Source organism: Myxocyprinus asiaticus, chromosome 20, assembly GCF_019703515.2.
Source record: "Myxocyprinus asiaticus isolate MX2 ecotype Aquarium Trade chromosome 20, UBuf_Myxa_2, whole genome shotgun sequence".
Lineage (NCBI taxonomy): Eukaryota > Metazoa > Chordata > Actinopteri > Cypriniformes > Catostomidae > Myxocyprinus > Myxocyprinus asiaticus.
In genome coordinates, this window is record NC_059363.1 from 40,626,081 (window position 1) to 40,770,259 (window position 144,179).

General features: G+C 41.1%; 1 pseudogene; it reads right to left on the reverse strand.

The window, feature by feature from the left end:
• Positions 1-37,482: 37,482 nt before the first annotated feature.
• On the reverse strand, positions 37,483-119,027 carry LOC127411121 (ral GTPase-activating protein subunit alpha-2-like; annotated as a pseudogene).
• Between the last annotated feature and the right edge of the window lie 25,152 nt (positions 119,028-144,179).

A 144,179-nucleotide genomic window follows, 5' to 3' on the forward strand; every position in this document is an offset into this window, starting at 1 on the left:
TTCTTTTCCATATTTTTTTACATTTTATTAAAACATGCTCTATTGTTTCTGCCTGATCACAATAATTACACTGACCTGGTTCATGTTTTTCTATTTTAAACATAGAATGATTTAGTGTAGTATGCCCTATTCGGATGCGAGTAATAATTGTATCTTCTTTCCTATTCCTAAAAACACTTCCTCCATTTCCTACTTGCTGCTGAATATTATACATATGTCTGCCCTTGCTATCACAGTTCCATACTTCTTGCCATTCATTGTTTATGAATTCTTTAATTTTCCCTTTAACCTCTTTCTTGCTAAGAGTCACTTGAGTATCTATCTCTGTGTGCTTTAGAACTTGCTTAGCTAGCTTATCAACCACTTCATTTGCCTCCACTCCCACATGAGCAGGAACCCACAAAAACATTATTAAGCTTACACTACTTATTCTTAACAAGACTGCAAGAATCTCATAATTAATGTCTTGCCTTGATTATTTTACTCCACTTGCAAGGCTTGAGATTGCTGCATGAGAGTCAGAACATATTACTACTAGTCTTGGTTTTACATCCTCTACCCACTGGAGTGCTACCATCATGGCAATTAATTCTGCTGCATACACAGATACATGATCAATTATTCTTTTGTTAATACTGGTTTGAAACTTAGTAATATATACTGCAGCAGCTGTTCTTCCAGAGATAGGATCTTTAGAACCATCAGTATATATATGTAACCACGATGAATAAGTCTGATCTAAATACTGCTGTACAATAATGTTCTTAGGGGTATCTTTCTCATTCTTAATTTTTATTTGTATTTGTATTTGAAAGTCTACTATTGGCATTGGAAATATCCACGGTGGAATACTGGATAATAATCACAGTTGGGCTAACATCACAGTCTGCAATACCAACTGCTTGTGCTTCCCTGTTAGCAATCCATCCAAAGCTTTTAATGTTTTTGTTTCCATGTTCCCAGCATTCTTCTATCACTCCCTTTACTGGATGACTCACTTTATGACCTTTTATATTAACCCAATAATTCATTCTTAAGTTTATACCTACAAAGGTATAAAGGAGCTTCCCCAACTTCTACCTGCATGGCTGCAATGGGAGATGTTCTGAACGCACCACAGCATATTCTTAAAGCTTGATTCTGTATTGCTTCAATCTTTTTGAGTAAGGTTTCAGATGCAAATCCGATAATTATACTTCCATAATACAAACTTGATCTGATTAATGTACAATATATTTTTTTCAATGATAATCTACAAGCTCCCCATTCAACCCCAGATAAACATTGTAAAATATTTATTCCTGTTTTACATTTATCGATTAGTTTTTTAGCATGCATTGCAAATGTCATTCTAGGTTCCATCCATACACCGAGATATTTAACTACTAAGACTTGCTCCAGCTCTTGTTTGTATAACTTCAACTTAACCTCTGGTACATTTTTCCTTTTTGTAAAACATATAACTTGAGTTTTAGCCACTGATAATCTGAAGCTCCAATTATTTGCCCATACCTCTACTTTATCTACTACATTTTGTAATCGTTGTGATACACATGTAATATTACGTCCTCTTTTCCATATTGCCCAGTCATCTGCAAATAATGCCCTTCCTATGTCACCTTTAAAATTACTAAAAATATAATTTATCATAATATTAAAAAATACTGGGCTGCATACACTTCCTTGAGGAGTTCCATTATCTATCTTGTATGTTGGGCCTCATGTATTCAGATAGAAGACAAAGGCAGGCCTAACACAGTCGTAAAAACCTAACTCAAGCCCCCACATTCCAAGTCGTAAATTATACTGATAAAAATCGCGCCAAAATCAAACAAAGGGAGTCCAAAACAGACTACAAATCCCATGAAGCCTTGCTCACTAAAGGATCGAACTCTCAACTCCTATTGGATGAGGCACACAACAGAACGTCCCTCAAACATGACATCATCAGGAGTTGAAATACCTCTGAAATGCTTCCGGGATTTGCTTCCAGCAACTTTGTTCACCGGGTATAGACGCAGCTCATCGCTGCTCTCAGGTGCAACCTCGTGGCACAAGGAAGTAACGTCCGACTTGAAACTGTGGCCATACAATCTCCATCTCGCTGGACGAGTTGAGATTACTCTGCGTTCAACCGAACACTCTAACGGATCCGAAGGAGACCGCCGAGCAATCCGCAACTTTATCCGTTTGCCTGCAGAAGTGAAGAGATTTAAGATTTATCTTCCATCTTCAATCAAGTCGACATTTCTGAGTTCTCCGCCAGCCCGCCGAGAATCAACAGCCTGCCAGCCCGCCGACAGAGCGAGGAAATGGCCTCCCGTCATCACCCAAGCCTCAAGGAACCGGGTTGGAATTAAAGGACGGATGAACACACATTCTGTCCTCATGCAATTCAAGTAAGAGGTTTACGTCTGGGCAGAGATAGAATATTATAGTGTGTTATTCTTGTGTTTCAAGGTTTTTTTTTTGCTTGTACAGTTTACGGACCGCCATGTCCGCTCATTATTAATACTCAGGGTATTAATTATCACCAATTTGTTTTGCTGTATTGTGGTCCAACCAAATTGGACTGTTGTGCATTTTCGCCATCGCAGGTGAAACCGGCAAACTGAGTTATCCATTAAAGAGTCAAAGAACGCGGGACTTTTACGAGCTGTCCACCACGTCTCTGAGCGATAAACTAACAGCTGCTTTCTCTCCCACGATCATGAAATCAGCTTTAGGGCCGTCACTTTATTCTCTCTCTTTCTCGTACTAACCACACACACGCACACACACACACACACCTTATGTGTTATAGGATTATTTTTATTTCCATATCTAATCATATCACTGTTTAGTAGTTGTAAGTCGGAAGTTTATTGACTGCATTGTATTAATTATTAATTGATAACACTGCATAAATAAACTTTGTTATACTTCAAAGAGAAGTGTTTTGGTTTGTTTTGCCTACGCCTATGTCATGCTGACGGGATGTCAGTGCTTGGATTCAAACCTTCATTCATTGTTTTTTTTCCCGAAAATCGATATTCTTCGGATATCGATTTTCCTAAGAAAACAATCTAATATTGAGACTGTTTTACTATCTGGTTATTAGTCCCTGATTCCAGGGTGGTGCCCCATCAATGTTAATCCTTATTAATATTCTGTTGATTTTTGATAATGGATAATTATCTTTGATGATTGTTGAATTTGAATGATCAATAAGCTAGTGTTAATTTTAATTAATGTTTCATCGATGTTAACAATTAATGATTATCTTTGATAATTGTTGATTTAAAGGATTAAAAAAAAAGCTAACATTGATTCTCATCAATTTTCTATTGATTTTAATAATTAATAATTATCTTTGATAATTATTAATTATTGCTAATAACCAAACCCGCTCCTAAACGTAGCGCACTACATTTACTGGAGCCCCATATGAGGTTTTAATGAGTTAGATTCAATTAATTAATTTAAATATGAATTAATAACTAAAGAAATAATTATTAATTATTTCTGATAGTAACACTGATCTAAACAACCAGTAAAGCCCTACATGTATGTCTTAGAATACTCAAAACCTACCCTAACTTGTATTGTTCTTTCAAGAAGGAAATCCATAATCCTGTTGTACAACTTTCCTCCAATTCCAATACATTTATATAAGAAGTCCCTCTTTCCAAAGCATATCATATGCTTTCTCAATATCGAATAAAACCGCTACCAATAATTCTTTATTTGCTTGAGCTTTCCTGATATCGGCTTCTAGGCTTAAAACAGCATCCATTATATTCCCACCCGCCCTAAATCCATTCTGGTATGACGATATAAGTCCTTTTATTTCCAATATATAGTTTAGTCTATGTATAATATTTTTTTCCATCAGTTTACATAAATTAGAAGTTAATGCAATTGGTCTATAATTAATTGGAATGGATTTGTCCTTTCCAGGTTTGCCTACTGGTACTATTGTTCCATGCTTCCATGAAGAAGGGAGCTTTCCTACATTCCATATCTTGTTGAAGAGATTTAAAATAATTTTTAAAGATCTATCTGATAAATGTTGGATCATTGCAAAACATATATAATCTCTTACAGGAGATGTATGTTTAACTCCCCCTAGAGCCATCTTTAATTCATATATAGTCAAATCTGCGTCTAAAGTGACTCCAGAAGGATTTCTTTTCGTCATCACATCTGGGTGCTGATTCTTATTTCTATACTTTTTAATATCCTCTGATACATTATCATCACTATGGACTTTAACAAATACTTCAGCCAGCATTTCAGCTTTTTCATTATCTGTCACAGCCATTCTTCCTTCATCATTTTTTTAAACTGGTAAAGTTTGATTTCTATATATTCCTCCCATTTTTCTTATTGAACCCCATACTTTACTTACTTCAATATCTTCTCCTATTGTATTACACCAATCTCTCCAGTATTTTTTAGCTGCTCGGACTATTCTTCTTACTTCAGCTTGTGCTTTCTTATATTTAATAAAATCTTCAAATAAATATGTCTTTTTGATATTTCTAAATGCTTTATTCCTATTTTGCACAGCATTACTACATTGTTCTGTCCACCAAGGAACTGCTTTCCTCTTTTACATTGTCCCTTTTTTCCTATAACAGTATCTGTTACATCATACTATACTTTACATATTTTCCCATTACATTCATCTATGTCCTCCATCGTATTTAGTTCTACTGCTGTTAGTTCTACCTCACTTAGATATTGGTATGCTTCCCAGTTTGCTTTATTAAATCTCCATCTTGGAGATAAAATCACATTATGCTCCAATACACTCATCCCTACCTTACATATAATTATATAGTGATCACTACCCATATTATTATCTTCCAAAACGTCCCATACACATATACTTGCTAGCTCTTCAGAAACCAGTGTTAAATCTATAGCTGACCCGATTCCATGTACCAAATCAATTCTTGTGTTTCTACCATCATTTAAACATACTTTAACCCATTACTGTCTATTATTTCTTCTACAACATCCCCATTATGATCATCATTACTGCTTCCCCATAAAGTGCTATGTGCATTAAAATCTCCACACCAAATTATTTTATGATTTCCTGATCCAAAAACCTTATCTAATTCTTTACTTAGTCTACTACAAGGATTATAATAATTTATTACTCTGATATTTTGTTTTTCTACATACAGGTGCATCTCAATAAATTAGAATGTCATGGAAAAGTTCATTTATTTCAGTAATTCAACTCAAATTGTGAAACGCGTGTATTAAATAAATTCAATGCACACAGACTGAAGTAGTTTAAGTCTTTGGTTCTTTTAATTGTGATGATTTTGGCTCACATTTAACAAAAACCCACCAATTCACTATCTCAAAAAATTAGAATATGGTGACATGCCAATCAGCTAATCAACTCAAAACACCTGCAAAGGTTTCCTGAGCCTTCAAAATGGTCTCTCAATTTGGTTCACTAGGCTACACAATCATGGGGAAGACTGCTGATCTGACAGTTGTCCAGAAGACAATCATTGACACCCTTCACAAGGAGGGTAAGCCACAAACATTCATTGCCAAAGAAGCTGGCTGTTCACAGAGTGCTGTATCCAAGCATGTTAACAGAAAGTTGAGTGGAAGAAAAAAGTGTGGAAGAAAAAGATGCACAACCAACCAAGAGAACCACACCCTTATGAGGATTGTCAAGCAAAATCGATTCAAGAATTTGGGTGAACTTCACAAGGAATGGACTGAGGCTGGGGTCAAGGCATCAAGAGCCACCACACACAGACGTGTCAAGGAATTTGGCTACAGTTGTTGTATTCCTCTTGTTAAGCCACTCCTGAACCACAGACAACGTCAGAGGCATCTTACCTGGGCTAAGGAGAAGAAGAACTGGACTGTTGCCCAGTGGTCCAAAGTCCTCTTTTCAGATGAGAGCAAGTTTTGTATTTCATTTGGAAACCAAGGTCCTAGAGTCTGGAGGAAGGGTGGAGAAGCTCATAGCCCAAGTTGCTTGAAGTCCAGTGTTAAGTTTCCATAGTCTGTGATGATTTAGGGTGCAATGTCATCTGCTGGTGTTGGTCCATTGTGTTTTTTGAAAACTAAAGTCACTGCACCCGTTTACCAAGAAATTTTGGAGCACTTCATGCTTCCTTCTGCTGACCAGCTTTTTAAAGATGCTGATTTCATTTTCCAGCAGGATTTGGCACTTGCCCACACTGCCAAAAGCACCAAAAGTTGGTTAAATGACCATGGTGTTGGTGTGCTTGACTGGCCAGCAAACTCACCAGACCTGAACCCCATAGAGAATCTATGGGGTATTGTCAAGAGGAAAATGAGAAACAAGAGACCAAAAAATGCAGATGAGCTGAAGGCCACTGTGAAAGAAACCTGAGCTTCCATACCACCTCAGCAGTGCCACAAACTGATCACCTCCATGCCACGCCGAATTGAGGCAGTAATTAAAGCAAAAGGAGCCCCTACCAAGTATTGAGTACATATACAGTAAATGAACATACTTTCCAGAAGGCCAACAATTCACTAAAAATGTTTTTTTTTATTGGTCTTATGATGTATTCTAATTTTTTGAGATAGTGAATTGGTGGGTTTTTGTTAAATGTGAGCCAAAATCATCACAATTAAAAGAACCAAAGACTTAAACTACTTCATTCTGTGTGCATTGAATTTATTTAATACACGAGTTTCACAATTTGAGTTGAATTACTGAAATAAATTAACTTTTCCACGACATTCTAATTTATTGAGATGCACCTGTATATATCTATGACCACCAATTCGTATACTTCAATCTCATTAATGACTCTGTATTCTAATTCATTCTGTATAAAAGTGGCCACCCCACCCCCATTTCCTGTCCTTCTATCTTTCCTTACAATGTTATATCCTTGCAGAACAAAATTTAATTGAGGTTTTAACCATGTTTCTTGTATACAAATTATATTTGGTTTCTTATCCTGTTGATCTATAAACTTTTTGAATTCTGGTCCATTTGCAATAAGACTTCTGGCATTCCATTGCAGAATCGTTAAAACCATTATTATTATGTACTTCCACATGTTGTTTGAGTACTTGTTTTAGTCTTTAGCATGTCATTTATTTTTTCCAAAGTTACTCCTGCTACATTCAAGTATCTCTCTGCTGCCCTTATTATGATTTTAATTCTCACCATTCTGCTTTCTGTTTGTGCAGAACAATTTATCACTGCAGCCATAAATGAAACAAATTAAATTTTTCCGATCACCAATCTATCCTCATTTATCTTTCTTTGAAAAAACTTATTCCCAGTCCATTCCTGTGTTTTTATCTCTCTCAGTGTCTGTTCATTTTGTTTTGCTTTTTGGGCTGCTTCAGCATATGTCAACCCCTCAGATATTCTCACATTTTGAACTTTCACAGCATGTTTGTGAGCAATGCATCCCCCCAAATCCAGCACTATGCTCACCACCGCAATTGCAACATGTTGCCTTCGCTCCATCACATTTACCATATTCATGGTCACCCCCAAATCTCGCACATCGTTGTTTTCCTCTGCAAACCGCACTAACATGTCCTTACTTCTGACACTTTAATCATCTTAGTGGAGGAGGTACGTATGGTCTTACTGGGTAACTTACATAGCCTATTCTTACTCTCTCTGGCATTTTTTCTTCATCAAACTGAAGCATAACCAATAGACTATCCATCCTTTCTTTATTTTTAACATATTGAAGCCGTTTTGCTCCAATTACCTTCCCCCCTTCAATGCAGCTTTTAATTTTGTCAGCAGGTACATCTGTAAGAATTCCAGTTATTACACCTCTTACCCAAGGCTTCCTATTCATCAATGTGCATGATACCGAGAATCCAAGCATCGAATTTATACTTTTGCTGTTTTTCGTCTTTACACATGATGATCAAATTTCCATCTCTCGGAGTCTTAGCACTATTTATTTCTCCTAACGCTTTTTTCAGAGCTTTGGTCAGTTAAATTGGGTTAATCGTCATGCCCGGTTCTGCGAATTTCAACATTACTTTAAATTCTTCTGCATTTTTCCTACTCACGTGATTCTCCTTTCCACTATCCGTATATGATCCTTTAATACTGGTTTTCTTTCTTTTCCGATTAACTATTTTCCACCATTCATTCCCTCCAGCACTCCCGCTACACGATTCATCCTCCATTTCCGGATCGCTGCCAGAGCTACCGACATTTCCTGCCATCAGTACTCCAGTCACAGTCCAGTGCTTCCAACCGCCACGTGCAACATCGCTGAACACTTCTAGTTGTTTCTCCCGCATTAAAAAGTTGACGTTGACGCACAGCAAGAATTCGTAACGGTCACGTACTGAGGGCGTGGTTTAGCGCGAGAGAAAACGATGCCGTCGTTAATTTTTTTTAAATGTAGGGTTTATTTAAATATAACAATTCAATAAAGTCCACACGCTTATTGTGTTCTGTTTTAAGAGCATTGGCGCTCACTCCTGTTGTTAACGAAACTTCACAGTAAAAATCTTCCTGCAGATTTCCGCCAAATTAAGTTCTAGGGTTCAACCGTACATAATGCTGTGGAATTGGAAGGGAATATTAAATATTATTGAGGCAGAGCTGAAGCGCCGAATGTCATTTAATGGCCTCAGGGAATTGACCCAACTGAAATACAGATATAATACTATTTTGTTGCAGAAGTTGGAGTTTTGGCTATTTAGGGCAAGACAGTCATACTTTGAGTCGGGGACAAGGCAGAGAAACTTCTGGCTAGATATATAAAACAGAGAGAGTCTTTTTCTACCATTCCCTCAGTGAAATCTGCTGGTGGTGAAACATTTACCTCGGCCATTGATATTAATAATGCTTTTAAAGAATTCTATCTTGATCTCTATAGTTCCACGTCTTCGTCTACTGATGAGGATATTAGAAACTTTGTGGAACCATTAGAACTTCTTAAACTGACGACTGAGCAAAACTCTCTCGATTCTAAGATAACCTTGGAGGAGCTTGGTGAGGTAATTAAGGCCTTGCCTACAGGCAAGTCTCCGGAGCCAGATGGCTTTACCATTGAATTTTTGAGATCTTATGCTACAGAACTGTCTCCACTTTTGCTAGAAGTTTATATGGAATCATTAAAGAATAGAAAGATTCCGCCAACCAGGAAACAAGCCCGGATCAGTCTGATTCTTAAAAAGGACAAAGATCCAAGCGAGTGTAAGAGTTACCGTCCAATTTCTCTGATCCAGCTAGACGTTAAAATACTGTAAAAAAAATTGTGTTAACCGATTAAGTAAAGTTATGACATCTCTTATACATATAGATCAGGTGATGTTTATTCGGGGCCGTAGCTCTTCTGATAACAATAGGCATTTCATCAATATCATGTGGTCAGTGGCGAATGATCAGACTCCGGTCGCTGCCATCTCACTTGATGCCGAAAAGGTGTTTGATATGGTAGAATGGGATTATCTATTTAAGATTTTGGAAATATATGGTTCGGGAATACTTTTATTGGATGGATTAAGTTACATTATAGACACCCGGTAGCGTCGGTACAACAAATGGATTAAATTCAGGTAATTTTACTCTGGATAGGGGCACCCGGCAGGGTTGCCCTCTTTCACCAATATTGTTCTGTCTTGCACTGAAAACATTAGAAGCCATGATAAGAAAGGAGGATGATTTTCCAGGGGTGATGGTGGGAGGTGTGGTGCATAAGCTTTTGCTTTACGCAGATAATATTTTATTATTCATCTCTGACCCTACCAGATCTACGCCTTGCCTCCACAGAATTATTAATTCCTTTTCTAAGTTCTCAGGATACAGAGTTAATTAGTCTAAATCCGAAGCTTTGGCTCTGACAGCATACTGCCCGGTAACAGCTTTGACCTTCCAGAGGCCAAACAGGGTATTAAGTATTTGGGTATTTTATTCCCAGCAAATTTGTGTGATTTAGTTAGAGTTAACTTTGACCCTTTAATAAAAAGTTTTTCGAACAATGTGGGCAGGTGGGTTTCATTACATTTATCTATGATTGGGAAGGTTACTGTTATTAAAATGAATTATATTCCAAAATTCAACTCCCTGCTACAATCTCTACCTACAGATGTCCCCCTCTCTTATTTCAAGCAATTTGCTAGCATAACGAAGTCTTTCATTTGGAATGGTAAACGTCCCAGATTACACTTCAGTAAGTTACATAGACTGATTGACAAAGGTATGCTAGGCCTACCCAAGATTTTGTTTTATTATTATGCATTCACTCTCAAACATTTGGCTCACTGGTCGCTTCCATCTGAGAGAGCCCCTCCCTGGTTTTGTATTGAACAGGAAGTTCTTGCCCCTATTTCGCCATTGCAAAGCCTTTCTATCAAACAAACATATTGATGGAGACACAACCCATGTTTGTTGGTGGTGTGTTAAGATCCAAGAATTTTGACTGAGGGTTCAGAGTTTTATGTGTGATGTATTGGGCACTCAAATTCCATTTTGCCCCAGACTCTGTATTTTAGGTGATGGGGCGGTCATTAATATAAGGGATAAATGCATAAAAAATTGGGTACTAGCCAGTGTTATGATCGGCAGACAGGTCATCCTTAGTGGATGGAATTCAGCTGGAGCACCCTCATTTCATGAATGGTGCACAGAGATGTACAGGGAAGCGGAATTTGAGGAAATGTCATATAGAAGGCTTGGCAACTGGGATTTATTTAATAAGAAATGGTGCAGCTATTTGGCCTTTTTGGAAGGCTCTTAGGGAGGGGCAGTGGAGAGAGATTTATAGTTTTAAATGTGTGTGAGTATTATTATATATGTGTTTGTGTTTGTGTATACTTTGGCTTTGACCACAGGGATATTTGTTGAGGGTCAGGGTGGGGTTGGGGATTGGGAGGGGAAAAGGGAATAATAGGGGTTAAAAGTTGATTCTGTGTATATAGGTTTTGCTATTCTGTTTCATTGTTAGAATCAATAAAAGGTGCTAATCAGAAAAAGAATATATAAAAAAATACAATTCAACAAATATATACCCAAAAAGATAAATACAAAAACATCCCCCTGATGGGTAAAATAATGTGATGACCTCATTTAAGCACAGGTCAGATTGTGCAGAGATGGGTCAAAGGGATAAAGAAAAAAGAGTGTAAACAAAAAGCATAATAGCGCTGTTCACCAGAGAGGGAAAAACAGACAATGTAAATCCACTCTGGAGGAAAAATGTCCACATTTTGCAGAGGGGTCTTAACAGATAATGTGCTTTTTCTACGTGCTTGGTGGCCACTGGTGCACCAAGTGACAAAGATGAGGCATTAAAGGCTGTCGAGAGTAGAAGCCCAGGGGACTCAGTAACTCACTGAGTATTCAGAAACAGCCCAAAACATTCTATTCAATTGAGTCTTCAACCAGAACATTCTGGAGTAGAATACAGTCAGAAAAGCTTAAACAGTTGTATATACAGTACCGTGCAAAAGTCTTAGGCACATAAGATTTTTCACAAAAGCATTTGTCTTAACATGGTTATTTATATCTTCAGCTTAGTGTGTCAATAGGAAATATAAATGTTAGACTCCCAAACATTACTTTTTCAAATAGAAAAGATTAGAATAGAAGAACAGGGAGCCCTGCAACAGATGTCATATAAAAAAAGTATATATAGTATATATAGAATGTACAGTAGGTTGTATTGTACTGTATTGACATTCAGGCTGTCAGCTGATAGTAAGTTGTTAAGAGAGAATATAATATAATAATAATATAATTTATGACAGTCCGGTGTAAGATATAAGAGTAAGAGTAATAAAGTGCAGTGCTGATGTATTTTGATCGTGGGAGATCAAGAGTTCAAAAGTCTGATTGCTTGGGGGAAGAAGCTATCATGGAGTCGGCTGGTGCGGGTCCTGATGCTGCGATACCACCTGCCTGATGGTAGCAGTGAGAACAGCCCATGGCTCGGGTGGCTGGAGTCTCTGATGATCCTCCGAGCTTTTTTCACACACCGCCTGGTATATATGTCCTGGAGGGAGGGAAGCTCACCTTCGATGATGTGTCTGGCAGTTCGCACCACCCTCTGCAGTGCTTTGCGGTTGTGGGCTGTGCTATTGCCATACCAGGCGGAGATGCAGCCAGTCAGGATGCTCTCCACAGTGCAGGTGTAGAACCGTGTGAGGATGTGGCGGTTCATTCCAAACTTCCTCAGCTGTCTCAGGATGAAGAGGCGCTGATGAGCCTTCTTCACAACGACTTCAGTGTGGATGGACCATGTGAGTTCCTCAATGATGTGGACACCCAGGAACTTGAAGCTGCTGACTCTCTCCACTGGTGCTCCATTGATGGTGATGGGACTGTGTTCTCTGTCTTTTCTTCCGAAGTCCACCTCAAGCCCCTTTGTCTTACTGACGTTGAGGGAGAGGTTGTGCTCCTGACACCAGTGTGTCAGAGTGTGCACCTCCTCTCTGTAGGCTGTTTCATCATTGTCAGTGATCAGACCTACCACCGTCGTGTCATCAGCAAACTTAATGATGGCATTGGAGCTATGTGTTGCCACACAGTCATGTGTGTACAAGGAATACAGTAGTGGGCTGAGAACACAGCCCTGTGGGGCTCCAGTGTTGAGGGTCAGTGATGAGGAGATGTTGCTGCCTATTCTAACCACCTGGCATCTGCTTGACAGGAAGTCCAGGATCCAGCTGCACAGCGAGCTGTTTAAGGCCAGAGCCCGGAGTTTCTCATCTAGCTTGGAGGGCACTATGGTGTTGAATGCTGAGCTGTAGTCTACAAACAACATTCTCACATAAGTGTTCTTTTTTTCCAGGTGGGAGAGAGCAGTGTGTGTAAGCAAACTGCAATGGGTCTAGAGAGAGAGGCAGCGCAGAGCAGATGTAATCTCTGATTAGTCTCTCAAAGCATTTGCTGATGATGGAGGTCAGAGCAACAGGACGCCAGTTATTTAAGCAAGTGATTTTTGATTGCTTTGGAACAGGCACAATGGTGGATGTTTTAAAGCATGTGGGGACTACAGACAAAGAGAGGGAAAGGTTGAAAATGTCCGTAAAAACACCAGCCATTTGGTTCGCGCACATTCTGATGACATGGCCCGGAATGCCGTCTGGGCCCGCGGCTTTGCAGATATTCACCCGTCGGAAGGATCGGGTTACATCCGCTACAGAGACAGAGAGTGAACTAACCTCTGTAGCTTCGGCCGCGAGAGCTCTCTCTGCGAGGGCGGTGTTATTTCCCTCAAAACGAGCATAAAAAGTATTTAGCTCATCCGGGAGAGAGGCAGCGGTGTTCATGGCGGCGTTTTTATTCCCTTTAAAGTCTGTGATGATGTTAATTCCCTGCCACATGCTTCTAGAGTTGGTGGTGTTAAACTGTCCTTCAATCTTGTTGCTGTACTGGTGTTTTGCTGTTTTTCAGAGGGCATAACCGGCTTGTTTATGCTCTTCCGCGTTCCTGGAATTAAAAGCGGAGGTCCGCACGTTAAGTGCCGTGCAAACATCGCTATTAATCCATGGCTTCTGGTTTGGATAGATCCATGTTGTTCTGTTCGGAACGACGTCCTCTATGTACTTTCTGATGAAACACATTACGCTATCAGCATAAAGCTTGATGTCGTCATCAGAGGTGGACCGGAACATCTCCCAGTCCGTGTGATCAAAACAGTCCTGTAGCGCAGAGTCTGACTGGTCCGACCAGCACCGGATCTTTCTGAGAGTGGGTGCTTCTGCAGAAGCAGAATGGAAGAGTGGTCCGATTTGCCAAATGGTGGGCGGGGGAGGGATTTGTAGCCATCCCGGAAGGGAGAGTAGCAATGGTCCAAAACCCGGTCCCCTCGTGTGTTGAAACTAATGTGCTGGTAGTATTTTGGTGCGACTGATTTGAAACTGGCTTTATTAAAGTCCCCGGTCACAATGAACGCGGCCTCAAGGTGCACGGTTTCCTGTTTGCTTATAATCCCATACAGTTCCTTGAGTGCCCGGTCTGTGTCGGCTTGTGGGGGAATGTACACAGCAGTGATAATGACTGCTGTGAATTCCCTCGGTAGCCAGAATGGTCGACACAGAAGCATGAGAAATTACAGATCAGGAGAGCAGAAAGACTTGATAGAATGTACGTTCCTCTGATCACACCAGGATTTGTTGATCATAAAACATACACCACCACCTCTGCTTTTACCTGAGAGGTCTTTTGCTCTGTCCGCTCGGTGCACGGAGAACCCCGCGGGTTCAATGTCTGAGTCTAGAATTTTCGCAGACATCCAAGTTTCCGTAAGGCAGATAATGCAGCAGTCCCTCGTCTCTCGTTGGAAAGAGATCCGCGCTTTCAGCTCGCAGAGATTGTTATCCAGAGACTGAACATTTGCCAGTAGAATACTGGGTAGTGGGGGTCGATTTGCACGGCGTCTTACTCTGATGAGAACGCCAGCTCTGTTTCCCCTTTTCCTCCTGCGTTTCCACAGCCGTGCAGCCCAGACAAATGGCTCTGCTTGCGTGTTTGTAAACAGCGGGTCGGCATTGAGGAATTTGAAGTCCGGTTTACGGTGTGTAATTGCTGAACCAATGTCCAAAAGTGTTTGTCTGTCGCAGACAATAAGGCAGACAACATCCAAGACAAAAAACATAAGAATTGTAAACAAAACAAACAAAACACTACCATGTTGTGTCGGAGCTTGCAACGCAGCAGCCATACTCGGCGCCATCTTGAGTTCTTGAGTTCCATTGAGTTCCATATATATATATATATATATATATATATATATATAAATACACACACACACACACACACACAGACAGATGTATTGAAAGTATACAACTAAAAGAAACTTTAATGCAATCAGAAAAAGATGTAATGTACAGATGATTTATATAAGGGCCGTTTGATTCAAGTATGACTCTGAGGCACCAGATATATTTAAAGACATATTAAGAGTCAAAAACAGAAGTTAATATAACCCAAATTTTTAATGAATTAGCCGTCATGAAATGTTGCTAATTTTTTCTGATGAGTGTGAAAGGTGCAAGATGAAGAGTATGTGTGCTGTTGTCCAGATGGTTAGGGGTGGCCAATGGGGAATTGAGAGTTCAAGCACTTTGGCAGATCAAAGCCAAGGTCAGGTGGCACTAGTGACCATGTTCAAGGTGTACAGGGACTCAAAGGGCCTCAGATGGCTTCTCATTAGCAGTCAGCTCAGGCCCCAAACCCCTGGGACTGCCTTCTAAACCCAGCCCACCCTGATGCTCCTCCCCTCTGTCCTCACATAACAAAAGATCTCACCCCACAGAACACCTCTGCCTGGATATAACACCACTGACTCAGGGTCACAATGCCAGTTTGACAATACTCATAAATCTGTCATTATCATGATCATGAAAACAAGGAAGCAGGAAAGTACAACTATGATTAAGATTACATCATATTCCCCCTCAAAAAACTGTGTGAAAAAATCCAAGGAAATCACCGCGCCTCCAAAACCATTCACAGGTGCGTAGGCAACGAAAATCCAAGTCAACAATCCATATGCAAAAAAAAGCCTGCACACTATTTATAAAAGAAAAACATACATCACTAGGTGCGAGCTAAGTATAATTTTACTGAAAGTGAGCAAATGTTTTGAATTGAAGAGACTAATTTTATCCCTCAAAGTCTTGTTTCACGTTTTGCCATTTTGTGGAAATATACCGTTAAACACCACAAAAATCTATTTGGAACAGAATGGTGACAGAGTGAAAAGAGCACAGATGGGCAGATTAACCCAGAGGTCAGAGGAAGATACAGCCACTAGAGTCTTAGCAGTTGGGTTTAGTGCTTTATTATTAGCAACACAGGGGTCAATTAGCAGACAGAGTGTTGAGCCTTTGCACTGCTATTACCACTGTCTGGTTAAACTGTAGAAAGGCCAGGTCTGGTCAGAGGTGGTGACTGTAACTGAAACATAAGGAGCCTTTGGAGTTCTTGCCTGAGGAAAGGCCACTACACTGAGTTTAACTGCCCAGAGAACAGTTGGGGTGGTAATAATGAAGTCAAAGTTTAGTTGATCTTTCCACAAACGCCAAATACACAGTTTCTTTTAGATGCTTTTGTCTGTTAAAGAAATGTTCAGTGTTAAATATAACTAAAGCCTTGTGGACATGCTTAAAGATGCACTAATTTTTTGCTAATTAAACATTTTGCACAAAAAGACATGAATGGTATTTTGTAGAAATATGTGGAAAATGATGTACACTCACATTAGATGATTCACAATATACTTACTATAAACAACAATTAACGGAGCCCATATCAATAGTATAGTTGAGAGTGATAGTATGGTATTGATAAACAGGAATGTGATCCACCAGACAATCCGAACAGAATGAGTGCAAATGGACAGATAAAATGTCCAAATAAGAGGTCACTGCTGGAGTCATGAAACAAACCTCTACAATCGGCAGCTCTCTCTCCACGCAGATCGTGGATAAACGGCACAACATTAAATGCCAAGCGCAAGCACAAAGCAGTGTTAAGCCGGCAAAGAGCTTGCAAGCTGAGGGTTTCCGATCACAAGTCCAGCATGCAACAACGCACAAAAATTTGTTTGGATTGAATCCAAAAACATCCACAATGGTAATGTGTGTAGTATGAGATGGAGAAAAACACAGACTAAAAGTAACAAAACAGAATATAAACAAACATATTTGGTGTAAAGAGGCAGCACTTAGTAAACAAGCTTCCAGAATCCAGGATGATGGATGTCAGTATAGAGTTCAAAACCAAAAGAACTACTGGGACCGCTGGGATGAGTAAGAACAAGCTAAAATCTTTTTGGGTGCACCTTTAAAGTGTTACTTCACCCAAAAAAGAAAATTCTCTCGTCATTTACTCACCCTCATCTAAGATGTGTATGACTTTCTTTCTTTTGCATAACACAAATTAAGATTTTTAGAAGAATATCTCAGCTCTGTAGGTCAACTCAATGCAAGTGAATGGTTGCCAGGATTTTGAATCTCCAAAAAGAAGATCAAGTCAGCATAAACATTATCCATCAAACTCCAGTGGTTAAATCAATGACTTTTTAAGTGAACCAGTTGGTTTTGGGTGAGAATAGACCAAAATGTCACTCTTTTTTCACTGAAAATCTTGACAGCAGTCTCCTTGGCGATCATGATTTCAAGCTCGATTATACTTTCTATAGAACGTAACAGTGCCTGCACACTTATTCAGCATCTGTGTTCCGTAAGTGTTTTCCCCTATTTATTCCTTCCATAGATTTTTCATAAAATCCTTCATAAAAAAGTTGTAAGCCAAGAATTAAACTAACCAGCTCCAAGGTAAATCACAACATCACAATCTTTTCTTTTCTTTTTTTTTTTTTTTTTTTTTTTTGAGGCAAAAAAGTATTTGAAAATCGGACAAAAAGACAAAGTAGAAGGCTTTGTACTTGCTGTCTTTCATGAGGGCATGGACTACAATCCCATGAAGCATTGCGAATGATGTCATTGAATAAAAAACAATGGGAACAATGTCATTCACATTTCGTGGGCTTCATTCCCGTGGTTCTCTGATTGGTCAAGCTTTCTCTACTGGACCATGGGTAATGTAGTTGTTTACATTAATTCCTCTATCAAACACGATTTTTAAACAGTGAAGTTGAAATAATTCAGACGGATGGCTTCAATGGAAGCACATACCATCAGTGAACAACCTTGTAGTTCACAATAGGTCTGCCTCAAAAGGTTTATAAGTTACCTTTGTAAATCAATTAATCTGTGGGGTAAATGAATGGGAATTTTAGTCCTAGAACCAGACTGTTGCGCTCTATTGCACCATCTAGAGCTCTGTGCATGCGTCAAGCACTAGGAAGTGTAATCAAGCTTGAAATCATAGAGACTGCAATGGCATGATATATAGTGAAAAAGGAGTTACATTTTGGACTGTTCTCACCCAAAACCATCTGGATCGCTTCAGAAGACATTGATTAAACCACTTATGGAGTCTGGATTACCTTTATGTTAAATTTATCTCCTTTTTTGAACTTCAAAGATCTGGCCACCATTCACTTGCATTGTATGGAGCTATAGAGCTGAGATATTCTTCTTCAAACCTTAATTTTTGTTCAGCAGAAGAAAGAAAGTCATTCATACATCTGGGATGGTAAGAGTAAATGATGAGAGAATTGTAATTTTTGGGTGAACTATCCATAAGGCCACATTCAAACTAATACAATCTTGCTAAGCTTATGCCTCTCATCCAGGGCCAGAGTGGCAATCGGGAAGATCGGGAGAATTCCCGCTGGGCCGTTAAAAAATTGGGCCGGTTAGGTCCGCATGTTGATAGACAAACTTTCATCATGTCGCATAACAATTGCCAACAGTCCGTAACATCCGGTATTTAAAGGATCAGAATTGCGTTCCGTATTATAGCGGACGCAGTCTGTATTTTATCATCTCACACCCAAACAAATGAGTAGCCTATGAGAGACGAAACTGATGTTGCGCCGCTTCACTTGACAGCGCGGGAAGGATCACAGAAGATCCATCGAGAACAGATAGGCTACTAATAGCTGAATGGATGAACGTGCTTCAGGTAGCCTACAAGATCATCACAAGTTTAATACTGACTGCAGTCTCACAATCTCAATCAATTAATCTCTGAAATCCTCTTCCCTAGCAGTGCAGAATGATAATAGCAAAATTATTTTTTTTCACTAAATAACATAATACTTAAAGTGAATGAATACAGATGCAACAGCACGACACGGTATGAAAATAATGGGACTTTACAGCTCTCAAAAGATTAAACTCAACGAAACAAACTGCAGAGTGCCTTCAATGTTGTATCATGCGAGAAAATCCTCTTAAAGACAAAGTAACCATTTTGCCTTTGTCCTGAACATTTACATTCCAAGTAAAAGAAAAGTACAAATGTGTTATTTTTAGTCTTTTATTTCACTCTTATCGTTGTAAAAAGGCACGTTTTTGAATGGCATGTAAAAATGTAAAAACAATCACTCAACCTTCATTGTTTCACTGGATCTGTTGCTATTTTAATTATCTAAAATACAAAGCACTGACCATTTAAAGTGTGAGCCTGTACATCTTGAAAGAGTTATAAACATTTACAGTTCTACAGTGTTATTATGTGGCAAGATAGTCTTTAAAATAAACTTAGTTTACCCAAAAATGAAATTTCTCTCATCATTTACTCACCCTCATGCCATCCCAGATGTGGATGACTTTATTTCTTCTGCTGAACACAAATTAAGCTTTTTAGAAGAATTTCTCAGTTCTGTTTGTCCTTTCAATGCAAGTGAATGGTGATCAGAACTCAGAAGGTACAAAAATCACATAAATGCAGCATAAAAGTAATCCATACAATTCCAGTGGTTTAATCTATGTCTTCAGAAGCGATATGATAGGTGTGGGTGTGAAACAGATCAATATTTAAGTTTTTTTTTTTTACTATAAATTCTCCTCCCTGCCCAGCAGGGGGCGAGATGCTTATGTAAATCACCAAAAACAGAAGAAGAACTCTTACAAGAGAAGAGTGCTTATGAAAGTGAAAGTGGAGATTTATAGTAAAAAATGGCTTGATTATTGATCTGTTTCTACATTTACATTTACATTTATTAATTTGGCAGACGCTTTTATCCAAAGCGACTTACAAAAGAGGAAAACATAAGCGAATCATCTTAAGGAGACAGTGGTATGAAAGTGCTGTATTACAAAGTTTCACTAGCATCATAATAGTATTCAAAACAGAATAAAGTGCAACAGGAATTGTTTTGTTTTTTTGTTTTTTAATGACTGGTTAAGTGCCCATGGAAAAGATGTGTTTTTAGTCATTTTTTGAAGACAGAGAGTGAGTCTTCACAGATGGAGTTGGGAAGGTCGTTCCACCAATGTGGTATGATGAAGCTGAAAGTCCGGGAAATGTTTCTCACCGCTTCTCATTTACTTGCATTGAATGGACCAACAGAGCTGAGATATTCTTCTAAACATCTTCATTCATGTTCTGCAGAAGAAAGTCATACACATTTGGGATGGCATGAGGTTGAGGAAATGATCAAATATCCCTTTAACATTCACTTATTTTTACAACACATACAATGAAGTCTTATGACAAAGTGAAAATCTTAGTGAATGCCGTATGTGGTGTAATGACATGGAGAGCTTAAATAATTTTCAAGTAATTGCATATATTTGCTGTGATCTTGTTTTATTGTTATCATTTTCACCTCCAACCCCACTTTTGGGTGTGGGCTGACTTGGACATGACATCCCGGGCTGAATATGAATCCCACTCAGACCCTGCTCTCATCCACACTGGAACAGCGTTTACCTCCACTGAAAATAACGCATTTTGAGAACACTCTCCTTTATTCATACTTTGAAAAACGATGGCGTTAGGAAACTGAAAACACATTTTTAAAACAAAAACAGAATGAAGATGTGGCAATAGACTTCCATTGTAAGCATTTTACAGTAAACAATATGTTTTGTTACAAACTGATGGACAAGTCAAAATTATTTTGTGTGATAATCATCAGCATCTAGAGCTTAACTTGTTTTGAACCTGGAACACTCATTTCTTATGCAATATTTAGGGTATAACAGAAATTCTCAAAATAAAGCAAACAAAAAAATAAAATAAAAAATAAATAATGGCGGTTAAATAATCATCAAAGCCTTCCTCATAACACTGTTATCAGGATGTTATAATTAATCTTTATTATGGACATACAAAAATAGGAAGGAACTTTAAATCTTTAATATAATTTAAATATAAGTTTAAAGAGCAAATGCAAGGATTGTGTATGTTATTCTACCAAGGTGTGGGCAGGGAAAGGTGGGGAGGGTACCACGACCTCAGGAAAGAGTTGAAGGGGCCACATCTGTGATAGATTGTGAGTGCGTATGTGTGTATACATATACTGTATATGTGTGTATGTATATGTATGTACAGTATATATAGTTGCAATCAACATTATTCAACCCCCCTGACCGGTAATACATTCTGGTGATGTGAATTAAAACACATCAACTAAAACCTCAGTAAACAGTCAAAGTAAGTTTTTAATAAACATTTGAGTGATTTTGAGAACAAAGAGTTCAGTTTACCCAAATCTTAAAATAAAAAATAACTAATTCTCTCCACAAATGTCATGTCAAAAATAATCAACTCCCAGTCATTTGTGGAGCATCCTTTATCCTTAAAAAATGTTTCAGGTGTGTTCTCAGGCCTCTCTATTAGAATTTTTACACATTTCTCATGAGCAAAAGCTTCCAGCTCATTGACATTCTTTGGTTTCTGTGCTGCCACTGCTTCCTTGAAATCCCAACAAAGGTTTGCAATGGGATTTTAATGATGGACTGAAAGGGCCATTTAAGGATATTCCACGACCTATCCCTGAACCAGATTTTGGATAACTTGGATGTATCCTTGGTGTTATTGTCTTGCTGGAAAGTCCAGTGATCACCGAGCTTCAATTTACACACTGAAGGCATCACATTTTTCATGCCAAAATGGCCTGATACCTGAAAGAATCCATGGTGTCAGTCACATAGTCAGGATAGCCATTTTCTGCAGCCACAAAACACCCCCATAACAATACTAATATTTCCAGCCGAGGCCTGTTTTCCTCTCTTTTCTCCCCAAAAAGAGTGGAATTTGTTAACCGACTGGGAGCCATAAGTGTCTGCGTCGGGGGGTGTCCCTCCCAAGGGGAAGACACCGCAGAGACCACACCCCACCCAAAAAGAAGGGGGGGGGGGTATTTTGAGTGGAATACATCACATGTTCTTATGGAGTCTTGTCGGAAGTATGTCATGTGGAGAGGTCCCATGGTAGGTCCTACCCGAAGGGGGAGGAGTTTCTACAGAGCATGGTGACCGGGAGCAGAGGGGCCTCTGCTCAAGGAAGACGCAGTTTGCCGACAGGGAAATGATTTTGCGGAAGATGTCACATGGGGTCGCCTTCCGGGAACCAGCACATGTAGAGCACCTACCTCAGTACAGGGGCTCATTAGCGCATGTACTGGGCCGGGATGTGAGTGGCTCTTAGTGACTTGAGGTGCTGCTGCTGACGGTGGGCGAGTTGTGACATGTAATGGGAGCGTAGACCGCCTTGATGGTTGATGTACGCTACCGTCGCTGTGTTGTCCATCCGGACCAACATATGCTTGCCCTGGATCAATGGCCGGAACCTCCGCAGGGCGAGCAGTACTGCCAACAACTCTAGGCAGTTGATGTGCCAACGCAGCCGTGGGCCAGTCCAGGAGCCGGCGGCTGTGTGCCCGTTGCATACGGTGCCCCAGCCCATCTTGGAGGCGTCTGTTGTAACCACGACGTGCCTGGAGACCTGCTCTAGGGAAACCCCTGCACATAGAAATGCAAGGTTGGTGCAAGGACTGAAGAGGCGGCGACAGATCGGTGTAATGGCCACGCGATGTGTCCCGTGACGCCATGCTCATCTCGGGACTCGAGTCTGAAGCCAGTGCTGAAGCTGTCTCATATGCATCAACCCTGAGCGGTGTGGCCACATGCCCCAGGAGCCTCTGAAAAGGTTTCAGTGGAACCGCTGTCCTCCATCTGAATGCCTTCAGACAGTTCAGTACCGACTGTGTGCACTCGTTCGTGAGGTGCGCTGTCATCGAGACTGAGTCCAACTCCAAACCGAGAAAAGAGATGCTCTGAACCGGGGAGAGCTTGCTCTTTTCCCAGTTGACCCAAAGCCCCAGTCGGCTGAGGTGCCAGAGCACGAGGTCCCTGTGTGCGCACAGCAACTCTCGAGAGTGAGCTAGGATTAGCCAGTCTTCGAGATAGTTGAGGATGTGGATGCCCACTTCCCTTAGCGGGGCAAGGGCTTTGTGAAGACGCGAGGGGACAAGGACAGGCCGAAAGGGAGGACCTTGTACTGGTACGCATGGCCTTCGAAGGCAAACCGCAGGAAGGGTCTGTGTTGAGGTAAGACCAAGACGTGGAAGTATGCGTCCTTCAGGTCTACCGCCACGAACCAATCTTGATGCCGGACGCTCGTTAGAATGCGTTTTTGCGTCAGCATCTTGGACGGGAGTCTGTGCAAAGCCCGGTTCAGTACTCACAGGTCCAGGATTGGTCGCAACCCAACGCCTTTCTTCGGTACAATGAAGTAAGGGCTGTAGAACCCTTTCTTCATCTTGGATGGAGGGACAGGCTTTATCGCGCCCTTGCACAGAAGGGTAGCGATCTCCGCACGCAAGGTAGCGGCATTCTCGCCCTTCACCGAGGTGAAGCGGACGCCGCTGAACCTGAGCGGGCACCTGGCGAACTGAATCGCATTGGAAAGCACGAGCCACGCGCCCAAACTCCTGGTGAGCGGGACCAAGGGAATGATCATGTCGGACGTACCGGCGGGTGGGGCCTCGCGGCAGGGCGGAGCTCGAGGTGCCATGTCGAGGGGACTTGAGCCCCGTGGCCGTGCTGAGTCCAGGGACATCGAAGCACTTACCTGGCTCCTGTCACCCACCATAAGATTGGCCGAGGTGGGGGGAGGAGGGATCTTGTCCCTGTAGTCCACCGGAACCAATCCTGTGTGGGTGTGTTTGTGCCACAGCTGGGCGCACAGGGACAGAGGGGTCTGCCGCTGGAGCGCCATACCTGCCAAAATAGGACGATGGACGGTGGACGGTGGTCGTGACGACGGTCGTGCGCACCAGACATGTGACCCAGGAGATGAGGAAACCATTTTTTTGTCAGGCTTTTGGGTGCCGCAGCCTCCTAGGCATGCGGCGACAAAAGATTCTCCTCCCGGCCCTCCACCGGGGGATGGAGTGGTCTGTTGACCAGCTCCAGAGAAGCAGGTCTCCTCGCCCCTGGGTCGACCGTCTCGGAGGGGCTTTGAAGCCTTCCTGGGGTTTTTAGCAGCTGGCTGTGAGACGCCGGGCCACGGGGCGGGCTGCGGTTGAGCCAGTGTTGTTGCTGCTGGAGGACACCCTTGGCGACGAGCAGACAGGGTGCGGGGTCTTAAGCCGCATCGGGGCAGGATATGTTGTAAGGCCTCCGTCTGCTTCTTCACCACTGAGAATTGCTGGGAAAAGTCCTCGACGGCGTCGCCAAACAGGCCAACCTGGGAAATGGGGGTGTCAAGGAACCGTGCCTTGTCTGCCTCTCCCATCTCGACCAAGTTGAGCCAAAGGTGGCACTCATGGACCACCAGGGTGGACATCGCCTGCCCAAGAGACTGCGCCATGACCTTCATCACACAGAGAGTGAGGTCGGTCGCCGAGCGCAGTTCCTGCATCAATCCTGGGTCAGAACTACACTCGTGCAGTTCTTTTAGTGCCTTGGCTTGATGTACTTGCAGGAGAGCCATGGCGTGCATGGCGGAGGCAGCTTGTCCAGCGGCACCGCAGGCCACAGTCGTCAGGGATGACGTAAACCTACAGGCCCTGGACGGCAGCTTTGGGTGCCCGTGCCAGGTGGCGGCGCTCTGCGGAAACAAGTGCACCGCGAGAGCCTTATCCACCTGGGGGATCACCGAATACCCCCTGGCTGCTCCACCATCGAGGGTAGTGAGAGCAGGGGAGCTGAAAGACCGGGACTGGGCAGTAAAAGGTGCCTCCCATGATCTTGTCAGCTCCTCATGCACTTCCAGGAAGAAAGGAACGGGGGCGGGGCATGGCCGTGGCGGCATCCTGAGCCCAGGAACTAATCGTCGAGCCGTGAGGGTTCAGGGGAGAGTGGAGGGTTCCACTCTAGCTCAACGCTTGCGGCCGTACGGGAAAGCATGTCCGTCATTTCCGCGTCGGCGTGAGATTGTGTGACCGTTCCTGAAGGAGGAAGCCCAGCCGAAGCCTCTGCGTCAGACTGGACGAGCCCGCTCTCCGATGCTGCGCTATCTGAATGAGTGGTTGCATACCAGCTCCTTTTATACCCATATGTCCGGAGGAGTGGCATGCAAATTCCACTCGCCAATTCTCATTGGCCTTTTTTAAAAAAAGCAGAGGTGTTTGCAGCTCCCAAGAGTGACCCCAGTGTCACTACATCGACACAACATCGAGTGAGTGACAGATAGGGAACATCTATTTAACCAGGCATACACCTAATTTATTCTTCACCACAAAATTAGGCTGCTTTAGTTAGGTCTGCCGGAACCTGAAACACTAATCATTACCTATAAAATTTGAATGGCATCCATGCTAATATTATTCTATTTGTTTCCATGTCTCAACCTCGGGACTCCTATCCTGAGGTCGCCCAACAAGATCCAGCTCCATTCCTGCATTCCTGACTGCTACGTGTCTCTGAGTGATGATGACAAAATGCAGCTGGTGCCAGCCAGACATCACTTCAGTCTATTACGATGGACCTCAGACGATGAACTGATGCCAACTCCAACCAACAAAAGCAAGGTTATTTTCCTCCATTAACCAACATCTTATGGAGTTTTGTGTTCCTTGCCACAGTCACCTTTGGCTTGCTCACTGGGTTTCTAAATACAATTATGATTTAATTACTTATTTTTATACACACATCATAATTGTATTCAATCAAACTACACAATGATGACTCTAAGACTTTATAGATATTATATTTTCTGTTATTGCATGATTTTCTGTAAAGCTGCTTTGAAACGACGTGTGTTGTGAAAGGTGCTATACAAATAAAAATGAAAGGTTAGTGTGGGCAAAGAAACAGACATTGGACAACAGATAATTGGAAAAGAGTGTTATGGATCTTAACCCCACTGAGATTTTGTGGAATCAGCTAGACTGTAAGGTACATAAGAAGTGCCCGACAAGACAGCCACATCTATGGCAAGTGCTACAGGAAGCGTGAGGTGAAATGTCACCTGAGTATCTGGACAAACAGACAGCTAGAATGCCAAGGATCTATCAAGCTGTCATTGCTGCACGTGGAGGATTTTTTGATGAGAACTCTTTGAAGTAGTTTAAGAAGTTCTGAAAAAATTTTTTCAAATTGTAATAGTAATTTTTCTTATTATTAATGTTCTGACTATACATTGTGATCAGCTGAATGAATAAAAGTACCAATTTCTTTCCATAAGAGCAAAGTCTGTAAATTATTCCAAACTTTTGGCTGACAGTGTATGTATTGTATTACCGTTATTATGGGTATCTGTTATTCTTTCTTTTTCTCACCCCTTGGTGTGGCAATTCAGTTATATATACCCTGGTATTCAGGGTTCCTACGCAGTATGTAAAAGTATGGAATTTGATTTGAGTGGATAAGTATGGAAAAAAGAAAACAGAGTATGGAAAAATATTTGTGTTTCCAGACTATTGCCCCTATCCTGTTTTCTAAAATATAAAATTGAGAATTTCTAAAAATACCAATCACAGCAGACCGTCCCTCCTGCAGATCCAGCCAGCGCAGCCAAAAGGGTTCGGTGCTAGACTGGATCTGCAGGAGGGATGGTCTGCTGTGATTGGTTGTTACAGTGTTAGGCAGCAGTTACCATCACAGTACAGTGCCCTGCACTCTGAATGATGAATGGTGAGAATTTGAGCTAGTCAGTCTAGCCTTGAAATGACTAGCTAATGTTAGCTGGAAGTCTAGAAAGCTGATGAACTGAAGCTAACATCAGCTAATCACTGCATTACCGAACCCAAATAATGATTTTAATGCATGGGTCTGTTAGCTGCCTATATAGTGTCAGTGAGTAAGCTAAAAGCCATTGCTAGTGGGAATGTGGAGTATTTGCAGCTGCAACAGTAGTAGTAGTTGTAGTCAAATCAGCCGCTTCTGCAGTGGCTGGTCAGCTTACTAGCCAAATGATCTAGGAACATAATTTTTCAAAAGATTGAGCAAATCACAAAGATGCCTCCCTTATCAACATAGGATATGTTGCAGACAAACTACTTTCAGAGCTGAGGGTGAAGAAGAAGGTTTCTGAGCAAGATGTCCTCATGGTTAGAAAAGAGACCAAGGAGTTCCTTGTCACAGCTGTGACAAATCTGCTGGAGAAATGCCCTCTGAGGTACACACTGGTGAGAATCTTGACATGGCTGGATCCACAGAAGATAAAAGAGAAGCCAGACCTTTGTGAGAAACAACTGAGGCTGTGCCTGCAGATCATCTCCAGTGCTGGACAGATCAGAGAAAACAAGTGTGACACAATCCTCAACCAGTTCAGAGACTTCGCTGTGATCTGCAAAACGAGTGAGGATGCCTCACAGTGGCCCACTGGTGCCCAGTCCAGACTGGACACATTTTCCATGCACAGCTGACCAAAGAGCATCCATTCAAAGATCTTTGGGAAATCGTCCATACGGTTCTCCTGCTGTCCCATGGTCAGGCTTCTGTGGAATGAGGGTTCTCTGTTAATAAGAACATCAATGTCGCAAACATGAAGGAGAGAACCTTGATTGCCCAGCAGGTAGTAGTAGACCACCTGCACCATGTGGGTGGGGTAGCTAATGTAGGGATAACCAAAGAACTACTACAGTCTGCTGGCTGTGCAAGACAGAGATACCATGTATACCTTGATGAGGAAAAGAAGAAGACGGAGCACACACAACAAACACAGAAATGGAAGGTATTACAGGATAAGGTGGACCAACTCAAGATGAAGAGAAGAAAGCTTCAGACCAGCATAAATGCACTTCTCACATCTGCAGATGAAGTTGCAGTTGAAGCAGAAGCCACTGACAAGATCTCTGCGCTTGCAAAATCAAATGCCCTTAGGAAAGCTGCAAAAGATAAAGAAAAAGAGCTACTGAAATACTGTATTACAAAGACATTGAAAAGAAAATCAATGCAATAAAAAACCTTTGAGGGTGTAGCCTAGCCATGGCAGTACAGGCCAGACCTGTGTGTGTTTTTGTTCCTCTTCACAGTCCCACAGTGGTTCACACAGCACTCTGTATTTTAAGAAAGCAAGTGGGGTTTGAGGCTAAAAACAAGTCAATGGGAGAGTTCTTAATTTTTTTTGGACTTATGATTTTGCATTTTGTTCTTATGTATATTAAGGTCTCAAAAGGCATTCTTTTAATGTAGGATTACTAATTATCATTTTTATTTTATTTATAGTTATTTGTTAAACAGTGTTTACAAGGATGTTTTATGCTTTATCTAACAGCCAATGAAACAAAGTCAATGGGCTTTAGTTCTCTTTTCTAGTTCCCTGGTGAATTGTACATGAACATCCCTTCTGTTGCTCTAGGGGATGAAGGTTTACAGTTATTTAAATTTACATGTCAAAACGGAATAACATTGCACTGTTTTAGCATTGCAGTTTTAATAAAATGCTGCGCAGTGAACTTGTCTGGGTACAATCTTCTGGCAATTATTTGGCAACATAATAGCATGCATAGTCAGAATTTAACATACATGAACAGTTGGATTTTAAAACCATTTATCAGATGTTAAATATGGTCTGAAAAATCTACCTAGAAGTCTGGAAGTTTGAGTCTGGAAAAGTATGGAATTTTGAAATGGAAAATGTGTAGGAACCCTGGGTAATGTATATAGTTGTGTTTCTGTTGTGGTTTTAAGAAAATAAAAAATAAATCACAAAAAAAAAGTTTAAAGAGCAAATGCTAATTGCTGTCATTTCAGAGAGGCCATTATCAAGGTATGGCAAAAGTTAACAATACATTTCTGCTTGCCTCTCTCTTATTTGGCTTCTGAATGGGCTCTTGTGCGAGGACAGAAAAGTTGAAGAACTGAAGAGTGATCACGCAAGCTCAGCCTCCACTACAGCTAAGCACCAGCCATTAACCTCAACCAATCACATTGACTTTGCCCTCTAACAGAGGAAGAGGATAATTGGCTGGTTTAGAAAAAAAAAGTCCCCACGCTATCGGGATATTGTCCAAGTGAGTGTACTGCTGACATTCTCTGTCTCTGAATAGAATGCTCTGCATTCAGATGCCTTCCACATTTCTGCTGCACTTATGCTCTAATTAGGTGCTGACACCAACAGTCACATCAAATAGATGGTAGACTCCCTGACTCATTTTCATGTTCTCAGCTATGCTCCTGATTACATACTACCACGTCAGAGTGATGCCGTGTTATCCTGATGAAGTCAGCCTGATCCATCTTACAATAATTTGTAGGAGATAGCAAAATCGTGAAAAGTTGTAAGACATTCATTCACATAGAGACCAACCATTTAACAAACAGAATTTCAAATTGATACAGTGTAAGCATTACATTTTAGTTTGCCTGCAACCCAAAATTTTATTTTAATGATGCTCACACTTTTATGCAATGAAATCAGATTTTTCATAATATTACTAGTAAGATCTACAATGCACAATTTAAACTTATGAAAACAAAAGACAAGGAAACCACAGGGCCCAGATGGCTTTTCACCCACTTCTTAGATCCTGTGCTAATCAGCTGGCCCCCATCTTCACACTGATCTTCAATAGATCACTGGAGCAGTGTGAAGTCCCATGCTGCTTCAAACACTCAATCATCATTCCTGTCCCAAAGAAACCCAAAATCACAGGACTTAATGACTACAGACCCGTCGCCCTGACGTCTGTGGTCATGAAATCATTTGAGAGACTGGTGTTGGCCCACCTGAAGAACATCACTGGACCCTTTCTAGATCCCCTTCAATTTGCTTATCGAGCAAACAAGTCTGTGGAGGATGCAGTCAACATGGGATTGCATTATATCCTGCAACATCTGGACAGACCAGGGACATATGCAAGGATCCTTTTTGTGGACTTCAGTTCGGCTTTCAACACCATCATCCCAGCTATTCTCCAGACTAAATTACACCAACTCTCTGTTCCCACGTCTATCTGTCAGTGGATTATCAGCTTTCTGACGGACAGGCAGCAGCTAGTGAGACAAGGGAAATTCACTTCCAGCACCTGTACAGTCAGCACTGGTGCCCCCCAGGGATGTGTGCTCTCCCCACTACTCTTCTCCCAGTATACAAACGACTGCACCTCCAAGGACCCCTCTGTCCCTCTGCAGACAACACCACTGTCATCAGCCTCTTCCAAGATGACGATGAGTCTGTATACAGAAGGGAGGTTGAACAGCTGGCTGTCTGGTGCAGTCAAAACAACCTGGAGCTGAACATGCTCAAAACGGTGGAGATGATTGTGGACTTTAGGAGGAACACCCCAACACTGAACAGCCATTCTAAACAGCACTGTGGCAGCAGTGGAGTCATTCAGGTTTCCCTCAGGCTCTCCATCTCATGAACAGTTAAAACTGCCCCATTGAGCAATAACATCCTACTCTTCTACCATTACATTCCCTTGCACTGTATATAACAGATTTGCACTACGTATATATTATATATATTATATATATATTTATAATGAACTGGCCATGGAGACGGTGTTAGGATCCATGTGCAGGAAGTTTATTAATGTACACAAGCAAACAATCCAAATTGGCAGGCAAATAGAGATAGTTGTTAGGCAGGCGGTAGAATCCAATAAACCAAAAAGACAGTCCAACAAGGCAAAAAAAACAAAACAAAGGGGTATCCAAAAACAGTAAATCCAGGAAAACAGGCAATGGTCATAACAAGAGAACAATCAGCAATGGCAATGGAAAAACACTTGGTAAGGCAGGGTAAACTGGCAATACTTCGCAAAGTCAAAATGGAACAGTATGGTATTTATATAGTTTAAACAGGAAGTCACCAAAGAAGAAACAGTACAGAGTTAGTATTCGGGAGAGGGCTCCCTCTGGTGGTTGGTAGGAGGGGTAACAAAACAGAACCCCCCCACCCACGAACAACTCCTGGTGTTCTTCTACTGGGATGTCCCCTTGGTCGTGGTGCTGGACGATTAGGATGGACATGATGAAATTCTTGGATCAGGGACGGGTCCAATATGTCCTTGGTGGCTACCCATGATCTCTCCTCTGGTCCGTAGCCCTCCCAGTCCACCAAGTATTGCATCTGGCTCCCTCGTCGTCTTGAGTCCATGATCTCTCTGACCATATACGCTGGGGCTCCATCTACCTCCAATGGAGGTGGAGGCTCAGAATCCATGGTTCCAGAGCCAGACGCCGGGTGGACGGGTCTCAGCAAGGACACATGGAAGGAAGGAGAAATGTGGTAATTAGCAGGAAGCTCTAAATGGTAAGTAGCTGGGTTTATTTGACGGATAATTCTGAAAGGACCCACATACCTTGGAAAGAGCTTCCTGCAGGGTAGCTACAACTTGAGATCCCTTGTGGACAATCAGACCCTCTGTCCTGGCTGATAGTTGGGATGGAGGCGCCTCCGTCAGTCAGCCTGGAAGCGTTGTGCTTGGACCGCTCGCTGTAGCTGGACATGTGCGCTGTCCCACATCTCTGTAAAGTTTTTATAACTGCAGGATATTCTGGCCAAATACCACGGTAGTAACTAATTTATAGATTGTCATTATACTGACTAGTAGTCAACATCATTTCAAGACTCGCATGTCCTTGGCAAGCCTAGGACTAAAGGATTTATTCATATAAATTATTGCTGTTATAAAGAAAAATACACTAGCAAGTGAAATGTTCTGCATCGATTACAGTATAATTATTGTATTTCACAACATACACACACAGATGTGTGTGTGTGTGTGTGTGATTACACAACTATACATAAACCATATCAATAAAATATCTTACCTGTTGAGAAAGAAAAAAGACATCTCTGTGTCACTTTTAAATCCTTTCAGATCTCAGAGTTGTCGCTACCTCTGAACAGCCAAGCCGATGTTGATTCGGGTTTTATTACAGACTCTGTCACTTTCCTTTTTTGCTTGTGGACTCTGCTCTTTTCGGGGTTTCTTTGTATTTACAAAGTGATTCCCAGGAGGTTTGCCGTTTTGAATGACCCATGGGCAATTTTCTCGTTCGTTGTGACAACAAACTTTCAGCTGTTAAAGTGTGCTACAGAAGCTGGATCTTATTTTCTCTGTGTATGGATATGACGTCAACACGCATGGGCGAATGACGTATGTATGCAATTTACCGCAAAATCTGTCCTGACAGCTCTAAAATATTTATAATAAAATATCATTATTATAGCTATCAAAGTGTATTTGGTAAAGTAAATACATGGTTTGGAAGATGGATTTTTGTTGCACTCTCTCATTAATAAAATTGTGTTATTTTTTAACAACAAAAAAAAAAAGTTACATAGTGTAGCTTTAAGTAAACATTGTTTCAAGTTCACAAGTAAATATTAAAGAAAAGTACCCAGAAACAAAATAAAAACAATAGTACAAAGAAATGTGCTTTAAGTTTTTCACAGCAGTATCAAGAATTAATTCAAGAAATTAGATTACTAATCAGACTTATATTACTGGTCTTCACTGTATGATTATAAAACATGAATACTTTTTTAAAGCCAATAAATTCATCTTTCCAAGAGCAATGAGTGTTTTATTTGTTTTGTTATTGTTGTCTAATTAATATTAACGACATGCTAGACAGTGGCAGATATATTGGGTTGCATTTACACAAGACCAATATTTTGATACAAATCCGTGTTTTTGTTCAACTGTTCATGTTAACTTTAGACATAACTGATTGTGTTTACATTAATACCTTACATAAATTAATATTTGACTGTTCAGGGGGCCTGGGTAGCTCAGCGAGTATTGATGCTGACTACCACCCCTGGAGTCACGAGTTCGAATCCAGGGTGTGCTGAGTGACTCCAGCCAGGTCTCCTAAGCAATCAAATTGGCCCGGTTGCTAGGGAGGGTAGAGTCACATGGGATAACCTCCTCATGGTCACGATTAGTGGTTCTCGCTCTCAATGGGGCACGTGGTAAGTTGTGCGTGGACTGTGGAGAGTAACATAAGCCTCCCATGCTGTGAGTCTCTACTGTGTCATGCACAGCGAGCCACATGATAAGATGTGCAGACTGACTGTCTCAGAAGCAGAGGTGCTCCTTGAAACAACCACACCGTCTTTTTCCAGAGCAGCCTGCATTTCTCCTGAGGTTACCTGTGGGTTTTTCTTTGTATCCTGAACAATTCTTCTGGCAGTTGTGGCTGAAATCTTTCTTGGTCTACCTGACCTTGGCTTGGTATCAAGAGATCCCCGAATTTTCCACTTCTTAATGAGTGATTGAACAGTACTGACTGGCATTTTCAAGGCTTTGGATATCTTTTTATATCCTTTTCCATCTTTATAAAGTTCCATTACCTTGTTACGCAGGTCTTTTGACATTTCTTTTCTGCTCCCCATGGCTCAGTATCTACCCTGCTCAGTGCATCCACGTGAGAGCTAACAAATTCATTGATTATTTATACACAGACACTAATTGCAATTTAAAAAGCCACAGGTGTGGGAAATTAATCTTTAATTGCCATTTAAACCTGTGTGTGTCACCTTGTGTGTCTGTAACAAGGCCAAATATTCAAGGGTATGTAAACTTTTGATCAGGGCCATTTGGGTTATTTCTGTTACCATTATGATTTTAAAAGGAGCCAAACAACTATGTGATAATAAATGGCTTCATATGATCACTATCCTTAAATAAAAGACAGTTTTTTTGCATGATCAGTCATACTTTCAAAATCAATGCCAAAATTTCACAATTTCTGCCAGGGTATGCAAACTTTTGAGCACAACTGTATATACAGTACTGTGCAAAAGTCTTAGGCACTTGTGAAAAATGTTGCATAGTGAGGATGTCTTCAAAAATAATGACATAAACAGTTTTCATTTATCCCTTAATGTCATACAAAGTCCAGTAAACATAAAAAAACCTAAATCAATATTCGGTGTGACCACCTTTGCCTTTAAAACAGCACCAATTCTCCTAGGTACACCTGGATACAGTTTTTCTTGGTTGTTGGCAGATAGGATGTTCCAAGATCCTTGGAGAATTCGCCACATTTCTTCTATCTATTTAGGCTTTCTCAGTTGCTTCTGTCTCTTTATGTAATCTCAGACTGACACGATGTTAAGAAAATTAACTGTTCTATTTTATTTGATTAAAGTTTAATTAAATGAATTTATTTAGACAACTATTATCATTAGTTTTGATAATAAAATTGTAATAAACTTTTGAATATGGAATTCAGAAAAAAAGGAAAACATGGAATTTGTGAAAAAATCAAACGGAACTCAGAAAAAGAATTAATAAAACAGATTTCATAGGGCCCCACATGTTAACATGAAGAGATGCTTTGGTTCATGAAAAATACACAACATGGCTCTTACATTTGCAGAATAATCCTTATTGATAGACAGCCTTTACATATTGGTTATTATATAAAAAAAAAATCTTTCAAATTTTTGACTCGACTCAGCTGTCCTCAAATCATCAGTCTCACAGCAATGTATTTGAAAACTGCAAAATTACAAAGAAATAAGTAAATAATAAAATATTTACTTTATTGTATTGTATCAGTGATAACTGAAAAGGAAGTATCGGTACTCTTACTTGTTTTCCTAAAAATTGTATCAGGACATCCCTAATAATATATTCAACAATAAGCAATCCAATGAAAACAAATGTCAACACAATGCAAATGTGTATCATTTACTAAACGTTGTCATATAAATAACCAGTCGATTGCGATTTTACTGAAATGTCAGTAACCTTACACCTTATGCATTTTTAACATTGCTTTCAAAAAGTAAACAAAACAGTAATGAATTTTGGAAAGAATTTAGTTGGACATAATAACTTTTGGTTCAGTGAGCAATTGAGTATTCCAAATGAGATTCAGTGAGGGAATGAGTCTGACTAATTCAGTCCATGATTCAGACTGATTCAATATATGTTAGTTTTTGCAGGACAACAAAATAAAAAGTTTAGACTTTTTTAATTGGGCTAATACAGAACCTTTATTAGCTTCAGTAACAAGCTTTGACTTTCTCATTCATTACATATAATTCACAAGTTAAGTTCGCAGTGGTGCGTCACTCCTGAATAGTCTGATCACACTGTGTTATTTCTGAATGTACAACATTTACAGGCACACTCAGTTTTAAATGATAATTCAAAAAGGACTCTAAATGCTTGGCCAATAAGAGGACTGAAGGATTGCTTCTGCAACTAATGAACCATTTATGGGGGCTTTTATGGGATGGAAAAAGTGTATTGAAAAACACATGTGAGAAGAACTTGCAGTGAGAAATGTACTGACAAAGAGAGAGAGTCTTTTCTAACAAATGGACCTGATGGCAGTTACTGTCAGCTCCATGTGCCCATGGGATGGCAGGTGTTGATTGGTGGCTTTCTGTGGCACTGCAGTAAGGGTACCTGTTGTCACGGTACTGGAAGGAGGCGCGAAGCGAGTCTTGGTGGAAAAGCCCAATGAGGTGTGAGGTGATTATAGGACGGTTGAGGGAGGGCAAGAAATGGAGAATACTGGAGGGAAGACTGAAACAATGCTGCTAATGTGCTTGTCATTAGCTCAAGGCCCTGGCGTCTCATTCATCAGCATGTTCTCAGAAAGAGATGGTGATTACTGATCAAGAAAGCCAGAGTGAGAGAGTTTGTAACAGAGAGAGAGATGGAAAGAGAAGAACTACAACAAACAAGAGTTGAGACACATCAGAAACCATCCCTCTTTTTTCAGTCAGTATTGTCAATTTCTGAAGAATATACGTGTCGCTCTGTGTGTGTATCTTTCACTTTAACGAGAGGCTATTTAAGCCCAAAGCCGAGAGGTGAGGGGGAAAGGAAGGGGAGCCAAGACAGGTTAATTGAATCCCTTAAATTAACCCCCATGACTGAGACTTGGTAAAATAAGAGATTGCAAAAAAGTGGTACAATTGGGGTTTATGGGGTTAAGTTCAGATGAATAGAGTTTAGAGAAAAAGTCAGAAAATGTTGAGTTAATTTCTTTGCTATCCCTAACCAGCCCTTTAGATGGATGATTAATAATATCAGTGCAGGTTTTCGCCTGACTTTGCTCAATCTTAGGGCTAAGAGTTTGCTGGGTCTAGGGCCACCGAAGTAATAGGTCTGTCTTGTTCTGTGTATCACAAATTCTGCTTTCCTTCTCATTCAGTTCTACCTTATGAGTCTGAAGCATCTTAAATGCCGAATGAGTGAATTAAGTTTTTAGCGACAATTCGAGTGTTAGACACTCTTTTTCAAGATACTCGATTCTACGATTACGCAACTTTTTTACATTAGTGGCAAAGGCTATGGAGAAATCTTTAATAAAGCCTTTTGTAGTTTCCCAGATAAATATAGGGTCTTCAAATGAACCATTATTAAATGAAAGAAATTCAGACAAATTGGCTTTAAAGTCTTTGTCGAACTGCTCATTCTGTAGAAGGGAAATGTTAAAATGCCACCGTGGAGATCTTTCAGCAAACAGGTTACATTCAAAATCTGCCATCATAGGATTATGATCTGCAAGAATGGCTGGGAGTATCTGATCAAAAGAATTCAGAAGTTCCTTAAAGCACAGTAGATAGTCTATTCTTGAATACGACAAATGCCGTGTCGAGAAAAAGGTATAATTTCTACTTGAGGGGTTCCCAGATCTCCAAACATCTACCAAATTCAATGCTTTTACAAAATCATCAAGCTCAGAGGAGGACTTAAGCTGAGATTGATTGCAAGAAGAAGATCTATCCAATGCTGGGTTTATCACAGCATTCATATCCCCCCCAATAATCACGGAATAATCTATCAATGAGAGCAAGTGATTTGTTACCTGTGGGAAAAAGTTAGCCTCAAATATTGTCGGAGCATAGATTGATATGAATGCTATGTTCTTCCCCATAATGTTTGTACAAAAATAGACAAGCCTGCCAGATTGATCTTGACTTTCTCTGTCGATCTTGAGGTTACAGCTACGAGAGATCAAAACAATGGTACCTTTAGTTTTAGTATTATCAGTGGAGAAAGCTGCAATTTTATACAATTTATTCTGTAACCTCTGAACGTCCGCTCTCTTTAAGTGGGTTTCCTGAACTAGAGCAATATCTATTGCTTTCCTGTGCAAGCAGATCAAGAATTTGGCTCTCTTTTTTGGACTGTTAAGTCCTCTAATGTTAAGTGATATAATTTTGTGTTTATCCATAGTCTATTGAGAAAGTGCTGCGACATCTGATGTTTTAATATACATTGCAAACCCAAAATAGATCTGCATGACCTGTGACAAAACAATGTGAGAAATCAATGGAAATAACAAAGGCAAATAACCCCTATCAGAGACCGCAAAATCCCCCAACATTATAAGGGCCCGTGGCAACATCCACCGTCATTCGCAAGGATACCAACATCATCCACCCTCCTCCAATGAACATAAAATATGTAATATAACAACGATATAAAGTGTAAACAGTAATAACAGCCATATGTATGTATACATATATAAATTGAAAAGCAAAAAAAAAAAGAGCTCAAATTCTCTGAAATAGGTAAACATATAACTTGCACCTAATGAACAGAGTACACGTGTTTGACCGTTTTAACTGTACATAGAACCGTACTCAAGTCCTCTGAAAACAATCACTATATAATTTGCACATAATGAACAGAGAACTCACACCTGACCCATTCATAGACTCGTTTTACCCCTCCATGGATTCTGGGAGAGATGGTGATGTAAAAAGGATAATTTACGTCTGGCACCCGATGGATGCTATTAAGGGGGTTCCTCCAGGAATTCTTCCACTTTTTTAACTGAATTGAAGGAGTGCTGATTGCCACCAGAACCGATGCGAAGAATGGCGGGGTAAATGAGGAAATTTGGAATTCCCAATGCGTGTAACTCCTTTTGAATGCTACTGAAGGCCTGTCGTCTGCGGCTGGTGAACCCACTGTTGTCAGCGAAAAAACTCAGCAGGTGCTCCTGGTCATGAATAAGTTCTGTTTTCATCACTTCCCTGGCACCCTGAAGAATAGCCTGCCGGTCCCGGTAATGTAACACCCGAAAGATCAAAGTGCGGGATTTCCCAGAGCCGTAAATTCTGTGCGCTCGGTCGATCTTGATCGGTCCCTTCTTCTTCAGCGCGGGTATCCAGATAGGGAGCATCCTTTGAAGGAAGCCTATTGGGTCATCCCCTTCTCGGCCCTGTGGCAGTCCCACCAAACGCAGGTTATTGCGGCGAGATCTGTCCTCTAACTCCGCTATTTTCGAGGTGAGATTTTGCTGCTCTGTTGTGCACAGGTTTAGATCTTTCTTTATCTGTCGTGTCTCGCCCTGGATCTTGTCTACCTTTGATATCAAGTCTCAACTCTGTTTGTTTGAGACTGCACTTCTTGGCAGAGCTCGGTCAAAGAGGATTTAACGTCCTCCATTGCCGTCCTTATTGCATTCTGAACCGTAGTTTCAAGCGAGATCTGTTACTTTGAAAGTGCCTCCGTAATGGCGTCGGTCAGATTAGCCTCTGTGCTTGCTAGCTTCATCTTTTTCTTTCTCGAGGGGGTTGTGGATGGCGAAAAGTCCTGTTTTCTGTTTCCGTTCATTATACTGACAAAAAAGAAAGGCTGTCAGTACTAATAAACCTATTATTTAGCCAAAGGTAGAGGGTTTAGACAGAGCACTAGTGTCCCTCGACCATCGCGTGCATGGGTCACGTGACCTCTCTGTGCATATGATCAAATCTAGTGCAAATCTAACAGTTACACGTCACATCCACGTGACATTTTCTACTAGCCACGTTTCCTCTGTTGGGCCAGATTAAGGCATGCTAGTGCGTGCCAGGGCCAATTGCGTTCCCACGGTCACATCAGGGGCTTAATCTTGCCTCCTTGGGGCTTATTCGGGGCCAATGGCCTTTAGCCGCTGAATACCCTTGGGCCAAAAAAGGCCAACAGGGGATTGAGGTGCGGTCAAAGGCGGAGTTTAGCGAGACACTTGTGCTGCTTTTCATTCAAGTCGGATGTGGAATATTCCTACTTGAATTCTCCGAACTCCGACCATAAAGGAATTCCATTGCCAGATGCTTGGAAAATGACATTTAAACAACTAAAACCACAACATTCCCGTTAGCACAACAGGAGTTTGACTGTTTCCTAGCAACCCAACTGATAAACAATGCTGCTACGCAAGCATTTGTGCTACAGGTGTTCGATCATCAAAAGAGAGTTTAATTTACTGTGTTTTCTACACCAGTCTCTGCAAATGTTTGTTAAACAAGCTTTAATATCTTGTAATGTAGTAACTTTGACTCATTGATCGATATAATTTACTAAAAGTGAATGTTTATCAACTTTGTACATCTCTGGGTGCCGACATATTTGTGTGATGTTACGCACCTGCATCTCAGCAAAAAAACTGGACACATTACAGTTCCGTTAAGATGCACAATGTACAAAGCGGTGCCCAAAGGAAGAACTATCCATGGTTTGAGATCATGGATGGTGTGCTGGGACATTGTCCTGCTGTTAGTTGAGAGACCACTCGGGACACTATGACAGTTAAAGTCAGTGACTTGTCAACATTAAATTATCTTGCTTGCTAGCTAATGTTTCCATACAATATAAACTTGATTTTCTAGATAACTAGATAACATGTGTGTTTGTTTTGGTTTATGAAATGGGAGGGGTGTGTGACGTTTGCACCAGGGCAGTGTATTAAAGGCTTTTGGCCAGATGGTGGGAATGCAGAGGGATTTTGGTCTTGCGGCTCGAGGTCCGATGATATTGACCCAGACTGACCAGTTTATGGCCCTGGCTCGCACTGGCCCGTTAGTGGACAGATGCCTATTGATTTCATACCTGGAAGTAGAAAATGACCAAAAAAATCCCTAAATTAACACTTTCCCCTTGAAATGAAAATAAATGCATAAAGCACATACAAATATTAGGTGACAGCCAATTTTTTATTAGATGAAACTATTTTATTCATACTTTTCAATACTGAATGAAAAATAAGTATAAGGTTCAAGAATATATAATCAACATTTTCCTCCGCTCCATCCTACATCTTGGCTGAATTTTCTAACTGAGCTGGTCACATTTTATTCTTGGAATCCATGAAAGACACATGCCTTAGACTTGAGCCAAAACATAGTATCTTAAGAAGTCAGCATAATTATGCTGCCAATTGTTTGGAACAGCCCTTGTGTCGGGCGCATGGCAATGATGCCTAAAAATGTTGGGCCCAGTTTTAAGAGCATTAGTGCTAAGCGCAGTGCTATGCCATAAGTCATAAGCACAATGTCAATGGGCATGACCGTGAAGTTTTGGTATTTTCGTGCAAGAATGCTCTAAGTCTAGGCACAAGTGGGTTAGGCCAAATTGCACTCACAATGCAATGGGCTGGGTCAAGTGTAATTAATTTCGGAGGTTCTTCTCCGGTTACTGCACCGTCTGCATCCCATTATATAGTCCATTCCCTGTCAAGCACCAGCTATATTAACAAAGGCAGGACATTCATAAGAAGTTGGCAGTATAAACGGACTCTATGCAATGAATCAGAACAACAGAAATATATTCATGCTTAGAAAATTTTATTCTCATCAGGATTTGGATGCACGCTCCGTTAATTTATAGGAAATGTAAGTTTTATTAATAATTTTCATCTACTGACACACAAATCATGGCTAGTATTAATAGTGATTGTATCGGCACATACTTCACTTCAAAAATTGATTCTATTCCACTTCTAAAATAGAATCAAAATAACAAAATGGACAAAATAAATAAATAAATAAATAAATACAAATAAATCATATACCAAATTCAAAAATGTCACATTTTGCAGTGACTTAAACTGCAAAATGTGACATTTTGCAGTGACTTAAAAATCACATTTTTAAGTGACTTAAAAATCAGTACGACAACAAGTGGAAAAATAACAATACAAATTAGATCATAAATACAATTGTAAATATAAACATTATAATAATAATTGAAAAATAAAAAGACCTATAGATAGTTTAACACAAATCTCATACATTTTTGTTTCATAAGGTGGCTTAATGTTCCACTATATTTTATAGTTTGGACAGGAACTTCATTACCACCTGCTGGTGGAATCTTCAAACTGCAAATGTAGAAACTGAATTTAGACTTTGCGCTTAAAACAGACCTGTTTTTGAAACGTCTTAGCGCAATTACCTATTTCTCAAGAAAATAGCAAATTGCACTTTGCGCCACTTCATTAACATACAATACTCCCACAGTTTGTATGCATACACCCACAGATAGTGCAAACACTCCCAGTGGAGTTTTTCCACAGGGGTGGCTGGGCAGGGTCCATGTGGTGGCACATCATCAGAGGGGTGCGGGGAGGGGGGGATATGGGGGTGGCACAGTCGTTGTTCGTATTGTCGGACAGGGGTGAGGGATGATGGCAGTCACAAAAAGAGCCCATTGTCTATGTAGGCAGCTCACTAGTTTTTGGGACAGAGCTTTTGACAAATGTATCTTTCTTTTATTTATCCCCCTTTCTCTCCAATTTTGGAATGCCCAATTCCCACTACTTACTAGGTCCTCGTGGTGGCACGGTTACTCACCTCAATCCAGGTGGCGGAGGATAAGTCTCAGTTGCCTCTGCTTCTGAGACTTTCAATCCGCACATCTTATCACGTGGTTTGCTGTGCATGACACTGCGGAGACTCACAGCATTTGGAGGTTCATGCTACTCTCTGCGATCCACATTGAGAGTGAGAACCAATTAATCATGACCACGAGGAGGTTACCCCACGTGACTCTACCCTCCATAGCAACCGGGCCAATTTGGTTGCTTAGAAGACCTGGCTGGAGTCACTCAGCACACCCTGGATTCGAACTCGCAACTCCAGGGGTGGTAGTCAGCGTCAATACTCATTGAGCTATCCAGGCCCCCGACAAATGCATCTTTCAAATAAACGCAATGTAATCGGAAGCCTCGTCTAATGACAAAACTAACACAGTATGGCCACAAGTCCTTTAAAACAATTTCTTGATAATATCTTGAAGATATTTACTGTATATCCTCATATCTGCATATCTTTTCCATGAGCTAAAATGCATCATACTTGCTTCCAATTAATGCTTTGTTCATTGTATTTCAAGCATTAGATCTGCATGAGACAGAGCTCATTTTTTTAGTCTCACATTGGTAATGGCTTCAATGTTTGATACACTGAGGGAAATAATCAAGCAAACAAGTGATACTATAAAAGGAAATTGGCAAAAGCCAACCCTTTAAAGGAAGTTTTAATAAGATGGAGCCATCAAGGCAGATGCATCTCAAGTCAGAGGTGGGCAGTGCAGGTTCTTTGAAGAGCTCTTTTGTATCAGACACAGGGCTCTTTGTGATAAAGCTCCGCCGTTTATAAAGGCCTCCTCAGCAAGACAATGAGATTATTTCACGTGTGAATATAAACATGGGGTTTTGAATGGACATGGATTGTAAGAGAGAATTTGTGATCCTCTTGTAATGTATCACACAAATACTTGAAAAATGAATAAAGGAGCTGAATGGCTCTCACAAATCTGCCACGGACCAAAAATCTATCTCCTATTATCTCTTTGAGCAAAGAGAGCCACAGATGATTTGCAACATTAAGCTTTAATAAAATTAACTATAGACTGGTAGGATGTGATAGCCTAATACATTAAATAAATAAATTAAATTAGGTAATGGATAATGTACAGTCAGCCTGTTGTTTATTTTCTGTTAACTGGCTGACTGCACATTATCCTGCTCATAACAAGGCTGCTAACCAAATAAATTAATAAATTAACATAAATTATTGATTTGCGCTGAAATTATATAATTATGTGAGAAGAAAGAAATTGCTAAACAACTAAAATCCACCTCCGGTTTGCGTCGAAGTTCTGAGTTGAAATTTCTTTATTAGCTTACTTGTAAAGATCTCACAGTGATCCGAGGAGCAGGAAAGATAGCTCCCAATACGAGTGGTCTGATACGTGGATGTGCGGTTGTTACTAAGAAATATCAGAATGCTAGATGGCGTCATTGGCCAATCAGAATGAAGGATTCCAGAGCGCCGTTTGATAAGTAATTTCAAATTGTAATAATAAATAATAATTTACTTTTGTATTTTTCTCAATATCAAAATGTTCACTTGAATACTTAATACTGCTGTTAGATACCTGAAAAACTTTTCTGAATTTGCCATTAACTATTTAAATTCTGGTGTCATGACAATCCTAATCTTAACCATTAAAGAGACCGTCAATTCACGCATTTTATCACGTGGCTCATCGTGCATGACACCGTGGAGACTCCGCATGTGGAGGCTCATGTTACTCTCCGCAATCCATGCACAACTTACCACACACCCCATTGAGAACAAGAACCACTAATCGTGATCACGAGGAGGTTACCCCATGTGACTCTACCCTCCCTACCAACCAGGCCAACTTGGTTGCTTAGGAGACCTGTCTGGAGTCACTCAGCACACCCTGGATTCGAACTCGTGACTCCAGGGGTGGTAGTCAGCGTCAAAACTCACTGGGCTACCCAGGCCCCCCCTCATCACATTTCTTAATACAGTCATCCAGTGTAAAGCTCTCATACAAGAAAAGCCGAAAACTGACAAAGCTCTTCTACTTCACAATGTAAAGAACCTCCATTTCCACATCAATGCCAGCAGGAAAAAAGCAGGACGCACACTTTAATATTGCTCTGCGTTTTTGTTGTTGTTGTTTAGTTTATTCCCCCTATCCTCTTCGGAGAGACTCTGTTTTGTGTGAACATGCAAATGGAGAAACACAAGGACATCCTTTAGCGCAGAACAATCATGGCCAGCTCGTGGAGGTGCTGTCCGTGCCTTTGAACTGTTTAAAGTGGTATTAATGGCCAACTTATAAATAATCAACAAAATCTCTTTAAAGATATCCGCCATTGGGGCAGAGGAAACTGGGAATGCTATAGTCTTTTAACAATCAGACCTCACTGACCAGAGCATGTAATGAAACCGCATGGTTGAGCATCATCAGAATAAAATAAATAAATAAATAAATAAAAAAAATTCTGTGTCCTGTTATAAATGTAATTTTTGCTTTTTATTATTTTTTCCCCCCATTTTTATAAAACACACATTTGCACCAAATAAAAGCTAGGCAGTTTTATTGGACACATTGTACATATCAAATCTAGCTTTATAATATTGACAACTAAAAATAAGCTAAAAGTAGCTTCCTAAGGCTATCCTCAAAACAATATATCAGGTTGTTTTCAACTGATGACTATCTGTTATCTGCCGATTACCTCAATAATTTCTGCTTGTAAAAATTAATGTGGAATGAGTGTGGAAATGTAATAGTTTAAATCAATCTTGTTAAGTTAAACAGAATATGTACTGTGTATACATAATCGGCAGATAACAGATAGTCATAAGTTGAAAACAACATGATATATTGTTTTGAGGATAGCCTTAGGAAGCTACTTTTAGCTTATTTTTAGTTGTCAATATTATAAAGCTAGATTTGATATGTACAATGTGTCCAATAAAACTGCCTAGCTTTTATTTGGTGCAAATGTGTGTTTTATAAAAATGGGGGGAAAAAAATAATAAAAAGCAAAAATTACATTTATAACAGGACACAGAATATATTTTGCAGGTTATATGGTGGCTGACATTTGAGTGACATTTAGGGAAGAATTGGATATGTGTGTGATGTGAGAGGATAAGCAGGGATGGCTGCCTTCATTCTGGCTGAGAGAGCAGAAATTAGTGACTAAGCTCTAGGATACTGAATGGTAATCAGGGAACTGCTGATATTCACCAAGTGAAGACTCTTTCTCACATTGGAGGATTTCAATATCACAAGAGCACTAGAGGCAGTGTTCTTATCAGCAGTGGCCTCTGACAAAGAAACCCCCCAAATGAGATATGAGCTTTAACAAGTGCCGGTCTTAAACAACCACAACAATTATTGAGAGGAAAATCAGACACGCATGAAGTGCAAACACGTAGTCACTCTCCTGCAAACAAGTATATGTCCTGGCACACAACTCGCGCACAAACAAACACGAGCCTTGAGACACCAGAGCCCTCCAACGTAATCTTTTGTGAGAGACTATCATGCAAAGAATACCTCTGCTGCTGCAGGCAATTTAATTTTAATGAGCAAGAAACAAAACACAAACAAAACAAAGCAACAGTGCTTTGGAAACATGCCGTCCTCACACAAACTCTCTCGTACATTCAAGTACTCCCACACTTAAGTGCCGAAGCTTGCTAGAATTGCTCATTATCACTCCCTTTACAAAACTATAGACAAAGAGCGGCAGAGACAAAACCCACACATTCATTGCATTCATTGTGTACATGGGCGACAAACAAAAAGCAAAGCAGCATCCATCTGAATAATCTGAGAGGGCTAACAGCTATCTCCCAGAGTTGGCAGGCCGAGGAGGGAAGAGAAGAAAGTTCATTAATTAAACAGGGCTTGGGCAGACAGATGGAACCGCTAGCTGGATGCTAATTACTCTGAGAAGACAAGCAGGTTTAACACTCGTTCTCTCCTCCTCCACCATCAATCACAATTAGCACAGCTCCAAAATGTCCATCCTGCTCAGTGGACCAACAACAGGATGAGCGAGAGACAGAGATAGAGACAGAGTCTGGAAATATAACCAACTGCACCACTTCACGTACATTTAAAGTAAAAATAACATTTATTTAGTTGTGGATGAGCATGTTACATCATTGTTGTTCTACATTTAATACAGTCATTTACAGTACAAAAATAGATTAAAAAACAAGTGAACAAATTCTACACTGAAACACAGCAAACACACACACACACACACACACAAACAAGCTGGTGTCAACAGGAGCTGCTCTCATGCTTACAGGGCGCTTTAGTAACGTCACTCCTGAGGGAGCAGTAATAAAGGAGCGGGCTCTGCGTAACTCTACCTCACACACACATGATGGGGATCCCACCCTGATCTGGCAATGGCTCCTCAATTCAAAGTAGCGGCAGAAAACAGACAGATGTCAAGCATGAATGCCTAATGGAATGCTAGTGATAGTGATATACATACAGTTTATATATATTAAACTGCAACAGACATGTAATTTACAGGTTACAAGTCTGGAGAAATATATCAATTAAATATACAACAATAAATTTTTATAAGTATACACATGGATGTATTATATATAATATACATAGATGTAAGGTTATTTATTGTACATTTACTGTATATGCATTTACATGAGTATATTGTGTCATCTTACTTGAACTCTGTAATCTGCACGACTCAAGTGTTGTCTGTGTTTGGTGACATTGCACGGTATTTCAAATTAACAAATTTTGTCAAGTGAAGTGGATAGCAACTTCTTGGTAAATGGGTTTTACACAGGCACCACTCTGTCTTCCAAAGTTATGCGAGTTATGCCCTCACCTCTTTAGTAATCCTCAACCTTTTTTTTAAATTAAAAAAAATAAAAATACAAATTATGAATAATTTAACAGTAAAAAGTTACAAAATATAATTTTTTATAACTGCTTAATTATCAAAAGTGTAAAGGGTCATTAGTGACCAGAGACATGTAACAGTGTTGCAAAATATATTTTGCACTTTCATAAATCTTATTTTTTTCCAATTAACATTTTTTTTATTGATTCATATATAAACAACAAAGAAAACCCAACACATATACAACAAATCAACATTTAACATTTAACCCCCACTAATATCCCTCCCCAATCACCAACCCCACCCTGACCCACAACGAACACCCCTGTGGGCACATATAATAACACACACACACACACACACACACACACACACAGACACACACACACACACACAAGCAGAAAACAAAAAAGAAAATATAATAAACATACACAATTAAACTTCTCTCTCCACATCCCCTCCCCGAGAGTCCCCAAAAATGCTAAATAATTGCCCCATTTCTTATCAAACATGTCCCAAAACCCCAGCATTCTACTTGCCACCTCTTTGAAAGCACACAACTCCGGAAATGAGGGTGCACCATCTGACTTCCATCCCCTTAAAATAATTTGCATGCCAATCATGAGACTGGTCAGAACCCAATTTTTTATGAGTTTATCCCCCAAATTTATGACCGCCCCATCACCCAAAATACAGAATCTGGGGCAAAGTAAAATCTGAGTGCCCAAAATGTCACACATACAACTCTGAACCTTCAACCAAACTTCTTGGATCTTAACACATCCTCAAAAAACATGGGTTGTGTCTCCATCTTCTGATGTAGGAGGGTGTGTCTTTAAGACCAAGCCAATACAATCTAGAGGGGGTCCAAGAGAATCTATGCACAATCTTGAATTGCATAAGTTTCAATCTTTCTCCCATAATCTCTTGATAGAAGTTAAAGCTCCAACCCCCAGACTCTTAATTATCATTAACAGGTAGTAATACACTGATGCCTTATGACCTTTTCAAAAGCAGTAATCACCTCTCCCGGAGTATGTTTGTATGTGTTTGTCTGTGTGCGTGTGTGTATGTATGTATGTGTATAACTATTTTTTATTTTTTATTATTATCTATGTCTTGCTGCTGTTTTTGTATTGTTTTTGTATTGTTGTACACTGGAAGCTCCTGTCACCAAGACAAATTCCTTGTATGTGTAAGCATACTTGGCAATAAAGCTGATTCTGATTCTGATGTGCTGCTTTAGGGGGGTGTGTGCTACTCCAAAAAACAATACAGAGCAGGTGGCACAGCTGTAAATACCTATAGAACTGAGATCTGGGAATCCCAAAATGTTGAACCAAATTTTCAAAAGATCTCAACACTCCACTCTCATATAGGTCACCGAGTGTAGTAACCCCCCTCACAATCCACTCTGACCAGCAGAAAGGGGACTTAATAATACATAATTTAGGGTTCAGCCGTACGCTTGAGGCAATATTTAAATAAACGTCATAATTAAACATTCTGGACACTTTTGTCCATACCGAGTGCAAATGCGAGATAACCGGGTGTAACTTAACTTCTCCGATTAGTTTGATAGAAAGGCTTTGCAATGGCAAAATAGGGGCAAGAATTTCCTGTTCAATACAAAACCAGGGAGGGGCTCTCTCAGGTGGAAGCAACCAATGAGCCAAATATCTGAGACCGAATGCATAATAATAAAACAAAATCTTGTGTAGCCCAAGCCCACCTTTGTCAATCGGTCTATGTAGCTTATTAAAATGTAATCTAGGATGCTTACCATTAAAAATGAAGGACTTCGCTATGCTATCAAATTGCTTGAAATAAGAGGAGGGGACATTTACAGGGAGAGATTGTAACAAGTAGTTACATTTTGGAATACAATTCATTTTTAATAACATTAACCTTCCCAATCATAGATAAATGTAATGAAGCCCACCTGCCCACATCGCTCGAAAACCGTTTTATTAAGGGGTCAAAATTAACTAACTAAATCAGACAAATTTGCTGGGAATAAAATGCCCAAATACTTAATGCCCTGTTTGGGCCACTGGAAGGCGCCCAGCTGGAAAGCTGTTGCTGGGCACTATGCTGTCAGAGCCAAAGCTTCAGATTTAAACCAATTGACTCTGTATCCTGAGAACTTAGAAAAGGAATTAATAATTCTATGGAGGCAAGGCATAGATCTAATGGGGTCGGAGACGAATAATAAAAAATCATCTGCGTAAAGCAAAAGCTTATGTGCCACACCTCCCGACACCACCCCTGGAAAATCATCTTCCCTTCTTATCGCGGCTGCTATTGGTTCCAGGGCAAGACAGAACAATAATGGGAAAGAGGGCAACCCTGACGGGTGTCCCTATCCAGAGTAAAATAATCTGAAATTAATCCATTTGTTTGTACCGCCACTACCCGGTGTCTATAAAGTAACTTAATCCACCCAATAAGAGATTATCTTTTTAAGATTTTGGAAATATACATGTCCGGACATGTATATTTCCAAAATCTTAAAAAGATAATCCCATTCTACCATAATAATCCCATTCTACCATACAAAAACAAATTCTGGCTAACCAATTAAATAAAGTTATGACATCTCGGTGTCAAGTGAGATGGCCGCGACCGGAGTCTGATCATTTGTCACTGACCACATAATATTGATGAAACGCCTAATGTTATAAGAAGAGCTGCGGCTGGACGCCATGCAAGGAGCAGACTTATGAGCGACGAGCTCTGCGCACTTTGCAGAATTTTTGATTATTCTCATGTTATAATCTGCTGAAATTTGATACACCCAGTTACACATTTGTCCTTTGTTGCAAAACATGGCAAAGAAGTCAAAATCCTTGGGCTCTGGAGATATTAAAAGACACTTACTTGTTCAAGATGAAAGCCCCGACAGGCCTACAGACCGGGGACTCGATTTGGATGGCGCGGCGAGAGAGGAGATCCAGCGTCAGTTGTCCAACATGTCGATGATGTTGACGAAGATTCTTGCTGACTTGGAGGATCTCGCTGTAATACGTCGATCGATCACGGCGATGGAAATAAAATTCTCTGAGTTAGGTACAAGAGTGTCTGATGTAGAAAAATGAATAGATTTTCTGGAATCTTCGGAGAGGGAATCATCCGCTAATCCGCCCGTGACCAAAGTTGATTTGGAACATCTCCTTGAAAAGCTTGAAGATCTTGAAAATAGAAACCGCAGGAATAACGTTCGAATTGTTGGAATTCCTGAGCATGAGGAGGGCAGAGATATGGTGAAATTCCTGGACGAGCTTTTCCCGAGTCTGCTCGACATAACAGGCCACAAGCTGGAAATCGAGCGAGCTCACAGATCTGCTGAGGGAGACAGGCCCAGATCGATTCTGGCCAGATTTCTGACATCATCAGATAAAGATCTTGTGTTGCGCCAGGCGAGGAGCAAAGGGAAGCTTTCTTGGAAGAACCATATTGTTTTCTTGTTCCCAGACTTTGCGAGTTCGACAAGAGAGAAACGCGATCGGTTCAAGGAATGTAAGAAACTCTTACATCAGAAAAAGATCTCGTTTGCTCTGATGTTTCCTGCCAAACTGAGAATAGAAACGAAAAACGGTCACAAAGTATTCACATGTCCAAATCTGGCAATGACTTTTATAGAATCAGTGACTGAGTAAACCATTGGATGTTTCTCATGTGAGTGGGCCTGACTCGCTGTACCTAACTCTTGAGGAAGCTGGATGAAATTTTGGGTTTCTTGCGTTGGCTCCGCCGTGCGGCTGGAGCTTGTTTTGTGAATAACACTTTTCCTTAAAGAAACTTTTGCATTGATGGAAGATTACTTTTGCATTGAAGTTCCCGGCCAGTTTGAGAGTGGACACTACGGATGACCGCAAAATATTTACATGCTCACACAAAGGATGTCTTTTATAAAGCTGACGGATTATGTAAATCATGGCATATACTTTTATGCAGCCTCTGAGTGAATTGACTTGACCATCCGGGGAACCGGGATGCCGGTTTTGTTTCTTTTTATATTGGTTCCACCTAGCGGCTGGAGCATGTTCTGTTGCATAACACTCATTTGGAACGGCTGTGGATTAATCTGTTCGTTCTTCGTGCTTATTCCTCCTGCTGGCTGTAGTTTGTTTTGAGTTTTTTTTGTTTTGTTTTTTTTTTTTACGGGACATTTGAATGATTACGTCATCCGCTGAACTTATAACAGCCGGCTCACGGAACATTCGTTTGTCTGACCGAGGAATCTGATCGGTTTTATATCAGCTGGAATTTGTTTTGTGGAAGATCACATCCTTGAGACAGTTCTGTGAATTAATCTACACATTTTTTGTGTTCATTCTTCCTATTAACTGGGTTTATTTCACAAAGTATTTTCTGTTATGTAATTTTACCTCACAAATTTGTGAGGCAAAATTGAGCAATCCGATGGCAAAGTTGTCGTGGGGACTCGTGTGTGTTCATGGACCTTTTGAGTTTAGAGGGATTGACGCCGGTTGGCGCTGTCGTGCGCGGGGTTAATGTGCACGTTTTTCTTTTTTCTGTTTGTTTTGTTCCGGGGGATGTTCGGAGGTTGATTGTTTCACTAATGGGGAATGTGGTCTTCATAATTGTGTTTTTCACACACAATTTTTTTTTTTTATTATATCAATATATCAAATGTTAATTTGAGTGTACTATCTCTCTCCACATGGAATGTAAATGGGTTGGGGCACCCCATAAAAAGAAGGAAGGTTATTACTTTTCTTAAACGTAAGAAATATGTTATAGTGTTTCTTCAAGAAACACATCTCTCCCCGCAGGAAGCTGAAAAATTTGGGAAGATATGGGGTGGACATGTTTTCTTTAGTGTTGGCTCAAGTAAGAGCAAGGGAGTCATTATATTGATAAATAAACATCTACAATTCAAATTTCTCAAACAGATTAAAGATAATTTAGGAAGAGTAATTATTGTTTTAGCTGAAATTCAAGGGCAAAGTCTGATTTTGGCTAATATTTACGCACCTAACGTTGATGATCAGGGCTTTTTTATAGATCTTGAAGAGATGTTGCAAACCGCTGGCACCCCTCATGAAATAATATTGGGGGAGACTTTAATCTTTTGATGGACTCAGTCCTTGATCATAGTGAAGCTAAAGTGTGTAATCCTCCTAGAGCAACATTGACGCTTCACAGGATGTGTAAAAATCTTGGTCTTTCGGATATTTGGAGACTTTTGAACCCATCCGGTAGGGACTATACATTTTTTTCATCAGTCCATAAGATTTATTCTAGAATAGATTTTTTTTATTTTTATATCCAAATCCCTTATTTCATCTGTTGTTGATTGCTCAATTGGAAACATTTTAGTCTCAGATCACGCCCTGGTGAGTTTAGAGGTGATGCCACATATAGAGAAAAAGAAATCATATAGTTGGCGCCTTAATGTGTCCCTTTTACAAAATCCTGATTTCCAACAAATGTTAAAGACTGAAATCAATGTTTATATGGAGACCAACTGGTCCTCAGTATCCTCTGTGGGCGTGGCTTGGGAGGCACTTAAGGCAGTTCTTAGGGGCCGGATCATACAGTATGCCTCATTCATCAAAAAATCCAAAGCACAAGAACTTGTGGAGTTGGAAGGAAATATTAAAAGTGCCGAGGCAGAGCTGAAGCACCGAATGTCATCTGATGGCCTCAGAGAATTAACCCGATTGAAATATAGATATAATACTATTTTGTCGCAGAAAGTGGAGTTTTGGTTATTCAGGGCAAGACAGTCATACTTTGAGTCGGGTGACAAAGCAGGGAAGCTTTTGGCTAGATATATAAAGCAGAGAGAGTCTTTTTCGACCATTCCCTAAGTGAAATCTGCTGGTGGTGAAATATTTACCTCAGCCATTGATATTAATAATGCCTTTAAAGAATTCTAAATTGATCTTTATAGTTCCACGTCTTCATCTACTGATGAAGATATTAGAAACTTTGTGGAACCATTAGATCTTCCTAAACTGACAACTGAGCAAAAAAACTCTCTTGATTCTGAGATAACCTTGGAGGAGCTTAACGAGGTAATTAAGTCCCTACCTACTGGCAAGGCTCCGGGGCCAGATGGTTTTGCCGCAGAATTTTTTAGATCCTATGCTACAGAATTGGCCCCACTTTTGTTAGAGGTTTATATGGAATCATTAAAGAATGGAAAACTTCCTCCAACCATGACACAAGCCCGGATCAGTCTGCTTCTTAAAAAGGACAAAGATCCAAGCGAGTGTAAAAGTTACCGTCCAATCTCCCTGATCCAACTAGATGTAAAAATATTGTCAAAAATTTTGGCTAACCGATTAAGTAAGGTTATGACATCTCTTATACATATAGATCAGGTGGGATTTATTCGGGGCCGTAGCTCTTCTGATAACATCAGGCGTCTCATCAATATCATGTGGTCAGTGGCGAATGATCAATCCCCGGTCGCTGCCATCTCACTTGATGCGAAAAGGCGTTTGATATGGTAGAAGGGGATTATCTTTTTAAGATTTTGGAAATGTATGGGTTCGGGAGTACATTTATTGGTTGGATTAAGTTACTTTATAAACACCCTGTAGCAGCGGTACAAACAAATGGATTAATTTCAGATTATTTTACTCTGGATAGGGGCACTTGACAGGGTTGCCCTCTTTCCCCATTATTGTTCTGTCTTGCCCTGGAACCATTAGCAGCTGCGATAAGAAAGGAGGATGATTTTCCAGGGGTGACAGCGGGAGGTGTGGCGCATAAGCTTCTGCTTTATGCAGATGACATTTTATTATTTGTCTCTGAACCTACTAGATCTATGCCTCCATAGAATTATTAATTCCTTTTCCAAGTTCTCAGGATACAAAGTCAATTGGTCTAAATCCGAAGCTTTGGCGCTGACAGCATACTGCCCAGAAACGGCTTTCCACCCGGGCGCTTTCCAGTGGCCCAAACAGGGCATTAAGTATTTGGGGATTTTATTCCCAGCAAATTTGTCTGATTTAGTTAGAGTTAATTTTGACCCTTTAATAAAAAGGTTTTCGAGCGATGTCAGCAGGTGGGCTTCATTACATTTATCGATGATTGGGAAGGTTAATGTTATTAAAATTAATTGTATTCCAAAATTCAACTACCTGCTTCAGTCTCTCCCTGTAGATGTCCCCCTCTCTTATTTCAAGCAATTTGATAGCATAGCGAAGTCCTTTATTTGGAATGGTAAGTGCCCCAGGTTAAATTTCAATAAGTTACATAGGCCAATTGACAGAGGAGGGCTAGGCCTACCCAAGATTTTGTTTTATTATTATGCGTTCGGTCTTAGACATTTGGCTCATTGGTCGCTTCCACCTGAGAGGGCCCTTCCCTGGTTTTGTATTGAAAAGGAAGTTCTTGCCCCTATCTCGCCACTGCGTAGCCTTTCGATTAAACTAGCCGGACAGGTTAAGTCGCATCCCATTATTTTGCATTTGCACTCGATATGGACAAAAGTGTCCAGAGTGTTTAATTCTGATATTTATTTAAATGTTGCCTCGAGCATATGGCAGAACCCTAAACTATGTATTAATAAGTCCCCTTTTTGTTGGTCAGATTGGATTGTGAGGGGGGTTAATGCACTTGGTGACCTATATGAGGGTGGAGTATTGAGATCTTTCAAAAATTTGGTTCAACATTTTGGCATTCCCAGATCTCAGTTTTATAAGTATTTACAGCTTCGCCACCTACTCTGCACTATTTTTGGGAGTGGCACGCACCCCCCTAAAGCGGCAGGTGCTTTGGGAGAGGTGATTGCTGCTTCTGGAAAAGGCCATGAAGCATCAGTGTATTACTCCCTACTAATTCAGAGTCTGGGGGATGAAGCCTTGACTTCTCTCAAGAGAGTATGGGAAAAATATTTGAATTTGGTATTGGAGGATGGAGTGTGGACTAAGATTCTTAAAAATGTCAAGTCTGTATCTAGAGATGCAAGGGTTCGCCTTATGCAATTTAAGATTTTACATAGATTTTATTGGACCCCCTCTAGATTATATAGGCTTGGTCTTAAAGACACACCCACTTGCTGGCGATGCCAGTCAGAAGTTGGAGACACTACCCATGTCTTTTGGGGGTGTGTTAAGATCCAGGAGTTTTGGTTGAGGGTTCAGAGGTATTTGTGCGACGTTTTGAACACTCAGGTTTTGCTTTGTCCCAGACTCTGTATTTTGGGTGATGGAGCGGTCATGCATTTAGGGGACAATCATATAAAAAATTGGGTTCTAACCAGTCTCATGATCGGCAGGCAAATAATTTTAAGGGGCTGGAAGTCAAGTGTAGCACCCTCTTTTTCGGAGTGGTGTGTGGAAATGAGGAGGGTAGCTGCATTTGAAGAGGCGGTAAGTAGAAGGCTGGGGTTGAGGGACTTATTTGCTAAAAAATGGGGCAAATATTTAGTTTTTTTGGGGGAATCTCGGGGAGGGGATGTGGAGAGTGTAGTTTAATCATGTATGTTTATTATTTTATTTATTTGTGTATGTGTGTATATATATATATATATATATATATATATATATATATATATATATATATATATATATATATTTTATTGTATGTATGTGTATCTGTGTATGTATGTATATGTGTGTGTATATATGTATATATGTGTATGTATATATATATATATATATATATACATATTTATTTTATTTTTTTGGATTGTGTGTGTTTTATGTGGGACCACAGGGGTGTTCGTTAGGGGTCAGGGTGGGATTGTATTAGTAGGGTTTAAATGTAAAATGTTGATTCATTATATATGTGTTGAGTTTTTTTCATTGTCATATGCACATGAATCAATAAAAATGTTAATTACAAGAAGAGCTGCGGCCCTGAATAAACCCCACCTGATCTATATATATAAGAGATGTCATAACTTTAATTAATTGGTTAGCCAGAATTTTTGACAATATTTTTACTTCTAGCTGGACCAGGGAAATTGGATGGTAACTCTTACACTCGCTTGGATATTTTTCCTTTTTAAGAATCAGACTGATCCAGGCTTGTGTCATGGTTGGCGGAAGCTTTCCATACTTTAATGATTCCATATAAACTTCTAACAAAAGTGGAGCTAGTTCTGTAGCATAAGATCTAGAAAATTCAGCGGCAAAGCCATATGGCTCCAGAGCCTTGCCTGTAGGCAAGGCCTTAATTACCTCGTCAAGCTCCTCCAAGGATATCTCAGAATCATTATCTCAAATTTTTTGCTCAGTCGTCAGTTTAGGGAGTTCTAATGGTTCCATAAAGTTTCTAATATCCTCATCAGTAGACGAAGACGTGGAACTATAGAGTTTTTAAAATAATTATTAATACCAATGGCTGAGGTAAATTTTTCACCACCAGCAGATTTCACTTTATATATCTAGCCAAAAGCTTCCCTGCTTCATCCACCGACTCAAAATATGACTGTCTTGCCCTGAATAGCCAAAACTCCACCTTCCACGATAAAATAGTATTATATCTGTATTTCAATCGGGTCAATTCTCTGAGGCCACCAGACAACATTCGGTGCTTCAGCTCTGCTTCTGCACTTTCAATATTCCCTTCCAGCTCCACGAGTTCTTGTGCTTTGGATTTTTTGATGAATGAGGCATACCGTATGAGAACCACCTTAAGTGCCTCCCAAGCCACGCCCACAGAGGATACTGAGGACCAGTTGGTCTCCATATAGACACTGATTTCAGCCTTTAGCATTTGTTGGAATTCAGGATTTTGCAAAAGGGATACATTAAAGCACCAACTATATGATTTATTTTTCTCCGTATGTGGCAACACCGCTAAACTCACCAGGGCATGATCTGAGACTGAAACGTTTCCAATTAAACAATCAACAACAGATGAAATGAGGGACTTAGATATAATAAAAAAAAACTATATCTATTCTAGAATAAATCTTATGGACTGATGAACAAAATGTATAGTCCCTACCAGATGGGTTCAAAAGTCTCCAAATATCTGTAAGACCAAGATTTGTACACATCCTGTGAAGTGTCACTGTTGCTCACATACTTTTGCTTCATTATGATCAAGGACTGAGTCCATCAAAAGATTAAAGTCTCCTCCTCCTCCCCTATTATATCATGAGGGGTGCTAGTGGCTTGCAACGTCCCTTCAAGGTCTATAAAAAAGCCCTGATCATCAGCATTAAGTACATAAATATTAGCCAAAATCAACCTTAGCTCCTGAATTTCTGCTAAACAATAATGACTCTTCCTAATTTATCTTTAATCTGTTTAATCTTCCCAAATGTTTCAGCTTGCTGTGGGGAAAGATGCGTTTCTTGAAGAAACACCATTTCATATTTCTTACGGTTAAGAAAAGAAATAACCTTCCTTCTTTTTATGGGGTGCCCCAACCCATTCACATTCCACGTGAAGAGAGACAATCCACTCATATTACATTTGAAAAAATAGATTGTGTCAAAAATAAAATTATAACGACCACATTCCAACATTAGTGAAACAATCAAACCTCGAACATCCCCCCGAAAAAAAAAAAAAAAAAAAAACAGATAAAAGAAAAACGTGCACATTAACCCCACGCACGACAGCGCCAACTGGCGTCCATCACTCTAAACTCAAACAGTCTATGTACGCCTACGAGGGCCCCCGCAACAACCATGCCATTGGATTGCTCAAGTCCGGTGTTTCTATACACATTTTGTGAGATAGAATTACATCACAGAAAATAATCTATAAAACAAACTCCAGCCAATAGGTGGCATAAGCACAAAGAACGTGCAGATTCAGCCACAAACTGTCCCGAAGGTGTGTTATTCCACAAAACAAACTCAAGCCGCTAGGCGGAACCAGCACAAAAAGAAACAAAAAAGGCGCTCAGTTCCTCAGAGAGTCAAGTGAATGTCAGGCCCACTCGGCTGTTACCAAGTCAAGTCAGCTTTACAGAAAATCATGCATTAACAGAAAATTAAATTGTAATATCTATAATGTCTTAGAGTCATCATTGTGTAGTTTGATAAAATACAATTGTGAATTGTGTTTAAATATAAGTAATTAAATAATAATTTTATTTAGAACCCCAGTGAGCAAGCCGAAGGTGACTGTGGCAAGGAAACAAAACTCCATAATATGTTGGTTAATGGAGAAAAATAACCTTGGGAGAAACCAGGCTCACTGAGGGGGCCAGTTCCCCTCTGGATAAACAACATGAATATAATGCCAATATTAGTTATTTGTGTGCAGTGCAAATCATGGTTTAAAATGAGTAAACTAAGTAAGTGTTAAGGTCCAGTGTTTTAAAAATAAAAACCATTTTTTTATGAACTTTAAGATTAATGACTAATGTCTTTGAAGTCCATCCTGGATTAACATCTGGCATGTATATCTGATAGATATACATGCCGAGTCACTAAAGACCAGAGGTATGTAATAATGTTTGATGAAACATCCATGCATTTAAAGGTTAATGAGGTAAAATGGTGGCTAGAAATAAAAACAAAAAATAAACTCAGAACAACACTTGTGTATTTCATTTCACATTGAAAATATGAAGAAGTAGCGTGTTGTACTCATATCAAATATCACAACTCGATGACCCGGGAGTCTTCCTGCTCCATGCGGAAATTTTTATTTAAAAAAAAAGCTATTGAGGATTCCAAGCATGATGATAATGCACAGAAAAGAAAGCCCAGGCAGACCTAGCACTGGATAAACATGAAGTATGTGCAATAACGTAAATACACATATACCTATTACATCTGCCACCTGTTTGTTTTTTTACTTTCTTTTTTTCTAAGCTCTTTTTATTCTGCCACTGCGTTGTTTACTGACCTGTGTTGAAGTTGCTGGTTTACCATAAGAGAGAATCCCCTATGGGCATTTGTGTGTGTGTGTGTGTGTGTGTGTGTGTGTGTGACTATTCTTTGTTCCAAGCATCATGAGCAGCAGGAGGCGTATAGAGCGAGAGAGAAGAGTAATACTATGAGTCATTCAGTGTTGGAGAGAGAGAGAGCGAGAGGGTGGAAGAATATTTGAGTATTTCATATAAAGCGGCAGCAGGAGCAGCGAGACGCCATATGCCATATGGGCAAAACTGACTTTCCACTCAAGGCTGGGCTTGACAGGCCTGTGGATGGAAGCCTCATTCTCCTCCAGAATGCACTTGGATATGTGTGTGAGGAGAGAATAAAAGTGTTAGGCTGTGCATATGAATGTTTGCTGCAGTGGATGGGAGGAAGAGAGCGAGAGAAAGGGATTAGGTGGGTGGGTGAGTGAGTAACTCGGTGATCTGAACACATTGGACTTTGTCAAGACCCCAGTAACAGCTGGTGAGTTGGTCGTCAAAGGGAAGCAGGCTTGGGGGGGTGGGGGATATGGGGGGAGGTGAGGGGGTGATAGGGAAGAGGAGAGAGAACAGTGGGCTGGAGTGAAAATGGGATTCAAGACCCTGCATTCCTCTCCACTCAGACATTCTCATCTACCTTCATCAAAAGCATCTCTAAAAGGCTACATTCACACAGTCAGAGTTTGGGATTGTCAAATGTATTTACAAACAGGTGTGAGTTTCAAAATGTCCTGTTCATACAACAGCTTACAGTAGCTGCTTGAATTCTGTCAGTATGAATGAATAACCAAAGTCAAGCCCGCATTCCATTTGCAAAATAGCCCGAGTAACAACTGTAACTATAGTAACAGTGACTTCGTATAAAAGATGCCGACTTACGTAGCACCAGAAAGGCACTACTGGTGCGCTGTTATTTTATAAACAAGTACAAAAGAGGAGCGACTTCATGCGTCAAATCTAAATGACAGTATTTTCCGAAAATCTAAGTCACACCTGGTTAAAATCGTGTTGTTGAGAGAGAGAAAAAAGAAAGGGGAGAAAAAAAAAAAAAAAAAACAGAAAAAAGTTGCACCCAGGTTTAAGTCGCACTGATTAGCCTAACAGAGGTTTCAGTTGGCATTAGGAACCAGGAGTCGCCAACTTGCCTTACGCTGCTCAGCATTTCAAGATTATGGTTTATCATATTTTGTTTGATTCATGAAAAAAGTGACAATTAATTCACATCTGTATTTAACATATGTGACTTGCTTGCACATACAAACAAACACATTTTAATCTATGAGTGAAACAATATGCTTTTTGTGTTCTATTAATAAACCCTAATGACCAAGGATGAGGAGGATATGAGGAGTTGCATGTGACAGAGGGCTAAGAGAAATCCTGTTTGTTAGCACAAAAAATGTTTTGATGGACAGAGTACTTTGTATAGGCAAAACACTCTGAATAGAATACTTGAAAATGCTACTGCCGTCTCTCTGACTGGAGATTTCATCTGTTTGTAAGCATATATATTTTGATGGTTTGGTCATCCAACATCAATTATATTATTATAAATTATATAAATAAGTTTCTTTGGACACAACTCCAAAAGTCACAGGACTTTTCGAGTGACAAAAATACAGTATCAGACAGTGGCTTTGAATACTGCTTAACCGAACGTAGCAGATGTCTTCACTTCCTGTTTCGGCAGCAGCAGCAGTATGAACCCTGGCTATATGGCATTCAATTAGTTTTATTGCATTTTTGGACCTTTTATATATTTTAAAAATTTATACAATCAGTTTCTTTTTTATATAGTCAAGACTTTTATGGAGAGGAGTTGCTGAAGTATGGATGGATAATGCTTTAAGAGATTTTTGACAGATTTTACATTTCGGGCCTACTGGATCCACCACCATCCTACCTGCCTTTATTGTCTGACTTGACTATTTTCTCAGAGTAAGCTCCTCAACTTAAATCACTGTGGTCTTGAGAATCAAAATGCCCAGAAAAGGTGAGGAAGAATCTGTCACTTTTACAAGGTATTGCTGGAACAACAAGAAAAGAGCTTCAAATCATATCTACAAGTGATTGTTGATTCTATGTTTGCCCGTAAGGACAGCCTTGTTAAAGATGTACTGAACATGTCCAAAGACATTCAAAACCTTAAAGCCAGCCTCCAAATTTCACAGGCAGATTTGGATGACCTGAAAGTCACCAGAGCATGCAGCACTGAAAAATCCATGTTATCTCTGATAGACTTGCTGATTATCAAACTTCCATATAGAATCTGTCACCAAAATTGGATTATATGGAAAATCAGTCAAGAAGAAACAATCTGCTGATAGATGGTGTTCCGGATTCAAAATCTGAATCTTGGAGTGAGACAGAGATCAAGGTAAAGAAAGTTTTATTTGACCATCTTAAAATAGATTCCAAGCTTATAGAAATTGAAAGTTCTCATCGCACTGGTAAATATGTCATGCTGGTCGCCCCAGATCCATTGTGGTTAAATTGCTTCGATACAAAGACAAACTAAAAATTTTGAAGAGAGTAAAAACCCTCAAGGGCACTAACGTCTTCATCAATGAGGACTTTTCTGAAAATGTTTGCATGAAACGAAAAGAACTGCTGCCTCAGAGAAGAAAGGAAGAAGGGGAACATTGCCTTTCTGAAATTTGATCAACTAGTTGTGCACCCTCCACGTTCTGGTTAAATCTCCCCTTGTTATCCCTCATTTTGTCTATCTACAGCTACAAAATGTCACAGATTTCTAGAACATATATTATTATAGGTATTGTTGTGAAATTACTATGAGTGATATAAAGGAGTCAAATTCTACTTCATTTGAAGATTTTGCCCATAATCCTCATAATATTAATGACAGCACGAATATGATGTACAATAATTGCTTTGATCCAGATATAAACTTTCTCATGCAATTACAAAGAAGAGGAGTTCAATAATTTCTCAAGTAGTTTACTAGATCAAGGCCAAATACTCTTTCATAAACATGGCTCAATGGTGATATAGTATTCTCCTATTCAGTATCTCAATATAATGCTGTGCATTGATGTAGAAAAAATAAAAGGGGTGGAGGAGTTTCTATCTTTGTTGACAGTAATTTTCAGTTCATTGAGTAGGAAGAACTCTGCATTAGTTTTGATAAAATTGGGGTTGAATCACTTTTCATAGAAATACCAAGTTCTAGTATCTTTGGAGGGAAAAGTGTTATAATTGGTTGCATTTATCATCCACCTGATTCTGATGTTGGTATTTTTTATGATATTCTGTCTTCTAATGTGGAGTTGATAAGTAACAAGGGAAAGGCATGTTTTCTTCTCGGAGACTTTAACATTGATCTCCTCAAAAATTAGTCTAATTTATCAACTGAGTGAATATTCTTTATGCATCTTACCTTTATCCTCTCATTTACAAACAAACTAGGATAACTAACACTTCTTCAACATTGATTGACAATATATTTCAAAATTATTTAGAGCATACTGTTAACTCTCGATTATTATTAAATTACATTTCTGATCATTTTCCAATATTTCAATATTTTTTAAAATAAAACTAGTCAACAAGGAAAGTCTGATTTGAGAATAAAATGTCGTAATTTCAATAAGAGAAATGAGGACTCATTGAAAGCCATGATGGAGGAGGTTTCATGGGAGGTGTTGTTCAATCATCATGATGCTGATTTGGCTTATCTTTCATTCATGAACATATTTACATCTGCTTTTTGATAAATGTTTTCCACTTGTTCAAATTAACAAAAAAGGTAAGTCTAAACATTCTAAGCCTTGGATTACTCCAGGTCTACAAAGATCCTCTATTGAAAAAAAATAAATTACATAAAAAAATGTGTCATTAGCCCCACCCCATTTAATATTAAATCTGATAAATAATATAAGAATAATTTCATAAAATTACTGCGAATTGCAAAAAATAAAATAAAATAAATAAATAAATAAAAATAATAATAATAACAAAATCAGATAGATAAATTTGAACAAACCCTTAGTAATATAAAATCTACATGGAACCTAATTAATGAATTGTTGAATAAGAAAAAGGCATCCATACCTATTCCATTTCAGTTATCCAATGGTATGAGCAATTTTACTAGTTCTTCTGATATAACAAATGGTTTTAATTATTTATTTTTTTGTAAACATTGGTCCTTCTTTTGCTAAGACTATTGAACAACTGAATCCCTTTTTGTGAACATCAAGGAGCAGTATCCTTGCATAAGCATGTTTGACCCTCCTACCTTCAAAGAAGTGCATGACACTATACTGGAAATGAAAGACTCCTCTGCAGGACATGATGAAATAATATCTAGCCTTGTAAAGAAAGTAGTTCTCTCTATTGTTGAGCCCCTTACTTACATTTTTACTTTATCTCTTAAAACAGGTATTATACCAAGTGATCTTAAAGTAGCTAAGTCATACCGCTGTTTAAATCAGGTGATACCAGCATATTTACTAACTATCATCCTATATCTATTTTACCATGCTTTTCTAAAGTTCTTGAAAAACTAGTATATTCAAGAATAATAATAAAAAATAAATAAATACATATGGATGAGAGTAACATACTGTATTGCCACTAATAAGAATTTAGGGGAACATTTTTTTGCAGTTTATTCATAAAATCTCTACAGCCTTAGATAACAAAAATATTTTAGACCTGTCAAAGGCCTTTGACACTGTCGATAACAACATCCTTATTATAAAACTGCAAATATATGGTTTTCATGATGTTGCTCTAAAATGGCTGGTTGATTATTAAAGGACAGAGAACAGTATGTATCTATTAATAAGCATAACTCAATTAGAGCTAAGCTACTTTGTTAGTTCCTCAGGTTCCTCAGGGATCCATCCTTGGACCTCTATTGTTTTTTATTTATATGAATTACCTACCTAGGTTCTGCAATAATGTACTTCCTCTTTTATTAGCTGATAACATGTCTTGTTTATTACACTGATTCGAGAAGTAAATGAAGAGCTATCATCTATCTCCAAATGGTTTCAGATTAAAAAAAATTCTATTAATATAAAAAAATCACATTTTATGATATTATGTAATAAAAATAAAAAGTACTTAAAAGGTAAAGCCAAATTATTCATAGACAACATTGAAATAACTCAAGTTCCTAGTATTAAATTCCTAGGAGTGATAGTAGATGATAAACTAGATAAGTACATTTTCTGAAGAAAATGTGAGTGGTGCTTGCTGTGGCACAATTTCTCACCACGATGTCCCACCAACTGCCCCAAGTTGAAAGAGACCACCCCCATAACAGCAGGATGTTCTGGTGCAGAGATATTGGTGTTGTTCCATGGTTGCTAGCATTACCCATCTGGTTGCTATGCAGTTACCAGGGTGATACTTATCAAGCCTCCTTGCCATCCTGAGTGAAATAAGTCAACCTGGAAGTCTCTACGATGTTCTGGTGCAGAGATATGTGATTTGTTACTTGGTTGCTAGGGTAACCACATGTGGTTGCTAGGCAGTTACCAAGGTGATACTTAACATGGCTACTTGCAATCCTGAGTGAAATAAGTCAACCCAGAAGTCTCAATGATTTTCTGATCCTGAGATACCCATCTTAGTGATTTTGAATGGAAGTCAATGGTGTTTGGTTGCTACGGTGGCTATGCCATTTCCAAGTTGATACTTAAAGAGTGATTGGTATCCCGATTGAAATGAGCCCACCCCCATGTCTCTATGTCACTCTGATTGGGAGATATGATCTAACAACTTTCTTGCATTGACTGCCATAGTAGGAACAAAAATCTCTTCCCATAGTACACTATGGGACTTTTTGGGATGGTTTTTTGCTTCCCTTTTTACCCCCTGGGGTACATTTTACCCTCAAACACAGGGTATGTTCAAACACGGCTTGCCAGCCCAAATCAAATGAGAGCACCCACATGTGTCTAAGACATTCTGATCAGAAGATATCACACTCAGCCATTTTGAATGGAAGTCAGTGGGGATGGTTGCTAGGGTGCTCTAAATGGTTGTTAGGGTGTGGCTAACCATTAAACAGAGTGATTCTTATTGGCTGCTTACTAACCTGACTCAATGGAGCCAATCCGCAAGTCTCTAAAACATTCTGTTCTGAAGATATACTTCTGAGCCATTTTGAATGGAAGTCTATGTGAGGCGGTTGTTAGGGTGCCATAAATGGTTGCTAGGGTGTTGCTATGCCATTTCCAAGTTGATACTTAAAGAGTGATTGGTAGCCCGAATGAACTGAGCCCGCCCCCATGTCTCTACGACATTCAGTATTATGTCATAGTAGGAAAAAAAAATTTTCATGGGTGAGACCCTTGCCATAGTATGTCAATGGGACATTTTCGGGACGTTTTTTGCCCCCCAGGGGTGCACCGTACCCCCAACCCCTTAGAAAAGTCATAGCACAGGTGCCGTCAATAGGCCGGTCGATTTGACACCTCATACGTGGGTCTACGACAAATGGTGCGGGACAAGTTAGGTGCCAAAGTTTGTACGGAATAATAATAATAATAATAATAATAATAATAATAATAGCTAGATAGGTACATTTCCTGAAGAAAATGTGAGTAGTGCTTGCCGTGGCAAAGTTTCTCACCACAATGTCCCACCAAATGCCCAAAGTTGAAAGAGGCAACCCCCATGACAGTAGGATATTCTGGTGCAGAGATATTGGTGTGGTTCTATGGTTGCTAGGGTGTTCCATCTGGTCGCAAGGCAGTTACCAGGGTGATACTCAAAATGCTACTTGCTAGACTGAGTCAAACAAGCCAAACAGGAAGTCTCTACAATGTTCTGGTGCAGAGATATGTGATTTGTTACTTGGTTGGTAGGGTAACCCCACCTGGTTGCTAAGCAGTTACCAGGGTGATACTTATCAAGGATCCTTGCCATCCTGAGTGAAATAAGTCAATCTGGAAGTCTCTACGATTTTCTGGAGCAGAGAAATTTGTTTTGTTACTTGGTTGCTAGGGTAAGCCCATGTGGTTGCTAGGATGTTACCAAGGTGATACTTAACATGGCTGCTTGCTATCCTGAGTGAAATAAGTCAACCTGGAAGTGTCTACGATGTTCTGGTGTAGAGATATGTGATTTGTTACTTGGTTTCTAGGGTAACCCCATCTGGTTGCTAGGCAGTTACCAGGGTGATACTTATCAAGGCTACATGCCATCCTGAGTGAAATAAGCCAACAATGAAGTCTCTACAACATTCAGATCCTGAGATACCCATCTAAGCGATTTAGAATGGAAGTCAATGGGGTTTAGTAGCTAGGGTGCTTTAAATGGTTGCCAGGGCGTGGCTAAGTAGTTTCCATGAAGATACTTGAAGACTGATTGCTCACCCAGTTAAAACAAGCCAACTCTCATGTCTCTAGCACTTTATGATCTGAAGATATCACACTCAGCCATTTTGAATGGAAATCAATGGGGATGGTTGCTAGGGTACTCTAAATGGTTGTTAGTGTGTGGCTAACCATTGAACAGAGTGATTCTTATTGGCAGCTTACTAACCTGACTCAAAGGAGCCAATCCACAGGTTTCTAAGATATTCTGTTCTGAAGATATCCTTCTGAGACATTTTGAATGGAAGTTAACAGGGGGTGGTTGCGAGGGTCCCATAAATGGTTGTTAGGGCGTGACTATGCCATTTCGAAGGTGATACTTAATGAGTAATAGGTAGCCCGATTGAAATGAGCCCGCCCCCATGTCTCTATGTCATTCTGATTGGGAGATATGATCTGACAACTTTCTTGCATTGACTGCCACAGTAGAAAAAAATCACTTCACATAGTACCCTATGGGACATTTTGGAATGTTTTTTTGCCCCCCAGGTGTGCATCGTACCCCCCAAACCTTAGAAAAGTCATAGCACATGTATCTTCATTTGGCCAGTTGATTTGACACCTCATTCGCTGGTCTAATGCCAAACGGTGCGGGACGAGTTTGGTGCCGAAGTTTTGTACAGAAGTAGAAGAATAATAACTAGATAGGTACATTTCCTGAGGAAAATGTGAGTGGTGCTTGCCGTGGCAAAATTTCTCTTCACAATGCCCCACCAACTGCCCAGTTGAAAGAGGCAACCCCCATGACAGTAGGATGTTCTGGTGCAGAAATATGTGATTTGTTACTTGGTTGCTAGGGCAACCCCATCTGGTTGCTATGCAGTTACCAGGGTGATACTTAACAAGGCGATACTTAACAAGGCTCCTTGCTATCCTGAGAAAAAATTAGTGAACCCGGAAGTTTCTATGATGTTCTGGTATAGAGATATGTGATTTTTTTTACTTAGTTGCTAGGGTAATTGGTTGCTAGGCAGTTACCAGGGTGATACTTATCAAGGTTACTTGCCATCCTGAGGGAAATATGTCAACCCGGAAATCTCTACAATGTTCTGGTGCAGAGATATGTGATTTGTTACTTGGTTGCTAGGGTAACCCCATCTGGTTGCTAGGCAGTTACCAGGGTGATACTTATCAAGGCTACTTGCCATCCTGAGTGAAACAAGTCAACCCGGATATGTCTGCGATGTTCTGGTGTAGAGATATTTGATTTGTTACTTGGTTGCTAGGGTAACCCCATCTGGTTGCTAGGCAGTTACAAGGGTGATACTTATCAAGGCTACTTGCCATCCTGAGTGAATTAAGTCAATCTGCAAGTGTTCACGATGTTCTGGTGCAGAAATATGTGATTTGTTACTTGGTTGCTAGGGTAACCCCATCTGGTTGCTAGGCAGTTACTTATGTAGGGCTTTACTGGTTGTTTATATCAGTGTTACTATCAGAAATAATTAATAATTATTTCTTTAGTTATTAATTAATATGTAAATTAGAAATCAGCAACATCGACTTGAAGATGAAATTCTGCGATGATGAATGCTATAGCGATGAGGATGACTGCCTCCCCTTCGTGGTGGGGAAGGAGTCCAGTCGACGCGTGGGGGTGGACCACGGTTTGCGTACAGCTCCTTGGCTAATGGGATCTTCGAGCCGCTTACACCACTCTGGGCTTGGAAATAATTGTCCCCCCTCCATGGTGTGGAATCAGTCGGTTTGAAACTCAAGGTGGCATGACTGAAAACTGACTGGGGGGGCAACTATAAGGAGGGGCACCTGCATCCAACCAGCGGGCCGCTGGAGGAGCTTGAAAGGTGTCTTGGAAGACGAAGTCAGAGACTGTACCACTAGGGGCAGCTCGGCTTCTAGCATGTGTCCCTGGGTTTCTCAGGGGCACATTTCTACGTGTAGCGCTAAAGAGGGGGCCCTCTTCTATGTCAGATGTTGTGCTGTGCGTTTCAGCTGCACTTACCTGATCTGACTCTACTCTTAGCTGGGCAGCTTGAAGCTGCCTGTGCAGGGTTTCGTTTTCCTCCTGCATCCGGGCATTTTCTTCCTGTGCCTGGACTTTCTCAGCTTGGGTGCACCTAACGTCTTGGTGCAGGCTGAGATTTTCCCTCTGCACTGCTTTGTAGTTGCTCTGCAGCTGGGCAAGCTGGGCCTGGTGCTCTGCGGTTTGCAGTTGGGTTTTGCGGTGATGGAGGAGGAACATTTGGCCCACTAGGTCCGGGATTGTGCGCTTTGGCTTCCCAACCGGGTTGTTGACATAATCAACTAGTTCCTGCAATGCTTCATCACAACGACTATTATTGTAGCCATTAAGGTTATCTCTCTCCTCTACGGAGAGACGGAGGACAGCAGCAACCACATCTTGCAGTGCTGGGTCGACTGACCTCTGTGGAGCTTCAGCTCCAGTCACGCGGGATGATTGGTGTCTCATTTTACTGGGGCAGTAAAAATTCTTGCTACAGTGGCTCTGATAGCTTGTTGTTTTACAGTTTCTATAATGCTGAAATGAATGCACAGGTGAGAGGCTTCGACCTGTGGCTTACGGACTACTGTTATGTAATGTGCAAATTTCACTGCATTCTCTCTTTGTTGGTCTTCAATGAAGTGACTTGGCTCCTCTCTGTAACATCTAGATGAAAGCGTTAGGAGTTAAATAACAACAACAGCAGGTTTTAAGCAGACTATTGTAAATTTACCAACCCCTAATTCACTCTTGAGAGCACTTTCACACCACACTGGCATATGTTTGGCAAGTTGTGAAGTCAATTGTCAAACAGAACCAAACTTTGAAGTAATGACTCAAGTTATTACTTTGGATTCTTATGCATACACACTGTGGAAAAAGTAGGATGCCTCACACGGGGCACCAATTATTATGTAGGGCTTTACTGGTTGTTTAGATCAGTGTTACTATCAGAAATAATTAATTATTTCTTTAGTTATTAATATGTAAATTAATTAATTGAATCTAACTCATCAAAACCTCATATGGGGCTCCAGTAAATGTAGTGTGCTATGTTTAGGAGCGGGTTTGGTTATTAGCAATAATTAATAATTATCAAAGACAATTATTAATTATTAAAATCAATAGAACATTGATGAGAATCAATGTTAGTTTTTTCTAATCCTTTAAATCAACAATTATCAAAGATATTCATTAATTGTTAACATCGATGAAACATTAATTAAAATTAACACTAGCTTACTGATCATTCAAATTCAACAATCATCAAAGATAATGATCAATTATCAAAAAAAAAAATAGAATATTAATAAGGATTAACATTGACGGGTCACCACCCTGGAATCAGGGACTAATAACCAGATAGTATAACAGTCTCAATATTAGATTGTTTTCTTAGGAAAATCAACATCCAAAGAATATCGATTTTCAGGGAAAAAAAAAACAATGAATGAAGGCTTGAATCCGAGCACTGACATCCCGTCAGCATGACACAGGTGTATGCAAAACAAACCAAAACACTTCTCTTTGTAATATAACAAAGTTTATTTATGCAGTAATATCAATTAATAATTAATACAATGCAGTCAATAAACTTCCGACTTACAACTACCAACAGTGATATGATTAGATATGGAAATCAAAATAATCCTATAACACATGAGGGTGTGTGTGTGTGTGTGTGTGTGTGTGTGTGTGTGAAAGCAAGTGTGTGTGTGTGTGTGTGTGTGTGTGTGTGTAAGGAGGGATGTGCACAAAATGGCAGACGTGACTCTCGTGGAGAGTATGTCACGCAAGACTTCCGGCCAGAGAATATGGCGGCGAATGTGGGCGGAGAGAAACCAGTCAATGGCGTCTACCAGTTACTGCGTGTATCCGCTTGTACGATAGCATAGGGACAAAGCTGAGCTAAAACGTAAACCTCTTACTTGAATCGCATGAGGATGCAGAATGTGTGTTCATCCGTCCTTTAACTCAGACTCGGTTCTTCTAGGCTTGGGTGATGACGGGAGGCCGTTTCCTCACTCTGTCTGCAGACAGTACGGCTGCTGATTCTCGGCAGGCTGGCGGAGAAATCAGCAACATCGACTTGATTGAAGATGGAAGAGAAATCTTTTCTCTCTTCACTTCTGTAGGCAAATGGATAAAGATGCGGATTGCTCGGCGGTCTCCTTCGGATCCGTTAGAGTGTTCAGTGGAACACAGAGTAATCTCAACTCGTCCAGCGAGATGGAGATTGTATGGCCACAGTTTCAAGTAAAACGTTACTTCCTTGTGCCACGAGGCTGCACCTGAGAGTAGCGATGAGCTGCGTCTACACACGGCGAGCAAAGTTGCTGGAAGCAAATCCCGGAAGCATTTCTACTCCTGATGATGTCATGGTTGAGGTGCGTTCTGTCATGTGCCTCATCCAATAGGAGTTGAGAGTTTGATCCTTTAGTGAGCAAGGCTTCATGGGATTTGTAGTCTGTTTTGGACTCCCTTTGTTTGATTTTGGCACGATTTTTATCAGTATAATTTATGACCTGGTATGTGGGGGCCTGAGTTAGGTTTTACGACTGTGTTAGGCCTGCCTTTGTCTTCTATCTGAATACATGAGGCCCAACACTTATCAAGGTTACTTGCAATCCTGAGTGAAATGGGTCATCCCGGATGTGTCTACGATGTTCTGGTGTAGAGATATGTGATTTGTTACTTGGTTGCTAGGATAACCCCATCTGATTGCTAGGCAGTTTTCAGGGTGATACTTATCAAGGCTACTTGCCATCCTGAGTGAAATAAGTCACCCCTGAAGTGTCTACGATGTTCTGGTATAGAGATATTTGATTTGTTACTTGGTTGATAGGGTAACCCAATCTGGTTACTAGGCAGTTTCCAGAGTTATACTTAATGAGGCTTCTTGCAATCCTGAGTGAAATAAGTCAACCCGGAAGTCTCTACGACATTCTGATCCTGAGATACCCATATTAGTGATTTTGAATGGAAGTCAATGGTGTTTGGTTGCTAGGGTGCTCTAAATGGTTGCTAGGGCGTGGCTAAATAGTTACCATGATGATACTTGAAGACTGCTTGCTCACCCAATTAAAACAGGCCAACTCTCATTTCTCTAGGACATTCTGTTCTGAAGATATCACACTCTAATTGAAAGCAATAGATTTGGTTGCTAGGGTGCTCTAAATGGTTGCCAGGGCATGGCTTGCCAGTGAACAGAGTAGTTCTTATTGGCTACTTACTAACCTGACTCAAAAGAGCAAATCCCCAAGTTTCTATGACATTCTGTTCTGAAGATATCCTTCTGAGACATTTTGAATGGATGTTAATGGGGGGTGGTTGCTAGGGTCCCATAAATGGTTGTTAGGGCGTGGCTATTCCATTTCCAAGGTGATACCTAAAGACTGATTTGAAGCCCGAGTGAAATGAACCTGCCCCATGTCTCTACGATATTCTGATTGGGAGATATGATCTTTGACTTTCTTGCATTGACTGCCATAGTAGAGAAAAAAATAGTTTTCATGGTCGAGACCCTCTCAATAGTATGTCAATGGGAAATTTTCGGGACATTTGTTACCCCCAGGGGTGCACCGTACCCCCAACCCCTTAGAAAAGTCATAGCACAGGTGTCGTCAATAGACCGTTCGATTTGACACCTCATTTGTGGGTCTACAACAAACGGTGCGGGACGAGTTAGGTGCCGAAGTTTGTATGGAATAATAATAATACTAACTAGATAGGTACATTTCCTGAAAAAAATGTGAGTGGTGCTTGCCCTGGCAAAATTTCTCACCACGATGTCCCACCAACTGCCCCAAGTTGAAAGATGCCACCCCCATGACAGTAGAATGTTCTGGTGCAGAGATTTTGATGTTGTTCCATGGTTGCTAAGGTGTTCCATCTAGTTGCTATGCAGTTATCACTGTGATACTGAACAAGGTTCCTTGCTATCCTGACTGAAATTAGTGAAGCCGGAAGTCTCCACGATGTTCTGATGCAGAGATATGTGATTTGTTACTTGGTTGCTATGGTAACCCCATCTGGTTGCTAGGCAGTTACCAGGGTGATACTTATCAAGGCTCCTTGCCATCCTGAGTGAATTAATTCAGTCTGCAAGTGTTTACGATATTCTGGTGTGGAGATATGTGATTTTTTTACTTGGTTGCTAGAATAACCCCATCTGGTTGCTAGGCAGGATTATACTTAATGAGTCTCCTTGCTATCCTGAGTGAAATAAGTCAACCCGGAAGTCTCTACGACATTCTGATTCTGAGATACCCATATTAGTGATTTTGAATGGAAGTCAATGGTGTTTGGTTGCTAGGGTGCTCTAAATGGTTGCTAGGGCATGGCTAAGTAGTTACCATAATGATACTTGAAGACTGCTTGCTCTCCCAACTAAACAAGCCAACTCTCATGTCTCTAGGACATTCTGATCCAAAGATATCACACTGTAATTGAAAGCAATAGATATGGTTGCCAGGGCGTGGCTAGTAGTGAACAGAGTAGTTCTTATTGGCTGCTTACTAACCTGACTCAAAAGAGCCAATCCCCATGTTTCTACGACATTCTGTTCTGAAGATATCCTTCTGAGACATTTTGAATGGAAGTTAATGGGGGGTGGTTGCTAAGGTCCCATAAATGGTTGTTAGGGCATGGCTATTCCATTTCCAAGGTGATACTTAAAGAGTGATTGGTATCCCGATTGAAATGAGCCCACCACCATGTCTCTTATGTCACTCTGATTGGGAGATATGATCTGACAACTTTCTTGCATTGACTGCCATAGTAGGAACAAAAATGTCTTCCCATAGTACCCTATGGGACTTTTTGGGATGTTTTTTGCCCCACTTTTTACACAGGGTATGTTCGAACACGGCTTGCACGAATCAAATGAGAGCATCCACGTGTGTCTAAGACATTCTGCTCAGAAGATATCACACTCAGCCATTTTTAATGGAAGTCTGTGGGGATGGTTGCTAGGGTGCTCTAAATGGTTGTTAGGGTGTGACTAACCATCAAACAGAGCGATTCTTATTGGCTGCTTACTAACCTGACTCAATGGAGCCAATCCGCAAGTCTCTAAAACATTCTGTTCTGAAGATATCCTTCTGAGACATTTTGAATGGAAGTCTATTTGGGCGGTTGTTAGGGTGCCATAAATGGTTGCTAGGGAGTGGCTACACCTTTTCCAAGATGATACCTAAAGACTAATTGGAAGCCCGAGTGAAATGAGCCCGCCCCCATGTCTCTATGTAATTCTGATTGGGAGATATGATTTGACAACTTTCTTGCATTGACTGCCAAGTTTTCATGGGTGAGACCCTTGCCATAGTATGCCTATGGGACATTTTTGGGACGTTTTTTTCCCCCCAGGGGTGCACTGTACCCCAAATCCCTTAGAAAAGTCATAGCACAAGTGTTGTCAATAGGCTGGTCAATTTGACACCTAATTCATGGGTCTACTACAAAAGGTGCGGGATGAGTTAGGTGCCGAAGTTTTGTACGGAATAAGAAGAATAATAATAAGTATGTGAGATTACAGTAGTGATGCTTTGCTTTGCAAGCACCACTAATAATAAGCTTATATAGTAGATCAGTATGTTGTCTTTGACAAGCCAACATAATAATAACTAGATTGAAAAGTTTGTGGACAAACTTTAGGTTGGCTTGAGAAAGCCTAGCCTGAAAGTTTGAAGTAGTTGTAAAAGTTTGAAAGTTTGAAGTAGTTACAAATTTAAGTTCTAGTTTTAAAAGTTCAAAGTTTAAAGATTATAAGACCATTCATTCTATCAGATAGATAGATAGATAGATAGATATGTTCTGGTTCAGAGATATGTGATTTGTTACTTGGTTGCTAGGGTAACCCCATCTGGTTACTAGGCAGTTACCAAAGTGATACTCAAAAGGCACCTTGCTACCCTTATTCAAATGAAAGCAACCTGAAGTCTCTATGATGTTCTGGTGCAGAAATATACGATTTGTTACTTTGTTTCTAGGGTTACTAGGCAGTAACATCATAGTTTTGATGTTTGAAGTAGTTACAAGTTTAAGTACTAGTTTTAAAAGTTCAAAGATTATAAGACCATTCAGTCTATCAGATAGATAGATAGATAGATAGATAGATAGATAGCTCATTTGGTTGCTAAGCAGTTACCAAGGTAATACTCAAAAGGCTCCTTGCTACCATGAGTCAAATGAAAGAAACCAGAAGTCTCTACGATGTTTTGGTGCAGAGATATATGATTTGTTACATGGTTGCTAGGGTAACCCCATCTGGTAGGCAGTTACCAATCTCACATACATATTAGTGGTGCTTGCGGAGCTCAGAAGGATATCTTCAGAACAGAATATCGTAGACACTTGGGGATAAGAATCACTCTGTTCACTGGCTAGCCACGCCCTGGCAACCATTTAGAGCACCCTAGCAACCAGCTCTATTGATTTCAATTAAAAATGGCTGAGTGTGATATCTTCTGAGCAGAATGTCTTAGACAAATGTGGGTGCTCTCATTTGATTCATGCTGGCAAGCCGTGTTCAAACATACCCTGTGTTTGGGGGTCAAATGTACCCCAGGGGGTAAAAAGGGGGGCAAAAAAATGTCCCAAAAAGTCCCATAGGTTACACTCACAATACAGAAAAGGACTGATAAAATATGTGTCTCTTACTTTCTCAATAATTACCTACAGATTCCTTGTCATGTCTTGCAGTGCCACATTTTGGCAGCAGATCAACGTAAAGCTTGCCAAAAACAGTAGCAACGCATCAATGTAAACAACCACTATGGACAAGGATTATGCTGCAGTGTTTGTGTAATGTGCATTTGCTAATGCAGAAGAAAATACAAAGCAGGAAAAAGCTTGGACCAGACCACATTTTGTGTGTCATGGACATGAGGAGGAGCTCATTGGTCACTGCCAAGTCCAAAAGAGCTGTTCACTGATAGCCACCACAAAAGTTTTGCTGAGAAACTATTGGTTGCTCCAAGAGGCTGAAAAGATGTTGGTATGTCCATTAATATTAATGGCAAGAATTTTAGGTGGCAGGTTTTTAATGTTCAATGACAAACATGGTTGTGTGCACCATTTTCCTTTTTTTCCCCCGTAACAATAATGAAAATCAGGCTAACACACTGTCAACACTGAACTTGAGCGGCACAATGTGTTGAGTCAAAAGCAAATAGTTCTTGTTGTAATCAATGATGCTGTCTTCACTGGATGCGACCGTGACACAGCACCGACAGTTTATGGACACCCCATTCTATTTCTAACGCATGGCACACACTTGATGCTACAGCTCACAGGTGATTTATGGTTCCCATCCTTTTTGACCAATGATTTTCCACGACTTTATGTATTTTTGACAAATGGATCAATATTGTTTTAAAGGGGTCACGACATGAGGAGTCAAATTTTCCTTGATATTTTGACATATAAGAGGTCATTGTAGTATAAAAACAAAAGCTTCCTCTCCAGTCCAAAAAGAGCATTTATTGTTTCCACACTTCAAAAACGACTCATTTTGAAATTGGCTACATTGTGATGTTACAGTGCAGTATCATTTGCATAGTCCCCACCTCCACAACATACGTAATCGTAATGGCCGATAAATGACAGAGAGAGAAAGCAGCTGGCATACTGCAACACTTAAAGTGGAACTATTGTAACTGTAGTTTGCTTTTAACAAGCAAAAAGAGTAAAGTTAGGTCTCTAGACGTTGCTGTGATCCTGGTTGTGGAAAAACTGTATCCCTGTTTAGCCTTCTAAAGGATCCTAACATTAAGAATGAGTGGCTAATTCAAATAAAGTTTTTGAACACGTAAATGTGTGAATAAATGTTTGGATTCTTTGGATTCATGGATGAAACAATGGGGAAAAACAATGGTGAAGTATAAGGTAGTAAGGCTGCCTGCTTTCCCATCTGTCATGTATTAGCCACGATGTCCCACATTTTAGCCAAAATGAATGCGTCAGGACATCTATTTTTCCGTATTTAAGCGGCAAAATAATCAAGGGAGACCCCCTCCCCCCGTTGATGAGCGAATCATTTGAGGGTGATTCCCCAGCCAGCGAACATCACTTATTTCCTGACAAGGGATGCGTATGGAAGTTGGGAGAACAAACGGGAATCCCTGGGCTAACCGTTCCTTATAACACTGTCCCTACAGCTTGATACAATTTATTAACCCTTCACATATGCGGCCTGTGTTCGACTATTTTTGCTGTTTAAATAGCATTATTTTATCACCAAATTTCATATGCCTGATAAGTATTGGGGAGAAACAGTGTGACAATTTTGTTCAGTTGTAGTTTGATTGTGAGCTTTACATAAATTGGGAGATATGTTAATATCAATGATTGCCTGGACTGAGTGCTTTTAGGGGATTTTGCTTGCAAGTTTTCATTCTTTCATTCTTGGAAAATACAGGTTGAGTTCGGAACGGCATATACCCATACTACTCGTACTACTTCTGCCATATGTGTCTATGGCAAAAATAGCATGAGTAGTATGTCTTTACGAACTCAGCCACAGTTCCACACTTGTAATGGAGGGAGGGCGTTTGCTTTTCAGTTATATTAGCCAATCATAACAGTGTCTTAAAAGTGAAGTGCACAGAGAATAGAGTGTTTCAGAGAGAGGGCAAAAGTCAGGGTAGCTATATGACTGCTCTTGTGCAAAAAAAAAAACTTTACTAATATTATAAGTGAAACTCAAGGAAAAAAAAATATTCATGTCATGACCTGTTTAAAAATGTTTAATTCAGATTTGCTTATTTATCATTACCATTTCAACTTATTAATTGAAAAGAACTGACAGAAGAGCAATTTATTGACAATTCAGACATCACTTTAGCTTGTGAGCAAGTTTTACTCCACACAAGTACAACATCTAGTTCAAGAAATATTTTAGAGCAGTGAAACCCCCCCCCCCCCCCCCTCAAAATATTTCACTATAGAATGTTCCATGATTCATGAGATTTTATTAATTTCCATGACTTTTCCAAGCTTGGAAAACACCATTTTAAAATGTCCTGATATTTCCAGGTTTTTCATGACTGTGGGAACACTATTGATTGTCTGTACATGTCATCTTTTTAGAATGTTCACTTCCAGGCGTCCAGTGAAGACAGCCTCAAGTCAAGAGATGTGATGCAAAGCAACATCGGTTGCTTCCAATGTAGTCAAGGTATAAAAACAAAAAACTCAGTGGAAAAATTGGCAGGTGGGCTGCTGCCTGCTAGCTTAAGATAACCTCAAAAAAGATCACTTGTCAACAAGAATATACACATAAACAGGAACAAAACACTCTTGCATCAGCTCAAGATTAATTTTCACATTATGTGCAATATGAAAGATGTCAGCAGGACTGAGAACTCCACATTCAACCAGCTACTGCAAAGCCCCTTGAAAAAGTGTAATCTCAGAGCCAGACAGGATGCCGATCCATAGATTAGGTCAGAACACTCACCTGCATATACGCACACAAACACACACAATAGAGCTCAGGGGTACATGACAGCACAGGGCACGGGTGGAATGCAGTGCCCCATGCTAAGCGCTGGTGGCCATTTCACCAAAACCCATCCAATTAGAGCTGAGTGATGGTGCAGACTGCTGGAGGCCCCTCCATGTCTGCAGCGGGGCCAGAGAGAGACACCTGCTTTTATCAGACTGTGCAGGGAGGAGGAGGACTCTCTTCGAAGAAATATTCAACTAATTACATTGGAGCACCGAACACAACAACAAGGAAGATTGCAGGGGCCCTGACCATAGTGAGGCAGAAAACTCATGAAAAAAATAATGTTCAGACAGATAGATAGATAAATAGACAGATAGATAGATATGAGTTTACAAGTTGGTGTATACAAAAACTGAAAAATGTTAAAGGGTGACACTTATTATTAATGGTCGACCGATATATCACCAATGCAGATAAATCAGCCGATATTCAGAATTTATTAATTATCACATCGGCCGATACATTTTCCCCTGATGGCACTGAGAATCGCCTGCTTGCATGTGAAGTGACTGAGACATGTAAATTACCAGTCATGGTTCGTTTTGTTGTTACGTGCCATCGTGTTACTACAATAACACGATGGTGCAACACAGTCTCATTTAAATGGTCCGTATATCAGAGCCGCGGCAGATGTGTTTGAGCTCATTTTAAAGTGCACGCCTGTTTCATTCACCCTCTCTTTCCTCAACAGTTCCCTGTAACTTTTAACTGTCTTGTCTATTGACAAAAAGGCAAATATCAATAAAACTAATATCATATACCGTCTGGAAATACGCACATATATCGTTTAAGCAGATGTAATACACAAACCTCACACAACTTCAGCAGACCCAGCATCCTGTGGAACGCTCATAAATCTTCCTCTGAAGCACGTATTCCAACAGTCTCTCCTCAACAGTTCCCTGTAACTTTTCTAATGATAAAAGGCAAATATCAGTAAAACTTCTATTATATACTGTCTGCAAATATGCAGATATTTCATTTAAAAAGATGTAATTCACGAACCGCACGAGCGTGTGTGTGCAACTTCAAAAGTAAAAGCGTTTTAATTGTAAATGTCTTATTCACTATGCACTGTATGTGCAATTGGTTTGATTCGGTATGTTTTGAGGAAATGTGATTGCTAACGTGGACATGCCATCCATGTTTGCTGGAATACTTACTGTATATACTGTTATTTCCTACTTCCTAATATATTAACAATTTCTTCATGTGCAAATAAATTACTAAAATTTGATGACTAAACAGAAGTCAGAAGAAATTGCTATCATTTAAAATACAATATTATTTTTTTAGATTCTTTTTTACAAAGTTAAAGTTTAGTGTTAAATTGAGTAAATATAGTGCTAAATAAGAGTTTATTCATTTTTTAGCAATTTTAGGTTTGTTATTTACTATATTAAATTGTGTGATATATTGGCATTGTATCGGCCTATCGGCCACCCTGCTCTCTAGATACAGGCATCAGCCATTAAAAAAAATATATATATTGGTAGATCACTACTTATTATGCAATTACTCTTTATGGGGCCTAGATTTTAAGTGGTCAAATCACAAAAATAAACTTGTTTCTAAAAAATTTCCTACACACAATACATCTTCTAGACTAAAGACAATAATATATTTCCCTCGCTAATGATTTGGGTTGAATTAAATGGAATTTAATGGAAAACTGTGGAGATAAGTGGCACGACAAAATTTTGAGCATCCTCAAGAGTCGAAGTTTGGCACTGCTGACGTATACAGAGTAGCAGTGGCGGAGTGCATACATTCTTAGAAAACACTGGTTTTAGAATTTTAAGACACTGCGTGTCATCCGCCAGATGCATCTTGTGTGCAGATTTTTCTCTCTCATGTGACCCTGGTGTTTTTTGAATGACAGTGTGAACAGCAAAAATCACACTTAATCTGACATTTTCAATTCTGATCTGGGCTACTTTCATATGTGGAAATAAACTTCAGTGTGAACAGTCAGGTTGGCATTTATGGGGTTTTTAACGCAACATTTGTCATAATCGCTCACTTTAGTGCAGTGTCATGCTTTGTGAACCTTGAAGAAATGCACTGACATATACAACATGTCATCCTAAAGTGTAAAGAGGTGACTGTTGAGCTGATGTTCTTATGACAGACAGATAAGAGACATTGGTGTAGAAGCAACAGCCAAAAACAGATCAATTATTCACAGAAACAGATCAAGTCCTTGCAGGGAGCTGTGAAAGCTCAATATCCTTAATGGCCTTTCACATCTTATTCACAAGAGAGCATTAACAGTCACACATGCACACTGAGACACAATAATAATCAAACTAACAATATCTTTCCAAAAACAGAAAAAAAGGAGAACTTAAAAATCAGGCATGATGCAGCAATATCTTCTCTGAATCTGTTCCAAGTGACACTACAGGTGTTAAATGAACTTATTTCGCGGCTCTCTGAAATACTTGATACTGATAGGTTAATTGCAGCATTCTGCAGTCAAATATATTTGTATGACCGCTAAACCATTTTTCCTACCGATTTTCTACATAGCTGTGCTAGTTTTATTTTTCTTGTTTCACCCCATTATCTCTTCTATTCACATACTAAGATAATTTAAACTCAAATCAATAATTTACATAAATTTATTTCATAAGTAAATGTGTAATAAGTGGAATAATGTACAGTTAGCTGGTTGATTACTGCAAGATAAACCCCTTCATGGTGATCTGATCACGATGTTGGGGTTTACTTTATGATTATGGCCATCTGATTGTACTTTTGTTAATTATACCACTGCATTGTCGAAATCTTTATTCTAATTGGTGGAACATGTTCTAAGGGTGTTAATTAATTTCCTATAACCACATGCCTATGAAGAAGCTTTAGGCTTGTTGATGCATCACTTTCTTGCCAAATTCTTTCCAGACACTTTCAAACAAATAACAGCAGCTTGGGCTGAGATTAACACATGCACATATGGTCGTGGTGGCAATTCAGCCTTTGGTGAGCATGAAAGAAAAAATTATTCCTTAAATAGCAGGTGTGTCTCAGTACGCTCAACCCTTTTTAGGGGTGTCCCCATGTCAAAATCAATAATCAAAAATCAGTGCAATACAACGTTAAAAAAAATATCCAACCATGCACATGTTGTCTTATGTTTTCAGTGGTCAGAAATGGAGGATGAGCACATATTTCATAATAGTACTTCAACTAAGTAGTGCCATTTCATTATGGTAATATAGCTACAATGAAAATGCAAGAAAAAACAAACAAATGATACAAGAAGAATGGCGCATGTGTTGTACAGCGATATTGTTAATAAATACCAGCTACAATTAATGCACACCCTAATGATCATGTTGGTAAATGCGTCATCAGTGTCCCAATGTTTAGTGGAATGAGGCACACCCAGTGTGTGTTCTATCTACAGCTTGAGCACAAAAAAAACTTACAGGTAGCATGTCGTGATCTTACCACTGACTGATCTTCATCTCTAAAGCTGAAAGGATACAAACTCTGGTAAAGTGGCAGTTGAGACTTCACGGCTCTGCTGGCGTTAAAGCATGTGGCCCGCACCAGACTCAGAAGCAGCATTCCAGTGACTATCGCCCCATCAAACAGAGGCCCAAATAAAGGAACCTGGTCGAGACAGAAGGCAAAAGAGAGCAAATGTTGAAGAGCGGGAAATGGACACAGCATTATCAATGAAGTTGACTTCTTGTAACGTATGCTGGAACTGCTGACAATGATGGCAATGATGAAGACGATGATGAGATGAAGAACCCAAGTGCAGTTTATTAAATATAACCAATAAACCCTAACTACAAATGTGAAACGTGAAACATAAACATGAACTTGACTATGACTTGACTACAAACATGGCTTGACTATAAACATACACATTCACATTCATCACATTCAATACTCGACAACTACACAATGGAAAACATGAGGCTTAAATACATGGACATGGGGGAACATAAACCAATGAACAAACAGAACTCATAACAAGCTAATTAAACAATAACCCAATGAAAACATGACACAAGAACATGGAGGGAAAACAGAAATCACATGACAAGGGAAACAGGAACACATGACATGAACCAGGAACTAGAATTTCAAAATAAAAGACATGAATCAACACAATACACATGACATATCCCCCCCACTAAGGGGTGGCTCCCGACACCCCAACACATAAACAAAACGCGTAACACATGACATAAATTCAAAGTTCTGTAGGGAGCGGGGGGTGTCTTGGGGCATGGGGCGTGGCGTGGCGAGAAAGGGCGAGGGGCATGGGACCAGGGCAAAGTCCGTAGGGGGTGAAGCCATGAGAGGCTCGAGGGGCGGAGCCATGGAACGTGGTGCCTGGAGAGTAGCCAAAGACTCGAAGGGCCAGGGTGGAGCCGATGGCAGGGAGGACCAAGGCAGTGCTGGAGGCTCGGAGGAGCAAGGCGGAGCTGAGGAATTGGAAGACTGAGGTGGAGCGGGTGGGACTGAGGACCAAGGTGGAGCCATAGGGAAGGAGGTCCCTGGTGAAGCTGACAGATCGGAGGGACGAGGAGCAGCCAGAGGATCGGAGATCCAAAGCGGAGCCAGGTGACCAACAACCCAAGAAGGAGCCGGAGGGACGAGGGACCCCGACACAGCCGACAGGCTGAAGGACCGTAGTGGAGCCGAGGGAACGCCGAGCTGAGGCAATGTCGAGGGACCGACAGGCCAAAGGGAAGTCCAGGGCTCGGAGGGTCCAGGCAGGATCGGAGGGCTGAAAGTTCCCCTTGCCTGCTCAGGAGAACTAAGGGTGGGTATAAGGGTGGGAACCATCTCCAGGTCCCACTGCTCAGGTGTGGCTGTGACATGGCATGGAGCAGGCTGAGGCGTTGCTGTGACGTGGCACTCTGGCTCGGCGGCGGCCATGTCGTGGCACTCTGGCTCGGCGGCGGCCATGTCGTGGACACTCTGGCTCGGCGGCGGCCATGTCGTGGACACTCTGGCTCGGCGGCGGCCATGTCGTGGACCTCTGGCTCGGCGGCGGCCATGTCGTGGACCTCTGGCTCGGCGGCGGCCATGTCGTGGACCTCTGGCTCGGCATCCGCCTCCCCCACAGTGAACGGGGAACCAATGAACCGTAGGGCGAGGTCGATATATTGAGCCAGGCTGAGGGAACTGCGACCGCCAGGCATCAAAAAAGAAATGGACTCATTCAGTCCAAATCTAAAACAGTCTTTGAGGGCAATCTCATTAAAGTCCACCTGGCTGGCTAGACCGCAGAAGTCCTCAACATAGTCCTCCAGGGGACGATTCCCCTGACGTAGGCGCAGAAGTAAAACTGCTGGGTTCTTGGTTGGGTCGAGTATTCTGTAACGTATGCTGGAACTGCTGACAATGATGGAAATGACGAAGATGATGATGAGATGAAGAACCCAAGTGCAGTTTATTAAATATAACCAATAAACCCTAACTACAAACGTGAAACGTGAAACATAAACATGAACTTGACTATGACTTGACTACAAACATGGCTTGACTATACACATACACATACACATACACATACACATACACATACACATACACATACACATACACATACACATACACATACACATTCATCACATTCAATACTCGACAACTACACAATGGAAAACATGAGGCTTAAATACATGGACATGGGGTAACATAAACCAATGGACAAACAGAACTCATAACAAGCTAATTAAACAATAACCCAATGAAAACATGACACAAGAACATGGAGGGAAAACAGAAATCACATGACAAGGGAAACAGGAACACATGACATGAACCAGGAACTAGAATTTCAAAATAAAAGACATGAATCAACACAATACACATGACACTTCTATATCAAATCTAATATCAATTGGCATTAAGTCTCTTGGATGCTGTGTTTAACAACATACAACATTTAAAAAAAAAAAAAAAAAAAAAAAAAAAGCAAACAATAAGTATGCAAGACAGCTCGAACCAGGACAAATAAATCTAGTCCACAGATAATGCAGCACTTCCATTTGTCAAGGCTTGTGTTTATCGAGTGGATGATGACATAAGAGTTATTTCAGTGTAGCAGCAGATAACAGTGACATAGCCGAGGGAATTTCACTAATTGCAGCTGGTGACACAAAGCAGGAACCGTACATCTGACAGCATCTTAATATTCTGGTCTGCTCAACACAGTAGTGCAGTACTTTAGAAGTGGCGTTTTTACGAGAAATTACAAATGATGCAAGTTAGATTTTCTCTGGGGATCTAGTGGCAAACTCGGGAGGAGGAAGGTGAAAGGCAGCTTGACTGCAATGAGAGTGGCATGCCGACAGTGCAGTAATGTACTTTGAGCATTAGTGCTTTCAGAGACGAGACAGGAAGAGATACCATCCCCTCCAGCCACAATCTACATCTCCTGGCAATCAGCGAAACATTGCACATCCTGATAAAGATCTTAAGACATCTCTGGAGAGACGTTTCACATAATATATCAAAATCTGCCAAGTTTCGATTGATGGTTGTGGTTTTTAATGTAACGTAATTTCATTCTCTTCATGACGTTGGATGTACCTGGGGTTTCTTCATGATCTGAATGAAGAACATGTGGTTTTTCATTGGGCAGATGAAGATGAGGACATCTCCAAAGTCAGTGGGGATGATTCCTCGTCTGTAATTCTGCATGTGCTCCGACCACACTACGTGCACTTCGTTTCCCAAGTGACGAAGCTACAACAAACCAGAGACAAAACACATCAATAAATCTGACATGAAAACCAATTAAACATTCTCAACATTAGTAATTCTCCACAGTGGAGAAATATAAGCAGAAATACATTTGTACAATTTTGAGTGAACAAGAAAACAAATGTACTAAAAGGAATGTGTATCAAAAGTATGAATCAACTGTAAAGTCATGTATATTTTATTAGTGGTGAACAATAACTCCAAAAAAACCCCAACAACAACAGGACATTTATTTGTCCATAACAACCCCTGAAATAATTTTAGGAATTTTCAATCTGAAGTCAAATGAGCTGGAGAAATTGGATTCATTATGTTTCAATCATTTAAGCAAATTGACTTTAGCTAGAAAATTGCTCCAATTTTCATTTGACAAAAATATAAATATATCAGTAGGAAATGCATTTTTTGTTTTGTTTTGGAAGCTCATTTTTGGCAACACCTTATGAAAATGATAAACAGGAGCAATAATTGTATATTTATATATTACCTTTCTAAAACCCAAGGTCTTATGTACAGCGTCTTAAGTTTACTGATAACCAGGGCTGTAGCTAGTGGGGTGAAAGCTGGTAACAATTCTAGGGCCCACAGGTCCAGGGGAGGGCCCACAACAAAACGTACCTTACCACAAAAAAACGAAAGGTAAATTTCATCATCTGCGCTAATGATCCCAGTGTGAGATTTGCAGGATAGCAAATTTTATAAGTTTTATTGAGTTAAGACTACTTTTAAAAATAGCTAATAAGATTTTATATTGTTCAATGTAAATCGTTTTTTGGCCAATAAAGTACAATAAAGATTGAAAGTGAAAGTGAAACCGGTAAAAAAAAATAAAAATAATGTGTATATATATATATATATATATATATATATATATATATATATATATATATATATATATATATATATATATATACACACACAGATGAAGTCAGAAGTTTACACACACTTAGATTGAAATCATTAAAACTCATCTTTTAACCACTCCACAGGGCGATCTGTATGTGGACGTGGGAGCGTTTCTGCCGGCTCAGCCCCCGCGGACCTCCCATCCCCCAGCACACTCGTTCTACCCGGAAGAGCTGTCGAGCAATGCAGGCGGTCTGCCTCAGGGCGGATTTAATCTCTCGCTCGTGGCTCGTGACGAGGATGAGCTATTGGTCGCAGCTTCTTCTGTCAGAAGCGGACGAATCTTCTGAGCTCCCGTTCATGGGCGGTAGAGCTCAGGATGAGGCGGATGCTGAGATGGCAGCCATGCTTGCCCGTGTGGCTGCGAACATCAGGCTAAAGTGGAACCCTCCGCCTTGTCCTGAGCATTTGCGGCAGGATGATTGGTTTCTGGGTTCGAAGTGCGACTCACGGCCACACCCCGCCCCGGTGCCTTTCTTCCCGGAAGTGCATGAGGAGCTAACGAAGTCTTGGAAGGCACCTTTTCTGCCTGTACACACTTCGTGGGCTCGTCCATCCTAACTACCCTCGACGGCGGTGCGGCTAAGGGATACGTCAAGCTTCCCCAGATAGAGCACGCCGTAGCAGTGAATCTATGCCCGCAGGGCGCAGCCACCTGGAGGGACCGACTAAGGCTCCCTTCCAAGGCCTGTAAGTTCTCTTCCTCGTTGGTGATGCAGGCTTACAAGGCCGCGGGTCAGGCCACCTCTGCCCTGCACGCCATGGCCATCCTGCAAGTCCACCAGGCCAAGGCATTGGAAGGTCTGCATGAGGGTAGAACTGACCCAGGGCTTGTGCAGGAACTGTGTACCATGACCGACCTCGCCCTATGGGTGACGAAGGTCACAGCATGCGCCCTGGGCCGAACGATGTCCACTCTGGTGGTCCAAGAGCGGCACCTGTGGCTCAACCTTGCAGAGATGCGTGATGCTGAGAAGGTTCGCTTTCTCGATGCGCCCATCACCCAAGGGGGGCTTTTTGGTGACACAGTCGAGGACTTTGCCCATCAGTTCTCGACGGTGAGGAAGCAGACCAAGGTGATCAAACACATCCTGCCGTGGCGCAACTCGGCCACGTTCGGGCCTCCGAATCCTGCGGCCCGTCTGCTTCTTATGTCAGCCTCAGAGTAGAAAATCCTCCCATGGGAAGGCGGCTCCACCTGCCCGTCAGTTGGCCCCCAAGAACCCCGGACAGGCTTTGAGGCGGCCCTGACACAGGCGACCCAGGGATGAGATGTCTGACTCTGACCAGTCTGGCAGGTGAACTTACCAGCCCCACCATCACCCCTGGGCCAGCGCGTGGTAAGTATGAAATTGCCGGGTGCCCTCTGGGCCTCGGTACCCGCATGGTCAATAAAAGAGCAGTTCCCTCATTCCCTGAGTCAGTGCGCTCGCAACGGCCAGGCCCTGGAAGTCTTTCCGATCAATCAGTCGGACGCGAGTACCTCGCGTGCCTTTGTTCTCCATTGAGAGACGGCCGGCGAACAGGTAAGTATGCTGGTCTCTGGGGCCGCTTGCCCACCCCAGCCACCGGCCGCCGTTGCAGGCTTGCGGAGCAGTACGTCCCTCCTGAGTTGTCTTTCCGGCAGGGCACCTGCTCTGCCTTGCCATGAACCACACTCCCCGGGCGTGGTAAATCCATTTGTCCCCTTGGTGCCGCTGAAGTGGAGCCTGGAGGCCTGGTTAGCGTTCACCAGCCCCTCATGGTGGCTCATCAGGATGATTCGTCTTGGCTACGCGATCCAGATCGTCAGACGCCCGTCCAGGTTCAGTGGCGTCCTCTCCACTTCAGTGCGGGTTGAGGGTGCCTCTGTCCTCCTCACGGAGGTTCTCACCCCTCTGGCAAAGGGAGCATTAGGACCCATCCCCGTAGCTGAGCCCTTGTTTTATCGTGCCCGAGAGAAGGGGAGGTTCGCGCCCAATCTTGGACCTGTGTGCCTTTACACAGGCTTCTGTTCAGGATGTTGACGCAGAAGCGCATCAGTACGTCAGTACGCGGCCATCGACCTGAAGGATGCATGCTTCCACGTATTGATCCTTGCTCAACTTATCTCAACGACTGGCTAATCGTAGCTCACTCGCGAGATCTATTGTGAGCATCTCTTTTCTCTGGAGTTGGACTCGGTCACTCTCATGGCACGTCTTATGACCAAGCGTGCTCAGTCAGTGCTGTCCTGCCTGAAAACCTTCAGGCAGAAGGTAGCAGCGCCAGTGAAACAATTTCAGAGGCTCCTGGGAAATATGACATCCTCGGTGGCGGTTTTCCCCCTCGGGTTGATGCATATGAGACCACTTCCACTTCACTCGAGTCCTGAGGTGGGCATGGTGCCACGGCACCCAGCGTGTGACTATCATGCCACAGTGCCGTCAGACTTTCAGCCCTTGGTCGGACCTGGCATTTCTACAGGCAAGCATTCCCTTAGAGCAGGTCTCAAGGCACGTCGTGGTCATGACAGATGCCTCGAACTCGGGCTGGGGTGCCATGTGTAATGGGCAAGCAGTATCGGGGCTCTGGACATGGGCCCTGACTCCAATGGCATCAACTGCTTACAGTTACTGGTGGTATTGCTCGCCCTGCGGAGGTTTTGGCCGTTGATTCAGGACAAGCTGGACCGACAACACAGCGACCGTGGCGTACATAAACCACCAAGGAGGCATACGCTCATTTTACAACTCGCCCGCCGCGCCGCCTCCTTTGGATTCAGCAGATGTTGAAGTCTCTGCGAGCCACTCACATTCTGGGTATCCTCAACCATGCAGTGGACGCGCTCTCACGGCAAGTAACGCTCCGTGGGGAGTTGAGACTCCACCCCCACATAGTCCAGCTGATTTGGGAGAGATTCGGGGAGGCGCAGGTAGACCTGTTTGCCTCCCGAGTGTCCTCTCACTGCCCCCTTTTTGTACTCCCTGTTCGAGGCTTCCCTCGGCATGCATGCCTTGGCTCACAGCTGGCCTCGGGGGCTACGCAAGTATGCATTTCCTCTAGTGAGCCTCATTGCACAGACTCTGTGCAAAGTCAGGGAGGATGGGCAGCAAGTCCTGTTCCTTGTGCCGTACTGGTCCAACTGGACTTGGCTCTCAGATCTGATGCTCCTGGCAGTAGCCCCTCCCTGACGCATTCCCCTGAGGCAGGACCTTCTCACTCAGGGGCAGGGCATGCTCTGTTACCTCCACGTCTGGCTCCTGGATGGGTCGCAGAAGACCTAGCAGATCTTCCGCCAGCGGTGGGAAATACGATCACTCAGGCCAGAGCCCCTCCACGAGGTGGCTGTATGCCTTGAAGTGGCATCTCTTTGTGAAATGGTGTTCTCCCCGTGGGGAAGACCCACAGAGGTGCGCGGTTGGGTTTGTGCTGTCTTTCCTACAGGAAGGGCTGGAGAGATGGCTGTCTTCCCCTACCCTGCAGGTGTACATGACTGCCATGGCAGGGTATCGCGATACACTGGATGGGAGACCCTCACGACAGCACGACCTGGTCACCAGGTTCCTCGAAGGCGTAAGGAGGTTGAATCCTCCTAGACCGTGCCTGATTCCCTTTTGGGATCTCTCTGTGGTCCTACCTGCTCTACAACCTAAGCATAGAACCGGTTTCATCCCGAGTGTTAAAAGGTAACAGCAGGTAGGGCAGGCAGCTGGTTGGGTGTACCACTTGCGTTTATGCCTTTCCACTTTTTCAAGGTGATAATGTGCTCTATTTTGTCCACAACAGTTCCCCGTAACTGATGAACCCTGGACGCCTCTTAAATCTTAAGCACTGTTCGGTGACAAACTCAGTGGAGGAGTGATGCCACCAGGCCCAGTACTCGTGGTATGCCCCTTTTCAGGTGAGCCCGTGTACTCAAGCTCAGTGCTCCATATGTGGTGATTCCTCCCTCGGTAATCCCGTGTGATGCATTCCACTGTTCGGTTTCCCCTCAGGTGAACCCTGTGTTTCCCCTATAGAATCTTAGCCCACACTCCATCCTCCAATACCAAATTAAAATATTTCTCCCATAATCTCTTGATAGAAGTTAAAGCTCCATACCCCAGACTCTGAATTAGCAGGGAGTAATACACTGATGCATCATGACCTTTTCCAAAAGCAGTAATCACCACTCCCAAAGTGTCTGCTGCTTTAGGGGGGTGTATGCTACTCCCAAAAATAGTACAGAGCAGGTGGCACAGCTGTAAATACCTAAAGAACTGAGATCTGGGAATCCCAAAATGTTGAACCAGATTTTCAACACTCCACTCTCATATAGGTCACCGAGTGTAGCAACCCCCCTCACAATCCACTCTGACCAGCAGAAAAGGGACTTATTAATACATAAATTTGGGTTCAGCCATATGCTGGAGGCAACATTTAAATAAATGTCTGAATTAAACAACCTGGACACTTTTGTCCATACCGAGTGTAAATGCAAGATAATGGGGTGTAACATCTCCAGTTAGTTTGATAGGCTTTGCAATGGCGAAATATGGGCAAGAACTTCCTGTTCAATACAAAACCAGGGAGGGGCTTTCTCAGGTGGAAGCGACCAGTGAGCCAAATGTCTGAGAGCAAATGCATAATAAAACAAAATCTTGGGTAGGCTTAGCCCACCTTTGTCAATCAGTCTATGTAATCTATTGAAATGTAATCTGGGACGCTTACCATTCCAAATGAAGGACTTCGCTATGCTATCAAATTGCTTGAAATAACAGAGGGGGACATCTACAAGGAGGGATTGTAGCAGGTAGTTGAATTTTGGAATACAATTCATTTTAATAACATTAACCTTTCCAATAATAGATAAATGTAATGAAGCCCACCGGCCCACATCACTCAAACCTTTTTATTAAGGGGTCAAAATTAACTCACAAATCACAAAAATGTTCTGGGAATAAAATGCCCAAATACTTAATGCCCTGTTTGGGCCACTGGAAGATGCCTGGCTGAAAAGCCGTCACTGGGCAGTACGCTGTCAGAGCCAAAGCTCCGGATTTAGACCAACTGACCCTGTATCCTGAGAATTTAGAAAAAGAATTAATAATTCTGTGGAGGCAAGGCATAGATCTAGTGGGGTTGGAGACGATTAATAAAATATCATCTGCGTAAAGCAAAAATGTATGCGCCATACCTCTCGCCACCACCCCTGGAAAATCATCTTCCTTTCTTATCGCAACTGCTAATTGTTCCAGGGCAAGACAGAACAATAATGGGGAAAACTATCCAGAGTAAAATAATCTGAAATTAATCCATTTGTTTGTACTGCCTCGGGATGAAACTGGGTGTCTATAAAGTAACATAATCCATCCAATAAAAGTATTCCTGAATGCGTATATTTCCAAAATCTTAAAAAGATAATCCCATTCTACCATATCAAACGCCTTTTCGGCGTCAAGTGAGATGGCAGCGACTGGAGTCTGATCAACCGCCACTGACCACAAAATATTGATGAAACGGCTAATGATATCAGAAGAGCTGTGGCCCCGAATAAACCCCACCTGATCTATATGTATAAGAGATGTCATAACTTTAATTAATCGGTTAGCCAAAATTTTTGACAATATTTTTTACGTCTAGCTGGATCAGGGAAATTGGACGATAATATTACACTCGCTTGGATCTTTGTCCTTTTTAAGAATCAGACTGATCCAGGCTTGTGTCATGGTTGGCGGAAGCTTTCAATTCTTTAATGATTCCATATAAATTTCTAACAAAAATGGAGCCATTTCTGTAGCATAAGATCTAAAGAATTCAGCGGCAAAGACATCTGGCCCCGGAGACTTGCCTGTAGACAAGGCCTTAATTACCTCGCCAAGCTCCTCCAAGGTTATCTCAGAATCAAGATAATTTTTTTGCTCAGTCGTCAGTTTAGGGTGTTCTAATGGTTCCACAAAATTTCTAATATCTTCTTCAGTAGAAGAAGATGTGGAGCTATAGAGATCAAGATAGAATTCTTTAAAAGCATTATTAATATAAAAATTAATATAAATTATAAGTTAATATAATATAAGCATTATTAATATAAAAGGTAAAAATTTCACCACCAGCAGATTTCACTGAGGGACTGTTAGAATAAGACACTCTCTGCTTTATATATCTAGCCAGAAGATTTCCTGCTTTGTCCCCTGACTCAAAGTATGACTGTCTTGCCCTGAATAGCCCAAACTCCACCATCCGACCCCTAAGAACTGCCTTATGTGTCTTCCAAGCCATGCCCACAAAGGATACTGAGGACCAGTTGGTCTCCATATAAACATTGATTTCGGCCTTTAACATTTGTTGAGATTCAGGATTTTGCAAAAGGGATACATTAAAGTGCCAATGTGGCAACACCTCTAAACTCACCAGAGCGTGATCTGAGACTAAGATGTTTCCAACTGAGCAATCAACAACAGATGAAATGAGGGACTTTATATATATATATATATATATATATATATATATATATATATATATATACAAATTTATTCTAGAATAAATCTTATGGACTGATGAAAAAAATGTATATTCCCTACCAGATGGGTTAAAATGTCTCCAAATATCTGTAAGACCAAGATTGTCACATATCCTGTGAAGCGTCATTGTTGCTCTAGGGTGCTTACACACTTTTACTTCACTATGATCAAGGACTGAGTCCATCAAAAGATTAAAGTCTCCTCCCAATATTATATCATGAGGGGTGCCAGCGGCTTGCAACATCCCTTCAAGATCTATAAAAAATAAAAGCCCTGATCATCAGCGTTAGGTGCGTAAATATTAGCCAAAATCAACCTTTGCCCCTGAATTTCTGCTAAAACAATAATGACTCTTCCTAATTTATCTTTAATCTGTTTGAGACATTTGAATTGTAGATACTTATCAATGTAATGACTCCCCTGCTCTTACTTGAGCTAGCACTAAAGAGAACATGTGCACCCCATATCTTCCCAAAGTTTTCAGCTTCCTGCGGAGAAAGATGCGTTTCTTGAAGAAACACTATATCATATTTCTTACATTTAAGAAAAAAATAACCTTCCTTCTTTTTATGGGGTGCCCCAACCCATTCACATTCCACATGGAGAGATACAATCCGTTCCTATTAACATTTGACATTTTGACATGTTAGAAAAAATAGATTGTCAAAAATAAAATAACAACATTCCAACATTAGTGCATCAATCAAACCCCAAACATCCCCCAGAAAAAAAAGAACATTAACCCTGCGCATGACAGCACCAACTAGCGTCCATTCTTCTAAACTCAAACAGTCCATGTACGCCTATGAGAGCCACCGCGACAACTTTGCCATCGGTTTGCTCAAGTCCGGTGCTTCTATAAAAATTTTGTGAGATAGAATTACACAACAGAAAATAATCTATAAAAAAAACTCCAGCCAATAGGAGGCATAAGCATAAAGAACGTGCAGATTCATCAACAAACTGTCCTGAAGGAGTGTTATTCCACAAAACAAACTCCAGCTGCTAGGCAGAAACAGCACAAAAAGAAACAAAAAAGGTGCTCAGTTTCCTCAGACAGTCAAGTGAATGTTCAGTGAGTCGGCCCACTTGGCTGCAATGTATCACACAATGACTTACTCCATTGACTTTATGAAGGACATCGCTTGCTGTGGGCATGTAAATATTTTGCGGCCATCCTTAGTATCTATTCTCAATTTGGCCAGGAACATCAGTGCAAAAGCGACCTTCTGCTGATGTAAGAGTTTCTTGCATTCCTTGAAATAATCACGTTTCTCTCTTGTCTGGGAAAAGAAAATGCTGTGGTTCTTCCAAAAAATCCTTCCTTTACTCCTCGCCTCACGTAACACGAGATCTTTATCGGATGATCTCAGAAATTTGGCCAGAATTGATTGGGGCCTGTCTCCCTCCAGGGACCTCCAAGCCGGTACTCTGTGAGCTCGCTCGATTTCCAGCTTATGACCTGTTATGTTGAGCAGACTCGGGAAGAGCCCATCTAGGAATTTCACAATATCTCGGCCGCCTTCTTCCTCAGGAATTCCAAAAATTTGGATGTTGTTTCAGAGTATTTATGTAACTGCTGATCTCCTGGGATTTTCACACACAACAGTCTCTAGAGTTTACTCAGAATGGTGCCAAAAACAAAAAACATCCAGTGAGTGGCCTTTTTGTGAATGGAAATGCCTTGTTGATGAGAGAGGTCAACAGAGAATGGCCAGACTGGTTTGAACTGACAAAGTCTACAGGAACTCAGATAACCGCTCTGTACAATTGTGGTGAGAAAAATATAGTCTCGGAATACTATTTTGAGATGCGGGTTGGCGCTGTTTTGGCGGCATGAGGGGGACCTACACAATATTAGGCAGGTGGTTTTAATGTTGTGGCTGATCAGTGTGTGTGATTTTATATATATATATATATATATATATATATATATATATATATATATATATATATATATAAACATAGGATAACTTTTGTGCTGCGCTTGCGTTTAGAAGCCTCGTGTAACGAGTCAGAGGCAGACCCCGAGTGAAGATCCATGTGCAGAGTTTAATGCAATCGTAGTTAAACAGGCAGAGGTCAAAACCAGGTAAGCAATCCAGGCAAAGTAACAAAACAAAGATGGTAAACAAAGGGGTAATCCAAGGGACAGGCAGTAATCAGTAATTGGCAGGCAGTAGATAATGATAATGCTCAGAAATGCAAGACAACGGGTGAATTGGCAAGACTTTGCAGTGAAGTGCAGTGAGAGCAGAGACTAAATACAATAGGAGATGATTAGTGAATGAGATTCATGTGTGAGAGTCAATGGCGGGAAGAAGGGGATTCTGGGAAGTGTAGTCTGGGTAGAGGTTAATATTCAGGGGAAGGGGATCTTGTGTGAACAGAGAGAGATAGAGGATGTGACAGTACTCCCCCTTTGAGGACCCCCTTTAGAGTGTCCAGGGAGTCTGCCCCGGGGCCTGGGAGCCGGACGGTCAGGATGGGCTAGGTGAAATTCCGAGATGAGAGAAGGTAGCCGCAGACCAAGGTCTCGGGTTGACAGCCACACTCGTTGGCCTGGGTGGAGATTTAGGAAGGGTCGATGATGTCGGTCAGCCTGTGTCTTTTGCTGATGGACGGCTCTCTGCAGGTTAACATGGGCAGACTCCCAGACTTGGTTGCTGTGCTGCATCCAGTGGTTAAGCGCAGGTAACTCTGATGGTTCTCCCGACCAGGGAAAGAGCGGAGGTTGATGTCCCAGGATACACTGAAAAGGGATCAAACCAGTAGAGGAACTGCGAAGGGAGTTTCTCACATACTCTGCCCAAGGGAGAAATCAACACCAATCATACTGGTTAGAGAGACAGAAGGTGCAGAGATAGCAACCTACTTCTTGGTTTATGCATTCAGTCTGGCCATTCGACTGAGGATGATAACTGGAAGTCAGGCTGACGTTGACATTCAGAAGCTTGCAGAATTCTCTCCAGATCCGTGAAGTGAATTGAGGTTCTCTTTCCGAGACTATGTCATCTGGAAAACCGTAGAGCCGAAATACTTGGTGGAAGATTGTCTCAGCCATCTCTAGAGCGGAAGGCAGTTTCTTAAGTGGGACGAGACGGCAGGCTTTGGAGAACCTATCCACCACCACCATGATAGTGGTGTTACCCTGAGACACAGGTAAGTCAGTGAGGAAATCTATGGCAATGTGAGACCAGGGACATTGTGGGATGGGTAAGGGGTGGAGGAGTCCTTTTGGAAGAAGTCTGGAAGATTTAGCTTGGGCACAGATAGAGCACCCCTTTACATGCTGGGCAACATCTCGGGATAGGGAAGGCCACCAGAACTTGTTCTGAACTAGTTGTGTGGTGCGGTTCTCACCTGGGTGACCAGAGCTCAAGGAGGTATGGACCCATTGCATGATTTGGGGACAGAGCTTGATAGGAACGTAGACACAGTCTCTAGGGCAATTGGGTGGGGGTTGTTCCGTCAATGTGGCTTGTTCAATGTCCTTCATGATGTCCCACTGGAGGAGCAGTGATAACAGATTCGGGCAGGATGGTCAGAGGGTATTCAAGAGATTCAGGGGAATAAATCAGAGAGAGGGCATCAGCTTTATTGTTCATTGACCCAGGACAATACGTCACCGAGATGTTGAATCTGGTGAAGAACAGAGCCCAACGGGCTTGTCCAGGGTTGAGTTGTTTGGCAGAACGCAAATACTCCAGATTGCGATGATCAGTGAGGATGGTGAACGGGTGTTGGGAACCCTCTAACCAGTGCTGCCATTCCTCAAGCGCATCCTTCATAGCCAGAAGCTCGTGGTTCCCCACGTCATAGTTCTGTTCTGCTGAGTTGAGTTTGCGAGAGAAGAAAGCACAGGGATACATCTTGGCTGGGTTACCGTGTCGTTGAGAGAGAATCGCTCCAATCCCAATGTTAGAGGTGTCCACCTCCACTATGAAAGGCTTGGAAGGATCAGGATGATGGAGTACAGGTGCAGTGGTGAATCTTACTGCAAATCTTAGGTGCAAAGGATCCTGGAAGGCCCTTATGGTCGGAGAAATCCACTGAAGAGTTTTAGGTTTTCCTTTGAGAAGAGAGATGAGAGGGGCTGCTATGGTGCTGAAGTTGCAAATGAATCATCTGTAGAAGTTAGCAAAGTGCAGGAAACGTTGGAGTTCTTTGGTTGAACCCGGTTGAGGCCAGTTCTTGACTGCATCAACTTTGAGACTGTCCATGTGGGCCCCCTCGGGGCTGATCACGTAACCCATAAAAGATGTGGTGGAGACATGGAACTCGCACTTCTCAGCTTTTACAAAAAGGTGATTATCTTGGAGTCATTGGAGAACTTGGTGTACGTGCTGAACGTGAGCTTCAAGGGAAGGGGAGAAAACCAAGATGTCATCGATGTAAACTACAATGCTTCAGTGCATAAGGTTTCAAAAGATCTCATTCATGAAGGATTGGAAGATGGAAAGCGAGTTGGCAAGGCCATAAGGCATGACCCGGTATTTGTAGTGCCCCGAATGAGTGATGAAGGCTGTCTTCACTCGTCCCCCTCCTTGATGCGAATGAGGTTGTAAACATGACACAAATCAAGTTTGGTAAAGACCTTGGCATCCTGTAGCTGTTTGAGTGCTGCAGGCACTAGCCGAAGAGGATAGGGAAACTTGACAGTGATGGCGTTTAAGCCTCTATAGTCTATACAGGGATGGAGTCCGCCATCTTTCTTAGCCACAAAGAAGAAGCCAGTGCCGCAAGAGAAGTAGAGGTTTGGATGAAACCCATCTGAAATGCTTCTTCGATGTAATCCTACATGGCCTGTGTCTCGGGGATCGACAGGGGACAGATGCAGCTCTTAGGGGGTTGTGTGCCTGGAAGGAGGTTGATAGCGCAATCAGTAGAGCGGTGAGGAGGTAACTGAGTGGCCTTAGCTTTACTAAACACGGGCAGGAATTCTTGGTAGGCTGTTAGGATGGTGGGTTGCACAGAGGACTCAGCGGGGTTGATGTGAGTGGTCTGAAGGGAAGCGGGTTCCACCGAACGTAGGCAGGAGGTAAAACAAGAGGTCCCCCACTGGATGATCTCTCTGTCAGTCCAAGAAATGTGAGGATTGTGTTTAGTGAGCCAGGGGTACCCAAGGATGAGAGGGTTCTTGGGAGTGTTGGCGACGAGTAGTTGTAATGTTTGATGATGAAGAGCTCCAACTTGCACAGAGACGGGTTGAGTGACATGAAGCTCTGTGCCAGAATGAAGAGGGCAACCATCTAATGCTGTAACAGAGAGAGAAGGCACACAAGGGGCAGTATCTAGAGATTGCAGAGATCAGAGTCAATAAAATTGCCTGCAGCCCCGGAGTCGATAAGAGCTTTGACAGAAATGGAATTCTGACTGGAACAGAGTTTTACGTCAATTAGTAAATTTCTATTTTCCAACAAATAAGACTCGTCAGTACTCACTGAAGTATTAGTGGGTAGGGAGGAATGTGAGGGGCAGGAGGAGAGGAAATGGATGGGTTCTCCACAGTACAGACACAGTACAGTTTGTAATGGATGCGTTTCTGATGTTCCTCTCTCGACAGACGAGAGCGACCCAACTACATAGGCTCATGTTGAGGCATTGTTATGGTAGGTAGTAAAGGAGGTGAAGACGGTAGTTGGAGTGTGGCTCTGCTTCAAATTGTCCAGTTTGATGGAGAGGGTAATAAACTGGTCGAAAGAGACTTTTTCATCTCAGTTGGCCATCTCTACCTGAAGTTGACGAGTGAGTCTGTTGCAGTAGATGGTTTTGAGTGGTGCATCAGCCCATCCGGTTTGCGCTGTGAGAGTACGGAATGCGAGTGCGTAGTCAGCTGCCATTGAGCTCCCTTGTGTAAAGCGAATGATGCAGTCACACACGTCTTCAAACACTCTTGAAATGGGAAAAGAAAACTTCAAGAGAGTTACGTATCTCACTATTCCGATTCCATCCTGCCGTAGCCCAGTCCAGTGCCCGACCAGTGAGTAAGGAGGTGATAAAGGCCACCTTGGACTCCTCAGTGCAGAAACAGGAGAAAGCTTGAGCGATATAGATGCTACATTGTAGCAAAAAACCATCACACTGACCTGGCATGCTGTTGAATCTCTCTGGGAGAGCGAGATGAGGGGCTCAGAGATTCGGCTGATGTGAAGAGGTTTCTGAGGGAGTGGTTAACAATGGTGTGAGGGCTGGATTTGTAGTTGGTGCTAGAGACCTGGCTGGGGAAGCGGTGCGCAAATAACTTAACACCTCTTCCATGACAGAGGAAAGCTGTCCCAATTGACGGTGGTGAGCTGCCAGCTGTTCAGCTTGAAAAGTGAAAGGAGAAGGAATCTCCGGTGGATCTGACATGGGCGAAGTCTTCTGTAACGAGGCAGAGGCAGACACAGAGTGAAGATCCATATGCAGAGTTCAATGCAATCATAGTTAAACAGGCAGAGGTCAAAACCAGGTAAGCAATCCAGGCAAAGTAACAAAACAAAGACGGTAAACAAAGGGGTAATCCAAGGGACAGGCAGTAATCAGTAACAGGCAGGCAGTAGATAATAATAACGCTCAGAAATGCAAGACAACGGGTGAAATGGCAAGACTTTGCAGTGAAGTGCAGTGAGAGCAGAGACTAAACACACTGGGAGATGATTAGTGAATGAGATTCAGGTGTGAGAGTCAATGATGGGAAGAAGGGGATTCTGGGAAGTGTAGTCCGGGTAGAGGTTAATACTCAGGGGAAGGGGATCTTGTGTGAACAGAGAGAGAGGATGTGACACCTCAAGGCAAATGTCAAGGTACTGTTTTCATGATATGATTCTACAAGCTGTATAAAAAAACAAATTAAAAAAAGTTTATTCAGAAGAAAATCAGATATGAATCAGAAAATCAGATAATCAGATCTCATGTATAAAAAAATAATTTTCTGTATTGTTATGTTCATGCCTTTTTAGAGTTAAAAAATAAATAAATGTTTGAACAAACAGTTGGCCTGTTATAAGGTTGCAAGCGCTGCAGTGAGTTAAGGCTGTTGAGTTATTACAAATCTTTCGAAATGTAGGCTATATGGTTGTGTATCTTATATAAGGGGGTCTATAATTCATTAGCCTATATACTTAATGTATTTACAATTATATTCATTTTCACAAATTCCTTGGGATGATGCTCATGGAGATTGTACTTCAGGTTTGAAGTTTCCTGCATGAGATGGCTCTCTTTTCGATACAATTTGAGTTACCATCATCAACATTTTACATATCCAAAGTATTCATATATCGCAGACTTCAACAGCACCATACTGCTCCGACATAGGGTGTGCAGTGCTTTGAATGACAAAGGAATTTTTTTAATCAAGGCAGGTTTGTGATGCTGTAATTGTAGCCGATTGTTTCTTTGTTGAACAGAAATTTACAATGGAAACATTGATTCCTTTACTTGTATTTGGGGGACTGACTTTAAAAACTGACTTTTTATTCACACAGTGCCGTAAATGAGAAAATGGCAATGTATGACAGCTGTTTAATATATATATATATATATATATATATATATATATTTTTTTTTATTTTTTTTTTTATTTTTTTTTTTTACAGCAGTACACCGCAAACTGTTAAATCTTTATTCTGCATATAGACATGATAAATATGTCATCACTACGACACACACCATTCCAGGTATCGTCTCTGCATTTTGTTCACACAGACACGTTCCGAAGGATTGATCCCGGCAATGTTACTAGGGTCTGATCCGGGACCAGTGTGAATGAGGTTTTAGTTAGACAATGAGGGGTGAGATTATTAAGAGCTTTGTAGGAGAATATGAGGATCTTATACTGCATAGGTTAAGAGATAGGCAGCCAGTCTATGTTAAACCACCAGTAATAACTTTAGTATTGTTTATAAGGAAATCTTTAGTTTTGGTTTCAAGTCTGAGTTAAGTCTGAGTCTTTAATCAATCGAGTCCGAGTCCAAAGGGGGACTCAAGACCAGTCCTTAACAGGCGGAATCTGAATTGTGAATCTGCCAAAAGTCATCTTCAAAAGAGTCAGAGAGATAAAAATCATGACGTGAATAAGTTAGCTGGTGGTTTATAAAAATAAAATGAAGGGGAAAAAAAAGCCATGACCAACTACATCCAACTTATTACGTGAGGTTTAGCTTCATACTCAAACTCTATCATTAAATAATATTGATTAAGCTATTATGGACCTCCCAGGTGGGGCTTCAAGTTTAAGCGGACAACACTGCATGAACTACAAAAGACTACAAAACAATAATAGCCTACATGTGTATACATTATGCCAAAAAGACTCAAAAGCCTTATATTATTACTACGTTTCATTTTTTTTTTTTTTTTTTTTTTTGTGAACATGTTGCTTTTAGTAAATGTTGAGAGATATGTGGGTGCTTGGCTCAGTGAAGTTCTTGATTGTAACCATGACACTGTCTGCTCCTGAAACTGTGATGCAAGCACTTCCAAATGCTGCAAAAATGCTTCCACTAAAGGGGAAAGGTGTTGCAGCATACAGTTTTACTGTCAGGTCCTGTGTGAAACGTTCTTTAGTTTATAGTACGTTGGCTACATACAGTATCTGTCTTCATGTATTCTTACCACATGTCGGAGTCATGCCAGCCACCTTGGTAATCAATGGTATACATTATTCTCCCCAGTACTATTCAAGCATATTGGAATTTTAAAAGCATTTCGCTTAATTGGTGCGACCTAAAGCAAGCTCCTCTCAATGGGTTGTTAAACATCTGCCGATGTACTGATGCCAAACGAGCCATTACCAAAACATGTCCTCTTCACCAAAAAAATGCAATTACCACATTTTCCCATAAACTCTAATTATGGTAATGATCTAAAATTAAACAAATCCACAACAAGCTGATTGAGTCGGCACATTCCGGTCCATTTGGATATAAAGAAGAATTGGTGGCATGTAAATATTAGATTGAGAGGGTAAATATACAACACACTGTACACATACACCAGATGCCATTCTCAATGAAAGGGAGCAGGTGTTATAGATAGCAGACTTCCAGGAAACCCTGATCTGACTGAACATAATAATAGACAACTAGATTTTCCAATTTCTGAAAAAAGTGAGTGGTGCTTACCCATTCCAAAATTCACCGCACATGCTAGGGTGTTGCTGAGGTGGCTAAGGTGTTCTGAGTAGTTTTTAGTGTACTGTTATGCAGTCGCAAGGGAGCTCGGGGTAGTTGCTAGGTGGTTGCTTATTAACCCAAGCAAAAAGACACTACCTCTTAGTCTCAATGATATTCTACTCTAGATTGGGCTCAGGTCCCTTCTTCAATGCAAATCCATCAAACATTTTCACACGTTTTATCATCTGCCAGACAATAATCAAAAGTTTCATTGCTTTGAAAAGTAATAGCACACTTCTTATCAATCCGCACAACTTGAGGTATTACTCATGTCCATATCACGTAACAAGGTACACACCAAAGTTTTAAACTTACCCTTCTGTTTTTGGAGAAAATTTCAAACAACTGCTTTGTTCGGGTCAAAAAACACCCAGTAGAGAACAGTAGATATAAAGCACCTTCCTTTTGATTATAAACAACACTGACATAGGCTTGTTTTTCACACTGAACACAAGCTCTGTAAAATAGCAACTCATCTGGAAAGAGCACCAATATATCAATTGTGGTACTTTTTTATTTTATTTTTTACAGTAGATATACAGTATACAGTTCATTTTCAGTAAAAAGCTAATTAAAATACTTACAAATTGTATATGTTTGAAGCAAATCCAAAATCATGGTGTAAGGGATCTACGGGTTCGGGAATGGAAAAGGAGGCTGGGAGCATTGACACGCTTCAGGCAGCTTTTATTCTCTCTTTTCAGTTTGTTTGAGTGCCGCCTTCTCAGGGCTTTCTTATTCCTCTCAAATAGCTTTTTGAACACTTCAGCTTCACAACGATAGTAAAAATCATAAAATACACAGTAAGGCATGCCAGTCACTGTGCTCTGGTGTTGTTCTCTCTCTGCCTTCCTCTGGCATGTTTGGCTGTTTTAAGGCATCTGTCCGCTATCATTGTAATGAGAAACGGTTAGAAATTATGTCAACCAGCTTGATGAGCCACACCACTCCCTCTCTCCCACAGACAGACACACGACCATGTCCCCATCACCACATACCCCCACCGCCCGACTCAGGCCGGGGCAACATCCGGCCTGCCAACTCCCTCCCCCTCCATTTCTGGAGAGAAAGTCAGCCATAGCCATCTGCGCCCCCAGTCTGTGGATCACCTCAAATTTGAAAGGCTGAAGTGCCAGGTACCAACATTGGTATCCTTCATGCGGTGGAGCCACTGGTGTGGGTGTGATCAGAGGGTGAAGGCCAGCCCCAGCAGGTAGAAGCGGAGGGTGAGGACTGCCCACTTGATTGCCAAACACTCCTTTTCAATGGTACATTAGTTGTAAACTCTCGCTGAGGGAAACTAAGTACAGCACCGGTCACTCCTCCCTCTCCACCTCCTGCAAGAGCACTGCCCCCAGACCTCCATCCGATGCATCCGACTGCAAAATAAAGGGGAGAGAGAAGTTTGGAGCATGTAAGAGCGGTCCCCCACAAAGAGCAGATTTCCCTTTTAGAAAAGCCTGTTGGCACGACTCGGGAGCCCCCTTTCAAGTGAGATCAGTCAGCGGGCTAGTGACGTCAGAGTAACTAGGCACAAACTTTCAGTAGTAGCCAGCCCCAGAAACTGTCTCACCTCCTTTTTGGTCTTGGGCGCCAGGCAGGTCGCAATCGCTGTGGTTTTGTTAATATGGAACCCCAGATACTGAACTTCCACCCGCCAGCTTGCAGCGATCTCAGGATGGCTCTCAGATGTTGCATGAGCTGCCGCCAATCTTTACTATAAATTATGATATCATCTAGATAAGCAGCGGAATATGCCGTATGTGGCCTGAGAATTTTGTCCATGAGATGCTGGAACATGACGGGGACCTTGAACAAACTGAACGGAAGGATCACGAATTGGTGTAAACCGAATGGTGTGGAAAATGCAACTTTTCTCGGGAGATTGGAGTAAAGGAGATCTGCCAACAACCCTTTGTTAAATCCAGTGTCGAATAAAATTGAGCCACGCCCAACCGATTGAGCAATTTGGGGCAATTGGTACGCATCAAATTTAGACACTGCATTCACTTTTCGATAGTCCAGCGGAATCGGACCGTCCTGTTGCTCTTAGGTACCAGAACCACCGGGCTGGCCCAATCGCTATGTGACTCTTCTATTACGGCCATCTCGAGCATTGCCTCTAATTCTTCCTGAACTACCTTTTTTTGTGTTCAGGAAGACGATAGAGGCGGCTACGAACCGCCACCCCCAGGGTGGTCTCAATGTGGTGTTCTATGAGGTTCGTGCAGTCGGGGGAGGTGAGAACACGTCTGCAAATTCTGCTTGCAACTTGGCTACCTCTGTGAGCTGCGATGGTGAGAGGTGGTCTCCACATGGGACCGGGGTGAACTGATTAGATTTGAGCGTCACCTCTGGCCCGAGGAACTACTTTCGCCAAGGCCACCGGGTCGCCTCCTTCCATGATTTTGGGAGGTTGAGATGGTAAACTTGACATGCTCCGCCCCTATCCGTTCACATAATGGAGATCTCCGACTTGCCGTGTGACCTCAAAGGGCCCTTTCCACTTGGTGAGTAATTTAGAGCTTGTCATATAGCCAGCTTTGACATTCCTGAGCTTGGAGAGTGTTAATTGACCCAAAGTGTGGAGTTTTGCTCTAAGATCAAGAACGTATTGAATTTTGTTTTTACTGTTTGAAGGTCCCTCCATTGAGCACGACGCGCGGTCGACGCCCATACAGCAGCTCGAATGGGGAAAACCCTGTGGAGGCTTGTGGGAACTCTCGCACTGCAAATAACGGGTTCGAGCCACTTATCCAAATTCTTAGCATCCACATGTACGAACTTACAGATCATGTTTTTCAGGGTTTTATTAAATCGCTCCACCAACCCATCGGTTTGTGGGTGGTAAACACTGGTGCGAATCGATTTAATACCTAATAATTTGTATGATTCCCGTAGTGTTCATGACATAAATGTAGTGCCTTGATCAGTGAGGATTTCTTTTGGAATCCCCACTCGGGAGATTATTCTGAAGAGTGCCTCCACAACATTATGTGCTGAGATGTTGTGCAGGGGTACTGCTTCCGGGTATCGCGTTGCATAGTCCACCAGAACTAATGCAAAGCGATGTCAATGTACGGTCCGTTCTAATGGCCTGATGAGGTCCATACCAATTCTTTCAAAGGGCACCTCGATCAGCGGTAGAGGGCGCAATGGCGCTTTTGGGGTGGCCGGTGGATTCACCAACTGACATTCATGGCAAGTCGCACACCACCTGCGAACGTCCCCGTGAATGCCTGGCCAAAAAAATGGGCCATTATTCGGTTAAGTGTTCTTTCCTGTCCTAAATGACCAGCCATTGAATTATGGTGAGCCACCTGGAAATGCGCTCCCCGATGGCTCTTCGGGATTAATAACTGTGTTGTTTTTTCTTTTGTTTGAGTGTCCTGTGTCACTCAACATATCTTTGATAACTGAAAAATATGGGAATGTGAGTGCGACATCAGGCCGGAGACGTTGACCATCGATTACTCTCACTTGGTCAAATGAGTGTTTGAGGGACTTTGAGGGACTTGACTGCTCTAGAGGGAAATCCCCATCAGGGAATTCCCTGAGGGCGGGGACCTCCTCCCTTGCGTCATCTTGACGCAGAACAGACGTAGACAGCCCTGGCACTGCCTCTCCAGCCATAGCATCGCACCTCACACACAGAGACATTATTTCACAGGACCCATCCACACAAATTTCCCTTAATAAATTCTTAAAATCAGGCCAATTCGTCCCCAAAATCAGCAGATGGGTGAGGCGGGAATTAACCGTGGCCTAGAATCTCAATGCTAACCACCGGATACGTGTGAATATCCCTGTGCACACACTGCACCTTATCTGTGCCCAATGCCCTGTCTTGTACCAACCGTTGGTGGATGGAGGTTTGAGAACATTCAGAATCTACCAAAGCTTGATATGTATCCCCAAGTACTATTTTGTCTACGTTGTCCTGGGCGCTGTGGGGTTCTCCTGCCAGCAACCTTTTCCAGCAGGCGTCCCGGAGCTGCTGTGCGAAGGCAAAGGTGTGGTCATGTTTGCCCAGCTTCAGGGCACGGAGGTGGATTGCAGAATGGCTCTCTTCAAGTCGGCATAAACGAGGAGGTTGGCTGCGGGGAGTTGTTGGGCCGCAAGCTGCGCTTCCCCTGAGAGTTGTGGTAACAGTTGGGCCGTCCACTGGTAAGGCGGCCATTCCCACACCTCGGCTGTCTTCTTGAAGAGATTGGGGTATGCTTCGGGATCATCAGCTGGCCCCATTTTGATGAGGGTGACTGGTTGGACAGCCGGGGTGGGCTCCGGGGCTGCAGCAGCAACCCCCTCGTGTCTGACCAGGCTCCAGAATGCCTGTTGGGCCTGGAACAGTAGTTAGAAACGCTGCTCCTACTCCAGCTCGACGAGGGCCTGATGTTGGGTCTGCTGAATGCCGGCGAGGGTCTTGATCACCTCGCCAAGTGGTGAGGACTTCATGATGACATGTCTCTTCGCTTCCCAGGTTTCGGAACCAGTGTAAGGGATCTACGGGTTCAGGTATGGAAAAGGAGGAAATGGGGAGCAGTGACATGCTTCAGGTAGCTTTTATTCTCTCTTTTCAGTTTGTTTGAGTGCCGCCTTCTCAGAGCTTTCTTATTCCTCAGTTCAAAGCAACAAAACTCTCAAATAGCTTTTTTAACACTTCAGCTTCACAACAATAGTCACTGTGTAACAAATTATTATTATTTTTTGGTTCCTGGGTAGTAAGTGTTATTTCCTAATTGCTTATGCCTCAAAAGTATAGAAAATGGCTATTATTCCCCACAAACTTTGCTTTTGTGACCAGGACAATGATATTTTGAAATTTATCTATTTCCAATGAGAAAATGGGCGAATTTGTGTCTTTTCATTCACATAAAGTCAGAAAAAAACAACATATCCAAATTAACATGTATTTAATATGTTATTCAAAGTAATACAAAAATGACTACAAAAGATTTAGAAGTGAGTAGTTTTTAGAGATTTACGATTATACTGTAAATCACTTTCACGAATCAGCCCCCAAATGTAGTCTCCCATCATGTTCTCATTATACTGTCCTTGGTAGCGGCATTCAAAGTCCAGTATATCCTGATGGAAGCACTCACCTTGCTCCTCCAAGTACGCTCCCATGTTCTCCTTGAATTTATCAAGATGAGCATCAAGGATATGGACTTTGAGGGGCATCCTACAGCCCATTGCGACTCCTTATCTAGAGCTTTGACAAATTGTTTCATAAGGCACAATTTGATGTGCAGTGGTGGCATCAGCACCTTCCGGGGGTCCACCAGTGGCTCCCACTTGACGTTGTTCCTCCCCACAGAGAACTCGGTCTGCTGTGAGCAGTCCCGCCTGTGGTAGTGCACATTGGTGTCCCTGCTGTCCCAAAGGCAAAGAAAGCAGGGAAACTTAGTAAAACCGCCTTGGAGACCCATCAGGAATGTCACCATTTTGAAGTCTCCTGTGACCTCCCAGCCGTACTCATCATACTTCAAGGCGTCCAACAAGGTCTTGATGCTGCTGTAATCCTCTTTGAGGTGCACCCAGTGAGCCAGGGGAAGAGACGGGTACTTATTACCATTATGGAGCAGCACAGCTTTGAGGCTCCTGGATGAGCTGTCCACGAAGAGGTGCCACTCATTCTGGTTACAGGCGATTCCGATTGCCTCGTACAGACGGGTCACATTGTGGCAGAAGCAGAAAAAGGTGGGTGACGCTTCCTCTGATCTGCGACTTGCACACTTTTATATTTTATATTTATTTTTTATTTTATTTTTTACAGTAGATATACAGTATACAGTTCATTTTCAGTAAAAAGCTAATTAAAATACTTACAAATTGTATATGTTTGAAGCAAATCCAAAATCATGGTGTAAGGGATCTACGGATTCGGGAATGGAAAAGGAGGCTGGGAGCATTGACACGCTTCAGGCAGCTTTTATTCTCTCTTTTCAGTTTGTTTGAGTGCCGCCTTCTCAGGGCTTTCTTATTCCTCTCAAATAGCTTTTTGAACACTTCAGCTTCACAACGATAGTAAAAATCATAAAATACACAGTAAGGCATGCCAGTCACTGTGCTCTGGTGTTGTTCTCTCTCTGCCTTCCTCTGGCATGTTTGGCTGTTTTAAGGCATCTGTCCGCTATCATTGTAATGAGAAACGGTTAGAAATTATGTCAACCAGCTTGATGAGCCACACCACTCCCTCTCTCCCACAGACAGACACACGACCATGTCCCCATCACCACATACCCCCACCGCCCGACTCAGGCCGGGGCAACATCCGGCCTGCCAACTCCCTCCCCCTCCATTTCTGGAGAGAAAGTCAGCCATAGCCATCTGCGCCCCCAGTCTGTGGATCACCTCAAATTTGAAAGGCTGAAGTGCCAGGTACCAACATTGGTATCCTTCATGCGGTGGAGCCACTGGTGTGGGTGTGATCAGAGGGTGAAGGCCAGCCCCAGCAGGTAGAAGCGGAGGGTGAGGACTGCCCACTTGATTGCCAAACACTCCTTTTCAATGGTACATTAGTTGTAAACTCTCGCTGAGGGAAACTAAGTACAGCACCGGTCACTCCTCCCTCTCCACCTCCTGCAAGAGCACTGCCCCCAGACCTCCATCCGATGCATCCGACTGCAAAATAAAGGGGAGAGAGAAGTTTGGAGCATGTAAGAGCGGTCCCCCACAAAGAGCAGATTTCCCTTTTAGAAAAGCCTGTTGGCACGACTCGGGAGCCCCCCTTTCAAGTGAGATCAGTCAGCGGGCTAGTGACGTCAGAGTAACTAGGCACAAACTTTCAGTAGTAGCCAGCCCCAGAAACTGTCTCACCTCCTTTTTGGTCTTGGGCGCCAGGCAGGTCGCAATCGCTGTGGTTTTGTTAATATGGAACCCCAGATACTGAACTTCCACCCGCCAGCTTGCAGCGATCTCAGGATGGCTCTCAGATGTTGCATGAGCTGCCGCCAATCTTTACTATAAATTATGATATCATCTAGATAAGCAGCGGAATATGCCGTATGTGGCCTGAGAATTTTGTCCATGAGATGCTGGAACATGACGGGGACCTTGAACAAACTGAACGGAAGGATCACGAATTGGTGTAAACCGAATGGTGTGGAAAATGCAACTTTTCTCGGGAGATTGGAGTAAAGGAGATCTGCCAACAACCCTTTGTTAAATCCAGTGTCGAATAAAATTGAGCCACGCCCAACCGATTGAGCAATTTGGGGCAATTGGTACGCATCAAATTTAGACACTGCATTCACTTTTCGATAGTCCAGCGGAATCGGACCGTCCTGTTGCTCTTAGGTACCAGAACCACCGGGCTGGCCCAATCGCTATGTGACTCTTCTATTACGGCCATCTCGAGCATTGCCTCTAATTCTTCCTGAACTACCTTTTTTTGTGTTCAGGAAGACGATAGAGGCGGCTACGAACCGCCACCCCCAGGGTGGTCTCAATGTGGTGTTCTATGAGGTTCGTGCAGTCGGGGGAGGTGAGAACACGTCTGCAAATTCTGCTTGCAACTTGGCTACCTCTGTGAGCTGCGATGGTGAGAGGTGGTCTCCACATGGGACCGGGGTGAACTGATTAGATTTGAGCGTCACCTCTGGCCCGAGGAACTACTTTCGCCAAGGCCACCGGGTCGCCTCCTTCCATGATTTTGGGAGGTTGAGATGGTAAACTTGACATGCTCCGCCCCTATCCGTTCACATAATGGAGATCTCCGACTTGCCGTGTGACCTCAAAGGGCCCTTTCCACTTGGTGAGTAATTTAGAGCTTGTCATATAGCCAGCTTTGACATTCCTGAGCTTGGAGAGTGTTAATTGACCCAAAGTGTGGAGTTTTGCTCTAAGATCAAGAACGTATTGAATTTTGTTTTTACTGTTTGAAGGTCCCTCCATTGAGCACGACGCGCGGTCGACGCCCATACAGCAGCTCGAATGGGGAAAACCCTGTGGAGGCTTGTGGGAACTCTCGCACTGCAAATAACGGGTTCGAGCCACTTATCCAAATTCTTAGCATCCACATGTACGAACTTACAGATCATGTTTTTCAGGGTTTTATTAAATCGCTCCACCAACCCATCGGTTTGTGGGTGGTAAACACTGGTGCGAATCGATTTAATACCTAATAATTTGTATGATTCCCGTAGTGTTCATGACATAAATGTAGTGCCTTGATCAGTGAGGATTTCTTTTGGAATCCCCACTCGGGAGATTATTCTGAAGAGTGCCTCCACAACATTATGTGCTGAGATGTTGTGCAGGGGTACTGCTTCCGGGTATCGCGTTGCATAGTCCACCAGAACTAATGCAAAGCGATGTCAATGTACGGTCCGTTCTAATGGCCTGATGAGGTCCATACCAATTCTTTCAAAGGGCACCTCGATCAGCGGTAGAGGGCGCAATGGCGCTTTTGGGGTGGCCGGTGGATTCACCAACTGACATTCATGGCAAGTCGCACACCACCTGCGAACGTCCCCGTGAATGCCTGGCCAAAAAAATGGGCCATTATTCGGTTAAGTGTTCTTTCCTGTCCTAAATGACCAGCCATTGAATTATGGTGAGCCACCTGGAAATGCGCTCCCCGATGGCTCTTCGGGATTAATAACTGTGTTGTTTTTTCTTTTGTTTGAGTGTCCTGTGTCACTCAACATATCTTTGATAACTGAAAAATATGGGAATGTGAGTGCGACATCAGGCCGGAGACGTTGACCATCGATTACTCTCACTTGGTCAAATGAGTGTTTGAGGGACTTTGAGGGACTTGACTGCTCTAGAGGGAAATCCCCATCAGGGAATTCCCTGAGGGCGGGGACCTCCTCCCTTGCGTCATCTTGACGCAGAACAGACGTAGACAGCCCTGGCACTGCCTCTCCAGCCATAGCATCGCACCTCACACACAGAGACATTATTTCACAGGACCCATCCACACAAATTTCCCTTAATAAATTCTTAAAATCAGGCCAATTCGTCCCCAAAATCAGCAGATGGGTGAGGCGGGAATTAACCGTGGCCTAGAATCTCAATGCTAACCACCGGATACGTGTGAATATCCCTGTGCACACACTGCACCTTATCTGTGCCCAATGCCCTGTCTTGTACCAACCGTTGGTGGATGGAGGTTTGAGAACATTCAGAATCTACCAAAGCTTGATATGTATCCCCAAGTACTATTTTGTCTACGTTGTCCTGGGCGCTGTGGGGTTCTCCTGCCAGCAACCTTTTCCAGCAGGCGTCCCGGAGCTGCTGTGCGAAGGCAAAGGTGTGGTCATGTTTGCCCAGCTTCAGGGCACGGAGGTGGATTGCAGAATGGCTCTCTTCAAGTCGGCATAAACGAGGAGGTTGGCTGCGGGGAGTTGTTGGGCCGCAAGCTGCGCTTCCCCTGAGAGTTGTGGTAACAGTTGGGCCGTCCACTGGTAAGGCGGCCATTCCCACACCTCGGCTGTCTTCTTGAAGAGATTGGGGTATGCTTCGGGATCATCAGCTGGCCCCATTTTGATGAGGGTGACTGGTTGGACAGCCGGGGTGGGCTCCGGGGCTGCAGCAGCAACCCCCTCGTGTCTGACCAGGCTCCAGAATGCCTGTTGGGCCTGGAACAGTAGTTAGAAACGCTGCTCCTACTCCAGCTCGACGAGGGCCTGATGTTGGGTCTGCTGAATGCCGGCGAGGGTCTTGATCACCTCGCCAAGTGGTGAGGACTTCATGATGACATGTCTCTTCGCTTCCCAGGTTTCGGAACCAGTGTAAGGGATCTACGGGTTCAGGTATGGAAAAGGAGGAAATGGGGAGCAGTGACATGCTTCAGGTAGCTTTTATTCTCTCTTTTCAGTTTGTTTGAGTGCCGCCTTCTCAGAGCTTTCTTATTCCTCAGTTCAAAGCAACAAAACTCTCAAATAGCTTTTTTAACACTTCAGCTTCACAACAATAGTCACTGTGTAACAAATTATTATTATTTTTTGGTTCCTGGGTAGTAAGTGTTATTTCCTAATTGCTTATGCCTCAAAAGTATAGAAAATGGCTATTATTCCCCACAAACTTTGCTTTTGTGACCAGGACAATGATATTTTGAAATTTATCTATTTCCAATGAGAAAATGGGCGAATTTGTGTCTTTTCATTCACATAAAGTCAGAAAAAAACAACATATCCAAATTAACATGTATTTAATATGTTATTCAAAGTAATACAAAAATGACTACAAAAGATTTAGAAGTGAGTAGTTTTTAGAGATTTACGATTATACTGTAAATCACTTTCACGAATCAGCCCCCAAATGTAGTCTCCCATCATGTTCTCATTATACTGTCCTTGGTAGCGGCATTCAAAGTCCAGTATATCCTGATGGAAGCACTCACCTTGCTCCTCCAAGTACGCTCCCATGTTCTCCTTGAATTTATCAAGATGAGCATCAAGGATATGGACTTTGAGGGGCATCCTACAGCCCATTGCGACTCCTTATCTAGAGCTTTGACAAATTGTTTCATAAGGCACAATTTGATGTGCAGTGGTGGCATCAGCACCTTCCGGGGGTCCACCAGTGGCTCCCACTTGACGTTGTTCCTCCCCACAGAGAACTCGGTCTGCTGTGAGCAGTCCCGCCTGTGGTAGTGCACATTGGTGTCCCTGCTGTCCCAAAGGCAAAGAAAGCAGGGAAACTTAGTAAAACCGCCTTGGAGACCCATCAGGAATGTCACCATTTTGAAGTCTCCTGTGACCTCCCAGCCGTACTCATCATACTTCAAGGCGTCCAACAAGGTCTTGATGCTGCTGTAATCCTCTTTGAGGTGCACCCAGTGAGCCAGGGGAAGAGACGGGTACTTATTACCATTATGGAGCAGCACAGCTTTGAGGCTCCTGGATGAGCTGTCCACGAAGAGGTGCCACTCATTCTGGTTACAGGCGATTCCGATTGCCTCGTACAGACGGGTCACATTGTGGCAGAAGCAGAAAAAGGTGGGTGACGCTTCCTCTGATCTGCGACTTGCACACTTTTGTCCAACAAGTTCCACTGCTTGAGCCTAGACGTCAAAAGCTCGGCATTGGACTTGGTGAGACCAAGATCTCTAATCAAGTCGTTGAGGTCTTTTTGGTTGGGGTAGTAAGGGTTTCTCTCCTCAGCTCCACCTCTGAAATCCCTCAAAGTCCATATCCTTGATGCTCATCTTGATAAATTCAAGGAGAACATGGGAGCGTACTTGGAGGAGCAAGGCGAGCACTTCCATCAGGATATACTGGACTTTGAACGCTGTTACCAAGGACAGTATAACGAGAACATGATGGGAGACTACATTTGGTGGCTGATTCGTGAAAGTGATTTACAGTATAATCGTAAATCTCTAAAAACTACTCGCTTCTAAATCTTTTGTAGTCATTTTTGTATTACTTTAGTATAAATACATGTTAATTTGGATTCAAATGTTGTTTTTTTCTGACTTTATGCGAACGAAAATACACATTCACCTGTTTTCTCATTGGAAATAGGTAAATTTGAAAATATCACTGTCCTGGACACAAAAGCAAAGTTTGTGGGGAATAATAGACATTTTCTATACTTTTGAGGCATAAGCAATTAGGAAATAACACTTAATACCAGGAACAAAAATTGTGTTACATAGTCATAAAACACACAGTAAGGCATGGCAGTCACTGCACTCTGGTGTTGTTCTCTCTCTGCCTTCCGGCTGTTTTAAGGCGTCTCTCTGCTCACTCTAATGAGAAACAGCTGTTAAAAATTATGTCAACCAGCTTGACGAGCCACACTACTCCCTCTCTCCTGCAGACAAACATACGTTTATATATATATATATATATATATATATATATATATATATATATCAGAATACAAATGTCTGCCTGGTGAAAAAAATTAGCGAAAAATTCCATAGATTTCCATTAAAAAGGTCCACCCACAAATCCAAGGATCATGATGTCATGGAGACTTGGGGATGGTCTATTTTGACTTGAGCCACTAAGCAACCATCTAGCAACCATTTAGTGATGCCCTTGCAACCGCCCCCAAACAACACCCTAGTAATTACCCAAAACATTATTAAAACTAAATGATTTTTATTTTATTTTATTTATTTATTGTAGTGGAGATTCCAAAGGCACTGTGACCAAACACAAGATTGAGAGTTTTTCTTCATTTTTTATAACTCTTAAATGGGTCAAAAATGACCTGAATGTAACAGAAGTGTTAACAGTAGCAATTTGTTCAAAACAAACCCTAATCTAAAGTATGAGCAATAGTAATGGTGATGCATGTTTTAGCAAATACCACTAATATGAGAATATCACTGGCTATACGATGCCAAGAGTACAGCTTACACAATGAGTGTTAGCACATCTACACACAAACACCGAGCAAAGCAAGAGATGGCCTGAGGCTTAAATGCTGGCTTGCAAAAACAGCAGCGTCTCTCCCTCCACAACAAAGAACTTTGTGTGTGTGTGTGATGACCGGCTGCCTCCTGACACTATGGCCCTTCATGGCAACACCCTCCCAGTAACTGCATTACTAGCCCAGCCAGCTGCTCTGCTCCGTTCTGCCCCCCAGCACTCAATTGGATTCAGGAATTCTTCTCTTTTTTTTTCTTCTCTGTTTTCCTTGCTGTTGGTTCTTCATCTATCCTTTCTCTCATTGCATCTGAAAGTTGCATTTGTAAATTAGAGGAGTTACTTCCTGCCTGCCTGTGGCTGATAAAACAGCCCTTTCACCCCTCCCCCTGCCCAACAGTCACCTTCTCTCACTGCCAGAGTGGGAGCGCAGCAATTACGAGGCCTGTTGGCCAAAATTAATCGATCATGGCTCGCGGCACACACGCTCCCTTCCTTCGCCTCACAGCACAGAAGTTGTTAAGTGTGGCTGAAACAGGCTAATATGGGCTCTAACAGTGGGGGGCTTTAGTGTCCAGGAAGAGATGGCTGACTGATGAATTTTTCTCTCTACAGGCCGGCACATGATCAGATTGAGCTCTCGCACTAAGCAGGGAACCCTGTACTAAACCTGCACATTCTTGGCTCCCTCATTGCCATTATGGTCTCCCAGCTCGCAGCGGTCTGACAGAGCAACGCAATCAGCAGCTCAGCCATAGAATCATGCTTTACATGCGTCACTCACCTGACACACTATAGTCACACAACGAACCGCAGTCATTGAACCACCGTTTCAATCAGAGGTTTTTTTGCTATCAAAGTAGGAGTGGACAACATTTGCACACAGTTACAGTATATCACTATATTCTCAAAATGCTTTGGTTGATAACGATAACATAAAATAAAAATTCTTATGAAAATCAACAGAACGACAGAAAAAAATTACGAAAGGTGCTCTTATTTTAAAACAATTACCAAAGTAAAGATGGGCCTATTGCAGATTTGAAGATTTTTTTTGAGAACATTCATTTATGTACATTGCAATAAACAAATTGATCAAATATAAACAATTATTAATCGTAAAACATCTGTCCAGCATAATTTGTTTTTCTAATTCCAATCAAAACATGAGGCTAAATGTGCTAGACATAAATCAAGGTTTTAATAGTTCATGTTTCCTGAGAAAATTCACTAATTCATTTGCTTCTCTATCCAGATTTGACAGTGGTAGAACAAGTGCTAGTAGGAAAGATTGGGTGCTTTTCCACCACTGGGCCGAACGGTTTCGGTTTCTTTTTTCACTCTGGTGCTGCGAACTCAGGATTAGAATGAACTGACTGAGCAAATGATCAATCGTGAGTCACCACGTCACTACCGTACTGAAATGTGCTTGAGTGCAAATGCTACTGGAACTGTGCACAGAACCATTTGGCTCCAACGATTGAAAAAACCTCTACTGACAATAGTAACTAAGGGGGCTACGGCTTAGTGGTGGGTCAGTTCAATTCCACAGAGGATGCACTTTTTTCCAACAAGCTCTTCCTCATTTTCTCTTTCAATAGAAAGTGACTGAAATCACTAATAATTAACATGTGGCACCATTTTTACTGGTAGACATTCAATTAGACTACTTTTTATTGGGAATGGCCTTGTTTAGGAGGAAATTATGTATTTGAACTTGTTGTATTTGAACCTTTTTGGTGATGGAGTCATCCGAGGCATCCGAAGGCATCCGAGTCGACACGTGGAAGATGACCTCCACATTGGAGGTAGCATAATAAGGGGCTGTGTTACCTGTGCTGCCATTCCTCTGCAGACCACCCATAAACCCACAGTGAGTGGCCAGATCCACCTGACAGAGATGAAGAGAGAGACTTCCTGATACTCTGACTGATGTCACCTCACGAATTAAAAGGATGGTTCACCCAAAAATTAAAATTCTCTAACCATTTACTCACCCTCATGCCATGCCAGATGTGTATGACGTTCTTCAGCAGAACACAAAGTTTTTTAGAAAAATATATCAGCTATGTAGGTCCAAACAATGCAAGTGAATGGTGATTAGACCTTTTGTAGTCCTTTTTTACTCTAAATCTCCACTTTAACTTTCACTTTCAGATGTGAAAGTGAAAGTGAAACTAAATAGGCACCACATCTGACCTTCAGATGTAAAAGTGAAAGTGGAGATTTAGAATAAAAAAAGGACTTACATTTTTATCTGTTTCTCACCCATATCACTTCTGAAGACATGGATTAATCACTAGAGTCATATGGATTACTTCTATGTTTCCTCAATGTGATTTTTGGAGCTACAAAGTTCTGGTCACCATTCGCTTGCATTGTATGGACCTACAGAGCTGATATATTCTTCAAAAAAATCTTTGTTTGTGTTCTGCAGAAGAAATAAAGTCATACACATCTGGGATGGCATGAGGGTGAGTAAATGATGAGGGAATATTCATTTTTGGTTGAACTATCCCTTTAAGCTAGTTTTAAATGTTTGATTAACTGTACCTCCCAGCCCAGTCCAGAGACAAAATCCTCATAAGTCTGGCTGCCCTCTGTGATGGACAGAATAGACTGTTTGTCCTCTTGTCCTTCTCCAATATAGAACACAGCAATCTTGTGCATCTCTCGACTGAAAAACACAAACTGAAGTCATGCAAAAAAAAAAAAAAAAAGAGTTATCTATATGAAATAATCTCTTATATATATGAAAGAATTACAAAGCACTTTCCACAAATAGTGTACAAAGTAGGTATTGTAAGTCAAAGAAGTCATTTTTGAATTGGTATTGGTGAAAATGTATGCCTAGAAAACTTTACATCAGGAGGTCAAACTAAATCTTACTTATGCTGTTTTTTTGTGTGTTTTTTTTAAATTATTACATACTAGGTTCACAATTTTTGCAGTGACCAAAATGTCTGAATTAGTACAGTTTCAAACACTTATTTCTGTTTATTTTCCATTATTTTTAACAATAAAACTAAAATAACATATGTACAGTAGGTTAAATGATCTAATTAAATAAAAATATAGCAGAATAGGTAATGGATGCAGATTTGGTCTAAACTAAGCCATCACTCAGTAGAGGCAAGCTAGTTTGGCTCCAAATGTTGATTTTTTATTTAATTATGTTTTAGTTTTTTTCTAACAACAACTTTGGTAACAGAGTTGAATGGTTCAGCCTGATGAATGCAGTCAAAACTACGATTTGTAAATAAATAAATAAATGGAATGAAATCATTTACTGTCTTCCTGCCATGTTGTAAAAAGGGTCCACGTGATGCTACTTCTTGGGTTCCTGGAGGTGATTAAAACTAGATACTTTTCATGTTTTATGGGAAAATAGGATTTGTGAAAAAAAAAAAGAAAGAGAGAAAGTAATAGGCCACCAACTTGTACACAATTCATCAGAACTGCCACCATATTTGTATGGCTTACTGAGTTATTCCATTAATATGTTATTGAAAATCATTCAAACATGCATTAATAAACTGCTTTCAAAATTAATAAAATACTGGTAATGCACATACTGTATGTCTGTGTAAAAAAATCTCTGAGCAGTGTGTCTCTTTGAGCTGCTAAGGAAACGGTGATGGTAACGGAAACGGTGGCCCGATCCTGGGGGTATTCTTTAATAAGCCTCTGTAATTAGCCACTCTCATCGCCTATTGATCACTGTTGGCTGAGAAGTGTGGAGCTGTGATCAGCCAGACATGGGCAGGATTAGGCTGTGAGGAGTGGAGTATCTGAGAGTGTTCTTAAGACATGTCTCCTTAATAGTGCTTTTAAAGGATTTAGCTGCTCTCTGTAGACTGGTATTAGGCAGCATGATTGAGCTCTCCAAATGCATGCAGTTTTTTCCTAAGATTTTATGCTGTGAAGTGCCATGGAGTCAGACGGAAGGTTAAGATAATGTTTTCACGTTGCTAATTTAGTTTGTGTGTTACTTTTTGTATGAAAATGTAAGGCACAGGCATAAGACATTGACATTTTTGGAGTCGATACCCAGATCTTCCAAAAATTGGAATATAAAAGCAAGAGGGCAGAAAACCTTACCACTGCCTTGAGTCTAAATTCTTGAGCTCTCTCAACAGCTTGGAGTTCTTCTTTAAAAGATGAAAGCTTTCTCTATAAAAGAATGAAATGGAGCCATTATGAAACCAGAAGTATTTTTCCAAAAGTAAAACTCTATTACATGCTGTCCTGATAAAGTTTACATAATAATAATAATAATAATAATAATAATAATAATAATAATAATGTGCATCAGAATTATGGTTTAATAATGGAGGACACAATTGTTTATCAATGACAACAAGACCCATTAACATGTAGGCTCATCTAATGAAATGGACCGAGAGGTTGAGAGTGAAAAAAGAGGGGATATCAATGCTGGAAATAAATGGCCTGGCTTCTCCAAATACATCTCAGTGGTGAGAAATAGCAGTAGGGTACAATGGGGCTAAAGGCACCCCTTAAGGACATTTAGCTTTTTAATGGTCGCAAAATGTAACAAGGTCAAATAAAAATTATGTATTTTTATTGAATATTGATGGAGCAACATATTTTTTGTGAAAATAATTAATAAAGGAAGGTTGTTTCAATTTAAATTCCGTAAAAAAAAAAAAAAAATGGTGGTAAGAGAGCCTTTTACCCCATACTCCCTCACTTGGGGTAAAAGGTCCCTTGGGGATTTAAAGTGATATTGTGTAGATACCCAATAGGGCATGATTTGTCAACTAATGCAAATAATTTTGAGACACCAATATGTTTTTTTGAGTAACAAATTAAGATGATGCTAACTCAAAATAACTCCTTTTGAAAAAGTCAAATATTTCCTGTTAATTTCAAACACATTTGGCATGTTGTTACATCTCAAGTAATCTATAAACTAACTAATCTCTATTATGATTGAATCAGTCAATGTGAGCCCACTTTGAACATTTTTCATAAATCTATTCCGCACACTTAAGAAAAACAATGTGTTTAATAGAGGCCTTTAACCCCTACAACAGGGGGGCTTTTTACCCCAAATACTATCCTTTTACTTGTTGGACAGTTATTGAAAAATGTTTGATTTAACAACCTTAAAACTGAAAAAGATTAAGTATTTTGTCTCAAAAGAAATGTGTTTGTAATGTAATGAGATTTTCATTAGCTACATACATTTGCAACATTAAAAAAATATTATACAAATTAGATCAAATAATTAACCTTTAGACAGTACATGGAATGATCTCATGGATCAGGACAATTTTCCAGTGTAAAGTGACAAGCAGGTCTTTAGGAAAGTGATGTGGTTGTTTTTGTTGCTATTTAGTGTTTTGGGAGAAAAAAAATTAATGGAGCCTTTTACCCCATGGAGCCCTTAGCCCCGTTGTACCCCTTGAACAGTAGTCGCTCAAAATGGATGACAGAAATCCTAAAAACAAGACCAACTGTAGATTATAAGCAAATAAAATTAAATGAAAAATGAATAACTTTTCATTGTTATTTCACTTTGACATAAAATTAAATCCTGTCATACTGTATTTACACCCCAGGTAATTGAATTTAATTAGTTCATCCTGTTTCACTACAAAAACTGGGAAGCCAGGAGAGTCTACAGTAAAAACGGCACTGTTGAGTAAATGTAGGTACTATTCGTTAATGCAGGTACTATTCTGAAAAGGTATTTGAAAGGGGTTATAAATGGGGGTTGGTGGGGTGATGTCAACAATGGTACAGTGACAACAAGAAAAGGTTGCCGATCCCTCATGTAAACTATGGCGTACCTGTGGTCCCATGAGTTCATGCCGAGGTCATTGAGCAGAAGTCTGCACAGGTAAAAGGTGATTTTGGCTCCTGGTGTATGGGCTCTCTCTGGTAGACTGCTCTGATGCTGGGGTCTTCACTCTGTCTTCAGGCGAGCTCCTCATCCTCCTGCTGCGTCTGTCTATGGACAGCATCCACGAAGAGCCCTTCTCTCAGGATTCATGCCCATGGGTGGAGATGGCAGTTGGGTAAGTCTCAACTGGGGCTGTGGCAGGCACTCTGGGCTGCTGTGGCCCAGACCTTCCAGTAGCTGGTCCAACACATCAACACCATCCTCAATTTCCACCTCAGAGGAGCATTTACTGGAGTGAATGGAGCTCTGCTTGGACCCAGCAGCAGAGCGGATGGTGTCGCTAGATGACTCATCTCTAACACCACTGGAATCGGAGACAGTTCCATCCACATTCTGGTAAAGAACACAACCATCCCAAAAGTACTTCCCCGAGATGTCCCGAACAATGACTTGTACCTCCGAGGAATGGTCCCAGGGATTGGCACTAACTGGAGCTGTGCTGGAATTTTCAGAGGGGATCTGCAGGTACGAGACTAGTGTGCCTTCATTAAAGACAAAGAGCTGCAGATTGGGGCTCTTGAAGACTTCAGAGGAGAGTTCAAATGACTCTAAGTAAGGGTTGTCGTGGTTCTCATTCACTAGGCTGTTTAAGAGGGCAGGGCTGCCGCTGAGAGGATGGTGGCCCAAATGATTGACCAGATGTGTCATTTTCATCCTCGCAGTCAGAGGAATCAACTCCATGCTCCTCCTCCTCTTTTCTGGGATATTAAACAATTTCTTAAATTAGACAACATATGGATGACATAGGGAAGTACACTGCAAATGAATAAGGATCAGTTTGTCATCTTGTGTAAAAATATCCCCACCAACCTCTTTTATTAGACTCTCTACCTGTAAAGCATTCTGCAAGCAGATATTATATACTTTTTGTACTTTAAATTTGGAAAATGAAAGCTTAAGCATTTACTTGACTGTTGATCCAGGCAACCTATTTCCGACAAAGCTGTTGTTTCCAGTAGAGTAGCCTGGCACTAATGGATGCATACAACGCATCCCTCCTATTTTATTAAGGATTTTGCAAATGCTCACCTAAACTGAGTAATGATAAGTATCAAAAGCCACCAGAACAACAAGCTGACCTGTTATGACCCATAACTTTTTAAACAACTGAGGTGATGCAGCATCACTAGCACCTGAATTGTGTCTTTTTTTTTTTTTTTTTTTTTTAATAGTGTTCCAACTACCTAGTCTCTCTTTAAGCGGCCAGAGCAGCAGGCACGGGAAAGACAGACAGTCTGATTCAGCTGAACAACAAATCAGAAGTCTTAGGCGCATTATATTTTTCACGAGAAAAAAACAACTTTGTCTTAAACTGTTATATTACATATTCTGCTTTTAGTTTATTAGTAGGAAATATCAATTTTAGATTTCAACATTCCCTTTGCTAATAGAATTAAATACAAGGAGCCCTACAACAGATGGATCTCAACATCAGTGAGTCAGTCTGGGATTACATGAAAAGACAGAAGCAACTGAGACAGCCTAAAAAGATAGAATAACTGTGGCAAGTTCTCCAAGAAGCTTGGAACATCCTATCTGCCAACAACTAAAGAAAACTGTGTCCAGGTGTACCTAGGACAATTGGTGCTGTTTTGAAGGCAAAGGTTGTCAGACCAAATATTGATTTAGCTTCTTTTTTTATGTTTACTGGACTTTGTATGACATTAATTGATAAATTAAAACTATTTATGCCATTATTTTTGAAGACATCCTCACTATGCAATTTTTTTTTTTTACAAGTGCCCAAAACCTTTGCACAGTACTGTGTTTGAATTTTGTATTTATTTTGTATTTTTATTTTTTTGGGGTGGGTGGGGTGGATCTATGATAAATGCACAGTATGTCAGCCTCTTCAGCCCCCACTACACCACTGGTTGTACCTATTGTATCACTCTGCGGACTACTTTCAAACAATGTAAAAAAACATGTTTATTTTAACAAAAAATGAATGCAAAAATGATACAGTAAAAACTGTTAATTGGTTAAATGGTAGTTACAGTTGAGTGCATAAATTTGCATCCCCCTTGAATAATCTGCAAGGTGCATAACATTAAAGAAATGGATCATAAAAAATGCAGTTTGTTTTTATTTAGTACTACACTGATGATGCTATTTGACATAACATGCATTTACATATCTTCTACAAGACAAAATAACTAAATTTACACAAATTATCCTGTTCAAAATTCTGCACATCCTTGGTGTGTTGCTTCCACAATAATCAATGACTCATGTATCTTGTGACAGTTTTGCATGAGTCCCTTAACAGAATATCTAAAAATGCAAAGCAGATTTTTGTTGTTCCAGTAGGTTGTTTTATTAAAGTGATCATTCAATGACATTTATAGTTGTGAGCAATAAAAAAATTAGGCTCCAAAATGACATCCCCGAATGCCAGGATGTCTATGTTTTAAAGTGAATTTCTTGCAGCCACAGCTGTCATTTTTTTTTACCGTAAATTTGACTGGATTTTTTTCTTTTAAAGTGCATAGTAAATTAATTTCAACTCTATTTCATGTCTATTTATTTCAGTAATTTACAAGACTATTCTGGGTGATCCAAGACCCCTTTGCTTTGTGTCAGGGTTCTGATCATCCTGTTAAGAGTTTATATTGGGATGACAACCAGCTGACTGTATACCCTTACATAAACTTAGACAATATAACTAATTTTTTCAAGAGTTAGCTGCTATAGTGGCTTTTAGCTGTCGACCAATATAGGCTGTTTTTCCATGTTTGAACATATCCATCTGTTCAGTATCTATTCAGTCTCCTAAAACAGACTCAAAGGGCTCTGCTAATGAGCATCGCAACTTTCGCAATGAGTGAATGGAGTTTTACAAGCACTCCATGAATCGGAGACCTCCAAATGCTGAACACCTCTCAAAGTGAGAAATCTAGTGTTTTCATTAGTGGATATTAAGAATAAGATGAGAGAAAGCAGAAAAAACCTGAAGAGCTCACATGACAGTGTACCATCATCCCCATAATAGTGGAAAAAGCTCTTTGGAAAGATGAGCAAGTTGCTTTAGAGATGTACTGAGCTTTGAAGTGAACTAATCAATAAGAGCTAGGTACTAGAATATTGCTTACAAGTTGCTCTTTGGCTGAGGTTGTTGTTGTTTTGTGTGTGTGTGTGTGTGTGTGTGTGTGTGTGTATGTACACAGATATAAAAGACATGTTAATGGACAAGATGTTTGCAATTCAGAAGCCAACATTCTTTTTCTTCCTCTACAGATATAAATGTACTGTCATAAAAAGTCATCCCTGTTGAAAGAAGAATGACCCCCTCCCTTACAGTCCAACCTAACCAAAAACAGATGACATTTGATGACTGCCAATGTAGAGAACACAGAAGAGATATAATGCCTAATGGATAAAGCAAGGTCGAAGGAGGAAATAAATGATTTCTTTAATAATTGGCATAAATGGGTTTGCTTTGAGTGGATGAGGGAACTAATGCACACCTCTTTGAAATTCTGTTTCATTTCACATTGTGCTACATTTGCTCTAATATGATTCAACAGAGCGTAGTTTTAACTCAAAGGACAGCTTAAAAATGTCCATCTTTTTTGTACTTTTCTTTGTTTTTCTAGGGAGAAAAATTCTCAAAATATCATGGTTTCAAAATGTAGGATAACACACTAAAATATGAAACAGTTAAAGGTGCACTCAAGTTAGCTGGCTCTTTCTTGTCCCAATAGTACCACAGTGTTTTTTGACTTTACATTGACACCTATCGTCATGGACGCAAAAATATGTTAACTAACTTCACACCAAGATGTTTGTTTGTGTTATATTTTGTTACTTTTGTGTTTTTCTCTGTCTCATACTACACACATCTGTATAATGGATATTTATGGATTCAATACCAAAAATATTTGGTTGTTGCACACTGGACAGAAAATACTTGCAAACTCTCTTTTGGCTGAGGCCATCTTGTGTTCTCGCTTGGTGCCTGATGTTGTGATGTTCATCCATCAGGTCGTAGCTTGTTTCGTCACTCCAGCAGGGGCCTTTTTTTTTTTATCAGGCATGTTCGATCTTTCCATTTGCATTAATTCTGTTAGGACTGTTTGGTGGATCACACTCCTGCCGATCCATTCCATAAATCTGGACTATACTGTTGACTTGAGCTCTGCTGTTGTCTGTAGTATGTATATTGCATTTGTTGTTATATTGTTTGGCTTGATTGTTTTTTTTCCGATTAACATTTTTTATTGATTCACATAGATAACAATGAAAAGCAAAAACATATACACAGAATCAACATTTAACACCTCCCCCCCCCCCCCCATTACCTCTCCCTAATCACACCCTGACCCTCAACAACATCCCTGTGGATACATATGATTATAGACACACACACAAATAAATGTATATATATATATATATATATACATATGTGTATGTGTATGTGTATATGTGTGTATATTTATATATATATATATATATATATAAAATAATCACACACAATTAAAACTAAACTTCTCCCTCCACTGCCCCTTTGGAGAGCCCTCCAAAAATGCCAAATAGCTGCCCCATTTCCCATCAAACAAATCCAAATTCCCCAGCCTTCTACATGACGCTTCCTTGAAAGCCGCCACCCTCCCCATCTCCATGCACCATTCTTGAAATAAGGGCGCTCCAGCTGACTTCCATCCCCTTAAAACAATTTGTATGCAAATCACAACACTGGTTAGGACACAATATTTTATGTGTTTATCCCCTGTATTGATGACCGCCCCATCGCCTTAAATACAGAGTCTGGGGCAAAATGAAATTTGAGTGCCTAATACATCACACATAAAACTCTGAACCTTTAACCAAAATTTTTGGATCTAAACACCACCAAAAAACATGGCTTGTGTCTCCATCTTCTGATTGGCATTGCCTGCAGGTGGGTGTGTCTTTAAGACCAAGCCTATACAATCTAGAGGGGGTCCAATAGAATCAATGTAAAATCTTGAATTGCATAAGGCACACCCTTGCATGTCTAGATGCAGACTTGACGTTTTTTAGAATCCTAGTCCACACTCCTTCCTCCAATACCAAGTTTAAATCTTTCTCCCATAATCTCTTGACAGATGTTAAAGCTCCATCCCCCAGACTCTGAATTAGAAGGGAGTAATACACTGATGCCTCATGACCTTTTCCAAAAGCAGTAATCACCACTCCCAGAGTATCTACCACTTTAGGGGGGTGTATGCTATAATGTAAATAACTAAAGAACTGAGATCTGGGAATCCCATAATGTTGAACCAAATTTTCAAAGGATCTCAACACTCCACTCTCATATAGGTCACCAAGTGTATTAACCTCCCTCACAATCCACTCTGACCAGCAGAAAGGACACTTATTAATACATAATTTTGGGTTCAGTCATATGCTCGAGGCAACATTTAAATAAATGACAGAATTAAACACTCTGGACACTTTTGTCCATACCGAGTGCAAATGCGATATAACGGGGTGTAACTTCTCCGATTAGTTTGATAGAAAGGCTTTGCAATGGTGAAATAGGGGCAAGAACTTCCCGTTCAATACAAAACCAGGGAGGGGATCTCTCAGGTGGAAGCGACCAATGAGCCAAATGTCTGAGACCGAATGCATAATAATAAAACAAAATCTTGGGTAGGCCTAGCCCACATTTGTCAATCGGCCTATGTAACTTATTGAAGTGTAATCTGGAATGCTTATCATTCCAAATGAAGGACTTCGCTATGCTATCAAATTGCTTGAAATAAGAGAGGGGATATCTACAGGGAGAGATTGTAGCAGGTAGTTAAATTTCGGAATACAATTCATTTTAATAACATTAACCTTCCCAATCATAGATAAATGTAATGAAGCCCACCTGCCCACATCGCTCGAAAACCTTTATTATTAAGGGGTCAAAATTAACTCTAACTAAATTACACAAATTTGCTGGGAATAAAATGGCCAAATACTTAATGCAATGTTTGGGCCACTGTAAGGCGCCTGACTGAAAAGCCGTTACTGGGCAGTACGCTGTCAGAGGCAAAGTTTCGGATTTAGACCAACTGACTCTGTATCCTGAGAACTTATAAAAGGAATTAATAATTCTGTGGAGGCAAGGCATAGATCTAGTGGGGTCGGAGACGAATAATAAAATATCATCTGCGTAAAGCAAAAGCTTATACGCCATACCTCCCGCGACCACCCCTGGAAAATCATCTTCCTTTCTTATCGCAGCAGTTAATGGTTCCAGGGCAAGACAACAATAATGGGGAAAGAGGGCAACCCTGCCGGGTGCCCCTATCCAGAGTAAAATAATCTGAAGTTAATCCATTTGTTTGTACCACTGCTACCGGGTGTCTATAAAGTAACTTAATCCATCCAATAAAAGTATTCCTGAACCCATATATTTCAAAAATCTTAAAAAGATAATCCCATTCTACGATATCAATCACCTTTTCAGTGTCAAGTGAGATGGCAGCGACCGGAGTCTGATCATTCACCACTGACCACATGATATTGGTGAAACGCCTAAAGTTATCAGAAGAGCTACGGCCCCAAATAAACCCCAACTGATCTATATGTATAAGAGATGTCATAACTTTACTTAAACGGTTAGACAACATTTTTGACAATATTTTTACGTCTAGCTGGATCAGGGAAATTGGACGGTAACTCTTACACTTACTTGGATCTTTGTCCTTTTTAAGAACCAGGCTGATCTGGGCTTGTGTCATGGTTGGCAGAAGCTTTCCATTCTTTAATGATTACGTATAAACTTCTAACAAAAGTGGAGCCAGTTCTGTAGCATAAGATCTAAAAAATTCAGTGGCAAAGCCACCTGGCCCCAGAGACTTAATTACCTTGCCAAGCTCCTCCAAGGTTATCTCAGAATCAAGAGAATTGTTTTGCTCAGTCGTCAATTTAGGGAATTCTAATGGTTCCACAAAGTTTCTAAAATCTTCATCAGTAGACGAAGACGTGGAACTATAGAGATCAAGATAGAATTCTTTAAAAGCATTATTAATATCAATGACTGAGGTAAATATTTCACCACCAGCAGATTTCACTGAGGGAATGGCAGAAAAAGACTCTCTCTGCTTTATATATCTAGCCAAAAGCCAAAACTCCACCTTCCGTGACAAAATAGTATTATATCTGTATTTCAATCGTGTCAATTCTCTGAGGCCATCAGACAGCTTCAGCTATGCCTCAGCACTTTTAATATTCCCTTCCAACTCCACGAATTCTCGTGCTTTGGATTTTTTGGTGAATGAGGCATACCATATGATCCGACCCCTAAGAACTGCCTTAAGTGCCTCCCAAGCCACGTCCACAAAGGATACTAAGGACCAGTTGGTCTCCATATAAACATTGATTTCAACCTTTAACATTTGTTGGAATGCAGGATTTTGCAGAAGGGATACATTAAAGCACCAGCTATATGATTTATTTTTCTCCGTATGTGGCAACACCTCTAAACTCACCAGGGCGTGATCTTAGACTAAGATGTTTCCAATTGAGCAATCAACAACAGATGAAATGAGGGACTTAGATATAAAACAAAATCTATTCTATAATAAATCTTATGGACTGATGAAAATAATTTATAGTCCCTACCAGATGGGTTCAAAAGTCTCCAAATATTTGTAAGACCAAGATTTGTACACATCCTGTGAAGGGCCAATGCTGCTCTAGGGGGCTTACACACTTTTGCTTCACTATGATCAAGGACTGAGTCCATCAATAGATTAAAGTCTCCTCCCAATATTATATCATTAGGGGTGCCAGCAGCTTGCAACATCCCTTTAAGATCTATAAAAAAGCCCTGATCATCAGCATTAGGTGCGTAAATATTAGCCAAAATCAGACTTTACCTCTGAATTTCTGCTAAAACCATAATGACTCTTCCTAATTTATCTTTAATCTGTTTGAGACATTTGAACTGTAGATGCTTACTTATCAGTGTAATGACTCCACTGCTCTTACTTGAGCCAGCACTAAAAAAACATGTCCACCCCATATCTTCCTACATTTTTCAGCTTCCTGCAGTGAAAGATGCGTTTCTTGAAGAAACATTATATCATATTTCTTATGTTTAAGAAGAGAAATAACCTTCCTTCTTTTTATGGGGTGCCCCAACCCGATCACATTCCATGTGGAGAGAGGCAATCCACTCATATTAATATTTGACACTGACATATTAGAAAAAATAGACTGTGTGTCAAAATAAAGACCACATACCAACTGCACATTAGTGCAACAATCAAACTCCAAACTTCCCCCCCGAACCAAACAAACAGAAAAAAGATAAACATCCATCCCTCTAAACTCAAACAGTCCATGTACACCTACGAGAACCCCCACGACAACTTTGCCGTCAGATTGCTCAAGTCCAGTGTTTCTATACACATTTTGTGAGACAGAATTACACAACAGAAGATAATCTATAAAACAAACTCCAGCCAAAAGGTGGAATAAACACAAAGAACGTGTAGATTCATCCACATAACTGTCCAGAAGGTGTGTACTTCCACAAAACAAACTCCAGCCGCCAGCAGAACCAGCAAAAAAAAAAAAAAAAAAAAAAAGCTGTTCAGTCTCCTCGGACAGTCAAATGAATGTTCAGTGAGCCGGCTCATTCGACTGCTACATGAGTGCAACAAATGACCCAATCACTCCAGTGTCCTGCAAGAAATACTCCACAAAACAAACTCCAACCAATAGGAGGCATAAGCACAAAGAACGTATAGATTCATCCACAACACTGTCCCGAAGGAATGCTACTACACTACGTGGAACCAGCACAAAAAGAAACAAAAAGGCGCTCTGAGTCAGTCCACTTGGCTGCAACGTGAGTACCACAAAATAACTTACTCAGTCCACTGACTTTATGAAGGACATTGCTTGCTGAGGACATGTAAATATTTTACGGCCATCCATAGCATCTATTCTCAGTTTGGCCGGGAACATCAGTGCAAAAACGAACTTCCATTGATGTAAGAGTTTCTTGCATTCCTTGAATCTATCACGTTTCTCTCTTGTCGAATTTGCGAAAAGTCTGGGAACAAGAAAATGCTGTGGTTCATCCAAGAAAGCCTTCCTTTACTCCTCGCCTCGTGTAACATGAGATCTTTATCGGATGATCTCAGAAATTTGGCCAGAATTGATCAGAGCCTGTCTCCCTCAGCAGATCGCCGAGCCAGAACCCTGTAAGCTCGCTCGATGGCCTGTTATGTCAAGCAGACTCGGACAGAGCCCGTCCAGGAATTTCACCATATCCCGACCTTCTTTGTCATCAGGAATTCCAACAATTCGGACGTTATTCCACCAGTTACGGTTCTCCAAGTCCTCCAACTTCTCCCAGACGCTCTCCAAATCCACCTTGGTTGTTATCGGATTAGCAGCTAATTCCCTCTCCGATGTCTCCACATAAACGATCCGTTTCTCGACATCCCCCACTCTTGTAACCACCTCAGTGAATTTCGTCTCCATGGCAGTGATCGATCAATGTATTACAGCAAGATCCTCCAAGTCAGCAATTCTCGCCGAATTTCCCTCACTTCTCCGGCCAAATCGGCTCCCGGGCTTGCGGCCTGCTGCTTGGGGGTGTCAGCTTGAGCACGTAAATGTCTTTTAATGTCTCCAGAGCCTGAGGATTTTGAATTGTTTGACATATTGTCTTCCTAGAAAAGTTAAGGATCAGGGTGTATCTAATCTCACCGGTTTATGACATAAAAATTATTACAACTAGCAAAGTGCGTAGAGCTCGCTGTTCAGACGTCCGAACCTCGCATGGTGTCACATGACACTGGCTTGCTTGTTTTGATATGTACTTTTATGTTTTAGCATTGGCTGAAAGTGCTATATAAAGTAAACATGCTATTATTATTGTCATTACTAGTGGCAGTAACTGTCAACTGCATGACACAGGTTGTCATGTGTTGTCAACATGGCAGCGCCCATGAGGGGGCGACCCGCTTAATGTAAAATTAAATAGCTTTTATTGAGCTACTGACATGACTAGAGTCTTCATATCTAATGTGAGTGTACAATATTTTAAACGTATGTCTAAATAGTGTTTTTCATGTCTTTGTGTGTAAAACTTTTTTAACTAGCAAAAACTAACTAAGTGCACCTTTAAGGGGTGAATCTCAAAAAATCTGTCATTATCATAATGCAAATCATCCTGTCCAGACCAATACCAAATAATCAAAACAATTATTTCAGTAACTAGAATTAGATTAATGCAGGCTACTGATATATAGGAGCATAGGGTTTAAATATGATTATTGTCATTAAAATGTCTCGATGCAAAATAAATAAATAAATAAATAACTACAGTACTATTAAAAAGTATTAGGCACATAAAATGTTTCACTAAAACATTTTTCTTAAGCTGGTTTTTTTATATCTTCAGCTTTAGTGTGTTAAAATGAATTATACATTTTAGACTCCCAAACATTCCCTTTGCAAGTAGAATAGAATAGAATAGAAGAACAGGGAGCCCTGCAACAGATGGTATAGCCCCGACTGAACATCAAGTCAGTCTAGGATTACATGAAGAGAAAGAAGCAATTGAGAGAGCCTAAATAGATAGAAAAACTATGGCAAATTCTCCAACAAACTTGGAACATCCTATCTGCCAACAGCCAAAAAAACTTGTGTCCATGTGTAGAGAATTGGTGCGCTTTTGAAGGCAAAGGGGATCACACCAAATATTTATTTATTTATTTATTTTATTTTTAATTTTTTTTTATGTTTACTGGAATTTATATGACGTTAATTTATGAACGACAACTATTGATGTTATTATTTTTAAAGAAATTCTCACTATGCTACATTTTTTACAAGTGCCTAAAACTTTTGCACAGTGCTATATATATAAACACTACCAGTCAAAAGTTTTGAAACACTCATTCTTTATTATATATATATATATATATATATATATATATATATATATATATATATATATATATATATATATATATATATATATTATTTATTTTTTTTATTTTTTTATTTTTTTTCACATTTTAGAATAATAGTAAAGTCATCAAATCTATGGAATAACATAAATGGAACTATGGGAATTATGCTGTGACTAAACAAAATCCAAAATAAATCAAAACTGTGTTTATTTTAATTAAATTTTAGTTTTATAATGAAATAATATGGTGGCACAATTATATTTTTGTCTACAAAACTAATTTCAAACATTTTAGCATACGCCTTCAGATCAAAAGATTTTTAAGATCATGAGAAACATTTTAGTCAAGTGTTTCAAAACTTTTGACCGGTAGTATATATATATATAATCACAGCAGTGCTGATTTAGGGCCATATAGCACGATTGCAAGTGTGGTATTGCTTAAATACAACAGTTCAATGAATAAGTAAATAAAACATTTTTTGGAAAAACTGAGTACAGTCATAAAAAAACGTATTTGTGCATGGAACTACTTTCTTACGTAACGGATCAGAATCTGCCATTGCTGGTTCAAACCAAATGATGCGTCCAAGCCTTCGTTAGTAATTCAAAAATGTCACTTCAGAAATAGTATCACGGCTTGTGCTGTTTCTGCCAAGTTATTGGATAAACAAGGATGATGGGTGTGAGTGTGTGTGTGAGAGAGAGAGAGAGATGGAGTGTGTGCGATCACCTGTTGCCACTCCCAAGCAGAAATGCTGTCAGCTTTCTGAAGATCAGCTTTCTCAGTGGAAAAATAGCCATCCAAGCGGGGGTATTTCTCCCTATTTCACAATACCCGGTGCACAAGAGTCATTCACTATAGAAACCTCAATCTCCTCCACCATTTTAAACAGCACATCCTCTCCAGTGTGGAAAGTCCAGAAAGAGGTGAGCACCTTGAGTTTGTGTAATTAATCAGTCTGTTGTGTCTCTCAGCTGTGATGAGCCGTAATGCTGAAGTTGTTAGTTTAAAGCCGTTTAAAGTTATTTCCTAGCTTTAGTAGTGTAGTAGTAATACAAGCGATCACATAGTGCTGTTGTATGTAAACACTGACTGATGCTGACTTCACGTTACCTAACTGGCTCATATTACACATAAAAATGATCTTTTGCCACCACCTGCTGGCTAACAAATGTAATGTCAAAAAATTACATGTAAAGAGACACATATACAGTAGCTCTTAACACATCTGCACTGCTCTTACACTTTAGTTTAGAATAGCACGAACACAAGTGCAGTGATACACACAGTGAAGCGTCCGAGTGATGATGGTGTGAGACCATCAGTACTCATGGAACGTCTCTTATCCAATCAGATTTGAGGACCGGAACTAACTGTTGTGTGTGTGTGTGTGTGTGTGTATATATATATATATATATATATATATATATATATATATATATATATATATATATATTTACAGTATATATAGCTGAAGTCAGTTTACATACACTTAGGTTGAAGTCATTAAAACTCATTTTTTAACCACTCCACAGATTTAATATTAGCAAACTATAGTTTTTACAAGTCGTTTAGGATATCTACTTTGTGCATGACATGAGTAATTTTTCCAACAACTGTTTACAGACAGATTGTTTCACTTTTAATTGACTATATCACAATTCCAGTGGGTCAGAAGTTTACATTAAGTTAACTGTGCATTTAAGCAGCTTGGAAAATTCCAGAAAATGATGTGAAGCCTTTAGACAATTAGCCAGTTAACTTCTGATAGGAGGTGTACTGAATTGGAGGTGTACCTGTGGATGTATTTTAAGGCCTACCTTCAAACTCAGTGCCTCTTTGCTTGACATCATGGGAAAATCAAAAGAAATCAGCCAAGACCTCAGAAAACAAATTGTGGACCTCCACAAATTTGGTTCATCCTTGGGAGCAATTTCCAAATGCCTTAAGGTACCACATTCATCTGTATCTATATCCACAGTAAAACGAGTCCTATATCGACATAACCTGAAAGGCTGCTCAGCAAGAAAGAAGCCACTGCTCCAAAACCACCATAAAAAAGCCAGACTATAGTTTGCAAGTACACATGGGGACAAAGATCTTACTTTTTGGAGAATTGTCCTCTGGTCTAATGAAACAAAAATGTTGACCGTAATGACCATCATTATATTTGGAGGTAAAAGTGTGAGGCTTGCAAGCCGAAGAACACCATCCCAAACGTAAAGCATGGGGGTGGTATCATGTTGTGGAGGTGCTTTGCTGCAGGAGGGACTGGTGCACTTCACAAACTAGATGACATCATGAGGAAGGAAAATTATGTGGATATATTATCAGCATAAATCGGGGGTTAAAGGCACCCCCCCCCCCCCCATTTTACAAACCCATGAATAAGCACAAATGGCTAGAAATTTGAATTTTTTCTGGTTCTTTCTTTGTTTGTAGCCAGTGAAGTTGTTGTTTAACTTTCCAATCAGAATCAAAACCCTGACTAACCATTCTCTTAATAAGCTCTGATAATTTCTTTGAAGTGAGAGCTTCAGAGCAGAGCTGCTTTCAGCATTTGCTCTCTTCTGTCTCATTACTGGTATCGGGACTGATCAAGTTGCTTAGTTTGTCAGCCATATCTTGGTCACAGTTGAAACCCACAAGAACTGTTAGCAGCAAAAGATGGAGGCGGCGATCTTTTAACAACAGTACCGAAATTCTACTTGATGAAACAACAAAGTATACTCCAAAGTTAACATATACTGGTCCAATCCAATTAGGGCCACAATTTTATTTTCCGGGATCGTTCCTGATGCATCCCTGGCAAAACAACCCTATTGCTATTTCTATCTCATCTTATTCAACTAAGTGCTAAAATACTATTCCTGACTACCTGAATCACTAAGCTCGGGGATCCCCTATCTGGAATGGAAGCGATTGAGAGTCAAGTTCGTGATTTTACACTAGAACTTTCCGGTGTCTAGTGTCTATTCACTCTCAGAGGTGGTAAACATTAAGTGCGACACGCACCTCGCCCCTTTATAGACTTAGCCACAATACTTCGAGCTTAAACAATATTTATCAGATTTAAAACTCTGCCACAGCACGTCGGGCAAAACCACACTGCTTCGGGTTATTGTTTTAAACCTTACAGGGGTAGGTAATCCTATGTGCTGTCCACTCCTCACCTCTTTTCCAGAGAGTGCGTACTTTATGCGCTACCGGCAATTACATATAGCCTCTCCCAGTATACCAGCCCACCCCGGGCTGGTGCTTCACACCCACGTCTGAGTGTGCCTATCCCTCCCCTTTCTCTCAACCTCTTTAACCCAGACAGCCCTAACCAACAGAAAATAAATAAAATCTGCCTACCTTGTTTGTTGATTAGCCAGGGATGTCAGGATTTTACAGTTAAGACCCAAGGACCAGATATGATGAATGAAGATTTTACTGAAGAATAGTTTGCAGTTTCATCAAGCAGAAGTCAGTAGTTCATAGGCTGCTCTACCTACATTCTCATTACAGCAGCAATTATACTCTCACACAAGTCACTAAGCTACATCATCATGTCAAGTTAAATTATTCTGATTGGTTAAGACACAAATCAACTTTAAAAATGTCCACATATGGGCCGTTAACCAGAAGAATATCTCCACTGATTATCAGGACATCAGTCAAATCCCGGTTTAGGCACAAAGTGACCCACTAAGGTCACCAATCTGAGGTACTAGATGCCAGTTTGTCCCGTCAAATGGTCATCTCAACTCCCCTGCGTGCCAGTTGTTCACGTCAGGTCCTGTGACAAAAGAGTAGCAGATACACAGCTTCTTCAAGGTTGGATTTGGTCGAGCTCTAGCTCTCAACATGAAACTTTCCCAAAACATACTGATTAGATATGCTTTCTCTCAGTAAGAGGTTCAGACAATATTCATCAGTATTCTCTAGTGATTGAAGAGGAAAAGTAAAGTAAATGCTTTACCTAAGAATTGTCGTAGGCAACAGGCCTGAGTGACCCCCAGTGACCTAGGCTGTCAGGGTCAGCTAGAAGAGTAAATATAGGTTTTAACAGGTGTTAGGTGCTTTTCTTATAAACACACAAAGAGAGAGCATGTTTCAGACATGTAATTTTATAACTAATAAATCTCATAAGCTTGAAGAAGTCATTCAAATCATTTGATATTTAGAAGGATAAATATTGATTATTAACTCATTACAAATCACTCAAAGGATATATATATATATAATGTTCACATCAACCATCAGAATGGGGGAAAAAATGTGATCTCAGTGATTTGAACCGTGGCATGATTGTTGGTGCCAGATGGGCTGGTTTGAGTATTTCTGTAACTGCTGATCTCCTGGGATTTTCACACACAACAGTCTCTAGAATTTACTCCGAATGGTGCCAAAAACATCTGGTAAGTGGCAGTTCTCTGGACAGAAATGCCTTGTTGATGAGAGAGGTCAACAGAGAATGGCCAGACTGGTTCGAACTGAAAGTCTACGGTAACTCAGATAACTCCTCTGTGCAATTGTAGTAAGAAGAATAGTATCTTAGAATGCTATTCTGAGATGCAGGTTGGCACTGTTTTGGTGGCACGAGGGGGACCTACACAATAATAGGCAGGTGGTTTTAATGTTGTGGCTGATCGGTGTAAATAAATAAATAGAAAAATCACATTAAATTATATTTTGAATTAAGAAATAAAGCCTAAATTTGGGACCATCAAGATTTATTTGCATTGTGACATTATTTTTTAGGACACTAAAGCACATTTCACACCCAAATCCAAGTACCATTACACAGTCACTTTTTACTGTATAAGGGTAATAAAAGATGCTGCTGTACAATTTTTAAAAATTCAAATCAATGAAAGGCAATACCAAGGGAGTACACCTCAGATCTGTAAATATTTGATTATTTAATCAATAAATTATTTTTCAGTATAATTTTTTCACATTGCGTTACTGAGAATATTTAACCTTCAATAAATACACATTAAATTATATTTTTAATTAAGAAATAAAGCCTAAATTTAGGATGATCAAGATTTTTTTTACATTGTGGCATAATTTTTGTAGTACTCAAAAAGCATATTTCACACCCAAATCTCAGTACCGTAACACAGTCACTTTTTACAGCATTACAGTAATAAAAGCTGCTGTTGTACATTTTTTTTAATTTATTTTTTTACAATTTAAATCAGTGAAAATTAATGACAGTACCAAGTAAATACTTGACTATTTAAATAATATTGATTTTTCACAGTGCAATAATGAGAATATTGTAATGACCATCTTTTTCCTGTTAAATGTGCCAAAACATCATTAAAATAATGTTTGCAATATAAAAACACAGGCCCTTAATGGTATGCAAAAAAACTACATTTGTTTCTTTTGATTTTAAAGTAAAATAGAACCAGGACATTTATCTTGACAGGTTCAGTGAAAATCTCTCATTAACATGTATAAGGTTTAAATCTTTGGGCAATACTTTTGAAACTGTACCAACACATTTGAACTTTTATTGGTTTGCCCCATTACTTCCATTATAAGTGTATTTTTGCACTTTCTGAGAGCTTTGCTTTTTATAAATAATCAAAATAAGTCAATATCATTTTCTGTTGTAATCTAATTTACATGCTGCATTTTCTGGTTCTACTGATTCAGAGTGATTTTAATTAGTCTATAAATGTAAACAGTGATTCTTGTCAAAGAGGTGATAACTGTGTTGAATGAATCAAGACTCTATAACCCTATGGACAGTTAACACAAATGAACAGCTGAATAGTTCTAAAGGCCAGAGATACTAATTAAAATCACTTGTGATAACTATGATACAGCTTAAATGCATGAAGTACTCTGTACTGGTGAGGGTTCTTGTGCTTTTGATAGACGCTATTTAGCTCTGACAAATGGGACATTAAAGTAATCATACGGAGCATATAATAACTAGCAGAAACTGATTAACATTTAAGTGAGTGCAGTAGAAAACAAAGGACATTTATGCTTCCATTTTCTCTCATATGATGATGAAATAAATTCTCGAGTTCAGAATTCAGTGGTGAGCTTATCAATCGAACAATGGAACATTTAAATAATTTGGCAATTTTTTTTGTGGGAGCATGACATCTGCACAAAGGTCCATGCCTGTCTGCATCTGCACAACAGTCAAAAATGAATATCTCATTTATTCTGTGCCCCTCAATGCCCTCTCATTAGTGTCTGATGACTAAATATGAACTATGAGCAGACAAGTGCATTTATAACAGAACACACACACTCACATAGGAACATTTCTGCTTCAATGTTAAAGTAACAAAATAACTAGAGAAACAGTGTAGTACATAAGGTGACATTTAACACGGCCTCTTGGGTCATGAGGCTTGTACCCACCCTGTAAATGTAGTCGAGTAGAGGGGCTTTCTGCGAGGTGGGGTCGTCGAACACAGGCATAGTGATGGGCTCCAGTAAGGTGGAGAGAGTTACAGCCATGCACCAGTCCAGCAGGCACAGCAGCAGAGACACCATTAACTAGAGCAGCATGGAGAAAGCATTCATTCAGAACACTCATGACACCACTATGAAATAATCAATAAACCTGCAAAAGACGGGCTATTAGGGAGGATGAAACAGTGAGTGAAGAGAGAGAGAAATACCGAGAGCTGTATGAAGTGCTTCGTATTGCATTGAATGTTCTGAATTCCTATGCCCTACACCGTTAACACAAATAGATATCTAAATAAAGACAGTCTTTTGATGCTTTTGTTCGCTTACCTTTTTATCTACCTCAACATTTGAGTGTTCAGCACTGGGCAGGAGAAATGCAATGGTTGCTACAAAAATCTACAACACCAGATACAATAGAGATTTAGCAGGAATTTCTGTATCACAGCAACATAGACATTGATGTTGATGATTCAGTTAGGTTACAAAGGAAGACAGGAAGACATACCTCTATAATTCTTTTGGGAAGGGACTGATCCTGTCTCTGTAAGTGCTGCCAGTGAGAGATCAGTAGTTGAAAGATGTCACAGGCTACACTGGCCACCACTTTATTGCCAAACTAAAAGACAAAATTACATTTGACATGTTACAGTTCAGACTAACAAGTGAGTGCTCAAAGAAAGGCTCTCACTATGGGCTGAACCTTGAGAAAATCTCAAGATATTAATCAAGATATATCTTGGTATATATATATATATATATATATATATATATATATATATGCTCTGAAATGGCTTAAATCATGCTAAATTGCTAATTTGGTACTAGTAAATCACTATATCAAACACAGCTGAAAGCTATTTGGTTTGTTAAATGAAGCTTAACGTTGTCTTTGTTTTGAGTTGCCACAATATGCAATAGACTGGCATAAGGCTTGAAATTGCCAAAAAACTGAAGATTTCATACAAAGGTGTACACTACAGTCTTCAAAGACAAAGGACAACTGGCTCTAACAAGGACAGAAAGAGATGTGGAAGGCCCAGACACAACTAAACAAGAGGATAAGTACATCAAAGTCTCTAGTTTGAGAAATAGATGCCTCAACATGTCCTCAGCTGACAGCTTCATTGAATTCTACCTGCTCAACACCAGTTTCATATACAACAGTAAAGAGAAGATTCCGGGGTGCCGGCCTTATGGGAAGAATTGCAAAGAAAAAGCCACTTTTGAAACAGAAAAACAAAAAGAAATGGTTAGAGTGGGCAAAGAAACACAGACATCGGACAACAGATAAAAGAGTGTTATGGATCTTAACCCCATTTAGCTTTTGTGGGATCAGTTAGACTGTAAAGTGTGTGAGAAGTGTCCGACAAGACAGCCACATCTATGGCAAGTGCTACAGGAAGCGTGGGGTGAAATGTCACATTTACATTTATTCATTTGGCAGATGCTTTTTTCCAAAGCGACTTACAAAAGAGGAAAACGTAAGCGAATCATCTTGAGACAGTGGTACGAAAAGTGCCATATTACAGAGTTTCACTAGCATCAGAATAGTATTCAAAACAGATTATAGTGCAACAAGGAATTTTTTTTTTTTGTTTGTTTTTTTTTAAATTTTGTGACTGGTTAAGTGCTCATGGAAAAGATGTGTTTTTAGCCATTTTTTGAAGAGAGAAAGTGAGTCAGCTTCACGGATGGAGTTGGGAAGGTCATTCCACCGATGTGGTATGATGAAGCCGAAAGTCCGGGAAAGTGTTTTGGTGCATCTTTGTGTTGGTACAACAAGGCGGCATTCCTTAGCTGACCGCAGGCTTCTAGTGGGCACGTAGCTCTGCAGAAATGATTTTCGGTATGCTGGAGCAGACCCAGTGACTGTTTTGTATGCCAGCATCAGAGCCTTGAACTTGATACGTGCATCAACTGGCAGCCAGTGAAAAGAGACAAGGAGTGGTGTAACGTGCTCTCTTTGGTTGATTAAAGACCAGACGTGCTGCTGCATTCTGGATCATTTGCAGGGGTCTAGTTGCACATGCAGGGAGGCCTGCAATGAGAGTGTTACAGTAGTCTAGTCTAGTTATGACAAGTGACTGAACAAGAAGTTGTGTGGCATGTTCAGAGAGGAAGGGTCTTATCTTCCTGATATTGTAGAGTGTAAATCTACATGATCTTGCGGTCTTTGAGATGTGGTCTGTGAAATTTAATTTGTTATCGATGGTTACCCCTAGATTTCTGACCGTTTTGGAAGGCGTTACTGTAGTTGCACCCATTTGCACGGTGATGATGTGTTCAACAGCAGGGTTGTCTGGAAAGACAAGGAGTTCGGTCTTGGCTGGGTTAAGTTGCAGGTGGTGTTCCTTCATCCAGGCCGAGATGTCTGCCAGGCAGGCAGAGATTCGAGCAGTAACTGTGGTGTCATTGGGCTGGAAAGACAAGTAGAGTTGCGTTTGATCAGCATAGCAGTGGTAAGAGAAACCATGTGCCTGAATGATGGGTCCCAGTGATGTTGTGTATATAGAGAAGAGAAGTGGCCCAAGCACTGAGCCCTGAGGTACCTCAGTAAGTAGCTGATGTGACTTGGACACCTCACCTCTCCAGGCTACCTTGAAGGACCTACCTGAGAGATAGGAATTAAACCAGTCAAGCACAGTTCCTGTGATGCCTAGCGAAGAGAGGGTGGAGAGTATGATCTGATGGTTGACTGTGTCAAAAGCTGCAGAAAGGTCCAGTAGAATCAGGACGGATGATCTGGATTCAGGTTTCGCCTGTCTCAGCGACTCAGTGACAGACAGCAGGGCAGTCTCGGTGGAGTGTCCACTTTTGAAGCCTGACTGATTGTCATCCAGCAGCTTGTTCTGTGAGAGATAGGCGGAGATTTGATTGAAAACTGCCCTTTCAAGTGTTTTTGCCATGAATGGGATGAGAGACACTGGTCTGTAGTGTTCAATTTGTGTGGGGTTAAGTGCGGGTTGAGTATGTCACCTGAGTGTCTGGACAAACTGACAGCTAGAATGCCAAGGATCTGCAAAGCTGTCATTGCTGCACGTGGAGGATTTTTTGATGAGAACTCTTTGAAGAAGTTTTTTCAAATTGTAATTGTATTTTTCACATTATTAATGTCCTGACTATACATTGTAATCAGCTGAATGCCACTTTGGTGAATAAAAGTACCAATTTCTTTCTATAAGAGCAAAATCTGTACATTATTCCAAACTTTTGGCTGCCAGTATATATACACTGATCAACCACAACATTGAAATCACCTGCCCAAAATTGAATAGGTCCCCCTTGTGCCGCCAAAACAGCACCAACCCGCATCTCAGAGTAACATCCTGAGATGCTATTCTTCTCACCACAATTGTAGAGAGTGGTTATCTGAGTTACCATGGACTTTGTCAGTTCGAACCAGTCTGGCCATTCTCTCTTGACCTCTCTCATCAACAAGGCATTTCCGTCCACAAAACTGCCCCTTACTGGATGTTGTTTGTTTACGGCACCATACGGAGTAAACAATCATGCCACAGTCCAAATAACTGAGATCACATTTTTTTCCCCATTCTTTTTGGTAATTAACATTTTTTATTGATTCAAAGAAAAAAACCCGACAGAGAAAAACACAACACATACACAACAAATTTAACTTTTAACCCCCACTAATATCCCTCCCCAAAAACCAACCCCACCCTAACCCCCAACAAACACCCCCGTGGTCACATAAAATAATACACACACAAACAAACCAAATAAATAAATAAAAGATAAAAAATACAAATAAATAATAATAATAATAATAATAAACATACATGATTAAACTAAACTTCTCTCTCCTCATCCCTTCCCTGAGAGTCCCCCAAAACTGCCAAATACCTACCCCACTTTCTGAAGAACAAGTCCCCAAACCCCGACACTCCTTCTACCTGCCACCTCCACAAAAGCTGCCACCCTCCCCATCTCCGCACACCACTCCGTAAATGACAGCCCTCCGTCCGACTTCCAACCCCTTAAATAATTTGTCTGTCAATCATAATACTAGTCAGAACCCAATTTTTTATATATTTGTCTCCCACATTTTTGACCGCCCCATAAAATTTGAGTGCCCAAAACATCACACTAATAACTCTGAACCTTCAACCAAAAATCTTGGATCTTAACACACCCCCATAAGATGGGTTGTGTCTCCAACTTCTGACTGGCATCGGCAGCAGGTGGGTGTGTCCAATAAAATCAATGTAAAATCTTAAATTTCATAAGGCGAACCCTTGCATCTCTAGATGCAGACTTGACATTTTTTTAGAATCCTAGTCCACACTCCTTCTTCCAATACCAAGTACAAATCTTTCTCCCATAATCTCTTGATAGATGTTAAAGCTCCATCCCCCAAACTCTGAATTAGCAGGGAGTAATATACTGATGCCTCATGACCTTTTCCAAAAGCAGTAATCACCTCTCCCAAAGTATCTGCCGCTTTAGGGGGGTGTGCGCTACCCCCCAAAACAATACAGAGCAGGTGGCGCAGTTGTAAATACTTTGTAAAACTGAGATCTGGGAATCCCAAAATGATGAACAAAATTCTCAAAAGGTCTCAACACTCCACTGTCATACAGGTCACTGAGTGTAGTAACCCTCCTCATAATCCACTCTGACCAACAGAAAGGGGACTTATTAATACGTAATTTAGAGTTCAGTCATATGCTTGAGGCAACATTTAAATAAATGTCCAAATTAAACACTCTGGACACTTGTGGCAGCAGGGGCGTGGTCGAGCATCCATCCGGAGAGAGATAAAGTGGTAAGAGTGCTTTCACCTGAGCTAGATCATGTGTAACACCTGTCTCTAATTCCAGTGAGCATGGGGAGAGTGGCATATAAGCAGCCATGCCACCAGCAGAGAGAAAGAGAGAGAGTCTGGCACAAGGAAGGCCACGGTGCTCCTGAAGCTGCTATGTTTAATCTGTTATGTTTGTGAAGCTGATGCGTTTAAGTTACTAGTGCCTGTGAAGCTGATGAATTTGTGAAGTTGCAAAGAATTGAAGTGGCCGATTAAAAGTCCTACCTGAGCCTGGAAAAACCTGCTTTCCTCTGTTCTCCTTCCCTTCTGTTTGTGAGCTGTTACACTGGTGCCGAAAACATGGGATCATGAAGAACGCCCCATGGAGTCCTCCCGGTTGGCAGAGATCCTCAAATCCCTCTCTGGCTTCCACCAACAATCCCTGCTTGAGCTCCAGCAAGATCAAGATTGCCAGTTCTTCGAGATCCTTCAGGCTCAAGCAGAGGACCGGCATGCAATCCGGAGCCCTCTCAGCCAGGAGATAGCCCCGGCCACCTCCCCGGACAACCACAGTGGCAAGGAGTCCCGCCACCGAAGCCAGTTCCCCACGCGCGGGGTGTTGCATCACCCACAGCAGCGACAGTGCCCCACCGCTCTCCCCCTCAGGAGGAAGTGTCCACCGATGCAGGTGCGGGTGTGGCGCCTGGGCCGATCTGCTGGAGTTGCGGCAATCCGGGACGCTTCCGGGATCAATGCCCTGTGATGGAGCTGGGAACGGTGGTCCGGATCCCCGACACTCCACAGGCTGCCCCCGATCAAGCCGGAGTGTACTGGATATCGGTAAATGTCAAGGGGTGGTACTCACCAAGCATTGGTGGACACGGTTGTAATCAAACCACTATCCACCAACGCTTGGTTCAACGCGAGGCTTTGGGCACAGCTAAAATGGTGAGGGTGAAGTGTGTGCATGGGGATATTCACAACTACCCTGTGGTGACCCTTGTGATTAAATTTTGGGGAACAAAACATAGAGTGGAGGCCGCGGTTAGTTCCCGCCTCACCCATCCGCTGATTTTGGGGACTAATTGGCCTGAATTTAGAAATGTATTAAAGGTAATATACGCGGATGGGTCCTGCACTAAAGCAATGAGATGTGAGATGTGCGATGCTCTGGCAGGGGAGGCGGAGCCAGGGCCGTCTTCGTCTGCTCCATGTCAGGATGACATGAGGGGGGAGAGGCTGCAGCCCCTCCCGTTCTCGGGAGATTTCTCGAAGAGGATTTCCCTTTGGAGCAGTCACGAGAAACCCTTAAGCATGCCTTTGACCAAGTGAGAGTGATCGATGGTCAACAACTCCAGCCGGGTGTCACCCTTTCATATCCTTATTTCACAATTATAAATGAGAGGTTGTGTAGAGTGACGCAGGACACTCAAACAAAGGAAGATACAACCCAGCTCTTAATACCGTGGAGCCGTCAGGAAATGGTGTTCCAGGTGGCTCATTATAATCCCATGGCGGGTCATCTAGTGGAAAGAAAAACACTGAACCGCCTAATAGCCTGTTTTTATTGGCCGGCCATTGGCGGCGATGTCTGCAGGTGGTGTGCGGCATGCCGTGAGATGGTGTGTGGCATGCCATGAATGCCAGCTGGTGACTCCACCGGCCTCCCCAAAAGCGCCATTGCGCCCTCTTCCGCTGATCGAGGTCCCCTTCGAGAGAATTGGAATGGACCTCATCGGGCCATTAGAGCAGTCAGCACACGGACATCGCTTTGTATTGGTCCTAGTGGACAATGCAATGCGATATCTGGAAGCAGTGCCTCTGCGCAACATCTCAGCACGCAGTCTTGTGGAGGCACACTTCAAAATAATCTCCCGGGTGGGGATTCTGAAAGAAATCCTCACCGATCAGAGCACAACCTTTATGTCACGGACACTATGTGAGCTTTATGAATTATTGGGCATTAAATCAATCCGCCTCAGCATTTACCATCCACAAACAGATGGCCTGGTGGAGCAATTTAATAAAACCCTTAAAAATATTATTTGTAAGTTTGTGCACGAGGATGCTAGAAATTGGGACAAATAGCTCGATCCCCTGTTATTTGCAGTACGAGAGGTCCCGCAAGCCTCCACAGGAATTTCCCCAATCGAGCTGCTATATGGGCGGCACCCGCACGGCGTGCTTGATGTTATGCACAAAGCTTGGGAGGAGGGACCTTCAAATAGTACGAATGAAATTCAATACTTTCTTGATCTTAGAGCAAAACACCACACTTTGGGGCAACTAATACAGGAGAATTTGCTCCAAGCTCAAGAATGACAGAGCTGTAGGGCTTTACTGGCTGTTTAGATCAGTGTTACTATCAGAAATAATTGGTAATTATTTATTTAGTTATTAATTAATATTTAAATTAATTAATTGAATCTAACTCATTAAAACCTCATATGGGGCTCCAGTAAATGTAGTGCGCTACGTTTAGGAGCGGGTTTGGTTATTAGCAATAATTAATAATTATCAAAGATAATTATTAATTATTAAAATCAATAGAACATAAATTGTTAACATTGATGAAACGTTAATTAAAATTAACACTAGCTTGTTGATCATTCAAATTCAACAATCATCAAAGATAATTATCAATTATCAAAAATCAACAGAATATTAATAAGGATTAACATTGACGGGGCACCACCCTGGAATCAGGGACTAATAACCAGATAGTACAACAGTCTCAATATTAGATTGTTTTCTTAGGAAAATCGACATCCAAAGAATATCGATTTTCGGGAAAAAAAACAATGAATGAAGGCTTGAATCTGAGCAATGACATCCCATCAGCATGACACAGGCATATGCAAAACAAACCAAAACACTTCTCTTTGTAATATAAATAAAGTTTATTTATGCAGTAATATCAATTAATAATTAATACAATGCAGTCAATAAACTTCCAACTTACAACTACAAACTAAACAGTGATATGATTAGATATGGAAATCAAAATAATCCTATAACACATGAGGGTGTGTGTGTGAGAGAGAGCGAGTGTGTGTGTGTGTGTGTGTGTGTGTGTGTGTGTGTGTGTGTGTAAGGAGGGATGCGCACAAAATGGCGGATGTGACTCTCGTGGAAAGTATGTCACGCGATTTCCGGCCAGGGAATATGTGGGTGGAGAGAAACCAGTCAATGGCGTCTACCAGTTACCACGTGTATCCGCTTGTACGATCGATAGCTTAGGGACAAAGCTGAGCTTTAGCACGAAGCTATCTACGAGCCAAAAATGTGTGGCAGAATGTTTGTGAGGGGTCGTTAGTACGAGAGAGAGAGAGAGAATTAAGTGACGGCGCCAAAGCCGATTTCACGATCGTGGGAGAGAAAGCAGCTGTTAGTTTATCACTCAGAGATGCGGTGGATGGCTCGTAAACAGTCCCGCGTTCTTTGATTCCTTAATGGATAAACTCAGTTTGCCGGTCTCACCCGCGATGGCGAAATTGCACAACAGTCCAATTTGGTTGGACCACAATACAGCAAATTATATTCATGATAATTAATACCCTGAGTATTAATAATGAGCGGACATGGCGGTCCGTAAACTGTACAAGCAAAAACCTTGAAACACAAGAATAACACAACTATAATATTCTATCTCTGCCCAGACGTATACCTCTTACTTGAATCGCATGAGGATGCAGAATGTGTGTTCATCCATCCTTTAAC